Here is a 132,544-nt window from a genome sequence, read left to right on the forward strand (position 1 = left end):
GTACCGGGAATTGGAGCATTAAAGGGACAGTCCAGTCAAGTGATGTAAAACCCTCACCTCGCCCCACAATATCTACTCTGCACCAGACCCAAGGTGTTCTCTACTATGATACAGACTTTGCATGTTAGCCTCTCTAACCCAGCAGATCCCTTTAAAACAACTACAATTGCAAACAGTAATTTTTGTCTGAGGGCATCAAAAAAATGAATATGGCATTATTGTCTGCATTTCATTTAAGTTTATTATTGTCACATGTACAAAGATACAGCAAACAGCCTTGTTTTACATACTATCCAATCAGGTCAGAAAACAGAAACACAATCAAGTCAAACTCAGGTACAACAGGAGCGAAGGGGGAAGATATAGCGTGTAAAATATAGTTCCCAGCATTGTAGCACATACGTTTCACACACAAAGTCCAAGGCGTGCAATGGGGAACAGGTGAATCAGACACTACCCTTTCACACCTGATGTGATATATCTTTATCATATTGAAACTGAATGGTTTTGCACATACGTGTAGAAACAAGGAACTGCAGATGCTGGTTTACACAAAAAGACAAAGTGCTGGAGTATCTCAGCAGATCAGGCAGCATCTCTGGAGAACATGAATCTGTGACATTTTTGGCCCTTCTCAAGACTTCAAAAAAACGTATCCAGCCCACACCTAATATTATGCTGTAGGCAAACATGAGCCGACACAAGATGGACAAATTCTGGTTGAAGCTAAATGCTGGTCCTGTGACAATGTGATCATTAATAAGTCATTTGAAGATAGGTAATGTTTCAAAGTCCGAAGAAGGGTCCCAACCCAAAATGTCACTGATCCATATTTTCCAAAAATGCTGCCTGACCTGCTGAGTTACTCCAGCATTTGTCTTTTTTGGTTAACCAGCGTCTGCAGTTCCTTGTGTCCACATCTAAAGCTTGCTGCAAGATTATACCCACCTGAAATGTCACCCATCCATTAATTCCTGCAGAGTTGCTCCAGCATTGTGTTTATAGACAATAGGTGCAGGAGTAGGCTATTTGGCCCTTTGAGCCAGCACCGCCATTCAATGTGATCATGGCTGATCATCCCCAATCAGTACCCCGTTCCTGCCTTCTCCCCATATCCCCTGACTCCGCTATCTTTAAGAGCCCTATTTACCTCTCAATTGAAAGTATTCAGAGAACTAGCCTCCACCGCACTCACAACTGTGTGAAAAAGTGTTTCATCATCTCCGTTCTAAATGGCTTACCCCTTACTCTTAAACTGTGGCCCCTGGTTCTGGACTCCCCCAACATTGGGAACATGTTTCCTGCCTCTAGCGTGTCCAAACCCTTAATAATCTTATATGCTTCAATAAGATCCTCTCTCATCCTTCTAAACTCCAGAGTATACAAGCCCAGCCGCTCCATTCTCTCAGCATATGACAGTCCCGCCATCCTGGCAATTAACCTTGTAAACCTACGCTGCACTCCCTCAATAGCAAGAATGTCCTTCCTCAAATTAGGGGACCAAAACTGCACACAATACTCCAGGTGTGGTCTCACTAGGGCCCTGTCCAACTGCAGAAGGACATCTTTGCTCCTATACTCAACTCCTTGTTATGAAGGCCAACATGCCATTAGCTTTCTTTGCTGCCTGCTGTACGTGCATGCTTACTTTCATTGACTGATGAACAAGGACCGCCAGATCAAGTTGTACTTCCCCTTTTCCCAACTTGACACCATTTAGACAATAATCTTCCTTCCTGTTTTTGCTACCAAAGTGGATAACCTCACATATATGACCACCAGGGGTACCAGGGAGATGGCAGCCCTGCCGGCAGTCTGTTCGTCTTTTCACTCTTTTATTATTTTTTAGTTTGTTAAAAGTTTTATTCTAATGTTCTTCGGTTTGTTTTGGAGGGGGGAGGGGATCGGGGGAAACTTTTTTTCAGGTGCTTACCTTCCCGGAGATGTGATTATTTTTTGGATCACATTCTCTGGGCTCTGCGGCCTACCATCGATGGAGCTGGAGGCCTCCTCGGACTGACTTTGAGCCCTATCATGGGGCACGGACTTAACATCGGAGCTGAGGTTCGATCGTCCAGCGCGGGGGAGCTGATATTACCCCCTCCTCCCCCCGATGCAGGAGCAGATCGCCTCGACGCGGAGGGAGTTAAGATCATCCCGTCAACGGAAGGACTTGAACTATATTTCGCCTTCCTTCACAGTGAGGAATGTGTAGGAGTCACGGTGGTGGATGTTCATGTTAAAATGTGTTTTTGAAGTGATCTGTTACTTTTAATTGTATGACTGACCTGGCCAATGAAATTCCTCATATGTTGCAAAACATACTTGGAAAATAAAGTGTGATTCTGATTCTGATTAAACTTCATCTGCCATGCATCTGCCCACTCACCCAGCTGTCCAAGTCACCCTGCATTCTCCTCACAGTTCACACTGCACCCAACGTTGTGTCATTTGTTTAAAACAAATCATAGCAGTGGGAACACATGAGAAACTGCATTGACATAAATATTTCACCCATGTTGATTCGTTTACTGTCCAGTTTATTTCACAGCATCTGGTAAAATCAAAAATCAAATCAATTGCCAAAGAAATCCATTGGATAAGCAATTTTTTGACAAATACATTTCGACAATATTTTGCCAATCATGTTTTACAAACTACTTTTTACAAAACTTTCTTTCAGATATAATAATTGTATCTGCCTCTATAGCTTCCTCTGGCAGCTCGTTCCAGATACGGACTACCTTATGAGTGAAAAGGTTGCCCGCGAGGTCTCTTTTAAATCTCTCTTCACCCTCACTTCCACCATAAATTTCTCAGTTATCAGAGAAACCGTTCCGAAATCTGCTAACAGAGGGGAAGTAGCTGTTCCCGAGTCCATCAAATGTACTTCTTTTGTTCCCCCAAATTATATTGCACAAGAGACTTACCCAGAGAGCAGAGGCTTTCATTCCAAGCTGAACTGAAAGCCAAGATCTTAAAGTAGAAACAGAGTAAATCAACTCCATAGCACACATCTTTCTGGACCACCGCCTGGATAGGAAGTAGACTGAAACACAACAAAATATACAACATGAAGTCCATCCTGGAATCAGGAACCAACATCTGACTGGGAATAGGACATATAATGTCAAACTGGATCTCTCTCAAATATCCCAAGGGGATGGTTTCACATAGCATAGTACAGGGACAGGCCCTTCAGCCCACAAGGTCTGTGCCAAACCTGATACCAAGATAAACTAATCTCTTCTGCCTGCACATGATCCATATCCCTCCATATCCATTTGTCTGTACAAAAGCTTCCTAAAAGTCATTATCGTATACACCTCCACCACCACCCCTGGCAGCATGTTTCAGGCACTCACCACTCATCTGCTCTGGAAATCTCCTTTAAACTTTGCTCCTCTCATGTTAAAGTTATGCCCTCTGGTGTTGCCAGTTCCACCTGGGAAAAGATTCTGACCCTTTTATCAGGAGGTTCTCAATGTCAACGGTATGCAAAAGTGCACACAACTGGAAAAATAACCGCATAATTATGAAAGGATACAAATATATGTACAGAATTTGTAGAATTAATTGCACAAAACCATCATAATTCAATTTAAAAAGCAGACTCCATTTTGTTTTACACATGAGATAATACTTTAATATTTTTTTAATCAATTTACACTTTAATTTGTGGAAGATGATTGAACAGGTGAAGTGAATCAAACATTCCTCTCACTCTTGGAAATCCTGTATATATTGCAGTTGAGAATTTGAGCTTTTGCAACAAAATTAATTTTATTACAAAAATACATGAAATTTCAAAGTAATATTAATATGCCCATACAAATACGGTGTTATAAGTTTAATTTCCACAGAACAATTATAGAATTTTTTTGTCACAATTTAAAACAAATTCAAGTTAATGTTATTCACATATGGCCGAGTAAAGCTCTGAATTTTTGGTCGTTAGACTTTGTAAATATACACTTATTCAAAAAAAAATCCCAGCATTATGGCATTCACTAAATTGACAGTAGTATAATTGTAGGTAGACCAATGTTCTTCAATTATAGCTGCTGCTGTCAAATCCCCCAATTAAAAATAATTACAGTAATTATTCTCTATTCCTAAGTTTTTAATAGTTGCAGCTCCATAAATATGCATAAATAGCATAGCAGAACCTCAAAAATGATGCTTAGAACATCCATATAGTTTAAAGACTGCAATTTTCCAAATCAGAACAAGTGGCCTCATTGTAAACAGTAATTTCTTTATTGTATATACTATTTGAAAAGGAGTATTTTATAGTAATAAACCCAGATACCCTTGAAAAGAAAATCAGAATATAATGCGAGCATTATAATGGTCTATTAATCTATTATTATTTGGAATAGATGATTATTTCACGGCACCAAACCTCAATTTGAGGCTTAGCTTAGAGGAGAATATCACAAGGCACTGACAAAGGAATTAGGATGATTTCTTTGACAAAAGCAACTTTCCCCATTTTATGCACATTATCTAAAACCCAGAACTGTGTTACGGAATTAACACTTTAAAAAAAAAACACGTTAAATTTCTCATTATTAATGGCTTAAAGAAATGTACAAAGATATCGATAAGCACCAGCTATAAAAGCAACTGCATTACATTGTAACACAAGATTGGCAAAAAAAATGACACCAGTTTTTTTTTGGAATTCCGTTCTGCATCTGCATATATTATGATTCTGTGAAACACTGGAATGTTTACATAATACAGTATAAAAATAACTTTTCAAAGCAAATACTTAACAGAACACAATTTCTGCAACCTACTACAGTAGTAACGCGTAGCAGCATGTGTCAGAAAATATAAGTAGTGCAAATCAGGAAATATTTACACATCAGCAAGATTATTCAGCAATCAACAACAAAGGACAACGTCAATGGGCCAGATTTTGTGGCAATTGTGAACGGAACATGCAGCGTGGAAACTGTATCAACTTCAGGGTTATTTTCATGGTTTTCAATCGCAAATCTGATAAGCTCCATCAAACTTTCCCCAACAGATCCTTAGCCTGGTTAGAGCTGCCGCAGAATCGGATTTCAACGGGAATTATGGAGTTTTGGATTCGGAAGCAAGCTTTCTTTCAAATAATTTTTCTTCAATTTAATGTTTAATTACATAAGTATTTATAGTTAAGTTTATTTTCAATAAATTCAATTATTGTTATTAGTCAAATTAAATAGTTTATTTCAGTTTATAAACATGGAACTGCAGATGCTGGTCTACACAAAAGGGCACAAAGTGCTGGAGTAACTCAGCAGGCCAGGCAGCATCCCTGGACTACATGGATAGGTGACGTATCGTGTCGGGACCCTTCTTGAAGCTAATCAGAAGAGGGTCTCGACCTGAAACATCACCTATCCATGTTCGCCAGAGGCTGGCCTGCTGAGTTACCACAGCACTGTGGCCTTTTACTTCATTTTAACAGTCTAAGTGTTTCTGGATCTTTGAGATAGTCAAAAGATAAACTTTTTTGAATGACACGATTTCTGCCGCTGACAAAGCTAGGGGTGGGGCTTCGACCAGCTGTTAGAGGGTGAAAGGGGTGTTTTAAAGAAAGGCTTTCTTCAGTCACTAGAGAAGCTGCCACATGGCTGGAATCCAGGCTGCTTCATTCCATTACAACACCCCTCTGCAATTAAACCAGTTTAGCATGGGTGTTAAAGCAGGTGGGGGGAGGGGAGGGGATGCAAGGCATCAAGATCTGGCCCATATTTTGAAATTTCTCAATAGTCTGATAACACAACCGCAAGACATTTCAATCGTGGAATTCTTTAAGTTCTGTTATCATAACTGTACTGTCAGTGTCGGAGGGATTATTGTAACTACGTTCATAGTGTACAGTCCCAAAAGGATTAGCCCATCGCCATTTATTCTTCTTATATAAAAACCACACAATCCCGCAGATTAGTACCAGGATAAAAAGCACTGTTATCACCAACGCTGCAACTCTGTGGTTGGATTCTGCAAGGCAACACAATATAAAAATGTTAATAATATGCCACATTAAAAAGTTAAACAAACATTAATGAACAATGAGCATTAACAATTTTACAAGTACATTTCTGACCAAAATGGTATGAATTCCATAATCGAATAATTTATGCCCAGTGGCACAACTAGTGGAGCTGCTGCCTTACAGCGTCAGACCTGCCTGTGTGGAGTTTGCACGTCCTCCCTGTGACTGCATGGGTTTCCCCCAGCTCCCTCCTACATCCCAAAGACGTGTGTGCGGGTTTGTTGGTGAATTGGCCCTCTGTAAATTATCTCAAGTACATAGGGAGTGAATGCAAAAGTGGAATAAACTCAGGTCGGGCAGCATCTCTGGAGAAGAGTCCTGACCAGAAACGTCACTTATCCATGTTCTCCAGAGATGTTTCCTGACCCGCTGGGTGACTCCAGCATTGTGTCTTTCTCAAGAAAAAAGGATTTGTGCACATCTTTGCTATATTGCGAGTCTAGATTTTCAGCATACAAATTAAATGTCCGCCCAATCTAAGTCCACAAACTATGATAATCAAATCACAACGTAAGTTGGGTCAATCGTCAACTGGTATTTTCCACCAATATCGCACCATGCTGTATACACGTACAGGTGCACAACCTTTTATCCGGAGTTCCGGAAACCAAAAAGCTCCGAAAACCGAACATTTTTTCCAGGATGTCGTCTGCACACCAAAGCTCGCGTTTGGCGCCAAACTTGACCCGAAACGACCCACGGTCAACCCAGGTCTGTACTACTGTAGCGGCTGCCTCCTCCCTGGAGACCGGGGAGACACTTAAACATCTGTAAATCATTGCTTAAATGTCAGTCAGTTAGTTTGGAGGGCTTTTATGTGGGGGGGGGGTGAAGGGGTAAACTTTAATTCTTAGTCCCCTACCTGGTCGGAGAGACGGGGAGCGGTCAATGCCTTACCGGGTCGCCGTGCAGTAAGCTCCGCAGCGCTGTGGCCGCCAACTGCCAGCTGGGGCTGTGGGCGGTGCTGGTTGTAGCTCCGACCCCGGCAACTCTACCCCTGGCTGCGAGGCGCTCCAAATTCATCGCGGCCCGCGGCCGGACACCCGCCCAATGTTGGGAGTCGGCGGCGTCGCAGCGTGGGATACCAGCGGGAAGCGGGCAATGCCTTATCGGGTCGCTGTGCGGTAAGCTCCAGGGCCCTGAGGCCGCCTTCTCCCAACATTCGCGGAGCTGGGGCTGCGGGCGTCCGACTGCGGGCTGCGCTGGATTTGGAGCGCCTCGCAGCCAGGGGTAGAGTTGCCGGGGCCGGAGCTACAACCAGCTCCGCGATGTTGGGAGTCGCCGACCAGGTAGGGGACTAAGAATTAAAGTTTCCCCCTTCAAACACCCACCCACCCCACCACCACCACCACATAAAATCCCTCCAAACTAACTGACTAACATTTATGCAATGATTTACAATGATTCCCCGGTCTCCGGGGAGGAGGCAGTCGCTCCAGACTTTTCAAGCCGCCTGCGCTACCTACCTAATCTACGCTAAAAATCTTCCATTCGGAAATCCGAAAATGTCCGAAATCCGACAAGTGTCTGGTCCCAAGGCTTTCGGATAAAAGGTTGTGCACCTGTATATACTTTCCCATCAGTCTCTCTTGGCAACCACTGAAGTTCATGGTCACCATGATTCAGTTTAACGCATCAGGCAAAGATGTTTAAAAAAAAGTTGGAGAATCACATCATAAACTTACGTATTGGAGCTTTACACACGAGTCTGCTATGCCTCTGCGAACAGTTAGTTAGAATCCACAACCCGTTTCTTGATGATATAACAGCACACGTCCCTTGAGTTGAATTTGAGAGATTTGTACTCATCCAGTTGGCGTAAGAAATTATTGAACCATCCAGCCACTGTAAGGATTTATCTGCATGGAAGCACAAAGTTAAGTAGACATTTCTGTAATTGATCCATATCAGTTTCCCCGGTTATGAGACTGTTACTGATTGAAGAAACAAGGAATTGCAGACGCTGGTTTACAAAAAAGACAGTGATTCTCAGTGATTCTCCCCCTCCCCCTACATTAGTAATATAATAAATTAATTATCAGTAATATTAGTTAACTAGCCCATAATAGTGCAAAACCAATATACGTGCTGCAACTAAAAACAAAGTCCATAGTAGGCCATTGTTGCTAATTTAGGGTTGTGGTTAATATTGTGCGGTTCAAGAGCCTGATGGAGTCAAACAGCACAGAAATGGCCCTTCAAATTGTCCATGCTGACTAAGATGCCCCATCTAAGAGTCCCATTTGCCGACATTTGATCCATCTAAATCTCCCAGCTTCATGGTTGCTGGTAAGACATTCTTCTTGAAGTGGAGGTCACTGTATGGAGAGTATTGAGATGAGGGCCTTGGCCAGGGTGGGGAGGGTCTTTGTTGATATTCGCTGATTTTTGGGGGAGCACCACCTCGTAGATCATTTAGATGGTGGAGAATTCAATACCCATATTGGCCAGGCGGTATCTCCCATTCCCTGCCGCCTCCTTCATTTATGGGCATAAGAACCGAAGAGAAAATCTATTGAGAGCTTCATAGAATCACAGAACGGTTCAGCACAGAAGTGAACCATTTGGCCCTTCATATTCATGCAAGTTCTTCAGCATTTTCGCTAGTTCCAGCCACTAGCTCTTTCTCTGCTGCCTTGCAAATTGTTCTGTCATATATTCATTAACTCCCCTTAAAGTCCACAACAGAAGTTGGGGTTGCACAGCGGTATAGTTGCAGCCTTACAGCACCAGAGACCGGGTTTAATCCTGACTACAGGCATGGAGTTTGCACGTTTTCCCTGTGACTGCATGGGTTTTCTCTGGGTGCTCCAGTTTCCTTCCACGCTCCAAAGATGTCGAGTTTGTAGCTTAATTGGCTTTGGTAGAATTGTAAATTGGCCCTAGTGTGTAGTATAGTGCTAGTGTACGGGGTGATCGCTGGGTCCAAGGGCCTTCTTCCGCACTGTATCTCTAAAGTCTATAACAGAACTGCCCTTCCCAGTTTGATTTCCTATGAAATATAGATAAAGTGAAACAACAATGGAGACTGTCACATGAAACTACGTGGAAAAATGACATATCATAAACATCTTCAATATGGCACTCACTGGCAAGCATCTTGATGGGCAATTTTAATGTGTAAAAACAGGCCCTTCGGCCCACTGAGTCCACGCCGACCAACAATCCACTGCACACTGTTACAAACCTGCACATCTTTGGAATGTGGTAGGAAACTGGAGCACCCACAGAAAACCCACAAGATCATGGGGAGAAAGTATAAACTCCGTACTGACAGCACTCTAGGTCAGGATCGAACCCTGGTCTCTGGTGCAGTAAGGCAGCAATTCTACCACTATGCCACTGTGCCACCCACAAATGAAATAAAATAAACTTTTTTGAAATGAAAAATTGTTCAGCTGTCTTCAATATAGGTTTCAGGTTGCATGCCGCATGCCTCTCTTCAGCATAATATACGACAGCAGCTTGTGTTCACCAATTGGTTTTAGAACTTTTGTGCTCTGAAGAGTAAGGAAATAGTGTATTTTCTCTTAGTGCCGGCTATTTGCTGGCACCTACTGGAATGCTTGTACAGACTGTGAAAACAATACAAGGAACTGCAAATGCTGCTTTACAAAGTGCTGGAGTACCTCAGTGGGTCAGGCAGCATGTCTGGAGAACATGGAGAGGTGACATTTTGAGTCAGGACTTTTATTCAGACCAATAATTCTTTCCGAGCTTTGTTCTTTCCTCATCTCTCTTCCAACTTTCTCCCCCACGCTCTCCCCCTCCCCCACACCAATCATTCTGATGGGTTCAGCCCAAAAACATTACCTATCTGTGTTCTCCAGAGATGCTGCCTGACCTGCTGAGTTACTCCAGGACTGTCATTATTTATTGTGAAAGCAATGTTTATTTTGTTCTTTCATTGTCTTACTCAAGTGTCAGAATCACCGAGTTTGAGGAAGGTTGTCGACCTGCAATGTCACTCATTCCTTCTCTCCATGAATGCTGCCTGTCTTGCTGAATTACTCTAGCATTTTGTGTCTGTCAGGATTACTCAGCTGATAACACGCTGCAAATTTAAAGATTGTGATTTGAGATCTTTACTCCAAGACCCAGGCTCGGATAGCATGTAGAAACAAAGAACTGCAGGTGCTGGTTAATACACAAAAGGACAAAGTGCTGGAGTTAGTTAGTAGGTCAGGCAGCACCTTTGGGGAAAATGGATAGGTGCGTTTCATTTCTAGTCGTGTCTGAAGAAAGGTCCCGACCCATGTACTCCAGAGATGCTGTGTGACCCGCCGAGTTACTCCTGCACTTTGTGCCTTTTTTTGTAAACCAGCATCTGCAGTTTCTCATATCTACTCTACGGAAACAGAATTATATTAAAAAAAAATCTTTATCTATACATTACTTGTAGGGTTCATCGTGTAGCAGGATTCCTTTAATTTCCGAAATCTTTGCTTACCTTTAATATTCTGACGAATTCCCAGCCAGATCTCTCCAGCAATTCCCTGGTCCATTCTTATCTGCCTGGTTACAAAGTCATTTTCTTCGCTATCTTTTATGCTCAAAATTGTAGCCGAGGAATCTAGATTTAAACAAAAGTTTGTATTTTGTTACTAACAATGCAAGGTAACATAAAAAAAATAGTAGGAATAGGTCATTCAAACCTCGGTTCAATCTGCTGTTCAATTAGATTTAATCTCTTATCTCAAGACAGAGTCAATGGTCAAGAGTACTCTTTGTTAAATGTCCCGAAACGGAATAATAAAATTCTTATTTGCAGCAGCAAAATAGACATGTAAATGTAATACTCTGTAAACAAACAACAAAAAAAGTTCTCACTATATAGTTTGGGGCCTATTTGGAGGTTGTAGTGTATAATAGCCTGATGGGTGTAGGGAAGAAGCTGCTCCTGAACCTGAATGTTGCCGTTTTTAGACTCCTATACCTTCCTCCACATGGCAAGAGTGAAATGAGAGCGAGGCCAGGGTGGTGAGGGTCTCGTACGATGCTGGCTTTCCCGTGAGAATCCCCTATCCTCCGATATCCAACAATCAAAATATCTCCACTATGAACATGGAGCTACCAGCCTGCGTGGTGCTTTTGAGATAAAGATTCACTACTTTCTGACTGATGATTTTTTTCACCTCCATCCTGTGTGGCCAACCATTTATTTTGAGAACACAATCCCTGGTTCCAGACACTCCAGCCCAGTGAAATATCACAGACACATCTACTCCGTCAAGCCCTGTGTCAACGTTGGGTGTTTCAATAGACAATAGGAGCAGATGTAGGCCATTCAGCCCTTCGAGCCAGCACCATTCACTGTGATCATGGCTGATCATCCACAATCAGTAACCTGTTCCTGCCTTCTCCCCATATCCCTTGACTCCGCTATCTTTAAGAGCTCTATCTCTCTCTCTCTTGAAAGCCTCCAGAGAATTGGCCTCCACTGCCTTCAGAGGCAGATAATTCCACAGATTCACAACTCTTGTGTGAAAAAGTTTTTCCTTATCTCTGTTCTAAATGACTTACGCCTTATTCTTAAACTGTGGACCTTGGTTCTGGATTCTACCAACATTGGGAACGTGTTTCCTGCCTCTAGCGTGTCCAAACCCTTAATAATCTTATATATTTCAATAAGATTCCCTCTCATCCTTCTAAATTCCAGAGTAGACAAGCCCAGCCGCTCCATTCTATCAACATATGACAGTCCCGCCATCCCGGGAATTAACACTGCACTCCCTCAATAGCAAGAATGTTCTTCCCTAAATTTGGAAACCAAAGCTGCACACAATACTCCAGGTGTGGTCTCACTAGGGCCCTGTACAACTGCAGAAGAACCTCTTTGCGCCTATACTCAACTCCTCTTGTTATGAAGGCCAACATGCCATTAGCTTTCTTCACTGCCTGCTGTACCTGCATGCTTAGTCAAGTCACATTTATTTATATAGTACATATAAAAAAACTCTTGTTGGCCAAAGTGCTTTACATTTGTTATAAGAATAGGATAAACAAACAAACTACATACATATATACATATAGCCCTCGCTCAGTGGACGTCAGGAAAGGCTTGGGGGTATAGATAAGATTTTAGTCTTGACTTAAAGGAGTCGATGGAGGGGGCAGTTCTGATGGGAAGGGGGATGCCGTTCCACAGTCTAGGAGCTGCAACCGTAAAGGCGCGGTCGCCCCTAAGCTTATGCCTAGACCGCGGTATATTCAGCAGCCCCAAGTCGGCCGATCTGAGGGACCTGGAGGTGGAGTGGTGGGTGAGAAAACTTTTAATGCAATAATAATAATAATAATAATAATAATATTTATTTATATAGCACTTTTAAACAAAATCACTTTGAACCAAAGTGCTTTACAGAGATTGATTAAACTAATTGAATAGATTAAATGTCAATAAATCCATACAAAATAAAAAAGAAAAAGAAAAAAAGGCACAGAACAGTACACTAAAGAAATCAACAAGAAACGTCCCCCCACAGCAGAATTCACTGTGAGGGAAGGCACTAAAAATATCCAGTTCTCCCCCTCATATTCCACCCGAGGTCGGGGTCTATATGTGGCCTCCTCAGCCAACCCGATGTTTTCAGGCCCTCTGCCGCGAAGCTGGATCATCGGCGTCGGGTGAACATTCTTCAGCGGCTTGGACTGAAGCGGCCGCTTCCTCCCCGAAGACTGCATTGGAGGAAGGAGGGGGCAAGCCCATTGAGGGCTTTGTAGATATAGAGGAGGGTCTTGAAATGTATACGGAACCGCACAAGGAGCCAGTGGAGAGAGGTCAGGATCGGGGTGATGTGGTCCCTTTTTCGGGTGCCCGTCAGGAGTCTCGCTGCGGCGTTTTGGACCAGTTGCAGGCGGGACAGGGAAGAATGGCTGATGCCAGGGTAAAGGGAGTTGCAGTAATCTAGGCGGGAGGAGATAAATGTGTGGATGATCTTTTCGAGGTCATCAAAGTGGAGGAAATGTTTTATTTTAGCTATCGTCCGAAGCTGAAAGAAGCTAGCTTTTACCATGGCATTGACTTGCTTGTCAAATTACAGTGCCGAGTCAAATATTACTCCAAGGTTTTTGACGTGAGGTTTGAGTAGTGGGGTAAGGCTTCCAAGACTGCCTGCTATTGTTTTGATTTGAGTCCGAAGGGCCGAGAAGGATGACCTCAGAATTACTCTCATTTAGTTGGAGGAAGTTCTGGGCCATCCAGCACTTTATATCCTCGAGGCAGCGGGTAAGGTTAAGCAGATTTGATTGGTTTTTGGGCTTCAGGGGGAGATAGAGTTGTGTATCGTCTGCGTAGCAATGGAAGGAAATGCCGTGCCTTTCAATGACTTGGCCTAAGGGGAGCGTATACAGGGAGAAGAGAATGGGGCCAAGGATGGAACCTTGTGGAATCCCACAGCAGAGATTAGCTGGGGAGGAGAAAGAGTTGCCTATGTTAGTCGAGAAACTCCTACCTTTGAGGTAAGAGATGAACCATCTCAGGGCAGTGCCATCAATACCAACCCCGTACCGAAGACGGTCTATTAGGATGGTGTGGTCGACAGTGTCAAATGCTGCGCTGAGGTCAGGAAGGAGCAGGATTGCACAGTTGCCGGAGTCAACGGTGAGCAGGTCATTATGCTTACTCTCAGTGACTGATGAACAAGGACCCCCCAGATCTCACTGTACTTCCCCTTTCCCCAACTTGACACCATTCAGATAATAATTGGGCTTCCTGTTTTTGCCACCAAAGTGGATAACCTCACATTTATCCACATTAAACTGCATCTGCCATGCATCTCACCCAACCTGTCCAAGTTACCCTGCATCCTCATAGGATCCTCCTCACAGTTCACCCTGCCACCCAGCTTTGTGTCATCTACAAATTTGCTAATGTTACTTTTAATCCCTTCATCTAAATCGTTAATGTATATTGTAAAAACTGTGGTTCCAGCACCGAGCCTTGCGGTACCCCACTAGTCACTGCCTGCCATTCTGAAAGGGATCCGTTAATCTCTACTCTTTGTTTCCTTGTCTGCCAACCAATTTTCTATCCATGTCAGCACTCTACCCCCAATACCATGTGCCCTAATTTTGCCCACTAATCTCCTATGTGGGACCTTATCAAATGCTTACTGAAAGTCCAGGTACACTACATCCACTGGCTCTCCCTTGTCCATTTTCCAAGTTACATCCTTAAAGAATCCCAGAAGATTAGTCAAACATGATTTCCCCTTCGTAAATCCATGCTGACTCGGACCGATCCTGCTACTGCTATCCAAACAACTGCTATCTAAACAACTGCTAGTGCTATCCAAATGTTCGGCTATCTCATCTTTTATAATTGACTCTAGCATCTTCCCCAACACCGATGTCAGGCTAACTGGTCTATAATTTCCTGTTTTCTCTCTCCCACCTTTCTTAAACAGTGGGATAACATTAGCAATCCACAGGAACTGATCCTGAATCTATAGAACATTGGAAAATGATCACCAATGCGTCCACGATTTCTAGAGCCACTTCCTTAAGTACCCTGGGATGCAGACCATCAGGCCCTGGGGATTTATCAGTCTTCAGTCCCATCTGTCTACCCAACACCATTTCCTCCCTAATGTGAATTTCCTTCAGTTCCTCAGTCACCCTAGATCCTCTGGCCTATAGAACATCTGGGAGATTGTTGGTCTTCCTGAATGAAGACAGATCCAAAGTACCTGTTCAACGTCTGCCATTTCCTTGTTCCCCATAATAAATTCACCTTTTTCAGTCTTCAAGGTTCCAAATTTGGTCTTAACTAATTTTTTCCTCTTCACATACCTAAAGAAGCTTTTACGATCCTCCTTTCGAGGAGTGCCTCTTATTCTTAAGGGCAGCACAGTGGCACAGCTGGTTGACCTGCTGCCCAATGCACCAGAGACCCGGGTTCAATCCCGACCACAGGTGCTGTCTGAGTGGAGTTTGTACATTCTCCCTGTGACCACTCAGGCTTTCTCCAGGCGCTCTAATTCTAGCATAGGCATTTCCATACTGCTGTGCACGTTATTTAACATTAACAATGAACATTTTCAATTGTACAGAGCCTTGTAAAAATTCAATCTAAACAATAAACTGGAAATGTTATTGCATTAAAAACAAAAAAATTGGTCTCAAAAGATTTGTAATACAAAAATCACTGGACCATCACCAAGGTGGGAAAGGCTGAAATTCAAGAGATAGGTTGCATGTATACTTATTCTTACAAAAAAAGACTGATAAAGGTGTTCAAAATGTTTCAAATATTTAAATAGTTGGACAAGGCAAATTACTGTGCTGTGACAAGGTACCAAGAATCACGATACATCAATTTAAAACAGGAGGATAGAAGATTCTGGAGTGAAATCGGCAAACATTTTGGTAAAGTTTGCTCTGCCTTCAAATGCTGTGGCCACTGGGTCAAACTGAACTTTGAAGATTAAATGCGTTGAAAATTAGAGTAGTGCGGCGGGTAGGGCTGCTGCCTCAAAGTGTCAGAGATCCAGGTTCGATCCTGACCTCAGGTGCTGTCTGCGTGTGGAGTTCGCACGTTCTCTCTGTGACTGCTTGGGTTTCCTCCGGGTGTTCTGGTTTCTTCCCACATCCTAAGGACGTGCAGGTTTGTAGGTTAATTGGCCCTAGCGTTGGAAGTTAAAGAGAAAGTGGGATGACATAGAACGAGTGTGAACCGGTGAATGATGTGGACTCGGTGGCTGAAGAGCCTGTTTCCATGCTGTATCTATAAATTAAACACTTATAAACGCGAGAATATAAATCCAGCATTCTTAATCTCTCCACATGAAATAACCCATCAATCTGCTGAACTTGAAGTGCACTCGTTTTATTGAAACAGATCTAAGCTTATGAAGGGAGACAATAATCCATTCTTCAGTAATCAATGGTCAGCGTGGACTCAGTGGGCCAAAGAGAGTTTCCAAGCTATATCTTCCAATTCAAAATAGATTTATCTCAGGTAGAGAACAGAGAAACAACATGTAAATGCAGTAGAGTTACAAATTCAGATAAGATACACCATATTTAATGCCATAAACCTGCTGGTTAAAAATTTTACCGAGATGATTACTTAGGTCCAACAATAATATCATGCAAGAGAAAGATTCCACAAGCAATAATTACAATCAAGATCAAGCACAAACTTTTTTTGAAAACAGTAGTAACCCAATATAACTGCAGAACCACCAGGTGTTATTTTTCCTGTATCAAAGATGAAAGTGGAACATACCTAGATGCTGGCAAATTGATTTGGTTTCTTCCATGGTAAATACAGACCAGTTGTATAAACCCATGTCGAATGCATAGCAGTTGTCTTTGAATCTGATCCACGGTGATTTTCCATTTTTCCGAGGACAGAACATTGAGGTTTTTTCTGGCTGTGTTGAAGATTTTTCTGCAAAAGGATATTTTCAAGTTTTAAAGGATACATATCAGCTGTCCCTTAAAAGGTATTTAAATGTAATTAGAATAAATCAAGTTCTAACTGTACTTTGGTATTGAGTTAGATTAACATATTAAGCATAGCCTATAAAGATTTTCCTTGTATCATGCATTTGTAAGTGGCTTGGCAGCAGTGCGCAGCTTTAATGCTCCATTTGGATACATCTTGCAAATATATTTCCCTTGATCTTTTCAGTGACACAGAACTTCCAATGAAAGCGGAAAGGAAAATCATGGCAGAATAATTGGGCGGCACAGTGGTAGAGTTGCTTGCATCGCGAGACCTGGGTTTGATCCCGCCTATGGGTGCTGTCTGAAAAGAGTATGTACGTTCTCCCTGTGACTTTAGACTTTAGACACAAGTCCGTGGTCCCTGCCTGCTTCAAAAAATCCATCATTGTACCGGTAGAAAAAAATGCCTCCCCAGCCTGCCTGAATGACTACCGTACCTCGGTAGTCATGAAATGCTTTGAGAGGCTGGTGAAGAAACGCATCTGCGCCATCCTCCGTCGGAACATGGACCCGTTGCAGTTCGCATACCGTCCAAACAGATCCACGGACGATGCGGTCTCCCAGGTCTTGCACACCGCTCTCTCCCATCTGGACAGCCAGAAGGGGGGCTACGTGAGGATGCTGTTCATAGACTACAGTTCAGCCTTCAACACGATAGCCCCCATCAGACTGGCCGGGATGCTAATGGAATTGGGGCTCAACACCTCCCTGTGTGTCTGGGTCTTGGACTTTCTCACCGCCAGGCCCCAGGTAGTCAAGATGGGAGGAAATACATCGAAGTCCCTCACCCTGAGCACAGGATCGCCCCAGGGTTGCGTCCTCAGCCCCCTATTGTACTCCTTGTACACACATGACTGTGTGGCTAGGTTCAGCTCCAACTCATTAATTAAGTTTGCTGATGACACTGTGGTGGTGGGCCTGATCTCAGACAACGACAAGAAGGCCTACCGGGAGGAGGTGGCTGATCTAGCACTCTGGTGCCAGGATAACAGCCTCCTCTTGAACATCAAAAAAACGAAGGAGCTGATCATGGACTTTAGGAGGGCACATCATCCGAGGACGTACACTCCATTGAGGATAAATGGGGATCCTGTGGATAGGGTGAACTATTTTAAATATCTGGGAGTCCACATCCCCGAGGATATGACATGGGCATCACACGCCTCAGCACTCGTGAGTAAGGCAAGGCAGCGCCTTTACCACCTCAGGCAATTGAGGAAATTCAGTGTCTCCGAGGATCCTCCAGTGCTTCTACGCAGCGGCGGTGGAAAGCATCTTGTCCAGGAACATTAGCATCTGGTTTGGGAATTGCTCTGCCAAGGACAAGAAGGCTCTGCAGAGAGTAGTGCGTTCGGCCGAACGCACTATGGGAACTTCACTCACCCCCCTGCAGGAACTATACATCAGGAGGTGCAACTCCAGAGCCAACAATATCATGAGAGACCCCTTCCACCCCTGCAACGGACTGTTCCAGCTGCTACGGTCAGGCAAACGCCTCTGTTGCCATGCGGTGAGAATGGAGAGGTTGAGAAGGAGTTTCTTCCCAGAGGCCATTCGGACTGTAAACGCCTTTCTCACCAGGGACTAACACTACTGATTGTTTTTCCTTCCATGAAAAAGAATATGTGTTATGAGTGTGTTTATAGTTTGTTTGGTTGTTTGGTTGTTTGTCTTTTTGCACAAAAGTCCGCGAGCATTGCCACTTTCATTTCACTGCACATCTCGTATGTGTATGTGACAAATAAACTTGACTTGACTTGACTACGTGGGTTTTCCCCTGGTGCTCCAGTTTCCTCCCACTCCAAAGGCGTATAGGTTTGTAGGTTAATTAGCTTTGGTAAACTTGTAAATTGTCCCTAGTGTTTATGATAGAGCTTGTAGAATTTGGTGAATTCTAAAGTCTAAGTAAATAAAATACTGCAAGGCTGTAACGCTATATTCTGCACTCTTGTATTTGTCTCTTCACACTACCTGTTGTACCATGTCTGGCTTGATCGTCCTCATGTACAGTACGACTTGTTTGGGTAGCCCGCAAACAAGTTTTTTTCACTGTATTTCAATACATGACGATACTATTTTTCTGCGTTGAGTAAATTAGTGTTTCAAGTTTCCAATTGATAATGAATACGTTGATGTTGCTTTATAAACAAGCAGCATTTTCAAGAAAAATACTTGGTGAAGGTTTTGTAGTGATCATTTTTTTAAAAATGAAGCTTTTGAACGAATATGCCACAAAAATCTAAAGTCTTCAATGAGTTGGAATAGATCGGGACTGCACCCTGGTTTATGGAAGGACCATTCAGTAATCTGATAACAACGGGTCAGAAGCTGCTCCTTAGTCGGGTGCTACATGGTTTTAAGCTTTTGCACTTCTCATTGACAGGAAAGATGAGGAGAGAATCAGGTTACTGTGTTGTGCAGAAATAAGGAACTGCAGATTCTGGTTTACCAAGGAAAGACAAAGTGCTGGGTGACTCAGCGGGGGTCAGTCATGATGTTTCGGGTCAGATTCTCTCTGGCAGGGGCCCAGACCCAAAACGTCACCAGCCAGGTTCTCCAGAGATGCTGCCTGACCCGCAGACTTACTCCAGCATTTTGCATCTTCATTGTGTTGTGCAGTCAGGGTACGAGTGACGGAATGACCATATCAATCAGGTATACCTTGCAATTGACACTCGTTCCGGTGAAGGTACAACAATTTCAATATGTGAACAATTTCCAATAATTTGGGCAAATTAGAAATTCAGCAGCATTTAATCACTCAGGATTTCCAGCAGTCTTGAGAAGTCTGAAAGAAATATCGAACTTTGGCTCCGATTTTGACAATTGTATCCTAGAAACAATGTGTAGGAAGGAACTGCAGATGCTGGTTTACAATGAAAATGGACAAAAATCTGGAGTAACTCAGCGGGTCAGGCAGCATCTCTGAAGAAAAGGAATAGGTGACGTTTCAGGTCGAGAGCCTTCTTCAGGCAGATTCAGGGGGAAAGGAAATTAGAGATATAGAAGGTACATAGAATACATGAAAGATATGCGTAAAATCAATGATGATGAAGGAAAGGTGGAAACCACAATGGTTCATTGTTGGGTGTAGGGTAGACGATAATAAATTATACAGACAATGCTTTCGTTCATACTTAAAATAGAGTGAGATGATGATATGCTAGTTCGGTATTCCAAAAAATCCAAGGAATCACGGGATTTGTCAAAGGTCAAATGCTATAAATAAAATTCGAACAAAACGCTGTAGATTCAGTGAGTATAGTTTGGGTCTGATTTTTTGTCTTTTTTCAGTGGTGGCCGGGGGAGGGGGTGAGGGGGGAGAAAGGTGGGGATGGAGACTGGACCGGCTCTCACTGGACCGGACCCTGGACCGGATCAAAACGTCTCCCCAGCACCACAGGTGCTGCCGAACCACCACTGGACCGTCCCCGGTTCCCCCCCCCCCCCCCACTCGAGTGTCCCATCCCCGTCCCGGGGGCGGGCGGAGATATCCAGACCAATGGGACACCGGTCATGGGCCCACTGCCAGCATGGAGAACCCACAGACCCACAGCCAGCGCCAACTCCAGGCCAACCCCGCTCCAACTCTAGAGGAATCCGCTCCCCAATGGGCCGCTACGGCGACAAGTGCCAGTTCGCCCACGGCATGGCCGAGCTGCGCTCCCTCAGCCGTCACCGCAAGTAGAAGATGGAGCAGTGTCGCACCTTCCACACCACAGGCTAATGCCCCTACGGTACCCGCTACCACTTCATCCACAACCCGAGGAGCGAGGGCCCCAGCCTCGCCTGCGCCACAGGCCAGCCTAACTCCGCCTCCTCTGGCCCTAGACTGGGCCACACTGCAGGCGGCCTTCAGCCCTGACCTGGAGTTGGAGCTGGCCCAGACTCTGGGCTTGGGGCTGGGCAAGGGAGGGGGAGGAGGTTGCTGCTGCCGCCAGCACCACCATCACCAACAGCACCAGCGGGCGCCCGGCCTGCTCATGGCCGGCAGGAGCCCATCCGCAGACTCTCTCTCCGACCATAACGACTCCAGCAGCAGTGGCTCCAAGTTGCCAGTCTTCGAGCAGGGCCGGCGGCTGCCCATCTTCAGCAGGATCTCGGTGTCGGACTGAGGGGAGGGGGTTGGAGGTGGAGGGCTGCCGGCCAACCCAGCAGGACAGGCAGAGCTGAGCTGGAGACAGCGGGTGCAAGTACGGGGCCGCCCCGCCAGCCCAGGGCCTCCCCGGACACCTCCGGTCCACAGGGACGGGACACCGGGGAGGGGACGGCCCAGCAGCAACTCAAGAGCACCCGCAGCGACGGAGAGTCAGGCCCGACCAACCCCAGTGTGCAAACTTGCACACAATGCAGCACCACCGTTGCCGAGACTATTATATAGCTAGTGACCTATGACCTGGGCATATGCAGTCGGAATACCGAACTCGCTTATACTTTCCCCGCCCGAGAATTCAGTTTGTTTGCACATTTAAAACCATGGAAAAGAGCATATTATTCGCACCTTCATTCTGTGAAACATAACATATAGCTCCATCGCCCATGGTGCTACAACTAGTGCGGTTCCAGAAGCCTTTCGTGTCCATGTATACACAATTGCCCTTTGAATTAAGATGGGAATACTCCCAAGGTCTGTAATCCGAATTGCTTCCATCTGACCATTCAAATGTTGATCCTCCCTGGTGCAAGAAAATGAAAATTACCATTAAAGGCATAATTGCAACAAGCTAATTATTAATAAGAGTGCACTTTCAGCTGTGGCATTAAACAGAGGCCACATCTTCAATATTGGAACATATTAATTTCTCCCATCAATCATTACCACAAGACAAAGATTAGCAATTAATTTGTTTTCCCTGGAATTTTACTGTATGGAAATTACTGTTAATGTAATGAGACTGACTTAAGTGTCACTGTACCAAGAACCTGTACCAACTCGAAATGGTCTTTCTGCTTTTCAGTGAAAAATAAATTTTCATACAGATCTAACAGATTACATTACAACAGTCTAAATACAACAAACACAAATTAATTTTTTAAAATTTCTCTTCAAATCTTTTAAGCAGATATCGAGGAGTTGTCAAATTTGTATTTAGATTTCTTCAGTTTTTTAAATCACTGCTGTTCACACTGTAAACTGCAGGCTGCCTCCGATTTAATAAGGAAGTACTTTTCTTTTGTTTTAATCCTGTCAGAATTGTCTGCACACAGAACACAGAATTTGTTCAGAGAGATAGATCTTGACTCTGAGATATCTTATAGTTTAGTCATATGACATGGAAACAGGCACTTCGGCCCACCGAGTTCATGCTGACCAATGATCACCCATTAATTCTATCCTAAACATTAGGGGTGATTTACAGAAGCCAATTAACCTACAAACCTGTACGTCTTTGGGAGGAAACCGGAACAGCCGGTGAAAACCCATGTGGTCACAGGGAGAATGTTGCCCCTCAGGTTACTATTAAAAATTTCCCCTCTCACCTTAAACCTATGTCCCCTGGTTCTTGATTCCCCTACTCTGGGTGTGCATCTACCCTATCTAGTCCCCTCATGATCTTACATACATCTATAAGAATACCCCTCATTATCCTGTGCTCCAAGGAATAAAATCCTAGCCTGCCCAATCGTCCGTGTAGATTGGGCCCTCAAGTCCTGGACACATCCTCGTAAATCAATGTTGCACTCTTTCCAGTTTAACACCATCCTTCCGAAAGCAGGATGATCAAAACTGAACACAATAATCCAAATGCGGTCACACCAACATCTTGCACAACGGCAACATTCCACAGTTCACAAGGAAGAATACATCTCCAGTCCAGTCTATGTAACATCTAAAGGTCAAAATTCAGACAAATGGAGTGACTGCGCATTAAACCTTCTGACCTATAAATGGGGTCATAACATGTATTGCAACAGAAAGCAAAGACCTCATGTAAATTGTCACGTGCATGCATGGATTAGACAATAATGTATTTGTAGTATCTACAGTATTATCTGATCAAATTGTGAACATTGGAATGTCTTTGGAACTGGTGCACTACAAGGCTGAGAACTATATTCTGCACTCTGTATCTTCCCCATTGCTCTATCTGTTGTGCATGAGTTTTGCTTGATTGCATGGTACATGTGATCTTCCAACAGTATGTTTAGGCAGATGAGATCAGTTTCACTTGGCACATCTTCAGCACAAATATTGTGAGGTGAAGGGTCTGCATTGCACTGTTCTATGTTTTATGTTCTATTCACTGTACCTTGGTGCATATGACGATAATAAACCTAAACCTGTTTAAACTAATTTTGGGTTAATACATAGTAAACCCTCGTTATAACAGACTATGGTGGGGAGTGTCCGTTATTGCAGATTGTCCGCTATAACCGAGTGGGGAAGGTGGGTAAAGTTTAACCCAAAACCGGGAGGGAAGACCTGCGGCGTTGTGAGGGTTAATAAGACGGAGAGCTATGGAGCCTCCGGCCCTGCACGCTGTGGACCTGGGACGGGCCCGGTACTCACGCCACCCTCATGGTGCTCGCTCTCTCCGTTCCCACAAGAAGCTCCCGCCACGCGGCGCCAGCTCATTGGGTAACTGGCGGTAGGGGGGTGGGGAGGTGGTGGGGGTGCAACAGGAGCCTCGGTCCGCTATAACCAGAATCGATTATACAGAGGTCCGTAATTGCTAGGGTTTACTGCATTAGGGTATTACAGATCAGGTCACAATGTGCAATGTGCCTTTTTAGAAAACTTACATCTTGGCTGAATAAGCCAATCCAGAGAGGAAAACCATCCGACTTCACCAAGCTTTTCAGGAACACATGCTGAGATTCGTCATATACACTGACGAGTTGATGTTGGGACTTCTTGCATTGCTGCATTGCATCGTACCAATTGATCTTCTTCCGAAGTAACATGTAAGTGTAGTTTCCATACTGCACTTTTTCAGGAAGCGGTTCAAAGTTACTTGGATCAGAGTCTTAAGAAAAAAAATGCCAAGTTAAAATCTTTATATTATTCAATTATAATTTCAATATGTTATTTAAGCATTCAATTGAATCAATTTCAAATGAGTAGACTCTAAAACAACTTGTACAATGAACATATAGCACGTGCAAACAATAAATAGTTCCCCAGCTCTTTTTAAACAATAAAATTACATCAGAATATTCACACTAAGGTCACTGAACATTCAGATTCAAGAAAGGATTCTAAATGCTGTTTAATTGCCAGAGGTTGGTGGTCTAACCACCTTGAGAGAGATGAGGGTAAAAGATAGATTAGCCATGATTGAATGGCATTCGAAGGGCCGAAAGGTCTAATTCTGCCCCTGTGACAAACTTACCATTTTCAATTTTACAAACAAAGACACTTTGAAGTATCAACTTTGTCTGGTGGAACGGATGGCTAGCCAGGTACCAAAACCCATCCATATCAAGGACGGCTGCAAGGAAGCTTTGATGCTTGTTGAGAACGTTTGGTCTTTCAGAACGCCATTTTGAAAAACGCACATAAGAACCGTCGTACCACATCATGCTTTTTCCTAAAACCAAACAAAACTTAGTTAACATGGATCCACAATAATAATAATAATAATAATAATAGAAGACTCGACATTTAAAAAACATTTGTATTTTAATTCAGTATGAAAAAAAATCTACTTATCTGGAAGACACAAGGAACTGCAGATGCGGGTTTACCAAAAGGCACAAAGTGCTGGAGTAACTCAGCAGGTCAGGCAGCATCTCTGAGGACATGGATACGTAGTTTTTTTATGTTGGGAAGAAAGGTCTCAATCCAAAATGGCACCTATCCTTGTCCTTTAAAGATGTTGCCTGGCCTGTTTCATTAATCCAAATGATCAGAGGCTTTGTAAGGTTTTCAGGAAAAGAAAATCTCTATTTTATTTTGATGGAGAAATTCTTTCTTTCAACACTTAAAAGCTGAATTTGAATTAATCTGTCACTTAGCAGTTGACTGCAGATCGTCTGCCTGTGCTCATCCCCCATGCTGAACACAAAACGCGGTAGACCGCAGCCTACAGGGGAAGGCCACAGAGCCAGCAACTGCTCGTCCAAAGAGTAGACAAGTAGATCAAAGGGAATGATAAAGTGCAGAATAGTTTCCAGCCAGGTAGTGCAATGCTGGCGAATGTATTGAAGTGAACTATTAAAATTTGCCTCATTATATGTTGAAACACATAAGCTGTGTAAATAAGATGATGACTGGAAGAACACAATATCTGTAGCCAAACAAAACAGTAAGAAACAAATTTTGACCACAAAACAGTAGAAAGACATTTTACTTTACTTACCATTATATACAACACTAAGCCACACCCACTTGTAGAGGTAATTTTGAATATTAAGTTGTTCAATGATAAAGTTATTTTCTTTTTCACTCCTAATAGTCAACGTCTTGGAGTGTGGATCTGTCAGATAAAGATTATGAAAGTTATACTTTATCTGATTGAATTGCTTTCAAAAAATTTGTTCTGGGAACCATTCGGCCCATCAAGTCTACTGACATTCAATCATATAACCATATAACAATTACAGTACGGAAACAGGCCATCTCGGCCCTACAAGTCCGTGCCGAACAACTTTTTCATGGCTGATCTATCAAATAATCTAGAAAAGTTAAAGGTTTTTTTTTAAATGGTAAGTACAGGTTAAATACATAACTAGTTAACAAATAAATATCCAGGCAACTAAGCAAATAATGAATGAATAGAATTTAGCACATCCTCTAAAACCACACCAGATCTCCTCAAACATATAGATGTGGTCATCTCTGACAGGATGTCCTGCAGAAAAGTTCTTACCCAAATTCTTGCACATGGTGTGGAAAGAGCTCTCCTGAAAAAAACTTGGCTTCTCAGGATGAGTCAGAAAGGTGTAGCAATTATTTCTGAATGGTATCCATAATGCTCCTTGAATCTTATGGGGGCATCTCACAGTTTCAACATCGATCACTTCTGGTTCTTGTTTTTCTGTCATGTTGAAATGTGTATTTTAAAACATGCAAAGAACTAGTTTTATAATTGGCAGATTATGAAAGCAGGGACAAGATATATAATTAACACAAGATATCCCATTAACAATACTCCAATTCTAAAGAAGGATTTTGAAACCTTTGTCCGAACAGATCTCACTGTGGCTGGGCCTTCGCCATCACCAGTCTTTTGTCATATCACACTATTATAATCAAAGATAGACACAAAGTGCTGGAGAAACTCAGCAGATCAATAATAATATAATAATATATTTTATTATCATTGCACATAAGTGCAACAAGATTTGGGTTTGCAGCTTCCATCCGATGTCATACTTAAATAACTAATAAAATTTAGATTTAGATACCCTGAGAAGCATGGTTTGTAAAAATAACATTACAACAGTAAAACAGTTCAAACAGACTAAAGTGCAGATGTGTCTGTGCGACGTGACCATCCGAGGGAGACAGTCCACGGCGGGTGGGGGGCACTCAGCAGGGCCGGTTCAGAGCCGCTATAGCTATCTGGGAATGAAGCTGTTCCAGAGCTATCAGGCAGCATCTCTGGAGAAAAAGGATGGGTGAAGGGTTCTGACCTGAAATGTCACCTATCCTTTTTCTCCAGAGATCCTGCCTGACCCGCCGAGTTACTCCAGCACAGTGTCTATCTTTGGTATAAGCCAGCATCTGCAGTTGTTCATTTCTCCAATATTTCAATCCTCTGGTTCAGAATATTTGCACACGTTGCACATTTCCTTCCTAAAGCATTTTAATTAGTTACTTTTGTTCACATCTGGCTATATTTGGTCATTTCCCGATTGATGCTCAAGGCCTATTACTTTGACCGCTGCTGAAAGATAGCCCCAAGAAATAATGTGTCAAGTGAACTTTATGTCCTCAAGGCAGGTCAAAATACTTTCCTCTTAAGTATTTGTAAAGTGTGGTCATTGGTGCAACATGGGAATATCTAGTAGCAAGTTTGCAAAAGAGACAAATGTTCAGGTAAATCCTGTTGCTGGTTGAGGGGCAAATATCAGAAATATTAAGACGGTTAGTTTTGTTTAGAAATACAGTATTGAAACAGGCTAGACACAGTGTTGCAGTAACTCAGCAACATTGGATGACGCTGGATCATCCCTGGAAACAGACCCTTCGGCCCATCGAGGCCATGCCGACCATCGATCACCTGTTCACACTAGTTCTAGGTTATCTCTCTTTCTCATCCACTCCCTACGCACTAGGGACAATTACAACTTGGTTGGTATTCACTGAATAGTGCTATACCCAAGATATCGAATTTCTAACCGACCCAAAAAATTGGCACCCATACCCACTGAAAATGCTTGGTATGCTTTTTGCAGTCAGTTGGGATACTTACTTTGTTGAACATGACAAAGGGCACCTGGCAAAACTGAATCACAGCCCAATGTTTTCCAATACCCATCCACATCCATGTACACACAATTATCAGTAGGGGCCGAGTCATCCATGCTCCAATGGCTGTATGTTGTATGCCTTCCATCAGACCAGCGGAAGTATAATCCATCCTGATATCGAAAACAAAACACGCCACATTTTACGTTATTTGACATAAGCAAAACACATTCTCAGTTTCACCGAATTACATCCGCAGCAACAGAAAGCGCACGGCATAGAATTCACATTTAATCAGAGTTTTCATCAATTCCAGAAATGCAAACAAATAATTGGATGCAAGTATGACCACTGCTGTAATATAAGAACATGTGGCCATGAGTGGTGAATCTCTGGAACTCTCTGCCACAGAAGGTAGTTGAGGCCAGTTCATTGGCTATATTTAAGAGGGAGTTAGATGTGGCCCTTGTGGCTAAAGGGATCAGGGGGTATGGAGAGAAGGCAGGTACAGGATACCGAGTTGGATGATCATATTGAATGGCGGTGCAGGCTCGAAGGGCCGAATGGCCTACTGCACCTTTTTTCTATAACATCCGACAGCAAAGTTGCAAAATAAAAAAAGATCTCGGATAAATCTTGGTGCTAAATGAAAGGCAAATATCAAATATTTGGACATTTTGACAAACTCATTTTACAAACATGTATATAGGCCCTTCAGCCCATCAAGACCATGCCGATTGATCACCCATTCACACTAGTCCTATGTCATCCCATTTCCTCATAGACTCTCGACACGAGGGTTCCCTAACTATCAGACAGTGAATTAAACACAAACAGTACCCCATGGGCTTCGTTGGGGTTTCTGTAGTCAATAGGATGAGAGTTGGGAAAGTGAACACTAGCATTGGACTTATGGTTCCAAACAGTGTGCTTCTGATGGTGATTTCTGGCTGTGTCATGAAATTCATGAGGATTCACCAGAGTTTCTGCCTTGTTACAAACTTTCCAAGAAATCTGCCAAGTCGTCATCCTGTGTACAGCCTATATGAGCCAAGGAGATATCGTAAAGCATCCTAACAGCTATTATTGTACTGAACTGTAAAGCGGTAATGTGCTTCATAAGGACGGGCATTTTGAAAGGATTATAATCTTCCTTATGTTGGGTCTATCAGTTTTCAGAAAGATAGATATGCAGCAAACAAGGTTAAAACACCTCAATGGAGGAACCCAAGATGGATGACCATATTCTCATGTTTGGAAAACATGTTCCCTTTCTAGACCTTTTGTCATTTTAATAGTAATTTACAACATCTGTGAATATTACCAAAGAAATAAACATTTCCATTTCAAAATGAGTTTACTTACCTTCTTCGATGAAACTGAGCATTTTAAAAAATTGTGCTAAGGTATTACACGGCTTCTCGAAACCTATGTTTGTTTTCCCATTGGATAAAAATATAATTGGAAAATGACTTGGTAGGAACTTACATCTTGGCTGTAGAGTCCGATCCACACTCTATGTCCAAGCAAGCTGACAGTAACTGTGAGGAAGGCTTGATGGTAGGGGTCAGTGATGCTGACCAATTTGTAACCATTCTTTAGACATTCTGTGAGGGATTCCTCCCAAGTTAGGTTCTTGTTGATTATTATGTAAGTATGGTTCAGATAATTCAAGGTGTCATTTAAATGTTGAGATGTTGTCCGATTGACAGAACCTTCCAAAAGAAAACATGAGAAGTTCATCAGTTATAGGAGCAGAATGAGGCCATTCGGCTCATCAAGTCTACTCCATCATTCAATCATGGCTGATCTATCTTTTCCTCTCAACCCCATTCTACTGCCTTCTTCCCAAACCCGACATCTTCACCAATCAAGAATCTGTCAATCTCTGCCTTAAAAATATCCATTGACTGCTGTCTGTAGCAAAGAAATTACCAGTGACAGCTCACAAAGTGATAAGTAATGTTTTAAGTTCCTGTGTGGATGTTACTCAATTTTACATAGAACATAGAAAAGTTTAGGTTCATGTTTGTTATTGGCACGTGTACCGAGGTACAGTGAAAAGCTTTGTTTTGCAGACTAAACACAGATAATATCACACATCAATATAGATTCTAGCTAAATTCAAGTAGTGCATTGTAGTGCACCAATTCCATAGACAAAGTCCAAAGTCCACGATGGAGTAGAGGTGAATTGAACAGTAACTTAAGAATTAATTAGCTTAATTCTCCCAAACGATATCATCCCACTCACACCCAAGATGGTGGCACAGGAGCGCAGCGGTAGAACGCTGCCTTGCAGCGCCAGAGAGCTGGAATCGATCGTGACTACGGGTGCTGTCAGTATGGAGTTTGTACATTGGCCCTGTGACCGCATGGGTTTTCTCCAGGTGCTCCGGTTTCCTTCCACATTTGAATGACGTGCGGGTTTATAGGTTAATTGGCTTCTGTAAATTGTCTCCACTGTGTAGGATAGTGTTAGTGTATGGGGTGGTGTATGGGGTGATCATTGGTCGGCATAGACTCAGTGGGCTGAAGGGCCTATTTCCACCTTGTATCTCTAAAGTTTGAAGTAGAGTGCAAAGTCAAGTTTAAAAAGCATGTTGTTGAAATACAGGTTTAATGTGTGTTTACGATCGGTGGGAACTGTAAGAAATAAAAGGTATATACCTTGACGTTTTTGGCATACAGCAGTGATTTGCTGATCCTCGCACACTACAAAATCCCATTTTCCAATGTATGAACTGTGAGCCTCATTGAGCAGCAGAGCACAGCGTTTTTCTATATTAAAGAGCTGAAAACAAAATTCACAATAAAGCAGTAGAATTTTTCTGAATTACAAAGTTGCAGTTTCTCATCTTCTGTTGAACATTAATTCATCCCTTTGAGAAAGTTTTTTAAAAAGTCGTGAAGTGCTGGAGCAGCGGGTCAGGCTGCATCACTGGAGAAAATGGCTAAGTCACGTTTCAGATGCACAGGGTATTGTCCTGAATTGTCGCCTATTCGTGTTCTTCACAGATGTTGCCTGACCCACTGAGTTACTCTCCAGCACTTTACGTCTTTTTTTTGTAAGCCAGCACCTGCAGTTTTTGTTTCCCCGTATTTCTTAAACTAGTTTTGCACCAACTTTACCAGAAAGAGAACATTAATTTCAAATGCTAGAAAACTGAAAGAGTAAAAGATGAAAGGTCAAGATCTGAAATATTTATCTGACTTTCCTCTTCATAAATTCATGTTAAAGAACGGGATTATATTGTGGAGGTTCATTGGAAGTCATGTAAAGAACTAAAGAACTCCAGAGGATAGAATCGAAGTTTATTTGACCTCTCTTTATACAGTGCCCTCCATAATGTTTGGGACAAAGACCCATCATTTATTTATTTGCCCCTGTACTCCACAATTTGAGATTTTGTAATAGAAAATAATCACGTGGTGAAAGTGCACAGTCAGATTTGAATAAAGGCCATTTTTATACATTTTGGTTTCACCATGTAGAAATTGCAGCAGTATTTATACATAGTCCCCCCATTTCAGGACACCATAATGTTTGGGACACAGCAATGTCATGTAAATGAAAGTAGTCATGTTTACTAATTTGTTGCATATCCTTTGCATGTAATGACTGCTTGAAGTCTGCGATTCATGGGCATCACCAGTTGCTGGGTGTCATCTCTTGTGATGCTCTGCCACGCCTGTATTGCAGCCATCTTTAGATTATGCTTGTTTTGGGGGCTAGTGCCCTTCAGTTTTCTCTTCAGCATATAAAAGACATGCCCAATTGGGTTCAGATCAGGTGATTGACTTGGCCACTCAAGAATTGACCATTTTTTAGCTTTGAAAAACTCCTTTGTTGCTTTAACAGTATGTTTGGGATAATTATCTTGCTGTAGAATGGACTGCTAGCCAATAAGTTTTGAGATATTTGTTTGAACCTGAGCAGATAGGATGTGTCTATACACTTCAGAATACATTGTGCTACTACCATTAGCAGTTGTATCATCAATGAAGATAAGTGAGCCAGTACCTTCAACAGCCATACATGCCCAGGCCATAGCACCCCCACCACCGTGTTTCACAGATGAGGTGGTATGCTTTGGATCTTGGGTGGTTCTCTCCTCCATACTTTGCTCTTGCCATCACTCTGATATGTTAATCTTCATCTCATCTTTTCAAAAGAGCTTTTTCCCGAACTGTGGTTGGTCTTTTAAGTACTTCTTGGCAAACTGTAACCTGGCCATCCTATTTTTGAAGCTAACCAGTGGTTTGCATCTTGCAGTGTAGCCTCTGTATTTCTGTTCATGAAGTCTTCTGCAGACAGTGGTCATTGACAAATCAACACCTGACTCCTGAAGAGTGTTTCTGATCTGTCGGACAGGTGTTTGGGGATTTTCCTTTATTATAGAGAGAATTCTTCTGTCATCAGCTGTGGAGATCTTCCTTGGCCTGCCAGTCCCTTTGCGATTAGTAAGCTCACCAGTGCTCTCTTTCTTCTTAATGATGTTCCAAACAGTTGATTTTGGTAAGCCTGCGGTCTAGCTGATGTCTCAACAGTTTTATTCTTGTTTCTCAGTCTCATAATGGCTTCTTTGACTTTCATTGGTACAGCTTTGGTCCTCATGTTGATAAACAGCAATAAAGGCTTCCAAAGGTGATGGAAAGGCTGGAGGAAAGATTATGTACTGGGAGCTTTCTTGTACCTGCATTAAGGGGCCATTTAAACACACCGGAGCAATTACAAACACCTGTGAAGCCATGTGTCCCAAACATTATGGTGCCCTGAAATGCTCATTACAAAGACATGCGGGTTTATTGGGTAATTGGCCCTCTGTAAAATGCCTGTCACGTGTAGGGAGTGGGTGAGAAAGTGGGATAACATAGAACTAGTGTGAATGGGTAATCGATGGTCAGTGTGGACTCGGTGGGCCGAAGGGCCCGTTTCCATGCTAATCGCTAAACGAAACCTCTTGGGACCATTTTAAATGCTGCAAAATTTACAAAGCATTTTACTTACATCTAAATCTAGCTCCATCTCAACTCTAAATGATGAGAGCCAATTGTAGTAATCAACAGGTCTTCCTGTCACCCAAATGTTGTTTCCAATTCCACTTGAAGGCTGCATACCAAGCCAGAAGCGTTGTGGCAGTGACGGTAAATGAGATACAATAAAATCTGTTAATCGAAAGATGCAAACAGATTTGAGATCAGCTTCAGTCAATAAAACAAAAACAATTGTAATGTGAGCGATCAGAGCTTTCTTTTTCTAGGTATAAAGATGCCAGAACAGATATCATCCCTTACTGGCTATGGCAGATATTGTTCTATTTCAACGTTTGGGAATGCTGCCCAGTGTTCTGGCACACAGCAGTGATCTGTTATTCCTCACAAAGTCTTTTGCCTAATTCATCTCTCAAAGTCAATAACATGACGTATTTTCCAAAGGGTTGGTTTTGAGGCAATTGTCAGGACATGCCTGGCATTTGGCAGCCAGGCTAAACTTTGAGATCACCAACTAACAGCTCATAAAATTTGGAGATACATTTTTATAACTCAAAACTGAAAAGTTATAAGTTTCGACATGGCATCTGAAACGTGGTGACTCTTGTGTACTAACTCAGTGTGGTCTGCTGCCTTATACACTTCTGCTTAATATAATTGTGCCCAACTTATAGTAGGAATGTCACTGAACTGTATGTAAAGAATTTCACTTTACTTGGGTACTTGGATGACAATAAAGTACCATTGCTTTTCTCTCCTTCAGCTCTCCCCCTCCCCCACACTCCCTACTTTCAGTCTGAAGAAGGATCCCGACTCAAAACGTCACCCATCCTTTTTCTCCAGAAATGCTGCTTGATCACCACTGGGAGGCGCCAGCAATGGCTGCCTCGCTAACAGTCTGTCTGTCCCTTCCTTCTCTGTTGTTTCTTTAGTATGTGTTAAATGTATGTTTTTAGTGTTCTCTCAGCTTGTATTATGTGGGGGGTGGTGGGTCAGGGAAACTTTTTTTTAAATCTCTTACCTCGACGGAGATGCGATTTTTTTCCGTATCGTATCTCCGTCCGCACTGCGGCCTAACCGTGGAGTTGGCGGCCTTTGCTGGAGACCGACTTCGGGAGCTCCAACCGTGGGAGCCTGTGGACTTTAACATCGTGGAGCTCACGGTCTCTGCTTAGAGACCGACTTTGGGAACTCCAAGCCGCAGGAGCTTCGACCGCCCCGACTGCGGATGGTTCAACTGCCCCCTCTTGGGGAGAAAAATGAGGGAAGAAGATTTGATTTTATTGCCTTCCATCACAGTGAGGAATGTGGAATCCGCTGTGGTGGATGTTTATGTTGACTTTTATGTAGTTGTGTCTTGTTGCTTTATTTTTAGTATGGCTGTATGGTAATACGAATATCACTGTACCTTATTTGGTACACGTGACAATAAAAGACATTTGAAATCTTTAATTTTCCGCTGAGTTACTCCTGCGCTTTGTGTCGCTCTTTGGTATAAACCAACATTTGCAGTTCCTTGTGTCTACCACTGAACCATGTATTGGAGACACATGACATGAATGCTCCCTGCTGGCCCAGATTGATATTTCAGCCATCTCTACCACTTCAGTAAAAAAGTGGTTTTTAAAATTTGATTTCTCAATTGAAATGAACTGTGCCTTGCACGGCAGTTTCTCGGAAGCACTGATAACCCATGCTCGTTTTAATCATCATCTCCCAAACAACTACATGGTTCAAGAGTCAAGAGAGTGTCAAGAGTTTTTGTCTTATATACCAAAACAAAAGAATTAAATTCTTACTTGCAGCAGTACAACGGGTTTACAAACACAGTACTCAATAGATAATATAATAAACAAACATTAAATTGGATAGGCATATGGACGAGAAGTGAATGGAGGGTTAGGGTATGAGTGCAGGCAGGTGGGACGACAAAGGCAGGGAGGAATTGATTGGCAGATGGGTGGAGTAAGTAACAAAGAACAGAAGGACAGAAGGGAAGGGGAGTGAAATGTGAAGCTAGAGGGAAGGATATAGGTGGAAGGGGCAAGGGGGAGGAGGAGAGGGAAATGAGGGACTCGAGAATGGGAGATGAGTGTATGACGGAGAGGAATGAAGCAGGGTGACTGGTGGTGATAGTGGAAGAAATGGGTGTTGGAGGCAAAGTAACAAGAGGAGTACTACTTCACCATGATGTTTGGGACACATGGCTTCACAGGTGTTTGTAATTGCTCAGGTGTGTTTATTTGCCTCCTTAATGCAGGTATAAGAGAGCTCTCAGCACCTAGTCTTTCCATCACCTTTGGAAACTTTTATTTTTGTTTATCAACAGGAGGACCAAAGTTGTTGCAATGAAAGTCAAAGAAACCATTATGAGACTGAGAAACAAGAATAAAACTGTTAGAGACATCAGCCAAACCGCAGGGGCCTGTCCCACTAGGCAAATTTTTAGGCAACTGGCGGCTGTCATTGTCGATGCAGGTCGCCGAAAAAATCATCCTGGCGGCAACTTACGACAGCACCTACGTCAGGAGAAGTCAAGCTGTGTAGCTTGACTTCTCCTGACGTAGGTGCTGTCGTTGGCGTCAAACCCACTGTCGCCAAAATTTTTTCAACATGTTGAAAATTTAGCGGTGACCAGAAAGACGCTACGACTTTTTGCGCGACTGAGGAGACGACTCCCGGCAACCACTTGCAGTTTCCTAAAAAATTGTCTAAGTGGGACAGGCCCATCGGGCTTACCAAAATCAACTGTTTGGAACATCATTAAGAAGAAAGAGAACACTGGTGAGCTTACTAATCGCAAAGGGGCTGGCAGGCCAAGAAAGACCTCCACAGCTGATGACAGAAGAATTCTCTCTGTCATAAAGAAAAATCCCTAAACACCCGTCCGACAGATCAGAAACACTCGTCAGGATTCAGGTGTGGATTTGACAATGACCACTGTCTGCAGAAGACTTCATGAACAGAAATACAGAGGCTACACTGCAAGATGCAAACCACTGGTTAGCTGCAAAAGTAGGATGGCCAGGTTACAGTTTGCCAAGAAGTATTTAAACGGGCAACCACAGTCCTGGCAAAAAGGTTTTGTGGACAGATGAGACGACGATTAACTTATATCAGAGTGATGGGAAGAGCAAAGTATGGAGGAGAGATGGAACTGCGCAAGATCCAAAGCATACCACCTCATCTGTGAAACACTGTGGTGGGGGTGTTATGGCCTGGGCATGTATGGCTGTTGAAGGTACTGGCTCACTTATCTTCATTGATGATACAACTGCTGATGGTAGTAGCATAATGAATTCTTAGTGTATAGACACATCCTATCTGGTCAAATTCAAACAAATGACTCAAAACTCATTGGCCGGCGGTTCATTCTACAGCAAGACAATGATCCAAAACATACTGCACAAAGGAATTCAAAGCTAACAAATGACTCAAACCTCACCCATTTGAGCATGCCTTGTGTATATGCCGGAGAAAACAGAAGGGGTTCAGCCTCCAAAACAGCAAGATGGTGCAATGATCCAAAACGTTGCAGCGGCCCCTACTGCTGTCTTTTTTTAAAGCTAGTTAAATGTAGTGTTTGCTGTTTTTTAATAGTATTTTTTTTCGGGGGGGGGGGGGGGGGGGGGAAAGCTAACAAATGGTCGGCTGTCGTTGGGGCCTAGCACCATTGGAGCAGCCCTCCAACCTGACCGGGTGCTCCAGTCCCGGTCGGAGCTGCGGACTAATCACCATCGTGGGGCCCGATCTGAACCCATTTGCTGCGACTGACTCCTGGGGCTGTATATGCTGAAGCAGGTCCGGTGGACCGCGACATCGGGAGCTCGCGGGTCTGGGAAGGGGAGAGAGACCGCTTTCCCAAAGCAACCCCAACGCGCTCCAGCCGGTGTAAGTTTAAAGATGGTGCGAACATCACCCGGCAGGCCTGGCAGAGCATTCGCCGCCGGGGGCTCCAACAGACAGACTCAGCGGGGCAACTGGCCTAAAATGGCCGTGGGTCCATGGAATTGCAGACTTCGAGCAGCCATTGCATCACAGTGGTGAAGGATATGTAACAAAAATACTAAACATGCCTCACTGGGGCTCAAATGATAATTTTACATTGTATTGTATACAGGCCTGGCAGAGCATCACCTGGAACTGGGGGGGGAATTGCAGACTTATGTGAAGGATATGTAAATACTAAACATGCCTACTTTTCTTTTACTGCCCGTAATTTCTACATGGTGAAACCAAAATGTGTAAACATGTCCTTTATTAACATCTGACAACGTGCACTTTAACCACATGTGATTTTTTTCTATTACAAATCTCAAGTTGTGGAGTACAGAGGCAAATAAATAAACAACCGGTCTTTGTCCACAACATTGTGGAGGGCACAGTAAATTTGTTTGTTTTTCTTTCAACACTATCGCTGAAGAATTAGTTTCATTCTACATCCTGACTTTGTCTCCTCACCGATCTCCTACACTGTCCCTCTGGCTGCTGGACTGCTGCTGGACTGCTGCTGGGTGCCTCTCGCTGTGCACAGTTTTTCCTGATTGATTGCTCCCATAGTTTAGCTTAGAGATACATTTCTCATTAGTATTCAACTCATAACATACCTTGTTCGACGGAATTGGCTATAGTTGGCAAGTTACCCCCAAGGCTCTGACAGACACGTTGTCCATGATCCCATGAAAGACGTTGTGGCTTTATAAAGTTGTAGCACTGGATCAAATAAGTTAAAAATCATATCAATATAACTTTGTTACTTGCATAGAATCCTACATTATCCTTGGATCATGTAGCCTGTTTGATTGGGACACCATCAACCAGTCTGAGCATTTAAAGGCTCCAGAATAGCAATGGACCACATAAATTGATTACTGCTGCAACTCAATCATAGAAACATAGAAAAATAGGCGCAGGAGTAGGCCCTTCCATCCTTCGAACCAGCACCGCCATTCAATATGATCATGGCTGATCATTTGACATCAGCATCTCATTCCTGCTTTTTCCCCATATCACTTGATTCCTTTAGCCCTAAGAGCTGAATCTCTTGAAAACATCCAGTGAATTGGCCCCCACTGTGACTTGGCCACCACTATAGCAATAATGTCCTTCCTCAGAGGACAAACTAGCACACAATACTCCAGGTGCGATCTCACCAGGGCCCTGTACAACTGCAGTAGGACCTCCTTACTCCAAAACTGAACTCTCGCAATGAAGGTCAACATGCCATTAGCTTTCTTCACAGCCTGCAGTACCTGCATGCTTACTTTCAGTAATCAAGATTGTTTTGAAAACCCATAAGTAGCGAGCAGGCAGCTTTCCCTTCAAAGTCAACACAGTATCCTCATTTGGAAATACATTTTTCTTTAACATCACTGCAGTCAAAAATTGAAATAAAATTGCCCAATGATACAGATGGTAGACTTCACCCAAGAACTGCAGTAATTGGACAGTTTACTGTCACGCTGTGGGCGGCACAGCGGTAGAGCTGTTATCTCACGGCGCTAGAGACCCACGTTCAATCCTGACCTCGGGTTCTGTCTGTGCACAATTTGTACGTAATCCCTGTGACCATGTGGGCTTTCTATCCTCCAGGTGCTCTGGTTTTCTCCCGCATTCCAAAACCATGAGGGTTTATTGGTCAATTGGCCTCTGTAAATTGCCCTTGGTGTGTTGGATGCAAAAGTGGGATAACATAGAACTAGTGTGAACAATGGTCGGCGTGGACTCCACGTTGTATTTCTAAACTGAACTATTACCCTCAACAGTATTTTGGAATAGTGACCAATAATGTTTTCAACCAAACAAAGGATTTAAAATAAAAGAGATTACTAGAAACTGTACATGTTTCCAACTTTTATTGGAAGTGGGCAGGGCCAGCCTTAGGAGGTGCTGGGCCCAATTGGGAACAATTTTAGCAAAAATATAAATATATAATTATAAACGAGTCATATTCAGGCACATGCCGTGAGTAATTACTCAGGGTAGGCAGTCAGGCGGCTTTTGAAAAAATCTTAAACCGCGCATGTGCAGATTGTTCTTCTCGTCGTAAAAATAAAAAATAAAGAAAGTAACAAATTCAATTTGCCCAAGGCTTCCAAATCTCCTTCTTTCTGAATTACTGAATGGGTGGGGGGGTGGTAGGTGATGGCAGGTGGAGAGATGGTGGGAAAAACGGGAGAATACCAGAACAAGTTGAATCAGTTGTGATCTTATTGAATGACAATACTAGTTCAAAGGACCAATTGGAGGGAGAGTTCCTTTCGCAGCATGTGGGGAGTCTGGCCAGGGGTAAAGTGGCGGGGAGGTCAGCAGCGTGAGAAGGAGGGGGTCGAGGATCATGCCAGTAAACCACTCACTCACCGCTGCTACGGTGCTCCGGGCGCAGAGCCACCGCATTGTGGCCGGGGAGAGAAGGAAGCAGCTTGCATGGCTACGAGCGGCCACCGGGACCTCAGCGCATTCTGCCAGCCCGCCCACCTCTGGCAGTGCGGTTCTGTCTGAACAGTGAGGGGACCAGATCATAGAGCGGAGCGGAGCGGGTCAGCGGGTGATGGACAACAGGACAGCGGGCAGTGGAGCTTACTCCTGTGTCAGCGTGAACAAGGGACCAATTGAGGTTACTCGCACTGACATATGGAGTAAGTTCCACTGCCCGCTGTCCTGTTATCCATCGTCCGCTGACCCGCTCTCGAGTTGGATGCTGGCATGATCCCCGACAACCTCCTTCTCAACGCTCCTGCCCTCCCCGCAACCTTACCCCTGAACAGACTACCCACACTCTGTCAAAGGAACTCCCCACACGCTGTGAAAGGAACTCTCCCCGCCCAGCGGCGCTGTCCTTTTACAGCCACTTCCCACTTTACAGCCGCTTCTCATCAGCTGCTAGCAATGAGGGATAGACTTGGCTATCCCTCAGTACAGCAACATCGTTCTTGATCTAACTTTCTTGGCTAACAACCTAACCTTCGGAGCCCAGTGAGAAATGTTATTTAACACTGAAATTGAAGATAGACTGCTGGAGTAACTCAGCAGGACAGGCAACACAGCGACTTTGGAGAGAAGACCCTTCTTCAGACTGAACTGAACTCTCGTCGGTGAGAGTACTTGTGATTGTCTGAACAAGGGTCTCGACCAGAAACACAACCCTCTCCCCAGAGCTGCTGCCCATCCCGCAGAGCCACCCCAGCCCCCTGTGTCCACCTTCAACTCCAGTGCCAAACAAAAAACAGTGCTGGAGGAACTCAGCGGGCAAGGCGGCACCCACGGAAGGAATGGGCCAGGAGCCACCACGGGCCCGGGACCCCCCCCCCCCCCCCCCCCCACCCAACAGAAAGGAACCGCAGATGCAGCCGTCACCGCAAAACGTCAAATGATTCCGAGAATGCTGAGGCGACAGGGTGAGAGAAAGGGAGTGAGAGAGCGAGAAGGGGAGCAGGAGAGAGAAAGCACGCGAGAGAGTGGGAGGAAGATAGTAAAAGACAGAGACACAACGATCCTTTGAATAAAATGTTCCTTTGAATAAAATGCCTGGGAGTCCCGTGAATTTTATTCAAAGGAATGTGGCGTAATTAATATTTGGTCAAAAAACAATTACATTTACCGAGGAATGTGGATCGATGCATTGATGACACATTGTATAACTAAGTGTTAACTACTGGCTGTTAACAAGTGCTAACAGTGTTAGTTAACAAACCTTTTTTGTCTGATGGCTGGTGCAGCGGTTTTTATCCATGTTCGTTTAAAAAAAATCGTATTCAACAAGGTGAATGTTTAACAAAAAAAAAATCTGTATTTAACAACGCAAATTTGTATTTCCGTACGAAATACGGAAAATTAGCGCGGGGCCCCAATTGGACGAAATCTGTCCAATCGGCTCAAGGCTGGCCCTGGAAGTGGGGTTTCTGGTTGAGTCACGAACGCTTTGGAAAAAGTGTCCTTTCACAAAGAAGGTTTGTGTTCTCTATTTCTGATTCCAGTATCAAAGCTTCAAATTAGAAATATTAGCAAGTAATCTGTATTTCATTAACGACGCTTAGCATGTAGACTAAAAAAAGGTAGGATTACAAAATTGAGAAAAGAAAAGCGAGAGTCTAAAGCAAGGTCCCAGCCCATAACATCGTATGTCCATTCCCTCCACAGAATGTCTGACCTGCCGAATTCCTCCAACACTGTGCAAAACAAGGCTTTTCTATATTTCTCTATCGTGGCTTCCCACCCATGAGTGTTAGCAATGGCCCATGTAAATGACAAGGCTTGGATTAGCTGTTCTACATCTGCATTAGATATTGCTAACAGCAACTTTTCAGAGGCCAGCTGTTGGACGGCTGTGTCAGGAGCAGCCCTTTTTACCATGCTTTTTCAATTGTTCGAGGCAACACACTGAAGAACCATAGGTTGATCAGGGCTCTGAGATCCAAGCCACTAAGACAATGGAAATGCACGAGAAACAATCTCTTTGAAAGATCTAAAATACACCAATCATATGAAAAGGAAAAATCTGGAAGTTTAGAGCCAATGCACTGAAGATTTTATCTGACAAGAGTAATCAGTACCCAAATACTGCATAAGAACAAATCCTTCTGATCAATTACTGATATTTAGCATACAACCTTATTTCTGTATTTAATGATGCATAACCCAAAATATCATCTTTCCCAGTCAAATGAAAATTCCATTGAACACTAGAAAAAAAGAGCTCCTTATTCCTAAATATCGAACCTGGAACAGTACAGCACAAAAAACAAGTAGTTCGGCCCACAATGTCTGTGCCAAACATGATGCTAAGACCATCTCTTAGCTACCTGCGCATAATCCATATCCTTCCATACGCTGCATATTCATATAACTATCCAAAAGCCTCAAAAGCCATAATCGTATCTGCCTCAACCACCAACCCTGGTAGCGTGTTCCTGGGATTCACAAACCTCAGTCAGGAAGGAAAGAGCATTCACGTCGCAGCCCTGTTTCCACCAAATCTTCCACCACCACACACAAGAAGCACAAGGCAGACACCATTGTATGCAGATGCTAAGAAGTGTGTTTAGCCCTGGCTGAACAACTTCTAATCTTGTGTGTGGACTCGACAAGACAACGAACAAACCTCAGCGTAAAAAAAAAAAAATTGCCCCGCACGTCTCCTTTACACTGCCCCTCATTTTAAAGCTATGGCCTCTAGCATTTAATTTTTCCATCCTGGGGAAATAGTTCCAACTGTCCACCGTATCTATACCTCTCAACTATAAATACATATATCTATATTACTAAAACTCTATTCTTGACAGGTTTTGGCGATCTGTGCTGGGATTTCCGAGAGAACGCCGCCACCTACGGCCGTCATTTTTGGCCACCTCGCTCAGAGCCCCCATCCGCCATATGTGTGCCGAGGGTTTTTCCCGTCGATGAAATATGACAGAGATATTAATGATTTTACAAAATTCCCCATTCTCTCTGCTGCCCCCGCTGGCAGCAGGGGGGAGGGACTATAAAACCAGGAAGTGGTGTGCCTCAATCAGTGTCTGCAAGCTGGAGGAAGGCAGAGGGTCACGTTTCTCTGAGCTGTGAATAAAACTGAACACATGTCCACTCAACTATGAGTAAGTGCCCTTAATGTGGTTTGAAAATGAAAATATGGTTAAAGTAAAAAAGCACTGCCTGCAAATGGTTGTTTGGGTTGAAATATAAAGGCACTCTGTCTCTCCTCTCCCCCCCCTCTCTCCCCTCTTTTTCTCCCCCTCCTCCCTATCCCCTCCCCCCACCTCCCACCCCTAAACCCCCTCCCCCTCCTCCCTACCCCCACCCCCCACCGTCCACACACCCCATAACCCCCCTCCCCTCCACACACCCCCTCACCCCCTTCCCTCCACACACCCCCTACATACCCCCTTCCCTCCACTGCTCCCCCCCTCCCCCTCTCAGCACACCCCTCTCTACTCCCCTCTCTCTCCCCCTCCCTCTCCTCTCCCCCCTCTCCCTCTCCCCTCTTTTTCTCCACCTCCTCCACTGCATCCCCTCCTCCACTGTCCCTCCCCTAAACCCCCCCCCCCCTCCACCATCCCCTCCCCCTCCCTGCTCCCCACTACTCCCCCTCCCCTCCCCTCCCCCCCTCACAGCACCCCCCTCAGCACATCCTCTCTCCCCCCTCCTCCTCCCATCCCCTCCCCTCCCCCCTCCCTCCCCCCCTAAACCCCCTCCCCTCCACACTCCCTATCCTCTTCCCTCCACCCTCCCTCCCGCTTCACCCCCCTCTCAGCAACCCCTCTCTCTCCCCCTCACTCTCACCCTCTCTCTCTCTCCTCGCCCGCCTTTCCCCCCTCACTCCCCCTTCCTCTTCTCCTCCTCCCCACCCTCCTCTCCCTCTTGCCCCTATCTCTGTTTCTGTCTGTCTCTCTCTCTCTCTCTCTCTGCCCTCACTCTCATCCCCCGCCTCCCCCCCCCCTCTAGATGTGACTGCAAGTTGGGGGCTATGCGTCAGTAGATAGGGTGGTTATGGGGTAAAAGGAGCAAATTCATAATATTAATATTATATCAAGGGGGGTAATTAGCGTGAGTGTGCGGGGGGGGGGGGGGGAGTTAGTGTGTGTGACGCTGCATGCCGCCCCCCCCCCCCCCCCCCCCCCCCCACAACCTCACGTTGGGGGAACAGACCCAACGGGTCTGCACTTGGTCTAGTAGTTTAATGTGACACTTATAAGAAAGCCTCGACTTACATTATCGCCGAAGGGGATCCAATCACCTGTACATGGACTGCCCTTATCACCAGTTTCAGGAGACCATGGCTCCAGTGACGATATATTGAGCTTTTGACAAATAAATGGAAGGCGCCTGAAGCAGTCAATTTGTTCATGATATTCTGTGGGGGAAAAGACTGGAATGTTAAAGACAAAGCATTAGAAGTTGTTCGCACAATCCTCAAACTAAAATGGTGCTATGCTTTTGAAAATCAGGTTAATCTTGAGTAGAGCAATCTTAGACATTTCTCTCGGGAAATACATCTGACTTTGTCTTCTTCTCCCCATCACTCTTTTACTGGTGTAAACCCTCTTCCTCCCACCACAAACAACATCATGGAACATGCAAAATTCATCAAAGGCTGGTCCAGAAGGTCTTGGTGGACTGAGCGCAGGAGTTTGCAAAATAGTCGCCTGGTCTACGTTTGGTCATGGTGCTGTAAAGGATGCCATGTCGGGAGCGCCAGATGAGTTTAGAGGTACAGGTGCACAACCTTTTATCCGGAGTTCCGGAAACCGAAAAACTCCGAAAACCGGCCATTTTTTCCAGATGTCGTCTGCACACCAAAGCTCGCGTTTGGTGCCAAACTTGACCCGAAACGACCCACGGTCAACCCAGGTCTGTACTACTGTAGCGGCTGCCTCCTCCCCGGAGACCGGGAGACGCTTAAACATCTGTAAATCATTGCTTAAATGTTAGTCAGTTAGTTTGGAGGGCTTTTATGTGAAGGGGGGGTGAAGGGGTAAACTTTAATTCTTAGTCCCCTACCTGGTCGGAGAGGCTCCGCAGCGCTGTAAGGCCGGTGGGGCTGCGGGCGGCACCGGTTGTAGCTCCGACCCCGGCAACTCTATCCCTGGCTGCGAGGCGCTCCAAATCTAGCGCGGCCCGCGGCCGGACGCCCCAGCTCCGCGAATGTTGGGAGTCGGCGGTGTCGCAGCGCTGGGATACCAGCGGGGAGCGGGCAATGCCTTACCGGGTCGCCGTGCGGCAAGCTCCGGAGCGCTGTGGCCGCCGACTCCCAACATTCGCGGAGCGTCGCTGGATTTGGAGCCGCGCAGCCAGGGGTAGAGTTGCCGGGGTCGGAGCTCCAACCGGCGCCGCCCGCGGCCAGACGGAGCCCCCAGCTCCGCGAGGTTGGGAGTCGCCGACCAGGTAGGGGACTAAGAATTAAAGTTTCCCCCTTCACCCCTACTCCACCACCACCACATAAAATCCCTCCAAACTAACTGACTAACATTTATGCAATGATTCTCCCGGTCTCCGGGGAGGAGGCAGCTGCTCCAGACTTTTCAAGCCGCCCGCGCTACCTACCTAATCTACGCTAAAAATCTTCCATTCGGAAATCCGAAAATGTCCGAAATCCGACAAGTGTCTGGTCCCAAGGCTTTCGGATAAAAAGTTGTGCACCTGTAGTGCATGTGAACCTGCCCCTCACATGCTGGGGTTCCCTGGGTTGTACGGGCATATAGAGAATGTACACATGCCTATAAAACCTCTCTCCTACCTCCTGCATGTGACATCTGGTTCTTGGCCCAATGGGACCCCATGACCCCTTTGCAGCAATTGTGTTCCTCCTTTGGGCACTGTTGCTCAGCAAACCCTACAATTTCCTGCAAGCATTCTCTCACCTATCTCCCACCAAATGTAACGTCCATTCACCTAGCATCACAAGAGCAAGACCCACAACAATGTTTTAGTGCCAAAATAAGAGCCAGGGATGTGCTTAGTTGGGCCCTTTGAAGAATGTCGAGAAACAGACAGAAGGCCTGGATCTTCAGTTATTTGTGGTCAGGTAAATCTAGAGTTGAGAATGCTATAGGAATTTGTGTGGGCAAACTCTCAAAGAGAGTAAAGTAGGAGGCATCCATTAGGGAATTCAGAGGAAGTCAACCTACACAATGAACGCATCTGGAGGTCCCCACCACAGGGAGTGGTTAAAGCAAGTACTGGGTAGTTTGCTGTAATCTAGAGGGAGGATGGAATACTGTACATATCTCCCAAGACCCGTCTTGGGCCCAGCACATTGATGAAAACATAAAGTAAGCCCATTTACTTCCTTAGAGGTTTGAGGAGATTCAGTATGTTGCCAAATACTGTCTCGATCTTTGACAGGTGTACAGTAGAGCATATTGACTCGTGGCATTGTTCAGCAACCCGAACCTCCAGGAACAAAGGAGATTACAGAGAGTGGTGAACATTACGTGGTCAATCACAACGGATCTGCAAGAGGCACTGCCTCAAAAAGGCAGCCAATATCAAAGACTGACAACACCCTGGCTACCCTCTCATACCCTGCCATCAGGAAGAAAGTAAAGGGGCCTGAAAACCATGACCACCAGGTTCTAAGAATAGTTTATTCCCAACAACCATCAGGCTCCTGAATATACACAACACTAACCTCAACTATTAACTTCCATGTTCGTTCTTTGGTTGCACTACAGATTTGTTGGGTTTTTTCTGCACTAGTACTGTGGTTATTAATTGATTGAAGTTTTGTTTATTATATTTTATCTGTGTGTACTGCATTTACAGGCCTATTATGCTGCTGCAGTAAGAATTTCATTGTTCCGTCGACGGTACATATGAGAATTAAATCACTCGACTCTCGTTTCCTATGTTATGCGAATAGATTTTGAGGAGATAAAACCAGTGGAATCTAGAGCATGAACATAGTGGACTTGTTGGGCCAAATGATCGGTTTCTGTCCCATGTATGCTACATAATTTTGCAATTTGTAACAAGAAGGGCAAGAGGAAAGAAGGATTGTTGCAGGGACTGCAAAAGCACACAAAATGCACAAACACATAAAAGGAAATTCACGTTATGAGAAAAAATTTGGATAGATTTGGCTTGATAAATGGAGGTTAGGAATGGAGGTTATAGTGGAATGGGGTTAAACAGCACACACACATTTGGTTGATCATTCTATCGACCTAAACATCAATAACATCATACACAGGTTAGAAGGAGAGGTTGAACAAACATGGATTGTTTTCCCTGAAGCATCGAAGGCAGAGGGGAGACCCGATAGAAGTTTATAAAATTGTGAGAGGCATGGATGGGGTAGCCAGTCAGAATCTTTTTCTCCACGGTGGAAATATCAAAGGCTAGAGGGCTTTGTTGAGGCGAGAGGGACACCATTTGAAAGGAGATGTACAGTGTTAAGCTTGTTAAAAAATAAATAAACAGTGAGTGGTGCTGGTGGGGACAGATACAAAAGAGGTATTAAAGAGGATTTAGATAGCCCCATCAATATGCAGTAAATGGATGGAAGTGAATCACGAGCAGGCAGGGGAAATTAGTTTAACCGTACATGTTCAGCACAGTCATTGTGGGCTGAAGGGCTGTGCTGTTGTATGTTCTATGGTTATTAAAGGTGACTCAAAAATAATAGTCTTCAGGAAAAACAACAGCATCGGTAAAACAGGAGATCTAACTACTTCAGAAAAATAATCAATTATACTTAAAGCAGTACAATTGCTAAAATATGTTACATAAATTTCATATAATTGAAAACAATGAACCTGAAACTTGAATACATAATAAAGATAAACAAATAAATCGCTTACCTCTCCACCTCGCATAATATGGGGTTATAAACCAACAATCCCTGTACTGGTTGTGGAAGGATATAAATCGGTGGTAAATGTCATATGGACTCAAACTAAAAAAGGAAGAAAATATGAAGATGTCACAGTACATTATATAATTGTTTTATTAAATAGGTCGGTTTCTGGTTAAAATATTCCCCCCTTTCCTCCAAGGTTGAAAATAATGGCATATATTTTTTAAAGTACAAAATTGCACAGAAGTGCTTCAGTCACAAAATGGGAAAATTGGCCAGGTAATCCAAGGGAGATATTCGAAGAAGCAAACAAATAAGGCGTTTACTGTGGTTATCATCATGGCCATATACATCCTACCACAGGCTAATGCTAACCTATATAACCATATAACAATTATAGCACGGAAACAGGCCATCTCGACCCTTCTAGTCCGTACCGAACACATAATCTCCCCTAGTCCCATATACCTGCGCTCAGACCATAACCCTCCATTCCCTTCCCATCCATATAACTATCCAATTTATTTTTAAATGATAAAAACGAACCTGCCTCCACCACCTTCACTGGAAGCTCATTCCACACAGCTACCACTCTCTGAGTAAAGAAGTTCCCCCTCATGTTACCCCTAAACTTCAGTCCCTTAATTCTCAAGTCATGTCCCCTTGTTTGAATCTTCCCTACTCTCAGTGGGAAAAGCTTTTCCACGTCAACTCTGTCTATCCCTCTCATCATTTTAAAAACCTCTATCAAGTCCCCCCTTAACCTTCTGCGCTCCAAAGAATAAAGCCCTAACTTGTTCAACCTTTCTCTGTAACTCTGTAACACAGCTGCACTCGGCCATCAGTAAGCAGCAGGATGCTCACCCCGACGGTGCCTTCATTGTTGCAGGGGACTTTAATCAGGTCGACCTACGAGCCCGCACTCCGCAAATTCCACCAGCATGTGCAGTGCCCTACCAGGGGCTCAAACACGCTGGATAAAGTGTACACCAACATCAAGGACGCTTACAGAGCTCTCCACTGCCCATCCTTGGGACAATCCGATCACCTCTCACTGTTTCTACTGCCTGAATACAAACCCCTCATCCGCAAGACCAAACCTGCAATAAGGACGGTCAAAATATGGCATGAGGACGCCACCCTAAAACTCCAGGATTGCTTTGATCGCACCGACTGGGACCTGTTTGCACAACAGGCAACCAGTGGTACAGAGGTAGACTTGGAGGAGTACACATTCACTATGCTCTCCTACATCAACTGCTGTGTGGAGACTGTCACAATGGACAAGCAAATAAAGATGTTCCCAAACTGGAAACCCTGGATGAACAACGAGGTTGAGGATTTGCTAAGGGCACGCAACAATGCCTTTAAATCCAGGGTCACTTCTGCATACAGTGCGGCCAGGACGAACCTGAACAAAGGCATAAAAAAGGTCAAAGACATCCACAGGCAAAGGGTGGAAGACCACTTCAATACCGCGGACACCAGAAGCATGTGGCAGGGTGTCAGGGACATCACTGACTACAAGAGCAGCCCCGCCTGCCCCCACGGTGATATCACACTGGCCAATGAACTTGGTCACCTTCTTTGCCTGCTTCAAAAATGGCAACACCACCAGGAGTGGAATAACCCCGGCCATGGCGGAGGGACAGGCCTTAACACTGAGCACTCGGGAGGTACAGTACGCTCTGTGTAGGATCAATCCACGCAAGGCTGCAGACCCGGATGGAGTACAGGGAAGGGTACTAAAGGACTGTGCTGTACAGCTGGCGGAGGTATTCATGAGAATCTTCAATCTGTCTCTATCTCTGGCAACGGTCCCCAAGTGCCTGAAAACAGCCACCATAGTGCAGGTGCCGAAAAAGTCCAAAGTCACCAACCTGAACGACTACCGCCCGGTTGCCCTAACTCCAATCCCAATGAAGTGCTTCGAAAGGCTGGTCCTCTCCCACATCAAATCCAGCATCCCTGCCTCACTGGACTCTCATCAATTTGCATACAGGGCAAATAGATCAACCGAGGATGCCATCTCTCTGGCTCTTCACACTGTCCTGACTCACCTGGACAGACAGGGCACGTACGTGAGGATGCTCTTCATTGACTATAGCTCTGCATTCAATATGGTCATCCCCACCAAGCTCACCACCAAACTCCACCAGCTAGGCCTCAGCTCGCCGATATGCGATTGGATCCTGAACTTTCTGACAGAGCGACCGCAGGCAGCGAGACTGGGTCCGCACCTGTCCTCCACTATCACCCTGAGCACCGCCCACAGGGCTGTGTACTAAGCCCCATGCCCTACTCCCTCTTCACTCATGACTGTGTTCCTGCATTCGACACCAACACCATCGTGAAGTTTGCAGACGACACAACAGTGATTGGGCTGATCACCAACGGTGATGAAACAAAATACAGAGCGGAGGTGCAGAACCTGGCGGACTGGTGCGCACGTAACAACTTGTCACTAAACACCTCCAAGACCAAGGAGCTGATTATTGACTTCAGGAGGTCCCGCAATGGAGAATATGCCCCAATCGCCATTTATGGGGAAAGTGTGGAGAGAGTGTCCAGCTTTAAGTTTCTGGGCACTCACATTTCAGAGGACCTCACATGGTCCACCAACACCGCTGCGCTGGTCAAGAAGGCACAGCAACGACTGTTCTTCCTGAGGATATTAAAAAAGACTGGTCTGCCCCAACAGCTGTAGACAACGTTCTACCGCTGCACCACAGAGAGCATATTAACGTATGGCATCTCTGTGTGGTATCTCAGCTGCACGGAGGCGGAGAGGAGAGCTCTTCAGCGCGTCGTCCACTGAGCGCAGAGGATCATTGGGACACAGCTACGGCCTTCCTGAGGCATCTACCACACACTGTGCCTCAGGAAGGCCATCAGCATCCATAAAGACTCCTCACACCCTTGTAATGGACTGTTCGAACTACTTCCCTCCGGCAGACGTTACAAGGCCTTCTACGCCCGAACCTCCAGACTCAGAAACAGCTTTATTCCCAGAGCTATAGCGGCTCTGAACCGGCCCTGCTGAGTGCCCCCACCCCCCCTGGACTGTCTCCCTCGGATGGTCAAGTCACACAGCTTATTTATTTATTTTACTTTTCTTTTACATCGGTTGGAAGCTGCATACTAAATCTCGTTGTACTGACGTGCAATGACAATAAAAGATATTATTATTATTAAAGGAGGATATGGGAGAGTAGTAAAGCCCCTGTCCCACTTACGAGACCTAAACATCAACCTCTGGTGACCTTGCCCACCACCCATGGTTTCCATGGGGTCACAGGAGGTTTTGGTCACTCTCCCTAATGGTCGAAAGTGGTTTCCGCCTGGTCGAGGCATCATCTAGGTTGCTGCTATTTTTTCCATCATGTTTAAAAACGGCCTCGACTAAAAATAGGTTGCCGTTTTAAAAATCGATAATTTTTTTGTTGCAGGTCAAGTTGAAAGCGATTTTCTTCATAGTCGAGGAAGGTTTTCAACATATGCGTGGGAGGTGGTAGGAAGTTGCAGGTCACATCGACCAATAAATTCAATTGGGGAATTGTCAGGAAGTCAGTTCCAATCTTGTCATTGATGACAAAAGTTCAAAAGTTTTCATGGATAGGTTAAAGATAAAATGACAGATTGAAAGGAAACAATCTTTAGCCACAGTTTTATATATCTTGTATACTTACAAATGACTGTGCATTACATTATACTAATTCTCTTTCCCCACCACTGTGGCAACATAAGAAACTGCAACTATCGTATTTTGGATGGGAATAGGGTCGCGTCTGTGATGAAGGAACCATTCAAAATGTCAGGTACTGTGAAGGTCAGTAGTTTTAAGGGAACAAGGTCAAAGCAGCACATGGAGATCTTGTCAATGTAGTGAACATAAAGGAGGCAAGTGTAATGTGTAAGAAAGAACAGCAGATGCTGGTTTAAATCGAAGGTAGGTCACAAAATGCTGGAGTAACTCAGCGGGACAGGCAGCATCTCTGGAGAGAAGGAATGGGTGACGTTTCGGGTCGAGACCTTTCTTCAGGCTGAAGACAAGTGTAAGATGGTTCAGAACAGGGGAAATGAATAAGTTACAAAGACAACTGAACAAATGATCTTCATTAGGTCAGGCCGTTAGTGTGCAGAGAGAGAGAGAGAGAAACAGATTTAACTATTTTGGGTTAATGACTTCTCATTGCCATTAAATGTTTCACTTAACAGAGACTGCTTGACTTTCTGAATATTACGAGCCTTCTCGATTTTTATTTTGTAGCATAATAAATAATGGGTTTCTAAGTTGAAACTATCAACTTTTCCATTACAAAGTAATATGAAACAAATAAAATTTATATTGCAGATAAATTAAACACTTACAATGATGAAGAAAAAAGTTGGAGAAAATGTCAAACATTTTAAAATAAGCTCCACAACATCTCGTGAGATATGATGGACTGATATCACCACGTTCGGAAAACAATTTTTACAATAAATAGAAGGAATAATGGAGAGGTAATATTATGGTAATAATGTATACTTACAAACGACTGTTCATTACATTATAATCGATCGTCTTTACCCACCACTTTGGCAACATAGCAAAGTGCTGCGGGAAATGAGGAAAAAAAAATTATTTTATGCAATTTCATGCTGGGCACTTTTTTTACAATTCTTTCTCAACTCGTCTACTTAAAAGCTCCTTCCTATTTCATGTGGTTGCCCTTCGACTTGGTTACTGGAATACGTCCTTTTCCATAACTTGGTCCAGCATTTTTATTATTCCACGTTAATCAATATAACATGGTAATCCCTGCCCAATCCAGACGTAAACATTAACCATTAGCGATTTTCTCAGCCTTAAGGGAGGTGAGTTATACATTTCCTCCTTCTCTCTCCACTCCCACCCTCTCATCTCATTATGCTCTCGAGTTGTCACAAGATCAAGGGAACAGAGTCCTTTTTGGACATAAATTTGATGCATCTGAATTTCATCCACCTGAAGATTTAGAAAGGTTTGTTTAGCAGCGTTAAGTCATTGGTAAATCGTGTCTGTATCGAGCCAAGCGATCAGCTCCCACGTGGTAACTTTCAATTCACGTAAATTTGGATTCCAGAGAATGGTGGCAACAAGCTAGGATAAAATTGACATCCTTGAAGTTGCACATCTTGAGACCTTTGGGTATAAAATGGGTGAATATTTTATAATAAATGTTATTAAAATTTGGAAGTTTATGTATGCAGGATTACAAAGCATTCTGCAATGCCTTGCGGTGGCAATGTAAAACTGTTCTCCTGTATGATCTAACCTTTGGAAGTCAAATTCTTGGTTAAGAACCCCAAAGTGGAGATAGTTTTTCTATTAAGTACATGTTTAGGTAGCCTAGCTGGAGATGAGGCATTCTTAAATTTCTCCAAAGAGAGAAAGCTTCACCTCACTTAGCTGAAGTGTGCAATTGAAATTAAAAGTGTGGTTCACGTTTCTGGCACATTTAATTGTACTTGATTTTGGCTTGATTGTATTTACAGTATTATCTGATTTGATTGGAGACATGACAATAATAGCCTATATTACATCGTTTTGGTTATGCTTCATAGCACAAGATCACATACTCAAAGCCAAAAGTTATCAAGTTTGCAAAATGACAAAAATGACACAACCTACCTTTTGTAGATGAGTTTTAATCATTTTTATTGCAGGTCTGGATGTTATGGAAGCCAATTTGCTCTCATTTCTTGTGCAATATAGATCAGCTTCTTGGTAGGTTAGCATAGTATTGTTCACAAACCAATACTCATTCCCATCAATAACAACTGTGGGCCCATGAATACTCTCTCCATCTGAAGAAATGCAAACAGGAAAATGGTGAAGCAGTTAGACAAACGAAAACCTCAATGCGAGTTTACCTCGCAAAGAAAAAAGAAATGACACCCTTTTACTTTATTTCAGTATCTGCGGTATTTTTATTTTACATTAGTCACTACATTCCAATGTCGAGGAGGTGGTGGTTGTGGAACGTGGTATTTTAAACAGTCCGTGTAAATGCTGGAAAATATTTCTACATTTCTTTTTGGCATCCTGTGGCAATGATGACAACTTACCATTTGCCCAAGCACTGTTGCAGTCCAACTTACAACCCACCCATAAATCCGCGCATCATCTGCTGAGGGGGAAATCAACCAGATTCAGTCAAGACTCCTGGGTGGGCAGGTCAAACAGATGTGCAATGGGCAGTTGCCAAAGAGCAAAATATGAACAACAAGCACAGTCAATGTTATGAATATCAGACGTGTCCTTTATTTCCTTTAAGGAGGAAGATTGTTCCCGATGTTAGGGAAGTCCAGGACAAGGGGTCCAGCTTAAGGATAAGGGGGAAATCCTTTAAAACCGAGATGAGAAGAACTTTTTTCACACAGAGAGTGGTGAATCTCTGGAACTCTCTGCCACAGAGGGTAGTTGAGGCCAGTTCATTGGCTATATTTAAGAGGGAGTTAGATGTGGCCCTTGTGGCTAAGGGGATCAGGGGGTATGGAGAGCAGGCAGGTACGGGATACTGAGTTGGATGATCAGCCATGATCATATTGAATGGCGGTGCAGGCTCGAAGGGCCGAATGGCCTACTCCTGCACCTAATTTCTATGTTTCTATGTTTTTCCCTCTTTTGGACACCTTTCCAAATATTTGCACAATAGTGGGTTTCCACCAATCTGCTAGAACTACTCAATGGGTCAAGCAGCATCTGTAGGTGGCACAGTGGTGTAGCTGTAGAGCTGCCGCCTAAGAATACCAGAGATCCAGGTTCGATCCTGACTATGGACGCTGTCTGTACAGAGTTTCCTATGACCATGTGGATTTTCTCTGGGTGCTCCGGTTTCCTCCCACATCCCAAAGGCATACAGATTTGCAGGTTAATTGGCTTTGGTAGAATTGTAAATTGTCCTGAGTATGTAGGGTAGTATTAGTCTATAAGGTGATTGCTGGTTGGCACAGACTTGGTTGGCTGAAAACCCTGTTTCCACCCTGCAGCTCTAAAGTCTGTGGAGGAAAATGGACAGTCAACATTACTGGACTGGACCAGATGAAGGGTCCTGACTCGAAACACTGACAGTCCATTTCCCTACATGGATGTTGCTCGACCTGCTGAATTTCTCCAGCATGCTGTACACTCAGTACAATTCAGACAAGAGTTACGCTTTGTACACCGACTTACCTGGAATATACCAGTCTGGGGTCCTCAATTCAACACCTGCCAAAGAGAAAGTACAATTCATAAATTGATGGAAATTTTTAATTTCAAGTTATGAAGCATGGATTCAATAAAAAGATATCAATATATGAAATTTCAAATGAAATTTCAGTAAAATTTCTACAAATCTCTCATTGTAACCTTGGTAAAATCCCTTGAGAATATACACGAGGCTTTATATGACAATTTTTGCTTTTTCTACTTCAATTACCCCAGATATAAAAATAATTGGGGACAAGCTATGGAAATTCACAGTACATTTGTTCTCTTTTTAACTATGTTAGAAATTAGAAATTAAGAAGTTAGAGTTAGAAATTAAGTTTGTTATGATTCATTCCACCCAACACTGATTAAACAATAAAACAAACAAATGAAATGAATCATAAAATTGCATACTTTCTTGTCAATTTAGAGCAAAATGATTATCAGCCTAACCTTGTTGCCATTTTATTTAATTAGTTCATTGTATTCTAAAGACTAGGAATAATCTAGTCCACATTGGTATCACTGACAAAGGTAGAAGAGATTAAGACGTTTCAAGGTCATAATTTAGGAAGCTACGAAAGTAAAATAAATTAAAAAAAAGGGTTCAAAGGATTGACACAAGTGATACAGGCAGTAAAATATAACAGACCTACACTAGTTAAATGCCACATATTTCAATGCACAAGCTTGCAAACTTCAGATAGCTGAGGCATGCACATTAATATAGAGCATGATCTATTCCTGAACAGGGCAAGCATGGCAACATTCCCAATCATTCGAGATTGGGAGGGGGATACAAGGTGCAGGGAATTTGAAGTATATGCTAAATTGATTATCAAACAGGACCACACATTTGAACAATGAGGGAACAAATGTACTATTGGGAGTGCACAACAGATCTCCATTCAGTGAGAGGGAGGCAGAACAACCATGTGGAAAAACTTTTATATATTCAACAATTATATGGCAGCAATAGTAAAATATTTAGACTACACTGATATCAATTAGGATAGAATCATGTAAAAGATATAAAGGCTGTATAAAGAAAATACATTTTGGAAGAATTTTGTTTTAGCTACTGTGCAGAATACCAAAAGAGGGAGCAGTTCTGTACTAGTTTGGGAGAAGGAACCCACTCAGTTGGAGGGGAATTATGAGGCAAGAGGCATTTTAATGCATGGGATAGTAATGTAATGCAGTACTGGAAAAGGAGAGACTACAGCAATTAAATGATCTTGTTAGTTGAATACAACCATTTTTTTTTTAACTGGAAACATTATATAGGAGGCATTCAGGCTTGAGAATGAGAAGTAAAATAAACAAGTTCCCCTAAAACAAAAATGGTGAGATTAACAAACTTAAAGCTCTCTGGATGTTCATGTGCAGAATATACTATAGAAGAGAAGCATATGTCAGATAAGGAACAGAGTGCTGGAGTAACTCAGCGGGTCAGACGGCATCCCTAGAGACATGGATAGGTGGCGTTTTGGGTTGAGACCCTTCTTCAGACCCAAATCGTTACCTATCCATGTTCTCAGAGATGCTACCTGACCCGCTGAGTTACTCCAACACTGTCTTTTTTTGGTAAACCAGCCTCGGCAGTTCCTTGCACCCACTTGTGTCAGATATGCTAATTATATAAACTTTAGTTGGCATGGACAAACTGAGCCAAATGGCCTATTTCTGTGCTGTATAGCTTGTTGACTGTGTGGAGGGCTCAATATGCAGTAATTTAAGGATAGTAAAAAGACTAGGGCCAAAATGAAAAAATAAATTACAAATAAATAAATATGAAAACCAGCAAATAAAATTAAGGAGATTTTACTAATACACAAAAAGAGGATAGCTTAGGAAAACAAAACATCGATTAGACATCATAATGGAATCCTGGAGGCAGAAGAATTAAATGTAGTTCTTTATGAATACTTTGTGTGTCTTCACAGAGGTGGCAGTGTAAACACTGTAATTAAGGAGAATAGATTGGGTAGCAAAGGAGGGACTATTAAGGAGTTAGAGTCATAGAAGAGTCACCACAAAGTCACATCAGCCCTTGTCCATGCTGACCAAGTTCCCCAACCAAGCCAGTGCCATGCCTGGCCTATAAAGAAGGTTACAGAACAGAGAAGCTTTGAAAAATTATGAACCTCAAAGCTCATAGCCCAATATACCCGATGATAATAGTAGGGAGGCAAGAAAGTTATGGCGGCACAGTAGCGCAGCGGTAGAGTTGCTGCCTCATAGCGCCAGAGTTCCGGGTTCAATCCCGACTATGGGTGCCATCTGTACAGAGTTTGTGTGTTCTCCCTGTGACCATGTGGATTTTCTCCGAGTGCGCTTATTTCCTCCCACATTCTAAAGACATTGGTAAAATTGTAAATTGTCCATAGTGTGAAGACAGTGCTAATGTCGCTGGTCGGCGCGGACTCGGTGGCCGAAGGGCCTGTTTCCACACTGTATCTCTATAAGGAGAGGTTATTATAACCATATAACAATTACAGCACGGAAACAGGCCATCTCGGCCCTACAAGTCCATGTCCTACAAGTTATGACTCTACGTATGGTGTAGTCAAAATCTCTCAACCTCTCTCATTGTGGCCCTTTCATTATTCTAAAGGAAGTCAAGGTTATGGGGAGAAGAGGGGAAAATGGGGTTGAGAGGGAAAGACAGATCAGCCATGATCGAATGGCAAGGAAATGGTCCAATTCTACTCCCATGTTTAATGGTATGAAACATTATTTTTGCTGTAAGGCATACAGTTCTAATCATCTTTGGATGGAAGGATGCAACTTCAGCCATTGGAAAAGTTTTCATAACTTTTAGTTACTTGTCAAAATAGTGGTAATTTGAGCTATATGAATTTGAGTAGTATGAAATTACGAAAAATAGTAATCCATTTTCCATCCAACAATAAGAGAATATTAATCAATTAATTTATAATATACTTAAACAAGATTTGGGGAGATTTTTCTCCATCCAGCCTGCTGTGGAAATTCACATTGTAATTATGATAGAGATGGAAACCATTCTCACAATTGAAAAGTACAGGAAAATGCATTTGAATTACACGAAATGCGGAATTCCACAATGGATTAAGAGATGGAAGTGGATTTTAACCAGACGACTCTTTCAGTCAGCATGCAAATGTAGAAAAATCTCCTATAATATCAAAACTTTCTGTGATGATACAAGAGGTACCAAATATTTAGTGATTTAAAGCTGTAGAAAAAAAATGGCAACAGATCTCATTGAAGTGTGGCAAGTGATTACATAGAACAGTACAGCACAAGAACAGGCCCTTCAGCCCACAATGTCTGTGCTGAACATGATTCCAAGATCACCATCTACCTGCACATAACCCATATTCCTCCATTCCCTGCATAACCAAAAATCTTTTAAATGCAACCAGAGATTACAGTTATAGTTAAGCTAGATAAACAATCATTTACCTTTCGGTATCTGGCAAATCCATTCAAGTCTAATGTCGCAGTGGAAAGGCATTAAGTGATATTCAAATTTCCTTCGGATGTCAAACATAAAATAATTCCATAAAGGTTTCTGTGTCTGTAGAAATACAAAAAGGTTAAGACAAGGCTCCATTTAATCTCGAAGATTTATATTATATTTGGCACTTCTAGTTGCCGGCAGCAATAGTTTGCCACTTTCTGCTGCTGAATGCACTCCATTCACATATCAGTGCTGGTACGAAACAAAATTTTTCACTGTACCTCTGTATCACAACAATATTAAACCCAAACATAACCGAATAGATCTCTCAAAGGAAAGGGTGCAGAAAAGATTTGCGAGGATGTTGAAATGAAATGAAATGATTCAATTTATTGTCATTGTCAGTGTACAGTACAGAGACAACGAAATGCATTTTTAGCATCTCCCTTGAAAGGGAGACACAGGGCGTCGCGGTGTGCCCGCGCCTGCCGCCGTACATTCCATTACAGGCAAAGGTGGGTGAAGTGTCTTGCCCAAGGACACAACGACAGTATGCACTCCAAGCGGGATTTGAACCGGCTACCTTCCGGTCGCCAGCCGAACTCTTAGCCCATTGTGCTATCTGTCGCCTTCGTTGCCAGGACTTGAGCGCCTGAGCTATAGGGAGAGATTGGGATGGCTAGGACTTTATTCCTAGGAGTGCAGGAGGCTGAAAGGAGATCTTAGAGGTATATAATATCATGAGGGGTATAGGCAGGTGAATGTACAGACACTTTTAGCTAGAATAGGGGAAATCAGGGACCAGAGGACATAGATTTAAGGTGAGACAGGAAAAATCTGATCGGAACCCAAGGGGCAACATTTTCCACTCAAGAGTGTGGTGGGTATATGGAATGAGCTGCCAGGGGAGGCAAGTACAATAACAAAATTTAAAAGACACTTGGACAGATACATAGGCAGGAAAGGTGTAGAAGAATCAAGATCTGCACAGACACGTTGGGCCTGTTTCTCTGCTTTATGACTCTACGTATGGGTGCAGTCAAAATCTCTCTATGTGGCTCTCAGTTTTTTTTTTTTAATCTGCATTCTTTATAATGATAACGCCACAAAGCTATAATACTACATTCTGCATTCTGATACTTTTTGCACTACCTATTGTACTGTTTATGATTTAATTGTTATCATGTATAGTATGAATTGACTGGATAGCGCACAAAGTGTTTCACTGTATCCTGTACATGTGACTATAACAAAAGCAATACTCCTACCAAATAAGATATTGAAATTCTTATTTCATTGCAGCTTATTCCAAGCATTTAATTGGGCTTTTCTAGCAGGCACCAACCCAGGTCAGGTGTCTGGCTGTAAACTAACTGAAACATAGGTGGCCCAAGTGATCACGCCAACCATTACTGTTTCTGTTTATTGTGTTTTATGTCCAAGATTCATTTCATTGACCCAACTGTTGGTCTCTGTCCAACATCGCCTGAGAGGGCCTTGTATTAAATGAAAGAACCTTCTAAACTCCAGAGGGAGTTTCAAAAGAGATGACATATACACAAATTGTTGTAATTCGGAAAGATGTGTTTATAAAGATGAATAATTGTCAATACCCATTTGAAATGTATGTGGACAGCACATCAATTGCCATCGCAAGAACAGGCGGTGCAGTGGTAGAGTTGCTGCCTTACAGCACCAGACACCCGGTTTCCATCCTGATTACAGGTGGTGTCTGTACAGAGTTTGTATGCTCTACCTGTGACCACTGGGGTTTTGTCTGGGGGCTATGGTTTCCATCCTTACTCAAGGCATACAGGCTTGTAGGTTAATTGGCTTTGATAAGTTGTAAATTTGTCCCTAGTGTGTGTAGGTTAGTGTGTGGGGTCGTGATCGCTGGCCGGCACAGACTCGTTGGGCCAATGTGCCTGCTTCCGTGCTGAATCTCTATAGAAAAGTAAAGTCGAAACAGCTTAGGTTAAACTAAAAGTAGTCTCCAATTACCATCAGCTGTAAAATTTTGCATTTAAAGTTTTGAAGTCATACAATTCACTGCAGAAGTCAGTATTTTCAGTTCTTCTAATGCTGTAACTGAGATAAGTTGATAATACCCACTGACATACACATCTAACAACGTGAAAAAGCCCAGGGCAAACTATTTGCTTCTGACCATTCTCGAAAAATGTTGAAATACTGTCAAATTCACCAAGGCAGGCTGTCGAACTGGATCATTCTCATCATTGCAACTGATCAAATATTGTAGAGACTCAGCCTGGCCATTAAAATGCTTGGCTTTACTGCCCACTGAGGCCGCACTGACCAGCAATCATCTTGTACTCTAGCACAGCACTATCCTATATAACGAAAGACAATTAACCCACAAACCTGTAAGTCATTGGAGTGTAGGAGGAAACGAGAGCACCCAGAGAAAACCCTCACGGTCACAGAGAGATCATACAAACTCTATACAGATAGCACCCACTCGTCACGATCGAACCGGTGTCTCTGGTGCTGTAAGGGAGGAACTCTACCGCTGCGCCTTTGTGCTCTCCACACTCAATTCAGAAGTGTAATGCAACATTCACTGCTCACTGGATGTCTTCACCAGTGTAAAACTCGACAAACCTCAGCTTCAAAAAGGCAGCCAGCTTCATCAAAGATTCACACCAGCCTGGCCACACTTGCATTTCACACCTGCCATCAGTAAGAAGGTACAGCAGCCTGAAAACTTCGGTACCCTGACACGGCGTCGAAGGACGAGAAGCCGAAGCGAAGAAGTAGAAGCCAAATAACCGAACGGAAACAAAGTCGAAACACCAAATAATCAAAAGGTACAAAGTCAAAACGGCAACCAACCGAAAGGGTGGGATGCCTAAATGCAAACTAACCGAAAGGCTGCGTCGCCTACAAGCCAACTAACCGCCGAATGGACGCTCAGCCGAAAAGTGGGGGCTCCTTTGGCCACTTGGTGCTCGGGTTCAGAGTGCCCAGTCACCTATGGCTTGTGTGGGAAAATGACTCCCACACTCCTGTCTCCACCGGCCAGTGATGTGATGGACGCAGGGGTCTGGACCAACCGCGTCCATTCGGTTAGTTTTTAGGCGTCCTGCCCTTTCAGTTAGTTGGCGTTTCGGCTTTGTTTCCGTTCGGTTATTTGGCTTCCACTTCTTTGCTTCGGCTTCTCGTCCTTCAACGCCACATCCGCACATGGAAAACCACGTCCTGCAAGTTTCAAGCACAGCTTCTTCCCAACAACCTGCAGGCTCCTTGAACACTACAAATACCTACTAAACTCCAAACTAAGCACTCTTGGTTGCATTTGGGACTTTGGTCTTTTGTTTTAGACTAAAGTATAAACAAATAAATAAATAATATAAATATTTGATTTTTTTTTTGTTTATTATATCTGAGTAGACATGTTATGCTGCTGCAAGTAAGAAGTTAATTGTTTCCTGTTCAGCACATGTCAATTAAACACTCTTGACTCTCATTAAGGGATTGGGCAGTGTGCTCGATCAGTTTCTTTGCCAGTGACTTCTTACGTATTCCCACAACCATTAGTGCTTTCCTTGATACAGACTGTGCTGGAGGAACTTAACGTGCTTGCTGAGCGAACATCTCCCAGTCTAATGTACTTAACAACGAGAACAGATAACAAAATTTCAGGAGCACAATTAGGGGAAAAGGAATTTAAATAAAGATTTCACTCCCATCCCATCAGAGTAAATCAGGCTGGGTAACAAATGTGGCTTCAACACAGTCACAGCACCCTGACTAAAATTATTTCTAATGGTTCAATGGTTTGTTTATTGTCATGCGTGCCAAAGGTACGGTGAAATACTTTTTGCTTTTGACTCAGTGAAATTATTGCCATATTTCCCAGATTAAGTACCTCATACATTGGAACTGCCCACTGAGTCCATATGCAATAGTCACCAGATTTTAGCACCATCTTACATAGTCAAAGCTGCAGCTGACTACAAAGGCCCATTGCCAGCTAGGAAATAAGACCTTAAGCAAATGCCTCAAGAAAAAATCAGCTGGAAGACCTCAGCAGATCCATTAGGATTTGTGGAGTCATGGGGTTGTCAATGTTTTGGGTCATGACCTGGACCAGGAAGTAGAGTGCAGAGAGATGGTGTAAAGAGGTGAGAGGGAAGAGCATGACAGGGGGTAGGAAGTTGAGGCGAGGTGGGGGGGATGACGGGCATTTGGAGGTGGACGAGGGAAAAAGAGGGGAGTGTTAGAGACAAATGCTGATGGGTGGCCAAAAGATGAAGAAATAAAAAAACAAAAAAATGGGCAGATGGAGCCAGGTGGGGGAAGGGCGAGGTAAGGTAAAGACAGCGATTGGAAGGTGGTGCAAAATCAGGTGCAGGAAGGGTTAGGAAGGATAGGTCAGAAGTGAATCAGAAGGTCAGAGTAACTCAGCAGCTCAGGCAGCATCTCGGGTGACGATGGATAAGCAATTTTTCGGTTGGGGCCCTCCCTCAGAAGGGAGACAACCTAGATGGTCCAGTAGAAATGGGAAAGAAATAAATGTGGCATTGGTTATCTGAACTTGACACATTCATCATTCATACTATTGGGTTGTAGGCTACCCAGGTGGAATACAAGGTGCTGTTTTTCACTTTGCCAGCAAGACTGAAGTCTTACCTGAAATGCACTACAATCTCGCACAGCAAAATCATCTTCTTTAAATTCAACTGGTAAGACCACCAAGGAAACCTACAAAAACATTAAAACACAACAGGATAAAAGGCGACCATCGATCACTCATTCACACTAGTTCTATGTTATCCCACTTTCTCATCTACTACCTACATTCGAGGGCCAATTTGCAGAAAGTCAATCAACCTACAAACCCGCACCTCTTGGGATGTGGGAGGAATGCCCGAGGAAAGCCCGAGGAAACGCATGCAATCGCAGGGAGAACGTGCAAACTCCTCACAGATAGCACACGAGGTCAAGATCGAACCCAGGTCTCCGGTGCTGTAATGCAGCGACTATACCAGCTGTGGAGGTCAGTGAAAGGAATCTTCAATCTGCACTCTGTAACGCTAGTTTCCCCACTGGCTTGGAAATAAAACCTCAAATGTGGCGGAAACAAAAGAAAATTCACAAAGCAACACATTGATTCAATTTAATGTGCAGTTACACAGGAGAGAAATTGATTTTAATTGGTATATTGTGCAAGGTATGCATGTGGGACATTTTTTATTTCAAATTTCTTGGGCACCAAATGGTAATTAATGAAAGAAACTGAACAAGACTATGGAGGCAAAGTTTAAAGGAGAGGAAGTTTTTATTGACACAGAAGATGGTGAGTACCTGTAACGCATCGCCAGGGAAGGTGATGGAGGCAGGTGCGACAGTGGAATTTCAGAGGCTTTTGGAGAAGTACATGAATATGCAGGTAATGGAGGGATATGGAATACATGCAGACAGATAAGAGTTGGTCTTAGCTTCATGTTCAGCATGGACATTGTGGGCCAAAGGGCTGTGATTTCTATGTTCTAAACAGGTGTGTCAGCCGGATGGACTCCTTTGAAACCACACTGGTTAACGAATGAATATGGAGAAGCAAAAGTCTTTTTTTTTTTTAAACCAATCTCTACCTCCTAATTCAAATGTGGGCATTTGGGTCCTGAATGTTCTTATTAGCTTAAGTGGAAATTCGGGTCAGTGCTGAATGAAATGTTTCATCTTTAATTGGCCCTCTCATCAGAACATCCGATATTCAAGATCCACTTCAGCAAGTGAAGCTCATGAATCTAGACTTATACTCCAGGGCAGTTCTGAGGGAACACTTAGCGGAGGTAACAATACTTCCACAAGATGTTAAACCAATGGTTGCTCTCCCTGATGGACAGAAAAGATCTCTTGACTTCATTGTGAAGATCAGCAAACGCCTTGTGTCAATGTTTATCATGGGTGTAAATTGTCCACACATGCTTTAGAGACACAACCAGCGAACTTCTATAAGATAGTGTTTAAAAAATAACCCATTAAAAATAAACACCAGAAAAGATGACATTTACCGGCCGGCCATCACTCCATTCCCAAGAGCCTTTGGAATCTGGATTTCTCTTGTTTAATCCAACCCAAAACCACCGTTCATCACTGCAGAAGGAAAGGAAGGATACAATACATTTGAAAAACATAGGAAGATGATATGTCATTTTGTTCCTCAAAGTTGTTCACATTCTATTTGGACTCCAGTTAACACTAACAGGTGGCATTATCCAAAGTGACAATGGTTATCAAGAATTAGTGGCATTTTGACCAGCTGGGCAAGTGGGCAGAGGAATACTAATGGAGTGTAAGTCAGCCAAGAACGAGAAGTTACATTTTCTGGTACATCAAACTAGGGCAGGATCTTCACAGTGAACAGCAACGGCCTGGGAACTGCTGAAGAGCAGAAAGATCAAGGAGAACAAGTACATAGTTCCCTGAAAGTGACGCCGCAAGTGGATAGAGTGGTGAAGGTTTTTGGAATGCTGACATTTGGACAGGCATGTCGATAGGAAAGGATTAGAGGAATATGAGCCAAATGTAGGCAAATGGGACCAGTTTAGATGGGGCACTTTGGTCGGCTTGGACAGGTTGGGCTGAAGGCCCTACTTCTGTGCTGCATGACTATACTTCAACTAAAATAAAAATAATCTTGAAAATATACAACAGAAAAGGCAGATTAACTGCTGTCTGTTCCAAACCTGTTGATCACCAATGGCTATTGTGTTTCCTACATTGCAACTGTACATTGCTTCAAAAATACTTAATTGACTATAACTGAGATATTCCAAACAGGACATGCAAGACATGATATAAATGACTACTTTTTTAAAATATTCTATTGATGAAATGTTAGTGTTGAGTAAAACTCTCTCTTCCCAGTCACATCAACCTATAATAGATAGATAGATAGATAGCCTTTATTGTCATTCAGACCGAAGTCTGAACAAAATTGCAGCAGTCATACATATAATAATACAATAAAACAACAATAAACACATATTAACATCCACCACAGTGACCACATAAAGACAAGTATACTTCTGACAGAAGTGGTGTCTGGAGATGGGACTCAATCTGAAACGTCACCTATCCATGTTCTCCAGGGATGCTATCTAACCTGCAGTTACTCCAGCACTTTGTCATTTTTTTGTGGATCAGCATCTGCAGTTCCTTGTTCCTACACTTTTGACAGACAGCTTTAAAAGGACCTTTAAGCAAACAATAGGTTTGAGTTGTTCAACTCTTCTTTCCCACTTCCAATTAAACTGCTTTGTTCCTCTTCCTCAAAACTAATCACCACTTTCAATTCCCAATAATTTCACACCAGTTTTGCATGACAGGGTTTTGATTCATTGAATAATTTGAACGTTACACAAGCAATGCAGCTAGTTGCCATTCGGTTTAAAAAAAAATGCAATTCATTTATAATTCGGTTTATTTCAATTTAAAAGTAGTTTATCAATATGGATAAATTGGGCCTAAGGGCTAGCTTCCATGCTGCACAGCTCTATGAGTTTGTGATTAGATATGGATTATCCAAATCGGAACACTGAAAAACATTTGCAAAGTTTAAATTATGTATTTGAACAAAATTGCTTGGACCTCTAAGTTATTATCCAGCCAAATGCAGCGAGATGGGACTAGTGTAGATGGGGTTTGTTGGTCAGTGTGGGCAAGTTTTGTCAAAGGGCCTGTAGGACTCTAATAAAAGAAATAAGTAAGTAAAACTCCACACATTTATGTTGCTCCACTTACCTGATTGTTTTTCGCAGCAAGCTGTGAAGATATACCATTTCATCGTGGTGACTGAAACTTGGTAGATGGGCTCCCAAAGCCTCACAGAATCGCTCAGCTTCTTCCCAGGTTCTCTTTCTTACCACTCTCTCGTGATGAAATATCTACAAATTCAATTTGAAGTGATTGTTATTCCTTTGTCTGGCAAAATTCAAAATAAAAAGTTATCATGAATTGTGTGGCGACCCAGGGCACAAAAGGACAAGAATACTCAGTGAGTTAAGGACATTCATTCTGTAAGACAGACACATAATGTTAGAGTAATACAGTGGGTCAGGCAGCTTGTCTGGAGAACATGGATTCTACCAGACATTGCTGAACACAGCTCAGATGCTGGTACCATTTGGGGCAGATACATGGTTCAGAGAGCAGGGCTGTAAGAAGTGCAGCAGGCAACAATGATGAGCTACAGTGATTGAGGGAATCTCATTGTACAGGTTTGCTGCAGTGGGAGTCTGCTCATCGATAATTCCCCAGAGTAAGATGTGAATACAATAGGGAAGCATTCATGAAAATGCAGGTACTTTGATTTAGTTTACAGATACAGCATGGAGACAGGCTCTTGGGCCCATTGAGTCCACGCCGAACATTGATCACCCACCCGTTCAAACTCGTTCTGTTATCCCACTTTTGCATCTAGAGTCAATTTTAGAGGCTAATTAGCCGATAAATTTACACTAGAGTCAATTTTACAGAGACTAAATAGCCAATAAACACGCACATCTTTGGGATGTGGGAGAAATCAGAGCACCTGGACGAAACCTGAATAGTCACAGGGAGAACGTTCAAAGTCCACACAACACCCGAGGTCAGGGTCTAACTGGAGTCTCGGACGCTGTGCGGCAGCACAGTGCGATCCCACAGATTCAATGTGATCGTTGCTTATTTGCCCCAGGCCACACATCCTCATCAGCGGGTTCCCCATAGCCATGAGACCCCTGATCTTTCAAAAAATGCATCTGGTACTTGTCTATACAGAAATGTTGCAGTGCGTTCAGCAGCATGGCTGACAATGCAAAGATGGGAAAGGAGGTTAGACCACCTTATTCACTTCAAAGGATGTTGTGCAGAATGCAGAGCATCACTCAGTGTCCCTGGGTTAAGAAGGGATCAAAACTAAAACAAGAAGATGGAGGAACTCAGCAGATCAGGCAGCATATGTGGAGGGAGGAATGGACTGAGGACGTTTCTGGGTCGGGACACTTCTACAGAGGGGGAAGAGGGGAAGGAAAGTTGGAAGAATGGCTTGGAAGTCAGGCAAAGCCTAGCAAGATGGGCAGATACAGCTGAGGGAGGGTTTGATTGGTACAAGTAACAAAGGCTAGAGGTTAAATATTTCCAGTTACACATCCTCCCAGCAAGAGAAATTAGGAATGGCAACGTTATTAAAAGTTTCCTTTCTTATTCCACTTTGTACTTTAAGGAAATATGCAATAATCAATGGCAACTGGTTCAGATAACTCCTTTTAAGAGGCCATCAGCCACTTACTTCAAAAGTTTCATTAATGGAAAAAGGTAAAATGCAGATCTCGTGAAAATGCATTTTGGTTTATGTTCCTAAGTTTTAGGAGTAGAATTAGGCCATTTGGCCCATCAGGTCTACTTCGCCATTCAATCATATCCTTTCTGCTCAACTCCATTCTTATGCTGTCTCTCCACAACCCTTGACAACCCATTTCAGAGATGGTTAATTGTATTTTCCACATTGAATCTTGTTACCAATTCCTCTCTGGCATTTCACCTGTTAGCATGTTTAACTATTTCACCTTTCAATGTTGTTGGTATAAGATTTTGTTCATTTATTCCCATATACACATGAACAAATTTCAGTTATTCACCTTGTAACAGTGATGGATTTCGGCATTCGTCAGCCAACCAGTGGGGCAAGGACCTGTTGGAAGCTTTTCTTCAGTTCCCGTGTTATTGGCAATACTCTTCTTACAAATGGACATTGCATTTATCGTCTTACAGTTCCCAACTGCCCAACGACCAAGAGATTGTCCTGTTGTCATAATGACACATCCACCTGGAGCATCTGAAACAAGGAGTTCCTGTAAATAACATCTGTGCAACATTCATAATTTGTTCATTTTAAATATGATCACAAAGTATGAGATCACACTCAGATTATTGGAATAAAAAGGAACTGCAGATTCTGGTTTACACCAAAGATAGATACAAAGTGCTGGAGTGACTCAGTGGCTCAGGAAGCATCTCTGGAGAAAATGGATAGGTGATGTTTCGGGTCTGAAGAAGGGCCCTGACCTGAAATGCCACCAATCTGAGCTCTGCATAGATGTTGCCCGACCTGCTGAGTTACTCCAACATTTTCGGAAGTTGCGGCGCTGTTGAACGGCTGCAGCTCGCCTGCAGTCCGTCTGTTTTTACTTTTTTGTGTTGTTATTTTTGTGTTGTTTAGTTAAATTTTTGGTTATTAGGTTGTGTTATGTGTGGTGGGAGGCTGAAACAGGAGGGCTTTCTGTCTCTCCCTTCGGGGGAATGCGACTTTTTCTTGTCGTATCCCCCTTCTCTGCCTCCGTCTGCGCTGAGGCCTAATGGCGGAGCTGGCGGCCTCCAACCTGCGACCGACCTCGAGGCTCCGGAGGTAGAGCCAGCCAGGACTCACCAACGCGAGGCTGGCCGTCTTCGAGCTGTGGCGGCGTTCGGGCGCTCCAGTGGCAGCAGCACGACTCGGCGCTCCGGTGAGGACGGCCCCTCGCGGGGCTGAGATGCTCCGGAGGCAGCGGCACGACTCGAGCCTGGGACGGCGCTCCCGTGAAGATTTTTGCCTCCATCACAGTGAGGAGGTGCCTGGTGAACTCACTGTGGTGGATGTTAATTTGTGTTTATTGTGTGTTTTGTTGTTTATTATTACATGTATGGCTGCAGGCAACGACATTTCGTTCAGACCGAAAGGTCTGAATGACAAATAAAGGATCTAAGTCTAAGTCTAAATTTTGTGCTTATCTCACATCCTTGGACTTTGAATTGAATACTCGTTATTGGAAAATATGTAAACTCTTATAAATATTTTTTGAAAATCTTTGGTTTTTATTACGACACTTACAGAAAGTGTGTTTGTACATTTATTACTATCCCTCTGCTAGTTCACGATCTATAAGGATCTGAGAGTCTACCAAGCCTGTTGATACATCGTGGAGCAGGCTGGACCAAGGCAAGAAGCCGCCACAATGGCCAGTCATTACATCAACACAACATTAACCTATAAATGTATACACGTCTGAAGAAGGGCCCCGACCCAAAATGTCACCTATCCATGCTCTCCAGTGATGTTGCCTGACCCGCTGAGTTACTCCAGCACTGTGTGTCTTTAATTAACTATCGCATAAACTATAGATTGTCTTCGGTTGCATCCAAAGGGCTTTTTTAGCACTAGAATTAGGGTTTTCATTTATTGAATTTTGCTTATGATACATTATCTCTGTGTACTGCGTTTACAGAACTGTTATGCAAGTAAGAATTTCATTGTGCTGTCAGTGCATATGACAATTAAACACTCTTGACTATTTAAATTTGGATCCCTGTCAGCATTGCAGGGAGGGAGAAGATGTTGTGCTCATTAAGCTTCAAAGACCAATGCCTCCCCCCTAGACTGCTTCATGTTTTATCAGCTCCAGCCAGAAATCAGATATAATTCTTTATCACGTGACATGGCCAAATCATGCTCCAGCAACATGTTTATTTAGTTAGAAGACTGCAACTTGCCACAGAAATACCTTCTTGTATCGATGTCAGTCATACAGCATGAAAGCAGGCTCTTCAGCTCAACTTGCCCATGTCGTCCAAGATACCCCATCTATATTAGTTCCACCTGCCAAAGTTTGGCCCATATCTTTACTTGGTTTGTAACCAGAGGCATTCCAGGATTTCTTTTTACACAAGGGGTTCTCACAGACCTGGGATTAGAGCTGGGAAGCTAAGACACTCTGGAAACGCACTCTTCTAAAACAATCCATGACTGCGGAATGTGGGGAAATGGCCAAAATGTGCTTGTTCTTGGATCTCCCAGACGGTGTGTGTGTATATCTTTGCTTCCATTTGCTTTTTTATCATTAAACAATACTATAAATCTTAAGTTTTGATACACTTTCAGGATATCATGCAGATAGTTATGGTTAAAAATGAAACTTTGTCTGGTTCTATAGTTTTAAGTACCATCGTTACTCCAATCAACATATTCACCCCAAATTTGCATCATCACAGGGGACTATAAAATTACCAGGATCAACATCAGTGACAATGGAGTAAATTTTTCACCATTTATTTAGTTTATTGAGTGACTGGGATGAGACTTGTCTTTAATTATACTGGTGGCCTTGACGAAGCAGCGCGAAGTGCAGACACAGTCAATGGGAGATTGGTTTGTGTGATGGTCTGGGCTGCGTCCACAATTTTTTGTTGTTTTTATATTGACAATTTCTCCATGATCATTTGCTAATGTTTGTCATGTCTCTCACTGATCAACCATTTCCATGGCTGTAGCGGTACTGTTGGTGGATTCTTTCCAACTGCTTGACATGTGCTACATTCTTTCACTGTTTGTTCTATGTTCTTATCTAGACCAGGCCACCATAGATAGCTTCTAGCTAGACTTTTTGTTAGACACATTCCCAAATGCTGATCATGAAGATCTCCTAGCAATTTTACTCCATATCTTTCAGGGATTACAACTCTCACTCCCCACAAGACACACCTTTTGTCTTCTGAGAGTTCATTCCTACGTCCAAAGAATGGTTTCAGTTCTGCCTCTGAATATGGCATCTTTGTTTGGCCATCCATTTGTAACATACTCCTGTACTCTTGACAAAAGTCTGTCAGTGCGAGTAGCCTTCCGAATGTTCCCTGAAGTGATAGGTAACTCATCTACATGAGAGAAATAAAACACGTCCTCTCTGTTTGGGGTAACTTCTGATTCCAAAAGTAATCTAGACATGGCGTTGATGAAGCCAAGTTTTAGTTAAAAATATAAGAAGATATTAAATTGGCTTCTGGGCTAGCTTACAGCTTATATTTAGTGTCAAATTAGGCTTTCCTCAGGTTGCGGGGTGTGTGAGATAACATTGTCTCCCAAGTGAAGGAGTTAGAGAGATATCTTTGAAAGTAAGATGCCATAAACCAAATGCCAATGTTTATGGGGGAGGAGGCAATAAAGGAAGAGAGAAATAAACAGTCACATCTTTGTAAACAAATGACCTATGTTTATGAGGGACCAAATGACAGAGGAAGCAGCGAAAAGAGCTAGGGGTGGTCTATTTGGAGATAAAGCAAATAGCCAATGTTTTTAGTATATCTTGTACCATGTAAAAAAAAGGTTTGATGTGATGCATTCTGTGGAAACCTTTTCCAGTACTTCTGACCATGACTAATGTCTGTGGAATGTGATAAGGGGACAAAAAACCTATTTAAAGCAATGTAATTCTGTTGTTCAGGGAAGGTGACTGAGCACAGTCAAGTGTCTGTGTTGGTCACTTGACTGGAGTTCTCCCTCCCTTCCATCGGCCGATGTTAAGTAAAGTTTTGAACTGGTCTACCAAACAGTTTGTGTGGTGTCTGTTTATTAAGAAGCGAACCTGGTTTAGTAGTTAAGATAAGTAGCTTTTTCATTGGCGTAGTTATGCAGGCCTCGCTGGGACCACATCAACGGCTGACTGTGCAAGCGGTTGCGGAGGTTGCCGGGATTGGAAGGGAGATAACTGAGCTCTATCGGTCCCCTTGTAAGACCGACTCCCTAGAAACTCCCGGGAACATCTGTGATCCTTCATCAGAGGTTGACTTGGTTCCCTGCCGAGGTTCTTAGAAACAGACAAAGGTAAGACCAGTTGGGCTTTATATGGTTTTTTTTTTTTTAAAGAAGGGATTGTGTATGTATTTTTAAGACAGAATTGTGCATGTATTTTTAAGAAAGGTCTTATGTATATTTTTAAGAAGGACTTGAGCGGTTTCTCTTTCTCTTTTTCTCTCTCTGTCTATCTCTCTTTGTTTTCTCTTTTTCTCTCTCTACTAAGGGCTCATCAGCCTTGTTGAGATATCCGTGATTTGTCGGGTTGAGATACGGGGGTTGAGGTGTGTGTCTGGCTTATTGAGATATCCGAAGCTTTGTCGGGTTGAGAAATAAGTGACGTTGTATATTACAGTATTAAGAAGTCTGCCAAGTTGAAAAAAAAACTGGGGTCTCGGTTAGCGGGTCTGCTTCGTTGAGACACTTGGGTCGTATATTAAAGAGTTAAAAAAAAAAGTCAGCCAAATTGAGAAACTGGGGTCTCATTTAGTGGGTCGGCCTGGTTGATATATTTGGGACGATTCGGAATTAAGAAGTCTGTTTTCTCTCTCTCTCTCTTTCTATTTATCTATGGGGAATGCTATGGATACCGGTCCTATATATGTGTTATTTGAATCCTATGTATAATAAGAAATTTAGAATGTTAAGTTACAAGTTGACCACATGGTTAGGGGATGAAGCCTGGCCTGTAGGGGGCACATGGTATGATGAGACAATTAAATAAACAGAGGTGTTGATATGGGAAAGGAAGACAGGAACCCACTAGAAAGCCGATTTAAAATAGACTTTAATTTACAGCAATTGAACACTAAATTCCTTCCATTTGGCCTATAAATTGATGTAAATGAGATTTAAAAATCATGTTTTATTGTGAATTATTTGTGACTATTATTTGGACACTTAGGCTGTTTAAAAATGTTAATCATTTATTAAGAAATGGATAGATGTTTAGATCTAGTAATTGAAGTTTGAAATTAGCTACAATTGGGTAACTAACTAATTATATGCTTTTATTTCAGGTCATCCAAGTAAGATTATTTTATATTTGTGTCAGAATGGTTCAATCTATGATAACTGAAAATTTCATTCAGTTCTCTTAATTTTTAAGAAGGTTATGGGCTTTTGACGGTCCATGATCACAGTTTTTTTTTTGTTATGTCCATAGAAAATCAATAGGGAGCAAGATGCTAATTTCCGAGTATGAAAATGGCCATAACTTTTTTATTACTTGAGATATGAAAGTGAATTAGGTGTCAAATTAAACTTATTGTTATGCTTTATCTGATGGGATAAATTGCAGATTTGATTTTTTTTAAATCTCACAATTTTGTAACTTTGCTAGATAGAGTTAAGAAACTAGGATAGCACTAGGAAAGGATGGAAATTATTGCAACTAGAATGCCAGTGGGCAGAGGAACAAGAGAATAGAATTAAAAGACAGGCAGGAGGTGAGAAACAGGTGATGGTTCGTAAAAAATAAACCCAGTACTGGTAAATCCTCTGGAGGAGACTTCATGTCTGGCACGACGACCCTATTTGGTAATGAAAATGAGGAGGAGTTAGATAATCTTGTGAGATGTCCACCTCCCTATGCCCTACCAGTAGCAATGGCATCTTTACCTGGGACAGTTCCGTCAGTAACATCCCTATAACTTGAAGTTCTGACCTTACAAAGCTCTCCAGGATTGGGAGCACGGGAATCCCTTTCTGTGTGTAATTTGTTTAAGGCATTGATGCTACCAGAACAGCTGATCATTATTAAATGTACTGCACACACTGGTGCTGGGGACTCTATAGCAAAAGGCAATGGGTTGCTGATAGTGTATCCAAACAGTGCAGCCTGTACATCCAAATGCATAGTGACAGCAGCTAAACAGATGCTAGCAAATAGAACGGTCCTGCCAAACATGAGGGAGGTATGTATATTACAGAGGGACGCCTCTTGTATATAATAATAACTATGGAAACAAGAGGGCTGTGCCATTGATTCAGCACACCCCGCTTGGACAAGTTGGTGTATACGATACATTTTTACCCGTCTTACCCATGCTGGTAAGGAGGGAATGATAGGATAACAAAGGAAATGTGGTGGCAGGCCTCTGAATGTAAAATTTGCCAATGATATAATCCAGGCAAACCAATTAGGATACCCTCAGGGGTGACGCCCAATGCCATCATGATCGTTTGAATGCATACAGATTGGTTTTATTGAAATGCCAAGGGCCCAGTGTTATAAATATTGCGTAGTGATTTTAGATTTATTTAGTAGGTGGAGTAAAGCTCTACCAACCACCAATAATAAGGAAATATGTGCACATTTTAATATCCAACAGCAATTCACTGTGTACACCACCCACAGGTATCTGGGATGGTGGAAAGACTCAATGGGGATTGCAAAACAAAATTACCCAGGAGGTAAATCCTTTTTCTGACAAGCAACTATGTTATAAAAAATTGGGGATGCAGGAAAATTCAATGGTGAAATGAGGATAGGATAGGGAGACTGAAAAGTCAAGGGGAGTCTGACTAATCATGATCTGGATCAATGTCCAATTAGGGTTAGGTACTCAGGATTTTGGTAAACAGAAGTCTTGTCAGAAAAAGGGAAAGTAAATTACAAAGAGATGTCTATGAAGATGAAATATTATATACTGCTGGTAAAACAATGTTTTTGTATATGTACTGCTTGTAAAACAATGTTTTTTGTATGTGGAATGTGTGAAATTCGAAGCAATGTGCAAAGTTGTGTGTCGCTTTAAGAAGTTTGTCCTTTAAAGTTAAGAAACAGGCATGAATGGGGGGCGGAGCTATACTCGATGGATAAAATGTGTTGTTTGATTATAAATCTTTTGAACCAAGTTAAAAAAAAGACTCATCCCGATTAAAGTGTTAAATGAGATTGGAAATGTCAAAATTACAGAGAAAAGAAAATGTATTATTGATTACTGATTCTGAATGAGTTCTTTTGGGAAAGTTTGTTTTGATATGATAACAGAGGTTGTCTTTTAAAATGCAAATGAAGCAAGATTACTGTTTTGAAGCAAACAAAAAGATGTTGAAGCATGTGCTGTGTGAGAGAAATGAAGGTAGATGAAAAATTGTCTTATGACTTACAAAAAGGAGGTTTGAGGGAACTCACAATGAGGAACAAAAGGTGAGAAGATAAAGTAGATTGGGGAAGAGAACATATTTGGAGAATTGAATATTTAGGTGGGGAGAGCCTCTTCGGAGATAATCGGATTAAAGAATAAATTCACAGGGAAGTGTTAAGAAGGAACTGGAGATACTGAAGGATCAAAGGTAGACAAAAGTGCTGGTGAAACTAAGCTGGTGAACAAGATTTACAACTTTTTATTGCCCCTGGAGAGTGGGGGGAAGCCACTTACAGGCCCTGGGCAATTAACTAATTATGTATGGTCGGCAATTAACCCATGTCTTGCCAGATCTACATTCCCAGGTTGGAGGAGCTTTGCTGGGAGCCATAAAAGCTATACGATGCGGGTGCTGGGACAAGAAGAAATTGAAACTGTATTGAAAAGAACAACCAAGTGTTGCTAACAACATGAACTGCTGTAAAGATGAAAGATCATCGTCGCTGGATACATTTGATTGACTGTGAACAGTTTGTGGAAACAAGGACGATGGGCTATTGATGTTCCTTTATTCTGGGGTGGCCCAGCCCACATGGACTGAACTTTCTTCAGAATGGCAAACTTGCGGACTAACACACATTTAAAGGATGGTACACACCTCCTTTTAAACAAGATTGAAGTCAAACATGACAAGCGCAGCAAAGATACCCTGACTACAGACAGTAAGAGGTCTGCAAAGGCCAGTTAAATCTACCTGTTTTTGCCACAACCAAGGCACTGGTGTATTTTAAGGAAACAGTATATTTGTGACAGGGCATTGTTATGTTGCAAATGCAGTGCCACACAAGAGAAGCATGAACCAGTTACACCAGCACACAGGGAATTCCAAACGAAGCCGAATAAAGGCTGAGCAATTTTTATGATCCTTTTCCTGTCCTATGGTAGTATATTAGTGTCACGTCCGGGGGAGGTTGGTGGCCATTTAAAATGTTTGGAGGGACTTGTGGAACGATTGTCCACTATGAATTGATTGTGTTACTAGTGTACTATTAAATTGTCTGATGAGATGCTTATGGTCTTTCGTATGTACTCAGGAAGGACTGTAGTTGTTATCAAAATTTTGATAAAAGGATGGAATGATGAAGCCGAGTTTTAGTTAAAAATATAAGAAGATATTAAATTGGTTTCTGGGCTAGCTTACAGCTTATATTTAGTGTCAAATTAGGCTTTCCTCAGGTTGCGGGGTGTGTGAGATAACATTGTCTCCCAAGTGAAGGAGCTAGAGAGATATCTTTGAAAGTAAGATGCCATAAACCAAATAACCAATGTTTATGGGGGAGGAGGCAATAAAGGAAGAGAGAAATAAACAGTCACATCTTTGTAAACAAATGACCTATGTTTATGAGGGACCAAATGACAGAGGAAGCAGCGAAAAGAGCTAGGGGTGGTCTATTTGGAGATAAAGCAAATAGGCAATGTTTTTAGTATATCTTGTACCATGTAAAAAAAAGGTTTGATGTGATGCATTCTGTGGAAACCTTTTCCAGTACTTCTGACCATGACTAATGTCTGTGGAATGTGATAAGGGGACAAAAAAAACCTATTTAAAGCAATGTAATTCTGTTGTTCAGAGAAGGTGACTGAGCACAGTCAAGTGTCTGTGTTGGCACTTGACTGGAGTTCTCCCTCCCTTCCATCGGCCGATGTTAAGTAAAGTTTTGAACTGGTCTACCAAACAGTTTGTGTGGTGTCTGTTTATTAAGAAGCGAACCTGGTTTAGTAGTTAGATAAGTAGCTTTTTCAGCGTCAGCATTGCTGCGCTCTGCTGCCTGACGATACTGAATATCATATTGATATGTAGACAATATCAATGCCCATCTTTGCATTCTGGCTGCTGCCAGAGTTGGTATGTGTGCGTTTGGATTTAGGATCACTGTCAACGGCTGGTGATCTGTCTTGATTACAAACCTTCTACCATACAAGTATTTGTGAAACCTCCCACCACCAAAAATCAATGCAAGAGCCTCTCGCTCTATTTGCGCATAATTTATCTCACTGGCATTGTGTGTTCTAGTCGCAAATGCCATTGGCCTCTCCTCTCCATTTTCTAACAGACGAGAGATCACAGAACCAACACTGTATGGTGAAGCATCACACACTAACTTCATTGGCTTATTGACATCGTAATGAACACGCATTGTACCCTCTGCCAACTGATCTTTACATGTCTCGAAAGCTTGGTCACATTCATGTGTCCGCTTCCATGGTACATCTTTTCTCAAGAGCTCAGTCAACGGATGTAAACAGTGGACAGATTTGGCATGAACTTCCCATAATAATGCATTCATCCTAAAAAGGATCAGAGCTCAGAGATGTTTATGGGAGTGGGCGCGTTCTTAACCGCATCAACTTTACCCATGGTGGGGTGTAGACGACCCTTGTCTATCTTATGGCCCAAGTACTCTACCGAGTTCTGGAAGAACTCACATTTCTGTGCCTTCACTCTTACACCATGTGTTTCAAGGCATTTGAGTACCACTTCCAACCTTTCATCATGTGTCTGCCTGTCAGGGGCTGAGATGAGGATGTCATCCAAGTAATACACCACACCTTCAATTCCCTCTAGAATTTGTGTCATCAACCTTTGAAAAATCCCTGGGGCTGATGATATACCAAATGGGAGCACATTGAACTGAAACAATCCCAAATGCATGTTGATAGTCAGCTGGGATTTAGATTCGTCATCTACACCTAAGTGCAAGTAGGCATTTGTCAAGTCCATTTTTGTGAAGACTTGATCGCCTGTGAGGGTGCTAAACAAATCCTCTGACGTTGGTAGGGTATCTGGTATGCTACCTTCAAGTACCTGGTTTACGGTTATCTTATAATGCACACAAAGTCTAACACTACCATCAGGTTTAGGTACAACTACAATGGGTGTTGCCCATTCACTACCTTACTGATAATATTCTCAGCTTCAAGTCTTTTCAGTTCTTTCTCGACCTTAAGTGCATACGGCACAGCCCGTGGTTTGCAATGCACTGGTGTCGCTTCCTGCTTCACTTGTACTTTCGCCTTGTACCCCTTGATTGGCTCTCCCTGGTCGCTGAACACCTTCGGATGTTGCTCGATTATATGCCCCGGACACTTGAATTCTTCGCGTACGAGAAATATCTCATTCCAGTTTAGCTTCAAGATCTGCAACCAATTCCTGCCTAGCAAAGCAGGCTTATCTCCCTTTACAACTACGAGAGGCAACTCCGCCTGTTGCTCCTTATACCTTACTGATACCTGTACACTTCCTAACACTGGAATCTTCTCTCCAGAGAAACCACGTAGCTCGATTCGCTTCGCTTCCAAGGGAATTTGACTCGGCTTCACCCGATACATAAATTCTGGAATCACGCTCACAGATGCTCCTGTGTCGACTTCCATGCTGACATGAGCTCCATTCAATTGGACTGGCATGGACACATTCTTTGTCTTCTGGTTCGCTAGCTCATTGCTGCAGATGGTGTACATGTCGAGAGGCTCTTCCTCTGCCTGCAGTTGATCCACCTTTGCTCTGCTTAGCCTTGCGACAAGCCTTCGCTAGATGTCCCATCTTGTGACACGAGTAACACTCCACCTTGAAGAACGGACGAGACTATACTAGATGCGAGCCCAAACAGCAATAGCATGACTTTGCAGTAGTCTTGCTACCCTTCCATGGATAACGATTCTCTGAAGTCTTTGTCGACTTATCCGTCTTTGGTTTGCTGGACTGCAGCTTGTTCAACTATTCCGCTGGTTGTCCTGAGGTTGTCCTGACTTCTCTAGAACCCCACTCTGCCATATCCATTGACAAAGCAGTTTTACAAGCGGTTTTAAATGTCAGGTCGTACACAGTCATCAGCTTACTGTGGATCCGCTCACTTCTCAGTCCACACACGAAACGGTCTCTTAATGCCCGATCTTGGAAATTTCCAAATTTACAATGAATTGCTAACCTCTTGAGTACCACAATTAAATGACTAATGTCCTCCTCTGGAAGTTGGCATCTCGTTCCAAATCGATAGCTTTCAGCTATTTCTAAGGGCTTAGGGACATAATGTTCTGTTAACTTCTTAAGAATATCCTTCAAAGGTGTGTCTGGTTTGGCTGGAGCTAACAAATTCTTTACCGTTTCATAAACATTGGGACCCATTTCAGTGACAAAAATTGCTCTTTTCCTCGCTTGTGTTGCTTCATTCAAACGTCTTGATTCCGCATCAGAAGCTTCTACTTCAGTAATGTTATTTGCAACAAAAAGGATCTCTGAAAGTTCGATGTACGCACTGAACGTTTCCCGGCTTTGCTGTAGCTCACCCAATCGTCCGAGGTACCCGCTGGGCACTGCCATTTTAGATTTCTAAGTCTCACAGAATTCAAACTTTGTGACCGGATTTTCAGCTTACCGTGACACCAAAAGTTATACAATCTTCTCCGTGCCTCTGTAGAATTCCTTATCTACACGAACAATTAAAGCTGGGGAATCCGCGATCCCATCCTCGTCGCCATTTTGTGATATCTTATGCTCAGCCACAGAATATGAGTTGACTCGCTGGTGACTGGAAATCGACTGCGGTGAACTGTGGTTTATTCAATCATTTACAATCCTCCGACCAAAGGTAGCTCCATTACAAAGTCTCCACCCGAAACTTCACCCATTCCTCTCCAGAGATGCTGCCTGTCCCACTGAGTTACTCCAGCTTTTTGTGTCTATATTTGGTTTAAACGAGCATCTGCAGTTCCTTCCTTACTCAAGCTGGAGCACAATTGATAGAGCAACGGGGAAGATACAGAGTGCAGAATAGAGTTTTTAGGTCTGTAGTGAAACAGTTCCACAGGCAAAGTCCAATGTCCACAATAGGGTAGAGGTGAATTAGACAGTTCCCCAGCTTACAGAAGGACCATTCTGAAGCCTGATAACAGTGGGGAAGAGGTTGTTCCCGAGTCTGGTGCTGCCTGCTTTCAAGCTTCTGTACCTTTTCTTGGATGGGAGTAGGAAGAAGGTGGAATGACTGGGGTGGGACGTCTGATTATGTTGGTTGTTTTTCTGAGGCAACATGATGTGTAGATGGAGTCAATGTTGGGAAGAGATCATTAGTAGTACTTTTTTTCCCCCATTGTGATCACATGCTTTAACTGCTTTGCAAGTGGTTTCACGACTGAGTGTGTTTGTTCTGTCCTGGACCAAGCTCAAAGTGCGTGTGTCCTGCTTGATCATTGAGTCTCCGTGCTGTCAACCTCTTCTGCTGATTAGATTCACTTGCTACTAATCTTTCAGTCATAGATGTCAAGTTTTCCCCCCATTTTTCCTCTTTCTCATGAATCAACTAAATCAAACCTTTATGATAATTGTTTGAAGCTATCCATGCATTTACTTAACAAGTGGCACAGCAGGTAGAGCTGCTGCTTTACAGGGCCTGAGACGTGGGTTCAATATTGACCTTGAGTGCTGTCTACATGGAGTTTGCATGTTCTTCATGGGTTTCCTGCCATAGCTCAAAGGCGTGCAGGGTTACAAATTAATTGGCCTCTATAAAATTGCCCCAAGTGTGCAGGGAATGTACGCAAAAGTGGCTTAACATGGAAATAGCGTGTAAGGGCTATTGATAGTCATTGTGGCCAAGGGGTTTGCTTCCATGCTACATCTATCAAGCAATCATAGGAAATGATCTGAGATAGTTTATTCCAACCTTGCACAAAATATACTGAGCCAAGTGTAGCTTTCCATGCTCAAGTTAAGACAGATCAACTCTGAAAGGGAATGAAGAACAGATCCATATGGCTCAGTTTTAAACCTGGCACAATATAAACATACTGAACCTCTTTTTGTTTTGAAAACAAATACAAGAGTGATAAGTGTTTAAAAACAGAAATACACTGTTACATACTTGGTTGAAATGTATTCCAGTTTGTATAGGTTACAGGTTCTCTCTCCTTATTTTGTGCAGACCATGTGTATTCTCCTGTACCATTTTTATCTTGCAAACTTGTCCAGATGTAGTGGCCAAATTTTGAGGTGTGTTTTGCAATTAGACTATTAATGAATTCTTGCTCGAACCTGCATATTTAGGAAAAATATATATTTACTTCATGAGACAAATCACAAAACATAAGAGTGGTGACTATTCTGCTACATGCATGTAATTTATACATGGTTAAATCAAATTAACTTTATATTTCACCATCTGGTGTTGTGATGTTTTGTTCAGTTTGAATAAATTCTCATTCCAGATTGAAGATCACGTAAAGCAAAGGTAAATTAAACTTTATGTGAAAGACTTAATCGGTATGACCACAAGATCCGTATCCTGGAAGAAATGTGAGACGTCTTTAGGACAGTGGAGAAATACTTCTATTTTAAGTATTATTTATGTTACTGGGGGATTTGGTACCTATTTATAAATTTAAAATATCCACAATAAAGACACAAAGTGCTGGAGGCACTCAACATGTCAGGCAGTTTCTCTGGAGAACATGGATAAGTGACATTTCAGATTGGGATCCTTCTCCAGTTGGATCTGACCAGAAACATCACCTATGCATCTTCTCCAGACGCTGTGTTACTGAGGCACTTTATAGCAATATGCTTTGTGTTTATAGAGTAAGCTATTTTCTCACTCAAAAGCATATTACTGCATTCCAAATTTTGGTTTATGCTGTATGATAAAGTTCATGGAAAATTGCATGCAAGTAGATGTCCATGTGTTAAAAGGGGCCACTCACAGGCTGAAGCAAATTAATACCCTGGTGACAAGAGTCATACTTTACATACAAATATTATGTTTAAAATAAATTATTCAATGTAAAATTATTCAAAAAGTAAAGTATGAAGTTTCGTGTACCTGTTTTGTATCGTAAGATGACATTTGGAATCATAATCTACTTCTATTGGATCAAGTTTGTAGCAGTAATTTCCATGTCTTTTCCAGTTCTTAAAAAAGATAAAACAAATCAATTAAATTAAATGTTTTCGCTGCTGCTTGAACCAAGGCTGTAATATGTTAATATTGAATATGCTAACATTGTTTTTATTTACAAAAAGGGCGGCATAGTGGCACAGTTGCGTAACAGAGCCAGAGATCCAGGGTTCGATTCCGACAGGTATTGAAAAAAAGACATATGGTGAGAGATTGAAACAGTAATATAATTTGTTTTGGTGCATATGGTACGATTAAAAAAAAGTGTTTTAATACTTTTAAAACTATTAAACATCTTCCTCAATTGGTTTGTAATCTTCAATATTCCCGTAGTGTGGCTCTAACATATTCCGTACTTCCCTGTCCAAGGATTCCACCAGGTCTGGTAGCCTGACTACTTGTCTCCTTTCATCTCTAATCTTACTAACTGTTCTGTGTGGAATTTGCACTCCTCATGACCACGTGGGTTTCCTCCAGATGCCCCGGTTTCCTCCCACATCCCAAAGATGTGTGGGTTTGTGGGTTAATTGGCTTTCTGTAAATTTCCCCCTAGTGTGCAAGCAGTGGATGAGAAAGTGGGATAACATAGAACTTGTGTGAACGGGAGATCAATGATCGTAGTGGACTAAAGGGCCTCATTTCTATGGTGCATTTTTCAAGCAGTAAACCCCTAACTCAGTTACAATATCCCCATTTTTGTGTCTGAAATTAAAAAAACTGAAAATCTGGAAACATTTCGGACAAGCAGAATCTCTGGACCAAGAAAGAGTCAAGGTCTCAGGTCAAAGAGCCTACATTAGAATTGGGAAAATATAAAATGTTAGCTATACGTTGCAGCGAGGACGAGGGATGAATAGAAGACAAAGATCTCCACAGATACTGCTTTATGTGTTGGGCCTTTCCAACATTCTCTGACCTGCCTTTCACCATTTCTACATATAACTAAATTGCTTTTCCACTTTTTCATTCCCGCTTTAAAATCTCTGATCTGAAATTTCAAACTGCTCCCCTGATAGAAGCCGCCAGACTTGCTGAGTGTTGCGATATTTCGGATTTCCAGCTCCTGCAGTTTTCCGGTTTTCAGTATGATACGTCGGTTGGTCTTTTTAATTGTTCTCCCTAATCCAACTACTTGCAGCACAATATTCCAGTATCTGCAGTTTCTTGTGCCTCCTGCTTGCCATACATCTTTCTTGGGAGCAAGGAAGCTTATCAATTTCCTCCCACAGATGCTGCCTGACCTGCCCAGTTACTCTGACATTTTGTGTTTTTCTCCAATTTGGTGGTTGTTGATGAGTCCAAGGATGCTCTCCAATTTAGTGACACAAGGAACTGCAGCTGATGGAATCTGGAGCAAAACACAAAGTACTGGAGCAACTCGGTGGGTCAGGCAGCATCTGTGGAGGGAATGGACAGATAAAATCAAGAAGTGAAACATCGCCTGTCCATTCCCTCCATAGACGTTGCCCGACTCGCTGAGTGCCCTCAGTATTTTGTGCAATTGCGTTGTGTTACATGTGTGTGGTTGGAGTGTTGGATTATCGGTGTGCTGGCAAGATTAAGTGGCTAATCTCTTTCTTGGAGACATAACAAAATGCAGATGCTGAAATCTTGAGCAAAACACAAAGTGCTGGAGGTCAGGCAGCATTTATGGAGGAAAATGGAGACTATTGTTTGGAGTTGGGACCCTTGACTCAAGAAGGATCCCAACTAAAAATGTTGCCTATCCATTTTCCACCTATGATGCTGCCTGATCCACTTTGCGTTTTTGTAATATAATTTGGTGACTGTTGATAAGCCCAACATGGGGATCTGCAGATTCTGCCACAAGTGTGGCAGGTTATTTTAGACAAAGGTCATTTGATAGATGGTGCACTGGACATCAGTCATCAATGCCATCAAATACTCCTCAATTTTGAACACGATGGAACAGGGATTCCCACAAGTCAATGGGGGTGGTGCACCTTCTCTAGGAAGCTTTGAGAAGATACTCAAATCATCTCCTGCCAGAGAGAACTGAGAATAGAGGGGCTATTTCAGGAATCTGATGACCACAAACTTTTGGGGGCTGGACCTTCAAACTCTTAGTCATTGGCCAAAATCTGTGCAGATTCATTGAAGATGATGGTAAATGTAATCGTTGACATCTCACCTTCACTGAGGAGTTGGCTCTATGGTGCAGAAAAATAATCCACATTTTCTATTTCTCAGCGGACCTTTCTTGTCAGGGGCAATGTAGGGAAAAGTGAAGTAGAAGACCTTTGTCTTCTGGATATAAAGTGTGAAGCGTATTCTCGTAGATAGTTTGAATGAGTCATTAGTTGACCTTGCCTCATATATCCCAATCCTTTGCCACAACTATCCGCTTGTGCAACAAACCCGATTTAAATAAACATCTCTTTATGGGAGTTCCAAATTGAGATTACAGTGGAATTGCAGGGATAAATTCATGGCTAATTGGACCATAACACAGGATGCAGGTGTACAACACAATGAAAAAAATCTCAGCAGGAAATATTGTTGGGTTTACAGCAAAGGAAAAGTGACACCCAGCATCACAATTTTTGAAGCAATACTGAGTGAATATATTGAACTGATAATACACGGGATAGCTAATTGTTAGATAGACACATAAAGCTGCTTTGTGTGTCTGTCTTCAGTTTAAACCAGCATCTGCAGTTCCTTCCTACATTGTTAATTGTTAGCCAAACTTGATTATGGGGAAAAAGTGTTTGTGTTAAAATAAGTTTCTATGAAGTATATTTAAATATAAGATGAACAGTCTAAAGTTACCGTAAAAGAATCATGCAAAGGTACAAGAAACTGCAGATGCCGTTTTACAAAAAAGGCACAAAGTGCTAGAATAACTCAGTGGGTTGGGCAGCATCTGTGGAGAACATGAATAGGGGATGTTTTGGGTCCTGACCCTTCTTCAATCTGATTGCAGGGTGGGGGGAGGTTGAGACGACAGAAAGAAAGCTGGAAGAGAGAAGAGGCAGGACATAGAAACATAGAAAATAGGTGCAAGAGTAGGCCATTTGGCCCTTCAAGCCTGCACCGCCATTCAATATGATCATGGCTGATCAAAGCATGGCAGGTAATAGGTGAATACAGGTGAGGGGAAATGAGGATTCCAACCCAAACATCACCTATCCGTGTCCTTCAGCAATGCTGCCTGACCCGCTAAGTTACTCCAGCATTTCGTGTCTTTCCCCCCCCCAAAAACAAGGAATTACATGCGCACCTCAAGGGTATAAAGTAATTACCTCATTCTGTGGGCATCCTACATCAGCCAGACCCGTTTCATTCCTAACCTTGCCCACCTTTTTACAAACATATGGTAGCTTCATGTCACATTGTTCAACCTTCCATCGACCCAACTGTAAAATATAAAAGTATAAAGGTTCCCTATCAATAATTTTTAATCAATATTCATTTTTGTTGAATGCAATACCCTATAACATTAAAGGAAAGTAATACTTACAGGACATTGAGATGCCCCAGATGATTTTAACAATCAATTACCAATGAAGAGCAGCACATTGGCGCAGCTGGTGGAGCTACTGCCTCACAGCATCAGAGACCCTGGTTCCATCCTGAATCTCAGGTGCTGTTTGTGTGGAGTATGATCGTTCTCTCTGTGACCATGTGGGTTTACACCGAGTGCTCTGGTTAAGTCAAAGATGAGTGGATTTGTAGGTTATATAGCGTTTAAATTGCCCCTAACGTGTAGGGTGTGAATTGGAAAGTGGGATAACCGAACTAGGGCAGACGGGTGATCAATGGTCGGTGTGGACTTGGTGGGCCGAAGGTCCTGTTTCCATGCTGCACCTCTAAATTAAGTCATGGAAGGTCGTCCCTTTAGAATGTTGAAAGGAGTGTGTGTGTGTGTGTGTGTGTGTGTGTGTGTGTGTGTGTGTGTGTGTGTGTGTGTGTGTGTGTGTGTGTGTGTGTGTGCGGTAAAATGTCATTAAAGCTTCAGTAGCCAACTGAAGGGTTGTCACGCATCCAAGGCAGAGATAAGCTAAACATTCTCCCCGAATCAGGACAGTTGCCTCCTTACCATTTAAAATTAAGTCTTAGCCACATATTAACAAACTAACAGGATCACACGGGTGAGATGGTCAAAGTAATATGTTAGTACAGAACTTGCCTCTCCCGAGTAGGATACACAGTGTGTTGTGGTGTTATAGGGGATATTGGGTTCCCCCTTGTCCCAGTAAGTGAATGTCACGGTAGATCCATCTGACCAGTTAAACAAGGCTGGAAAACTGGTGGTACCTAATCCTGTCCAAACCTCAGATCTGTAGGCTAAAGAACAAATAACAATAGCTATCGAAATACAACTGTGAATAGTACGGTAAAGAAATCCACCATTTTAAAGATCAAAAAAATCATCGGACCAACAATGTAGCAGATTAGAAATTCAATTTTGACCACTGGCAAGGTAGTCCAGATCCAAAACGTCACCTATCCAGTTTTCTCCGGGTGCTCCGGTTTCCTCCCACATTCCAAAGACTTCAGGTTTGTAGGTTAATTGGCTTCCGTAAATTGTCGCTCAAGTGTAGGATAGTGCTAGTGTACGGGCATTGCTGGACAGCGTGGATTCGGTGGGCCGAAGGGCCTGTTTCCATGCTGCATCTCTAAAGTACTGGGCGCAGTCTTACCTTCATGAAGCTTGGTGACTACCAGCTCCACATCCGCCAATGAGTGTATGCTGATGAGTTCACTTTCATTGGATTTGCAGAAGCTACTTGCATCACCCCAATTCAACTCTTCCTTATGCATAAAAAAGCAGAAGCCATTGTAGGCAAGCCAGTTGGGTTCACATTCTGTGTTGAAGTACTTCCAAGAATCTGTTACAAACCAACAAAGAATGTTAACAATTTTAAATATAAACACCCAACATTAACAAGACAGCCCTTACTTTCTCTCTCCTTCCCCTTCCCAGTTCTTCCACTAGTCTTACTGCCTCCGTCATCATTCTATCTTTGTCCCACCCCCTCCCTTGACATCAGTCTGAAGAAGGGTCTCAACCCGAAACGTCGCCCATTCCTTCTATCTATAGATGCTGCCTCACCCGCTGAGTAATTCCAGCATTTTGTGTCTACTTTCAACATTATATCATGTTCTTTCAACATTACATTATGTAAAAAAAGTGGTTAAATAATTTTGGTTGGAAAGTGCTTCCCACTGTACTTGTTTTACAAGAACAGAGTTTGGTCAGATTAACCTGCACCCCAAATATAGCTATAAACATGGTGAAACTAGGATAGGACACAAAGTACGAGTAACTCTGTGGGTCAGCAGCAGCTCGAGGATGTGGATAGGCTACATAGGTCCCTTCTTCAGACTCAAACTGCACAAATTTCTGAAACTAGTTCTGGCCATCAAAGCATAGAAGCAAATGCTGGTTGATACCAAAGATAGACTTACAGTGCTGGAGTAACTCAGCGGGTCAGGCAGCATCTCTGGAAAAAACGGGTGATGTTTTGGGTTGGGATCCTTTTTCAGATTAACGATTTGGGTCTAAAGGAGGGCCAAAACGTCACCCAGCCTTTTCTCCAGAGATGTTGCCTGACCCACTGAGTAACTCTAGCACTTTGCCATCTAAATGTCAGGGGATGCTGACCTCATGCCTCATGGATATGTAAACAAAGAATCTAATGTCTGTTTAAGTATCTTCAGCAGAAACTGGATTATCCCAAGTAGTATGACACATTTTCTAAATTATGATCCAGTTTTCCCAATGGACATTTCTGGAAAGGAAGGTGAACTACTGCATTTGGCAGGAGATGCAGGAATGCGGTTTTGATCATTTTGACAGGTACAGCCAACTCTAAAAATATAAACACCCAACATTATCTGCTCAAGAAGATCTGGTTGATGCAGTCTGCGCTAAATATTTAAGTGAGGCTTGATGACCAATTTCTTGTGATTCTTGGAATTTTTATCTGGAGATTTAATGGGATTTACAGTAAATCTTGAGAAGCTGTCGGCCGTGTCTCAATTTAAAAAAAAGCTGCAATAGGACTGTTGACCAAAGTAAATAAAAAAAGTTTTAACATTCGGAAATTTAAAAAAAAAATTTTTTTCATGTAACTAACTGATTCATGGAGTTATACAGCACGGAAACAGAACATCCAGATTTTTCATAACGATTTATGCAACCATTTGAAATTATTTCTTTATGGGCTGGGAACAGACAATAAATGCTGCATTGATGGTCAGCTCCACTTGGATCTGAATTGATAGGGGGTTAAGCCTTCAGCAGATTGACAGGGCTGGAGCCCAATATAGATAAAGGGACAGCTGGCCAAAAAGATAACCATGTGACAAATAGGGTTTGGTGTCACATCATGATTACTGACACCGCCCTTAAATTCCAAAATTATTGAAAAAAAATAAAAATAGAGTAGTAAATTTGGAGACTATATTTTCAAAAACATGTCAACAAAAACATTTTCATTTAGTTATTATTAGGCAAGGTACAGGAACTGAAATGGTCAAGTCAGGTTACTTTCAAGAACAGCATTCATTCAGTCCCAAACAATTTTGCCCTGTATTTCAGTGTCAGCAAAAGATGCAATCTTGAGGCACTTAATCCCAGCGTTTGTACCAGAAGTAGGACCATTTCCAGGTCTGAAAGCAAATAGATCAATTTAAAAAGTTGTCAATAGATGAAATAGCAAAAATGTTCATGTTGCTGTGATATTTACAAAAAAAGGAACTGATAAAATCACAAGATCTTAAGATCATAATGTTTAGAGGGATACGAGCCAAATGCGGAAAAATGTGACTAGCTGAGATAGGCAACTTGGTTAGCATGGACAAGTTGGAGTGAAGGCCTATTGCCGAGCTGTATGACTATGACTGTGACACATTATGTAAACGTAAATATTTATATTTCCTAGAAAATACGCATATTAAATAGTTATTTGTTTCAGGTGCCTTCACCTGATCTTTCTTGTGAAAATGCGCTTACTTCTCTATTGTGGTAAGTGGCATTCTGTTTTCCATAATTCCACTAACTGCTCTCAAGGGCATCGAATTCCTTCAATGAATAGGCTCATTTGCCAGGAACGTTTCCCACAATGTTAAACAAGGTTAAAAAATACTCCAAATGTTATTTCTTGGACCCTGATCTGCATATCACAAGATAAATTCTAGTGCTTTGATGAACAATGCATTGAAACAAAAAACAGAGATGCACATCAGGCACTGGGTGCCAATATCTGATCATGTATGTCAAATGTTGTGCCTGGAAGAGATCACCTCTCCCCCCCTGGCCACAACCAATGTACGCCAGTTGATTTCCTCAATATTTCCCAAGAAAATAGAATGCATTAAGAGCCACATGACCCCCACCCCCAATGCCTGTCCCATTTTACTATTGGATGGAGTCATATTCATCATCTTTCATTCTATTCTAACCAAACCAATTACAATGGCTTCTCAAGAGACTGCAGATGCTGGAATGTCAAGCAAAATACAAGGTGTTGGAGGAACTTAGCAGGTCAGGCAGCATCTGTGGAGGGAATGAATGGACAGGTGACATTTCAGGTTGAGACTCTTCTTCAGAATGATTGAGTATGGGGGAGAAAGCTGGAGAAAAAAAAAAAGTGGGGCAATGATCAGTGGATACAGGAGGGGGGTTGATTGGCAGATAAGTGGACTATGTGACAAAGGCTATTTGTTCTCCTGCCGCACTGTTACGTCCAGTGCCCTCCAAAAATAGTCTATTTTGTAGTAGCCTTCTTCTCATTAATAGGTTGCATTTTCGCAACATCAGAAAACATTGTGTTCAATTTCTACTCAACTGGTGCCATGGACCCAATCCTACTTCATACTGCCTTGCTTGATCAGTCTGAAAGTTTAGGTTTTCTATTGTCACATAAACTGAGGTAAAGGGAAAAGCTTTGTTTTGTGTGCCATCCAAACAGATCAGATCACACAATACATCAATACAATCAAGTTAAACTCAAGTACAATATATAGAACAAAGGGGAAAATCCAGAGTGCAGAATATAATTCTCTGCATTTTTTTTTAAAAACATCAGACAGCTTGTCCAACATACTGGACTGGATGATCAGAAATTCCCCACCACCTCTGAGAAAACCAAAGCCATTGTGTTGTTATCATCATCACAAGCACTTCCTGGTTCACAAACCTGTGTCCTGATGCAAGTAAGAATTTCATTGTTTCATTCCGGTACATATGATAATAAAGCACACTTGACTTGTTTGACTTGAGTTACCAAATGTCATAGGATGTTTAACTGGAGTACAGGTGCACAACCTTTTATCCAAAAGCCTTGGGACCAGACACTTTTTGTAATTCGGAATTTTTCGGCTTTAGGAATGGAAGATTTTTAGCGTAGATTTTAACGGCTGGCTCAGTGATAGAGTGCTCGGCTCATATCCACAAGGTCGCGAGTTTGCGCCTCGATCCCGGCAGTTACTCGATTGCGAGTTTGAGTCTTCAATGTAGTTTTTTCTTGCAGAATAGGAAAGAATAGGGAGGGTTAGGCTGGGATCATTCTCTGCGAGATGATCTTAGTGCGGGAGACAAGTGTAGGAGAGGTGTACCGACTGTGTGGGCAGAACTTTGGAAGTGATTGCCCACCATTCTCAAAAGCCGCTGTGTCTCCCTGTCCCTGGGATAGCAGGGGGCGATCAAACAGCACAATGCCCCCTCCCCCTCCAACTCCAGAGGAATCCCCTCCCCGATGGGCCGCTACGGCGACAAGTGGCAGTTCGTCCACAGCCCGAACTGCGCCCCCTCATCCGCCACCCCAAGAACAAGACGTACCTTGCACACCATCAGCTTCTGCCCCTAAGTGTTCCTCTGGAGTTGGAGCGGGGCTGGGTTGCTGATCTGGGTTGCTGATCTGGGGTCTCCGTGCTTGCAGGGGGCGCTGGGGGGTCGGTGTCGCCCGATCGGGGTGGGGGCGCAGCTCGGGCTGTGGGCGAACTGCCACTTGTCGCCGTAGCAGCCCATCGGGGAGCGGCTTCTGGTGGTCCTGATGTCTCCGGCCAGTTTGCAGTTTTCCTCTGGAGTTGGAACGGGGCTGGGCTGCTGCTGGCTGTGGGTCTCTGGGATCTCCGTGCTTGCAGTGGGCCTGGGGATCACTGTGTATCGTGAGTCTACCGTGGGAACTTTTTAACTCAGCGGGCAGGCAGCAGCAGATAGTCAATTATTAACCCTCCCGCGCAATATACCCTCACCTTCTCTTTTATGAATGGGGATTTAGTTCCCCTTTCTTCGAGGACCGACCGGAGGTTCCGCTGTCACCTCTGCGGGCCGCCCTCAGTGAATGTCTTCAAGGACCTTTCTTCAAGGACCGAAAAAATGTCGCTATTCGGAGCTTTTCGTTATTTGGAATTTCGGATAAAAGGTTGTGCACCTGTATTACCAAAAATGGCACCAAATTACATAAAGGAGATAATCAAAATCTTGGGGTCCAAAGAATGTTTAAAGCAGGACTGTTGGCACCTGGGAGAAACAGAAAGAGCAAAGAGGGACCCGGCGATGAACCATTGAGAAAGTAGAGGGACCCAGTGTGGCCAAGACAAAGAGTGACCCAGCAGGCCGCCTGCGGCCACGTGCGATGGCAGGCCTGCTTCGCCGCAGCGAGAAGGCAAGACTATAGCAAAATCTTTTGAAACTTTGTCGGTGCCAGAAATGTGTCGACTCTTTTGTCTACTGGCTATGTGAAGTCTGCTGTACGCTTTTACCGGATTGTATGCAAAAAATTTAAAATTTAATTGTTTTGAGGTACATGACAATAAAGTATTATTGAATCATTATATTATACCTACCGATGGACTCTAATCTTGTCTGATTGAAGGGTTTCTTGCATACATATGGTAGAGCAGCTTCACAAGATCTTGCCTGCCAGTGACCAGACTCCGAGCTCAGTGCAGCACAACTGGATTCCTCAAGATGATATAATCCAAGCATACCTAAAATTAAAAATAATTTCATCTGAAACAATGGTCCAGTATTTATTTTAGAGATACTGCATTGGAAAAAGTTCTCAGCCCGGAGTCCAAGCCTATCTTCATACTTCTTCTATGTTTTCCCACTTTCGCATCCACTCCCTAAGCACGAGGGGCAATTTGCAGAGGCCAATTAACCTAAAAACTGGAACATCTTTGGGATGTCAGAGGAAACCAGAGCAAAGCCATGCAGTCATGCGCAGACTCTACATTATTTATTCGGTAAGTTAACATTAGATGTACGTCACATCTTACAAATGTCATAAATTGATCAACTAACCAATTTATCAAATAAGGCAGCAGGATGGAAGGAATTATGCACAAGAAATTCAGTGGGAAAAAAAAGTGATAGAGCATAGACATTTCTTCACCCATAGGAGTGGATTTCTGGAATTCTCCACCCAAGTTTGGCATGGTCAGATCATTGCTATATTTAAATTACGAAAAATCAAGGAATTGAAGGCATGTGGAACTGGAAGAGGAGAGGAGTTGAAGCCAGTATGGATTAGCCAGGGAAATAAGAGATCGCAGGGGCCAAATCTTGAGCAAAAAAAAAAGTGCAGGAAGGAGGAACTCAGCAAGTCAGGTAGTATCCACGGAGGGAAATGGACAGATAACGTTTCAGGTTGGGACCCACATTCAGACTGATGGGGTAGAGGAGAGAAAGCTGGGAGAGAGGCGGGTGAAGGGGTGGGGCAAGAACTGACAAGTGATGGGTAGATTCAGATGAGGAGGGATATTTGGCAGATGGATGTCGTAACCAAGGCTGGAGGTGAATGAGAAGAAAAGGAGGGGAGATATACCCGTTGACCCACCCATATGCCCGTTCACCCAGTCCCACGAGTAATTTTGAATTTGTGTTCAAATATTGTGTTGTTCGAGAAAATCAATAAAAGGTGACCATATTTTTAAAAAATTGCTTCAGTTTATCATTCAAGATAAACCTAATTCTCTCTAGATGTAATGTGTCTGTCATTTCTGTAATCCACATCTTCTATGGAGGGGCTTCAGCATTTTTCCAGAATTTAAGTATGTTCTTTTGCTGATATTAGTCCATAGCCGACAAAGCGTCACTGAAAAAAAAGTCGATTTAATACCTCTGATATTCCCAGTATTATCAGTTTTGTGTCTGGTTCTAATGGGATTTTCAGTATATTGGAGAGGGTGCTGAATACTTCCATCCAAAAGTTTTTATTTTTGTACAGAGTACAAAACTGTGGGTTAAAGAGGCTTCTTGGAACTGACACATAGCAAAGAGGGGAACCACTGGGGAAAATGTTGTTCAGTTTGGTTTTTGAATAGTATAACCTGTGCAGCACTTTGAACTGTATCTTTATTATAGAGAGAATTCTTCTGTCATCAGCTGTGGAGGTCTTCCTTGGCCTGCCAGTCCCTTTGCGATTAGTAAGCTCTTTCTTCTTAAATGATGTTCCAAACAGTTGATTTTGGTAAGCCTAAGGTTTGGCTGATGTCTCCAACAGTTTTATCCTTGTTTCTTAGTCTCATAATGGCTTATTTTACTTTCAACGGCACAACTTTGGTCCTCATGTTGATAAACAGCAATAAAAGTTTCCAAAGGGGATGGAAAGACTGGTGGAAAGACTAGGTGCTGAGAGCTCTCTTATACCTGCATCAGAAAGTGGGATAACATAGAACTAGTGCAAACAGGTGATCGATGGTCTGTATGGATATGGTCGGCAGAAGATCCTCTTTCTATGCTGTAGCCCCAAACTAGTATAAAATAAAAATATAATAATGAAGAAACAGCAAAGTGATTGTAGAATAAAACAACCAAAAAAAAACAAAATATGAAAATTACCTTCATCATGTTGACACCAAGCCACTCCATTAAATTATATTTAAAAAAATGTAAATATGTTGTGACTTGCTACTGTGATCAGCATCCTGGTTGTTTGTCTTCGTATCTCTTCTATTGTACACAATACATTTTCAACCAAAGTGACATAACAGCTTTATCTGAAAAATATTTACCATCGTCCCAATTGACAAAGTCTAAAGGTGTCCCATCTGACCATTGCCAGCCGCCGGCCACGTTCAGCTGATTCAGACCAATCCACAATTTATTTGGAATATTTGCCTGCTCTGTAAAAAAAACCCAAGAGGTGTAATTAATTGACACCAAACAAATTAAGGTGCTGTGTAAAAGCTCTGAATGCATCTTCTCAGCTCAAACTGAAACATTTTGGCTTGATCAATGGTTCTGTACACAGCATCTCTACGTCACACTGCTATCTTGCCTCAAATACATGCATATCAACAATTAGAGAGTGGTCCTGACCTCCCATCTACCTCATTGGAGACACTCGGGACTATCTTTAATCGGACTTTACCTTGCACTAAATGTTATTCCCTTTATCATGTATCTATCTGTACACTGTGGACGGCTCGATTGCAAACATGTAGTCTTTCCGCTGGCTTGTTAACACACAAAAGTTTTTCACTGTACCTCAGTACATGTGACAATAAACTAAACAAAAGTAATGTAGAGTGGATGTGGTGGGGAAGGGAGTGGAATTGAGGTCAAATGGAGCAAAATTGGCATGAGCAAAATGAAACGGCAGTAACTCCACTTTTCACCCAGACAAATCAAGAAGCTGGCAAAACAAAAAATGGCAACAGGAGATACTGACACGGACTTCTGGACGGACAGATAATTGATTTACGGTGATGGATAAGGCCAGTCTGCGATTCAAAACAACTTTCATGGGTGATTTACCTTTCCCTTTCTACACGATTCTCCTGCCTTCTCCCCACGCAATGTTTCACGGCCAGAGCTGCTGTTCCTGTAGTTGGCAAGATTCAAACTAGCGTAGGGAATCCTCAATGGATTTCTAGTCCATTGCCTTAACCACTAGGCCAGGACAACATCACCATGTTCCCATTTCGCCAAGACTGGCCCACACTCCTTGCTTTTAGTCATAAAAATCAAGTAGGCATTCAATGCAAGGGGGATTTTTAATGTTTTTATTTTATAACAAGATTGAGATTTAACCGCCAACCCCAAACTCTCCAAAACTACCTAGTGGTTGAAACTACCTAGTGGTTGAAAGATGAATTGAAAGTAGAGGGCAAGAGGAGTTGGCATTAGCCCACGATGCCTAGTAACAATTCCAGCTTATTTGAATGGCTACCAATGCAGAAAGCAGAACCACCCTGCCTTTGCTGAGAGACTGGGTGGCAGCAGTGGGAGTCAAAGGAAACACAAAATTCCATCATACTGTAAAATAGAAAACTGCATTGACAAAATTCTTGCTGCAATGCAACTATTCACAGTTGGCAAACAGTAATTTAAGTACAAATTACACAAGAGAACAAGCTATTCAGACCAATAATTCGGAACACCATACCGTCAGTCACGTCAATTCCCCATATCCTCTCTGCCCCTAGTCCCACCTGCCCGTGCTTGGCCCATATCCCTCTAAACCTATCCTATCCATATACTTGTCTGAATGTCTCTTAAACATTGCAATTGTACCTGCCTGACCTATCTCCTCGTTCCAGATACCCATCACCGTTTGTGTAAAAAAGTTACCCCTCAGGTTTCTATTAAATCTTTCCCCTCACCTTAAAGCCATGTCCTTTGGTTCTTGGTACCCCTACTCTGGGGAAAAAGACTGTGCATTTACCTGATCTAGGCTGTCAGTACCATCACTAGTTTCTTCAGGACAGATAACCAATGGTTACTTGATTAGTACGGGTGTCAGGGGTTATAGGGAGAAGGCACGAGAAAGTGGTTGAGAGGGCGAGATAAATAAACCATGATTGAATGGCGGAGTAGACTTGATGGGCTGAATGGCCTAATTCTGCTCCTTTCACTTATGAACAGCAAACGTGCTCCCCGTCCATCCTGTAGATTAAGCCCACTCCAGCAGGCAGTTTGTTCAATGCAAGGCACATTATTGCAGTTGGGGAAATTGGGAAGAGAATTGTTGCAATGACGCACTGGATTCATGATGGACAAACAGGAAACCCATCAGCTGCATGAACTGTAAGTTCGTGGAACCGAATAGCCCATTCACAAGCTGTACAATTCTGTAAATCTACTGACTTACTTCTTTCTACTCCAAAACCGGGGGCGCCCCAAATTCAGCCCACCAATTTACATATTTACAAGCTTGGAAACTGATCCCAAGTCATCACCAATTCCTTCAATGGAGCAGACAAAAGGATGGGCCTAACACTCACCTTCAGAAGGCAGATGTCCTCCAATGACCTGCCCCACCTTGTAACACTGTACTCACTCCCTCCACATGCTGACTGTCCAAAATTCATGATGAAAGCATGGACTATGTGGATCATTTGCCATTATTTGAAGACCATTTGACAGCAAAACAAATCATCAATGGCAAACCTCCAGTGCCATTGTATAGCCGTTACTTGCCCGACGGAAAGTTTTTTTCCAAAGATCTATATCTAAAACCCAGCACCACAACTTAAGCGATAGGAGCAGAATTAGGCCAATCGGTTCATCAGGTCTACTCCACCATTCAATCATGGCTGGTCTATCTTTCCTTCTTAACTCTAATCTCCTGCCTTCTCCCCATAATCCCAGACAAGAATCTAACTATCTCTGCCTTTAAAATCTGTTGACTGGGCCTCCACTGCCAAATTCCACAGGGTTGACAATTCAAAACAATTGACCTTCGTTATGTTCATTGGGAAAATGACACTGGTGTACTTACATTGAACATAACAGTAGAGCACAAGAACAGACCCTTTGGACCACAGGCCCTGCCAAACATTATGCCAAGACCAACTCTTATTTGCTTAAAAAAAAAATCATAAATTGCAAATGCATTAAAAAAAATATAAATATTTTCTTCTTTTGTCAGCTCATTTTCTTTATGATTTGCTTTTTAACTCACCAGCAATATACTTCTGAACTTGTGGATCAGGAACACTCAATAGATCCCCTCCTTGACTCTGACAGGAAAGTCGAGCATCAGACCAGGAAAGGAAAGACTGAAAGTTAAAATGGTAGCAAATCTGCCCTGTGTTGTCTGTCTCCCAGAATGTTTTACATTCAGGATCTGTTAAACAAAAATCAGCAATAGAAGTAAAATAGAACGTGTTCAATAAATACAAACAGTATTACGATTCATGGACACAAAGTGCTGGAGTAACTCAACGAGTCAGGCAGCATCCCAGAAAACATGGGATAGGCGCTGGTTTGAGTTCTATATAACGTTTTGGCCGGGAATAGTCCTGATACAAAATATCGCCTATCCATTTTCTCCCTGACCCACTGAGTTACTCCAGCACTTTTTGTCTTCTTTTGTAAACTAGCATCTGCAGTTCCTTCTTTCTCCGTGATTCATGGGTCTACTTACTGATTTTAAAGAAGGTAAAATAAAGCAAGATAAAATAAATCTTTGCTTTGTGGAGGGAAACAAAGCAATAATTCTGTAACTATAGAACAACGAGCTTTCAGTAACATATAAAAATACTGTTGATACTAAAAATGTGAAATAAAACACAGTATCTTGGAAATACTCAGCAGGTCAAGCAACATCTATGGAGGGAGAAACAAAAAGTAAGGTGTAGACACAAGAAACTGCAGATGCTAGTTTACAAAAGAAGTGCTGGAGTAGCTCAGCAGGTAGCATTTCTGGAAGACAAGGAAAGGCGATGTTTTGGGTTGGGATCCTTCTTCAGTCAAAATTTACTTGCACGTTACAAAATTTGAAATGAGAGAAACAGTATCGAAGATTAACTTGCATATTAAAAGTATTGAAGCATTAAGACAAAAAGTTGATTTCTATCCCATTAGACATGTTCAACCTAGTTTATGTAGCTAAAGTAGCATGGAACCTCCGAGATAATTGTATAATTACAGAAAGTCATAGAACCACAGTAGTCTTTACTTTAACGTATTTCGAGGTTACAGAGCTGACTCCAGAATGGTATAACTCCAGAGTAGCTTGTCAAGCCATCTCCACATTAACTAAAGGCCCAAGCTAGAACTGGCATGAAGTATACGTAAACAAATTTAAGGATGGCAATTACGTGAATGTCTTGTCTCAAGTAAATTAAGGTGATAATTGACTAATAGTGCACGAGAGAAGAGATGCAATGAAGACCCTGGATGTATATGGTGATCGACCAATGATGTGTTGTTCATGGTTCTATCACCATAGTCTTAAGTGCACAAAGGGATGAGACGAAAGGCAGAGGTCTGCAGGATAAATACATGGACGGTGACATCTCAAGTGATTGACCATGTGCATCATCATGTTGGTTTGGTCAAGATTTGATAAATGAACTGAAGAAAAAGCAGAAAGCGCTGGAATAGCAGCAGGTCAGGGAAGCGGATAGGTGATATTTCAGGTCAGGACTCTTCTTCAGACTGCTGCCTTTTATTTCTAAATATGTATACAAAGCCACCGGTAGTACAATTGTAGAGCACAAGTGTTTTCTTCTTCCTGCTTAATCAATAGATCAATCAATAAACAAGTCTGTTTGAACCAATTACAGACCCATGCAAGCGATTCTATTGTCAAGGTTCACAATCGATCATCATCAAAACATAAAATGCTGGAGTAGCTCAGTCGGGCAGCATCTCTGAAGAACATGAATAGGTGCCTTTTGAGTTGGGACCCTTGTTCAGTCTGAATAAGGGTCCTGAACCAAAACATCACCTATCCATGTCCTCCACAGGTGCTGCCTGACCTGCTGAGCTACTCCAGCACCTTGTGCCTTTTTGGCAAATGAGCAGCTTTTTACAAATCAGCATCAACAAATTGTTCAAAGACCTGTCTTCATGGGAAAATATTAGGAATACTTGGATTCTGAAGGATCTACACGCAGAAACATTAATTCCAATTCTTATTTCACAGTGGCTGATGCCCAACTTGCTGGCTCATTCCAATGTTTTCTGATTTATTTCCAGATTCGTGCATCTGCATTTTATATTGATTTTCAGTCACTGTTTGCACAGAGACTCTTTCCAGAGCTCAAATTTTCCCCATTCCAATTTCAACTTAAGTGGTAGACACAAAAAGCTGGAGTAACTCAGTGGGCCAGGCAGCATCTCTGGAGAGAAAGAATGAGTGATGTTTCAGTTCGAGACTCTTCTTCAGACTGAACTTGGGCGGGTAATTTTTCACATTACAGCAGGATGATGCATCAAATATGAACTTGCTTTAAAATATTGAATTAATTGACAGAGTTGCAGAGAATTGCAAAAAATTTCAGCTGCTGCACTCTTCAGATCACAAATTTCCATCCACCAGAATTGTATGTTTGGGGTGGGGCAAGGGAGGAAAAATATACGTGCGCCCCAAACGACAATAAAAGCATTTGCACTCCCCCGGGCAAACACTGTGCACACCCATTTCTGAACTATTGGTTCTGGTTTTACATTTCATCCTCTCCTTGCCCAACACCCTTTTGTCTCCTGTTCACCTCTAGCCTTAAATCACATACTCCACCCATCTGCCAATCAATCCACCTCCGAGTCATACAGTATGGGAAAAGGCGCTTCGTCCCAACATGCCCACACCTACCAACATATCCCATCTACACTAGCCCCTGACCTGAAATCTTGCCTGTACATTCCCTCCAGAGATGCTGCCTGACGCACTGAGCTCCTCCAGCACTTTGTGTTTTGCCGAAATATCCAAAGCTGGATTGTTACTGTTCCACATATTGCCCTTTCCCCTCTGAAACCCTCATCCATTTAATCTTAGAATTTACAAATTTAAATGGGTTTCTGAAAAATCAAATAGTGATAACTGCAACTAATGTAAAAAAGCCAAAAAAAGTTAAAAACCTTATGTTTGGCAAAAATCACAAAAACTCTTGTCTAAGTAACATTAACTTCTGGCTGCAGTTGTTAAATTAAGAAAATATGTTGTTAATATAGGAAAAAAAGGCGATGACTGGAAGCCCGCAGCAGCAGGGGCTTGCCTGAAACAGCTTAACTACTGGAGCGTGGACTGGACTTGGAAAATGGCGTCAAACATGGCGACTCATGCATGGACTAGTGGACTATTTCTGTACAACTGCTAATCGGGGGTGGTATGGAGATACTCTACTGGACTGTTTGTCAGAAAAGAATTTTACTGTGCGTTTGCATTACACACGTGACAATAAAGCACCATTGAAAATATTAAAGTGTTGAAGACAGGGCAGTGGATTCTGTGGACTAATTGCTAGGATTGTTGTAGATTCTTATATTCAAATCTTTTTGGTTTATAATGGTGTTCACAGAATGCTAAGTTTCCATATCTGTTTTGCTGTTGCACGTGAGATTTTCATTGTTCCGTTTCAGGACAAACGATAATAAAACATTCTTGACTTGGCCAGCAAGGATGGACCAAAGAACAAATTCTGTGTTATACAATTCTGATAATTCTACTAAATAGCAGAAAGGTGTATCAAAACATCTAACATACAGATGAAACCCCAGCACTATCTTGGAGAGGAGAATGATAATTTTTTTGTACAGATAAATGAGTAAATTATGGTTTAGCAACTGGTTAATTTATGAGAATGCGATAGAGTGGCCCAGCCAACATCCCATGAAAAGGAAAAGGAAATGGGTCTCAGGGGATAAAAATCACAGTAAACTATCCGGAGAGGAGAATGATAATTTTTTTGTACTGCCTCAATTCCACCATCACTCCTTTCCTCTCCCAATCAAAAAACACCCATCCCTGGGACATGATTTTCTAAATGTTTTTACGGGTTAAACAAACAGAAAATGTAAGATTTATAAAGCGCATTTAACTGATTTCCAGTGATAGTACAAAACATTGATATTTTAAGACTGTAAAATATTAATTTGGGGTTAAATATTAATTTTGCCCCTCCTTGCGGACCAAGTACCAATCTACACCAATCACACACCTGGTCCATGACTTCCACTGCCCTCGACAAGATTTGCCAAAGACAAGGTTGCGTAACATTGGGTTTTTTTTTTGGCTTTTCTGCAGTTTAGGTTGGCACCGTACGTTTTATAATTTGATTTTTCTACAAGTAATGGTAACCGTTTTGAGCATCGTCACAGATGGAGAGATATGAACAGGAAAAAAGATGCAAAACTATAGATACTGTATGGATCAAGCATGAGTAACTGGTTCCCCAATCTATAATTGAGATATTACTGAGAAACCCAAATAATAATTGTGGTCCTTTTAACAGGCACAGTGCAGATTCACATTAAAAAAAAACATCACAATGCATCCAAATTCAAAGAACCACGTAAATACTTTTTAACCTACTAACTTTAAAATTAAGAGTAATGAACTTTGTTACTTGCCTGGTTTCAAGCACTTTCCCCATTTACTGTCTCGGTCATAGTTACCAGTTGTTGCACACCATTCCTCCACTCTATTTGTTTCTGTGGTGCACTCATGGTACCAGTTTCCTCTGTACTTAAATGGGAAGACGCAGGGCTTTCCATAAGCATTCCCGTCAATGGTATAAACCTCTGCAGCGAGAAACATAATTGAAATGAATGTAGTGCAGGCATTAGCTTCGTTTTAAGTATTCGTTAAAAGGAAAATGTATTACATAACACAAATGTTAAGGTCTTTTAAGTGAAGGAATCATTCCATTTTATGGGCTGCTGGAGCTATTTAGTAAAATTATTACATTAAACAGAGCAAAACACTAAGTGCTGGAGGAACTCAGCAGGTCAGGCAGCATATGCGGAGGGAATGGACAGATGAAGTTTCGGGACAGACTTCTTCAGTCCAGAACTAATTTGCTTTTTTCTCTCCACTTCACCACCTCCAGCCTTGCTTACCATCTCCAACCATCTGCCAGTCTTTCCTCATTTGAATCCACCCAATACTTAACTAGTTCATGCCAACCTTTTCTCCCTCAACTTTCACTCCCAAGTTCCCCTCCTTCAACTCATCAGTCTGAAGGGTCCCGACCCAGAACATCGTCTGTCCATTTCCCTTCACAGACACTGTCCGACTGCCGAGTTCCTCTAGCACAGTCTTTTTATCAAGATTTCAGCACCTGCAGTTTCTTGCATCCTTCTTAAAATTATATGTATTTTTTACTTACTTAAACCATCTAATGTGATAGGGCTATCATGGCTTATAGGCTTTCTAAAATTGAAGGTCGCAGCAGAGCAGCTTAAAATATTTTTTAAAAGCCAAGTGCTGCATTAACTCAGCAGGTCAGGCAGCATCACTGCAAAACACGGATCGGTGACGTTTTGGGTCAGGACCCTTTTTCAGACTGATTTGGGGTGGTGGGAGAGAGAAGAGAAGAAAGCTAGAAGAGAGGAGGGGCAGAACAAAGCCTGGCAACTAATAGGTGACAGAGGCCATTTGAAACACTCAAACAACTAATGTCTTGCGCCCCAACCCTCACATATTCCGATGTCGGGCTACCCGTCACCCTAAAGGGCCTGTCCCACTGCTGCGACCTTTCAGCGACTGTCTTCGACCTTCAAGCTCGAGGGCACTCGCCTGAAAAACCTCGAGCTGGATCGACCATCAGCGATGAAACCACGAGCTGGATTGACCGACCACACACACACACACACATCGCAAAGGCGGAGGCCAGGGAAAGCGGGGGGAGCGCTGTAGCAATACTATAGCAATAGGATCTTTGAGCTGCACCGCTCGGCCCTGCACCTTGTTGTTGGCTGGCGGAGGAGGGAGGCGGTGGCGAGGAGTTCCCAACGGCCAAGGCAGCAGGGCGATGTTGTCCGAGGAGCGCTGACCCTCCTTCCTCCATACGCCGCCCCCGTTCTCTCTCTGTCTCTCTCTTGTAACCCCCTCCACCCCTTATCCTGGGACCCCTCCTCTCCATCCCGCACTGATCCCCATTCCCGCCTCTATTCAGTCCTCACGGACATCCCCTGTGCTCCCGTCCCCATCTCCCCCCCAATCTATTCATCCTGCGCTGATCACCCTATCCACCTCGCATTGATTCTCCTGCCACCACCCCCACCCATCTACACTGGTCCCCCAATTCATCCTGTACTTACCCCTTTCCCATCCATCCTGCATTTCTCTTCCATCCATCCAGTAATGATCCCCCATCCATCCTGTACTAATCCACGCATTCATCCCGTACTGACCCACCCTCCATTTACCCTGCACCTTCCCCTCATTCATCCTGTAGTGATCCCCATTCATCCTGGACAGACCCTCGGACCCACACTGTACTGACCCACCCTTCCCATTCATCCTGCGCTGATCTCCCCCCCCCCCCCCCCATCCATCCTGTACTGATCCTCCCATTCAAGAAGAATGGGGGGGGGGGGGGAAACAGTTTGAAGTAGGGTCTCAACCTGAAACATTGCCTATTTCCTTCGCTCCATAGATGCTGCCTTACCCGCTGAGTTTCTCCAGCACTTTTGTCTACCCACATCCATCCTGTACTGAACCCCCCCCCCCATTCAACACCACTGACATCTCCGTGCTCTCCCCTCACAATTTTACCTACTCCAACCAACACATACTAATTCACCTGCCTCAATCCATCCATTCTGCACCGACTGCCTTCTAACCCCCCTCCCCCCCCCCCCCTAACCACCCCCCCCCGCCATCTATCCACCCCCCACTGATTCACACACACCGCCCTCCCTTACCCTTTTGTCTTGGAATTGTCTTCAGAGCGAACATTGACTATGTTTGATAACGGAATGCAATCAAATGTATTTTAATTCCCATTATTTGATTTAATCCATAAAGATGGATTAATTAAAGTGTGAACACGTGAAACATAAATACCGCATTGTTCGATTGTCACTGCTGCCGTTAACATGTTATTACAGAATTCATTTTAAAGGCAAATCAATGCTCTTAATATGGAGTATCAGTACTGTAGTTATTTAATTAGCAACATTCACAACTATACGTACGCATATATGTTACCATGGTCCAGGATTTATTGACACAGGTTGATCATACGCTGAATAATTCAACCACATTTTTGTTTGGAAGTGGAAAGAACTAATAGAAATTGCATTCATTGCAATGTGTAAAGAGTTGAGATACTGTCTTATAATTTTGCTGCATGTCATTGTGGGATATATCATGTCTTGATTGGTCAATATGTTTAGTTTGTGACTTTATTTGAAGCAGAAATAATATGTGAATGCTTCATCGAGTATAATTCCAACTGGTAACTACGCACTTCGTCCGAGCACATTATCGCACGCGTCATGCAAGCCGTCTTAAATGACCACCTAAACTGTCATTTGGCAACCTAAAAAGCTGCCTAGGTTGCCCAGCTGGCAACAGGGAAAAAAGTTAAGCGAGAAAACTGTTAAGGAGGCAATTAAGCACACCTGAGCAATTACAAATACCTGTGAAGACATGTCTCCCAAACATTATGGTGCCCTGAAATGGGGGGACTATGTATGAACATAGATGTAACTTCTACATGGTGAATACCAAAATGTATAAAAATACACATCAATAAAATCTGACAATTTTCACTTTAACCACATGTGATTTTGGTTAATGGCCAGAACTTGCCCAATGTGACCACCAGGTTCAAAAAGAGATTCATTCCAACCACCATCAGGCTCTTGAACACAACACAGACCAACAAACTATCTTTGGTTGTATCAAGGATTACTGGTTTCCTTTTGCACTGGTATCTGGTGTTAATAATTTAATGATTTCCTGTTAATTTTATATTAACCATGTGCATAGTATTTACAGGCTTGTTACGTGCAAGTAGGAATCTCATTGTCCTATTGTTGGTACATATGACAGTTAAGTTGATGGGAAGATGGGGAAAAATAAAGTGTGATTGGCATGAGAAGTTTAAGTGGGTGCCTGATTGTCACTGCAGACTATGTGTGCCAACGGGTCTGATTCCTTGGTGTCTGACTCTGACCTTTGGAATGATGAACAAAACTGACTTCAATGTAACAAGGAACTGCAGAAAAAAGGAACTGCAGAAGTTGGTTTGCACAAAAGGGCACAAAGTGCTGGAGTAACTCAGCAGGTCAGACAGCAACTCTGGAGAACATGGGTAGGTGACATTTCAGATCGGGAAAGAGTCCAAAGAAAGGTCCTGACCCAAAACGTCACCTATCCATGTTCTCCTGACATGTTGCCCAACCCGCTGAGATACACTAGCACTTTGCATCCCCCAATGTAATATTAGAGAGTCTTCCATTTGAAACGTCTAACTTAGTGAGATAATGTTCTTTTAAATCTTTTAAAATTCAGCAGGACACATCTTGCACTGGGAACCAAAGGCCCTTAAAAATATGACAAGACACCATAAACCCAATGAGGAAATGCAAGGAGGGGAAATGAAGTTGATATTTCAGAGTGGAGGAGGAGTAGATATTTCTTGGCATGAATGAGAAGATTAAATCATCACAACGCATCTGCTAGCACAAGGTGTACGCCAGATAAACATGTGAAACAGAAAGGACCACAATATCATTCTGCTGAGGTTAGATGAAAATATGAGTGTAGTCTGGTTTGTTTAGGGCATAAAAAAGACACATACACACAGAAATTGCACAACCTGTCATCTACTTCAGTGGTAAACCTTTTCCTTTAAGCAATTACCACTTCTGTAAATAAACTATACTTTGTTTTTCACCCAAACTTCATATCTTACTTACTGCATGAACACTGCATAGTTTTATTTTCTCTTTCCTTATTAGTTTTAGCTGATAAAGGCACTCAACCAAGAAAATGAACATTTTACTTTCTTTACAGATGCTGCCCAATTTGTTTACTATATCCAGGTTTTCTCCCCTATTTGGAAAAGGGGGAGTACAAAGGGATCTGTGGGTTCTTGTACATCAGTCTATGAAAGTAAGCATGCAGGTACAGCAGGCAGTGAAGAAAGCAAATGGCACGTTGGCCTTTATAACAAGAGAAATCGAATATAGGAGCAAAGAGGTCCTTCTGCAGTTGTACAGAGCCCTAGTGAGACCACACCTGGAGTATTGTGTGCAGTTTTGGTCCCCTAATTTGAGGAAGGACATTCTTGCTATTGAGGGAGTGCAGCGTAGTTTACAAGGTTAATTCCCGGGATGGCGGGACTGTCATTTGCTGAGAGAACGGAGCAGCTGGGCTTGTACACTGGAGTTTAGAAGGATGAGAGGGAATCTCATTGAAACATATAAGATTGCTAAGGACTTGGACACGCTAGAGGCAGGAAATATGTTCCCGATGTTGGGGGAGTTCAGAACCAGAGGCCACAGTTTAAGAATAAGGAGTAAGCCATTTAGAACGGAGACAAGGAAATACTTTTTCTCACAGAGAGTGGCGAGTCTGTGGAATTCTCTGCCTCAGAGGGCGGTGGAGGCAAGTTCTCTGGATGCTTTCAAGAGAGCTAGATAGGGCTCTTAAAAATAGCGGAGTCGGAGGATATGGGGAGAAGGCAGGAACGGGGTACTGATTGGGGATGATCAGCTATGATCACATTGAATGGCGGTGCTGGCTCGAAGGGCCAAATGGCCTACTCCAGCACCTATTGTCCATTGTTTTCCAAAATCAAATCATCAGCAAGTCACTTGATACTTTGTTGGCTGCACTGTAATAGGGGAGCAACTCCAACATATGCTCGACTATTTTCTTGACTCAATCTCACACCAAAACCAGTAGAGCAGGATCCGCATGTAAACTTGACAATGTGATTAGGAAAGGTGGGATAGTTGTATTGAATTGAGTCATACTGAAAAAAATCAAAAGGTGATGCAATAAGATACTTGGCAAAAGTGCAGATGCACATGAGCCCTGCATGACAATTTATTATTGTGGAACAAGTCTGTGGATCAGAGCAATGGATAATGTCCCCCCCAAAAAAAGGACAGAGGGCTGGAGTAACTCAACGTGTGAGGCAGCATCTCAAGAGAATATGGCTAGGTTGTGATTTCGGTCTGAACCTTTCTTCAGCCTGAAGAACGATCCATATTCTCCTGGAAAGCTGCCTGACACTGATTTACTTCAGCACTTTGCTCTTTCATTGTAAACTGGCAGTTCTGTGTATCTCCAGATAATATCCTGACTTTTGTTCAGAGGGAAAGAGCATAAAAGCAGGTTCTCAGTAAAGAGGGCAGTTCCCAAAGCTGTGCTTGAGGGAATACTTAGAACGTTCTAGAACATTGACTTCCTTTATGATCCTCTTTGCTTCTTCTGCCTCCTTAATCCTCAAAGAGGTTATTTCACTACCACAAAATGAAGACATCTCCCTATTGCGTGTAAAACTCACTAAGTTCATTCATGCCAAATTACCTCCGTGCCAAAAGACGGCCCTTTTCTCCATTCATTCACAACAGGTATGATTTTCAGGCAGTAAGCATTACTAAGTACAGCTCTTAGAAAGATACATGATTTAAAACAAATCATGCAATCTGACTACTTTCACTTTTGGAGGGGATTTCCCCTCTGACGGAAATGAGGTCAATGTACACCTGCACAGGAGTTCAAAAACTTACATTCTTTCTCCTCGTTTCTCTCCCCAACTATCCAGGACCTTAAAATGTTGCCCCTTGCCCATTCATCCCACCCAATAAACATTGAATGCCACACTAGCACTAAAAGGTTCACACACAGTTAAAGTGTATGACATGCTAAACTAATTCCATTTACATTTTCTGGAAGGCTTGACGAAAGCAATCCAAGGGTCAAAAGCCATAAAATGATAAAAAGGAGTCAGGCTCAGATTACTCTGTCAAATACACCAATATGCAATGAAAGTCCTTGTTCATATGAAGCTCCTAGCATATATAATAACATACTAGACTAAGTGAGACCCGCTGGGTCCCATGTTCACATGGGAGGGCTGCTCCCCCAAAGCAATATTCCACCTCTCAACCAATTCCAATATTGGTGGCCAGTGGGGAATGCTTTCTGGAGTTCTAGTATGGACGTTGTGGGCCGAATGGATTCTTGGGCTGGCAGCTCAGTCACTCAGGGCTGGTGGGCTGGCAGCTCAGTCACTCAGGGCTGGTGGGCTGGCAGCTCAGTCACTCAGGGCTGGTGGGCTGGCAGCTCAGTCACTCAGGGCTGGTGGGCTGGCAGCTCAGTCACTCAGGGCTGGTGGGCTGGCAGCTCAGTCACTCAGGGCTGGTGGGCTGGCAGCTCAGTCACTCAGGGCTGGTGGGCTGGCAGCTCAGTCAGTCACTCAGGGCTGGTGGGCTGGCAGCTCAGTCACTCAGGGCTGGTGGGCTGGCAGCTCAGTCACTCAGGGCTGGTGGGCTGGCAGCTCAGTCACTCAGGGCTGGTGGGCTGGCAGCTCAGTCACTCAGGGCTGGTGGGCTGGCAGCTCAGTCACTCAGGGCTGGTGGGCTGGCAGCTCAGTCACTCAGGGCTGGTGGGCTGGCAGCTCAGTCACTCAGGGCTGGTGGGCTGGCAGCTCAGTCACTCAGGGCTGGTGGGCTGGCAGCTCAGTCACTCAGGGCTGGTGGGCTGCAGCTCAGTCACTCAGGGATGGTGGGCTGGTAGTTCAATCACGGCTATTCCTTGAAATTCCATTTCAAGCAGAGTGCAGGCCACCAAATTCAGTTCACAGCATTTCAGGCATAGTGCAGGCCACCAAATTGCCAAACAACTCATTACATTGTCATTAAGGGCTAACAATTCATTTATTGCAAGTACATTGCAGACTCACAGCAGTTGATTCACAGCTTAGAATCAGTTGTGGACTCTCCCTCGCGATCTTTCAGAGCGACTGACACGTCCAGGCATCCGGGATTTTATAGTCCTGCCCCCCCCCCTCCCCCCTCCCTGGAAGGGCGGTTACTTTCATTGTGGTGATTGACAGGCGAGAGGACAAATCAGCTGATCAAGATTTTTTAAAACACTCATAACTTTTTTACTTTTCAACGATCGGAAATATTCTTGGGGCCGCCTCAGCGGAGGAGGACTGTGAGTAGAATGGCCAAAAAGCATAGCGATATATGGTAGTGTTTTTTCTAAAATCAATATTCAGCACAGACAGGAAGTGGTCAAGATGAGACTTAGTTATAGAGATGATAATGATAGATACATCAATCAGGGCTTGAAATTAGCGGTTGCCCTGGTGCCAATGACCACCCAAAGTGCCGCCAGGCAACCTAATGCCGAGTCATTTTGCCCGGCTTGGCACTGCAGATACTGGTTTATACGAAGATAGACACAAAAAAAACTGGAGTAACTCAGCAGGTCAGGCAGCATCTCTGGAGAAAAGAAACGTGATGTTTCGTGTCGGCGACGACGTAGTGCGGAGCAAAGATACGGGGTGTGGGGTGACGGAGGGTCGGAGCGAATGACGGGTCGCGCACAGCAGTGGCCAAAGATCCTATAAGAACCCCCCCACCTCTGCCATCTTTCCTTCCCGCACTGATTCACAGTGCCCCCCCCCGACCCTACTGTGCTGGAAATGTCTTCGGAGTGAAAATTGACTATATTTGATAACAAATGCAATCAAATGCGTTTTAAATCGCAATGTTATTATTTGTTTTAATCCATAAAGATGGGTTAATTAAATTGTGAACACGTAAAACATTAAAACCGCAGTATTCGATTGTCACTGCTACCGTTGACACGTTATTACAGAATTCATTTTAACGGCAAATCAATGCTCTTAATATGGAGTATCAGTACTGTTATTTAATGAGCAACATTTATAACTATATGTTGGATTAATCCAGGTTTTATTTCTACAGTCGGTCATATACATCACGAATTTGGTCAGGAGATATTTCAGTTGAAATTTTAATGTTAATTCTGAAGTGGGAATGACGGAAACAGCATTTATCAATAATTTTTTTTAATCTGGCGCTTACAAACTGGGTATTTTCATTGCTGTTCACAACACATACATCTAATCCGAATGTCCGGTAATGTGCCGTTTTGACCTTTAAACATATTACCAAAAGAACATTTGCTGCAGTTATGTCCTTTGGCCATCCCTTGTCAGTTAGTGTAACGTTTAACCTGTCAGATGGGTATAGTTAATTTTAACAGCTATTATCATAAAATGCCTTTAGAAATTTCCTTGCAACCTGTATATTTTGTTGTGGATAAATTATTCTGTACCAATAGCAATAACGACCCATGCTATGGCCATGTCATGATCATTTTCGGTCCTTCACAGAAAACATGTTTGCATCAATCTGTAGTGTGCATGGTTAAGCATATATGTTACCATGATCCAGGATTTATTGACACAGGTTGATCATACGCTGAATAATCCAACCACATTTTTGTTGGGAAGTGGAAAGAAATAATAGAAATTGCATTAATTGCAATGTGTAAAGAGTTGAGACACTGTATTGTAACTTTGTTGCATGTCATTGTGGTATATATCATGTCTTGATTTGGTCAATATGTTTAGTTTGTGACTTTATTTGAATCAGAAATAATATGTGAATGCTTCATTGAGCATAATTCCGACTGGTAACTACGCGCTTCATTCGAGCACATTATCGCACGCATCATGCAAGCCGTCTTAAATTGACCACCTAAACCGTCATTTGGCAACCTAAAAAGCTGCCTAAGTTGCCCGGCTGGCAACAGGGAAAAAAAGTTACGTGAAAGTCCTGTCAATGGACACGACAACGATGCAAAGCAGCAGAATGTAGCAAGATTGTAGTGCACAAATGTATAATAACAGCTGTAGAACCTGTTTCCACTGTATCTATAAACTCTAAACTAAAATGGTGAATATTTTACATTCCAAGAACTGTAGAAGCCAGACTGAGTTCACTCTAAACAGAGAGCAACAGGTTTCTGGGTGTTAAGGGAGTGTGGACAGTGCAGAAAAATGTATACTTGATCTTGATGAATGGTAAAACAGACGGCCCTCTCATACCCATTTCCTGCTTAAATCGGGGTTTCACAGAAATCCTACATGGGACATGGGTCAACGTTAGCATGCTGAATGAAGCAAAAACATCTAGCATCGAAGCCTTCGTCTTCAAGAACCCACTAAGATTGGTCGTTCGTGTTGTTCGGATGAAAGACGAGAGTCTACTAAAGCAAAACTTCTACTCCCAGCTTAAAGAACGTAAAAGAGGTGGACAAAAGAAGAGATTTAAAGACGCCTTAAAAGCCAGCTTGATGACATTGTCAATTGGGAAACAATTGCTAAGGACAGGAAACTCTGGCAAACCATCATCCAAGAAGGGACAGCGACCTGCTAAGCCAAGAGATGCGCAGAATGAGAAGAAAAGAGAAGAAAACGAAAGAGGCAGCAACAACCAAAGCCCAATCTGCCATCTGGAATTACCTGTCCTGAATGCCAAAGACCTTTCAAAGCCAGGATTGGACTCATAAGCCACCCGAGAGTCCATAAAAACAACAGAACGTAGACCATCATCATTGACCTCAAGGGATAGCCACGACCTTAAATCAGGTTATCACGCTTATGGACAGATGACATAGAACATTATATAAATAAACTGAACACAAATGCAGAATTTGCCGGGGAAAAGGTGATTTTAATGTGCATAGCATTATTGCCTTTGCAGTGAAGGGAGATACTACAATTTTTTATTTTTTTTTTAAATGAACCTCCCTAAACTTCTAGAAAATCTGTACCATTTCTCTGTTAAACTAAAAAGGTGGTTCTCCAAACTTCTCGCAAGTTTCAAGCAACAATAATAATGAAACTGGAATATGGTCAGCTTACTATAATTTCCCCACATGTTGAAATCTTAAATAACAGATATAAATTGGCAGAACAAAGGATGCAAAATTAAGTTTGTGACTTGACTCATAGGATTGTTAGTGTAAAACTATTTTTCTCTCTCTCCCCCCCCCCCCCACCCCCAAACTTAAATCTGGGAGACAGCTTCATGCAAATGGAAAGAAAATCCAAAAGGATGGAATAAACAGCACAGATAAAAGGTAGCTTTCCATGATTATGTACTGAAGTTATGGGGAGATTTACTAACAAACAAAGTGCCTTTCTTGATGTACAGCAATGTCTGTGAAATCCTTTCCTGCGTGTTAGAACGAGAAGCTTTCATTGCAACACTTGCTTTCAGTTTGAGGAATTCATTATTAGCCTACAACTACTTAATTTAAAGGAGGTTTGTTCCTGTTCACTTCTCATCTGTCCTTGAAACTTGTGGCCAACGTCAAAACAAATCTGGCTATACCAAGTGTACTACGCACACTCTCCCTGCTAGGATGGGCAATTTGCATTCTGTGCTCAGTCTGGAATTCATGATGGCAACCTTGAGATGAACAAATTAGAAACAAGGAACTGTAGATGCTGGTTTACAAAAAAAAAACCCCAACAAAGTGCTAGAGAACTAAGCAGGTCGGGCTGTGTCTCTGGGGAACATGGACAGGTGATGTTCGGATTGGGACCCTTCTTCAGACTGGTCTAGTAATCTGAAGGGTCCCGACTCAAAATGGCACCTATCCATGTTCTCCAGAGATGCTGCCTGGTCCGCTGAGCAACTTCAGCACTTTGTGTCATTTGTTTGTGATGAATAAAGTTGGTTTATCATCCCTTTGCTTTGAGTGTCCATGAGACGCATGCATCTCCAGTGAATGCAAGCAGAACACCTGTTCCTTTATCAGCTGGTATTGCTTTTGTCATGGGAATTTGACACCCATAGTAAGAGATGAAAGTTAGATAGTACAAGATGCTGGTAAGAAAGCAGATGACACAATCAGCACAAATGGATTAAACGTATAGTGTTAGAGATACAATCATGACCGTATGAATTTTAAGTTACTTTCACCCCTGCCTAGAGTGTACACACATCAATATTTGTTATTTGCACCAAAAACTCCTTCAGCCAACAAAGGATTTGTACTACTGGGAAAGCCAGACAAGTTCAATAGTACCATTCAAGCTGACTACTTGGGTAGGAACTTTGAACACACAAGCTGGGCAAATGCCTGCAAAACAGCAGTTCTTAAGCACAGGGTGCTGGTGAAGAGGGTGGTGAACCTGTGGAATTCATTGCCACAGACAGCTATGGAGGCCAAGTCAATGGATATTTTTAAGGCAGAGATTAAGGCAGTGATTAACCGATTCTTGATTAGCAAGGGTGTCAGGGATTATGGGGCGAAGGCTGGAGAATGGGTTTGAGGGAAAGACAGATCAGTTATGATTGAATGACGGAATAGACTTGATGGGTCGAATGGCCCAATTCATCTCCTACAATTAATGAACATGGGTACAGGGAACATCCTGTCCAGATTGTGAAACCATTTAAATATCTTTCCAAATAAATTTAAGTGAAGTTTATTTGGTTCTGTTGAATTATTTTTCCCCCCACATGTTTCTTTGAGACAGTGGAAGCCATTCAGGGCTAGAATCTAAGACAGCTCAAACCAATTCCCCCACTTGTTTTCCTGTAGCTCATCCTTTCACACATGCCAATGTAGAATCACCTCAACAACTCCCCTCACCAGCCACCTACACCATGGGCAGTTTAAAAATAGCGTACCAACCCAACAGCCAGTTGGACTTTGAGGTGTGGGAGGAAACTAGAATATCTGGGGAGAACTTTGTATAGACAGGCACCTGGATATGCATGACATGGAGGGATATGGATCACATACAGGCAGGGTATATAGTTTTACTTGGCATTAGTTTAGAGATACAGTACGAAAATAGACCATTTTGCCCACCAAGTCCATGCTGACCACTCATTCACACTGGTTCTATATTATTCCAATTTCTCATCCATTCCCTGCACACTAGAGGCCAATTAATCTACAAACCCGTGCGACTTTGGGATATGGGAGGAAACCGGAAGAAACCCATGTGTTGATAGGGAGAACGTGCAAATTCCACACAGACAACACCCGAGGTCAGGATCGAACCCGGGTCTCTAGTGCTGTGAGGGGCCGAATGGCCTAATTCTGCTCCTATAACTTATTAACATGTTTCACGATCTACAAATGAGAGTTATTATCAATATTGCCCATGTAAGCCAAGTTCAATTCTTCCTCTAAATTTAAAGCATGATGCAATTAATTTAGTAGAACATTCTGCATATTAGTTAACTCAAAATTTGACATCTAATGTAAATATTACTTACCGCGATAAGGTTGCTCGCAAACATCGCTGTCAGAGCCGCTTTGCTTCCAAGTATCAGTTGCATCGATGCCTACTGTTGGGTTGCCATGATCAACGGTCAGTTTATAGGATGAGGAACCATAAACTGTGTACTTTTTGCATCGCCACCATGTAAATATACCTTCTGCATCACATTCAAATACTTTTAATGGTTGTGCTTGGTTTAAAGTATCAAGACCAAGGCATTTTCTGTCGCCGATATTAAACAGCTGATGGCCAGACAGCCATTTCCATTGTTGAAACGGCACTTGTTGATTGCAGGTGTCCATTGTAATTCCAGAGGCATTTACTTTGAGGCATTTTGCACTGCCTTGGTGCTGGATAGCAAAGATGCCATTACCTAAGGGGTAAGACGAATGGTGGAGAAATGAGAAACGAAAACGCTTAAACTGTTGATACAAATCAAATCTCAAGGTGAAGAGTCAAGACATTTTTATTGACAAATGTCCCGAAACAGAACAATGCAATTCTTCCTTGCATCAGCACAACAGATATGTAAGCATAGTACTCTGTAAAACCCATAATAAACAAAAAGTTCGGTATATTTATGTAAAAAAACAAAAAACAAAATTCAATACTGAAAGTTTAAACTGCAGAGTCAAAATAAAAACTGAACTTAACTCTTCAAATCACGCAGAAACCGCAATGAGTAGAACACTTGTTAGTGTCACTAATTTTCCATTAGTGGAAATGAATTCCATTACCTTAACAGAGATATTAGAACAAAGTATTTAATTGGGTCTAATGCAAGAACTGCTAAAATAAAATACAGAAATAAGAAGGGAAAAGACACAAAGTACTGAAGTAACTCAGTGGGCCAAGCAGCATATTTGGTGAACATGGGTAGGTGACATTTTAGGTTTGGACGGGTCTGACGAAGGATCCCAACCTGAAACGTCACATGCATTTTCTCCAGGGATGCTGCCTGACCTGCTGAATTACCCCAGTACCTGTGTCCCTTTTTTTTTTAAATGTAGAGGCAACACCAGTGACAGAGCTGTATTAGGTTCTTAAATGTAAGATAAAGAAATAGCAGTGCCTTTTCTTCCTCCAAATACCAAACTATTCTCACAAGATCTTATGACTTCACCAACGTACCACAATCAGGACTCAAGGCAATAAAAATGGTGACGATTACATTGAAACCATTGGAAAGTATGATTTGGAACTTAAACCTAATTTTTATAGTTTAGAGATACTGAGTGGAAACAGCCCTTTCGACCCATCGAGTCCACGCCGATCAAGGATCACTCCAACAACAATTGTTCGATCACACTAGGGAGAATTTACAGAAGCCAATTAACCTACAAACCTGGGCAGTGACCAGGTATTTGGAATGCAGGAGGAAACCAGATCACCCAGAGAAAATCCATGCTGTCACAGGCAGAATGTATCAACTCCGCACAGACATCACTCAGAATCAGGATCGAACCCAGGTTTCTGGCTGCAACTCTACCACTGTTTGAATGTGCTACCCTACCGGGATGTTGCACTTTCAACTTCTGCTTGTCAACTGTAGGGCACCAAAGTTGCACATTATTTGTACACACTGACTTTCCCATGGGGAAACCCGACCAGTGGTTACCAGCTATTAAATGTAAAGTCAAGAAGCACAAGAGAGTACAGTACATAACATTGTCCAGCACCAAAGGTTCCTTCAGCTGCATAAGCAATTTAGATTATTATGACAGTCATAAAGTGGTCTGGAGTTAAGATATTACAGCCCCAGGTGTCCAAATTAAAGATTTAAAAGGAGAAACAGAGTTCAAACTGAGAAAAAGAATTGTATACGCTTTAAATCTGAAATAAAACCAAATGCTGGAAACAACTAAGAAGTTAGTCTGCATCTGCAGAAAGATAAACAATTAATTTCAGGTCAACCATTTGAATAGATGTCAAGTCTGAAGAAGGGTCCCAACCCATATCACAATCTGTCCATTCTGTCCGCACTTGCTGCCTGATCCAGGGTCACTTCAGTACTTTGTGTATTAATAGTTTCCAGCACCTGTAATTCTTTGCATCTCCAGTTGTTAATTGTAAATACTTTCAGTCTGAAATCAAACAGAATGCCTCCCAACAACATCTATGGACAGAGAATGTAAATTAACTTTTTTGGATTGACCAAATGATTGTAGATTGTTAATTATAGATGATCTGAAATAAGATAATATTGGAAATACCCTACAGGTTAGGGCAGCATGTGGAGAGAGAATTAACATTTTAGGTGTACAACTGAGTTTGTTAATTGTAAATGATTTAAATCTGAAATAACAGAAGGCTGTACACATCCAACAGATAGACAGATTATATTAACCTCAAATTTTAAGTTCTTCACCAAGTGAACTTTCAGATAAGACATAGTAAGAAGCACAACCTTCAGTTAAGAGGTTGTCAGAGGCACAACCTTCAGTTAAGAGGTAGTCAGAGGCACAACCTCCAGTTAAGAGGTCGTTGGACATATAACCTCAAGTTGTGGCAGTTAGAATGCCAACCTTCAGGTAAGAGTGAAGGTTGGGAATCTCAACCTTCAGATAGTTGCAGGCACAACCATCAGTTAAGAGATAATTAGTAGCAAAACCACTAAAGAAGCAGTCGGAGGTACACTCTTCAGTTAAGAGGCAGTTGGAGGCGAACCCTTCAGTTAAGAAGCAGTTAGGGGGGCATGAACAAGTTAAGAGGTAGTCACTGGCGCAACCTTCGGTTAAGAGGTAGAGACACAAGCTGAGATAAAAGCCTAGCATCCTAGAAATCACCAGAGGCAAGCGGGCGATTCTCTCCTCGTCTACGCTGTGATATTGTTGTAATTGTACCGCGGTCCGTCCCCCGTCGCTTGAAAACAACTGTTTATAACTGTGTGCACATTATGAACGCAGGTTGTAAAACCTGTTAACGCATCAACCGTGATGTCGATTAAAAAACAAGATCTATTCTGTTAGTAAAAAATACCACAGAACATATTTTCACTGTGTGTAACTTGAACCGCACCTGGAGTCTGTGAATCCGTTACTGCGCAACGCCCGAGGAAGATGAGAGCCAAGTGGATGTACGAGTGTCCGGCGGAACGGCCGCTCTTCATGGCTCCCTGCGCTGCAACCACAGCGCGACTAAACTGCCGCACGTAACGCACCGCACCTCCTTACCGCGCCGCCGCCGCCGGCGAGTCCTCCTGCGCCGGCCACGCCCACCTCACCACGCCCACAGGCCCCGCCCCCCGCACCGGTCCACGCCCTTCCACGCCGGGCCGGGCCGGGCCCCGCCCCTCCTCACCAAGCCCCGCCCCTCCTCACCAAGCCCCTCCTCACCAAGCCCCGCTTCACTGAGTTCCTCCAGCACCTTGTGTCCTTTTTTTAATCGAGGATCTGCGGTTCCCTGTTTCTACCTTCCTCCACAGATGCTGCCTGACCCCCTGACTTACTCTTGGACTTGTGGCATTTTTCTCTCCACATATGCTGCCTGACCCACTGAGTTGCTCCAGCACTTTGTGTCTGTTCTTTCTCTACAGATGCTGACCGACCCACTGAATTGCTCCAGCACTTTGTGTCTGGTCCATCTCCATAGATGCTGCCCAACTCAGTGAGTTATTCCAGCACTTTGTGTTCTTTTATGTAAACCAGCATCTGCAGTTCCTTGTTTCTACCTTTCTTCACAGATGCTGCCCAATCCACAGTTACTCCACCACAGATGGTGCCTGACCCACTGAGCACTTTGTCTCCTTTTTTTGTAAGCCAGCATCTGCTGGTCCTTTTTGTACCTTTATCCACAGATACAGCTTGAACCATTGAGCTACTCCAGCACTTGGCGTCAATTATTTCTCCAAAGATGTAGCCATTGGTATTCCAACACTTTGTGCCTTCTATGTTTTGGTTCAGGAACCATGGGGTTCAAAAGCAAGAACACCATGAAGAATCTTCATGGAACATTGGTGTGGCCACAACTGAACTAATTTGTCTAGTTTGGTGTCCACTCAGTCTGAAGAAGGGATCCAACCCGAAACATCAACCATCCCTTTTCATCAGAGATGCTGCCTGCCTCGCCGAGTTATTCCAGCACTTTGTGTCTCTCCTTGGTATAAACCAGCCTCTGCAATTCTTTGTTTCTACATTCCCTTCACAGATGTTGCCTGACCTGTTGAGTTCCTCCAGTATTTTGTTTTTTGCTCAGTGCTCAAATTAATATAATATTGTATTTATTAGAAGATTAAGATCAGTGAGGGAATATCCACGATTACATTGAGAGTAGAATATGACAACCTGCTTGAAATCGATCCCATACCACTTAAGCATGTGGATGTAGGATGACCTGGTTTGAATCAAGCAGTTTAGTTTAGAGATACAGCATGGAAACTGCCTTTCAAACAACCAAATCTGTGTTGACCATTGATCACCTGTACACTAGTTCTATATTGTCCCACTTTCGCAACCTACACACCAGGGACAATTTACAGAACCCAAGTTGGTTGTCTCTTTTTATTGAGCTCTGTCTCTGGAAAAGGATGAAGTAACTGGTCTCATGGCTTCCCTTTGCTGTGGTCAGCTGGCAGATGCGTGAGAGCATAAGACTGCGAAAGGCTTTAGGTAACTGTGCGGTTCTCTGTGCCACCTCCCCCCACTGATTCGGAGCATGATGACTACAGGGAATATATAATTACACATCTTGTTTTGCAATTGCTGAACCAAACAAAGCACAAGGTTCCTGTAAATTATGCAATTAGAGTCAAATGTAGTTATGATGCCACAAAATAACCAAATCCTGTCAAAAGACAATGGCTGCAAAAGCTTTTTCAATCTATCAACTCATTTATCTGATTTGAGCAACGGTGGAAGACATCAACAACATCACCTGGCCAGGCCGACCCCTACTACTCTAACCCAGTGCCACTGCCAAGTTGAGACTTAAACGTGATGACTGGTGTGTACTGTCTTGGTGTAATGTACTATACTTAAGGGCCTGTCCCACTTTGTGATTTCTTTAGGCGACTTTGAGCGTCAGTGACCGACGCCCATAAAACCGTCAAATTGTACGACATACACGCTGACGTATGCTGTCCTGTGGGTGATGCCCGGTTAGGGTTAGGGTTAGGACTATGGTTATGGCTAGGTTTAGGGTTAGGGTTAGGGTTAGGGACCACGGATGGGCTGTAAAATATTCTTCCTTCAATGCATGGATTTTAAACATTAATATATTAAAATTAATATAGTAAAATCAATTGTGCAAATGAAAGGATGTCTGAGTCGTTCAATTTTACTTACAGATGTATTGGTCCGCTTCCAGATCAAATCACTGTCTCTAACTTTTCACAGGGATGGGTTCAGTGAGTGTGGACTGAACTGCCTGTCCCCTCCACCCACTTCTTCCCGCCCCATCCCTCCTTCTCCACCCATCTCCCCTCCCCTCTTCCTCCCCCTTCTTCCATCCCCCCCTATTCTTCCCTTCTCCCCGCTAAACTCAACTCCCCCTTCTCCACTCCCTCCCTCCCCTCATATACCCTTCTCCCCCTCTCCTCCCATTCTCCAACCAAACCCCCCACTTTCCTAGACGCCCAGCCTGGGACCAGCGATCCACTGCACACTATCCCACACATGCTAGGGAAAATTTATACAAACCTGTGCGCCTTTGGAGTGCGGGAGCAAACCCTAACCCTAACCCTAACCCTGACCCTAGCCTTAACCCCAACCCTAACCCTAACCCTAGCCCTAGCCTAACCCTAACCCTAGCCCTAGGCCTAACCCTAATCGTAGCCCTAACCCTAGTCCTAACCCTAACTCTAAGTTGATAGACGTGGTATGTATAAATTGTCCCTAGCGTGTGTGGGATAGTGTGCGGAAAATTGCTGGTCGGTGCAGACTTGGTGAGCCGAAGTGCACTGTATCTCTGAACTAAATGTGACATTGTAGAATGGTTACGGCACGGAAAGAGGCCATTTGGTCTGTCGCGTCCATCTAAGCGTTCTGTTCAGTCCAAAAGCAAAACGTTGCAGACACTGGACTAAATTCAAGTGAATTTAGTCACACACTGAATCCATCCCTGTGAAAAGTTAGAAGCGGTGATTGGATCTGGAAGTGGACCAAAACATCTGTAAATAAAACTGAACGATTCAGACATCTTTTCAATTGCACAATTGATTTTATTGTATGTTATTGTGTGACAGAGCGCACAACATGATGAGACACCCAGATGTCGCCCCTGGATTTTGAACATTCCAAAATCCAGGGGCGACAGGGAGACACCGCGCGTCACTACATGTGTCACCATGCGTCACGACCTGACCACGACGCGACAACCTCTTTTCAGGCTGTTGCCAAAAATGTCGCCCAAGTGGGACAGGCCCTTTACACCTTTAGACTTTGAGAAACAATGCGAAAACAAGCCTTTCGGCCCACCAAGTCCGTGGCAACAAGCAATCACATCAGCACTATTCTACACACTTGGGACAATTTACAAAATAACTGAAGCCAAAGAACATACAAACCTGTACGTCTTTGGAGTGTGGGAGGAAACCGGAGCCCTCGGAAAAAAACCCACATGGTCACAGGGAGAACGTACAAATTCCATACGGATAGCACCCTTAGTCAGGATCGAACCCGAGTCTCTGGTGCTGTAGGGCAGCAATACTACCGCTGCGCTACTATGCCACACTCTTGTACATTGTGCCTATGTACTTATTAGTAAGATTTTTACTGAACTGTATGCAAAAAAGGAATTTTAATGTACTTAGGTGCATGTGACAATAAAGTACCATTGAACTCAATCACAAATGCATTACAACCATTGAACTATTCAAAAAAGCAACATTGCTGATTTTCTCATTAGATCACCTTCTCTGTTTTTTCAGCCAACATTACATCACATATTCTTTATCAGATTTGTTGGTGTCTGGTGATCGTCCTTTTTAAGATCCAAGTCACCCTCTTCCTTTTGCTTCACGTGTTCCAATATGAAAATCAAATCGATCAGCATTTTCATTTATTTTTTAAAAATCCTGTCTTAAGTCATGTGCCTAAACACGAGGAACTGGAGATGCTGGGCTCTTCAGTAAAGCACACAAAGTGCTGGAGTAACTGAGTGGGTCAGGCAGCATCTGTGGAGAACATGGATAGGTGATGTTTTGGGTTGGGACCCTTCTTCATTTAAAATGTAATGCTGTTTAGTTTAGTTTAGAAATGCAGCATGGAAACAGGCCCTTTGGCCCATCGAGTCCATGCTGACCATCGATCACCCGTTTGCACCAGTTCTATGTTTTCTCACCTTCTTATCCACCCTCTACCCACTAGGAACAATTTACAGAGAGCATTTAATCTACAAACCCACATATCTGCGGGATGTGGGAGGAAACCAGAGCTCCTGGAGGAAACCCATGCGGTCAGAGGGAGAATGTGCAAACAACAAAACAGACAGCACCCGAGGTCAGGATTGAACCTTGGTTTCTGGTGCCGTGAAGCCTGTGATGCAGTAGCTCCACCAGCTATACACTTGAGACGCAAGGAATTGCAGATGCTGGAATCTTGAGAAAAACACATGAAATGCTGGAATAACTAATCGAGTCCGGCAGCATCTCTGGGGAACATGAACGGTAACGTTTTGAGTCTGGACACTTTTTAATTTTAAATTGTATTTTAAATACATATACTAATGACACAGAGATGGGGAAGCAGAGGGAAGTGGTTTTGCATGGGAACCAGTAATTTGATCACTGGCTTAAATCCATGATGTGAACTCAAGATTTGCAGCTTTCTCCACAAGACCAAAGTTGAGAGTACAGTTAATACAAAGCAATGATGTGATGGAATGCAAGAATTTAAAGCATTAGCAAGCTTGTAAAATAGCCACATCATTGGCAAATGAATGTTAGCTTTTAAGTGTGAGGTTGCAGATGGGATAAGAGGAACACAATGATCTTATGGTATAAATACACAGGGGTAGTAGTGCACTGTTTAATAAATGTATAAAGGTCATGTATAAATGCCGAACCAGGGTCCCTGTCACTATGAGGCAGCAGCTCTGCCAGCTGTGCCAAGCACACAGAGCTTCCTTAGAAGGCTCGACATGTCCCCAACTCTCATTAACTTGTACAGATGCGGTGTAGAAAGCATTTTATCGGGATGCAACACATCATGATTTGGGAACAGCTCCATCCATGACAGCAAGAAATTGCAGAGAGTTGTGGACGCAGTCCAGACAATCACACTAACCAACCTCCCTTCCACCAGCATAATCAAGGACGAGTCTCAACCTAGTCACTCTCTCTTCTCCCCTCTCCCATCAGGCAAGAGGTACAGAAGTGAGAAAACACACACCTCCAGATTCAGAGACATCCTTCCCAATTATTATCAGGCAATTGAACCATCCTATCAGAGAAGAAATAGAGTGTGGTCCTGAGCTACTACAACTTACTGGACTTTATCTTGCACTAAACGACAATGGACAATAGGCTGGGGGGTGGGGGGCAAAGGACAATGGGGAACCTGCGTGGGGGATCTATTGTGGGGAGGGGACAAAAGGGGGAGCTGACGTGCTTTGTAACTTTGTCAGCACCGTAGGTGGCACATTGTGTATGCAAGCAAAGAAACTCACTGTGCCTAGTCACATGTGACAATAAAGTATTCCTATTCCTTTATCATCTAACTATCTGTGGCAAATAACAGTTGGTCTTGGCATCATGTTTGGCACAGACATTGTGGGCTGAAGGGGCTGTGCTGTACTGTTCGATGTTCCATGTTCTAATGGATGTATGCTTAATTAAGCAAGTCATTAATTTGTTTCAGTGATATTAATTTCAGGGAAATTAGTATTTAATGCACTTGAAAAATTCCACTACTGTCAAATTCCCATCCCTTGCACTGCAATAAAGTAAGAATTTCATTGTTCAATTGCAAGTGCAAATGACAATTAAACACTCTTGACTCTTGATTGTTGCAGCGGCATTCTATCATTTCTTTCAGATGCAGGCTGTCGCTTATCAAATTTTGTCATTTCTGCTGCCTCACATTAGTCTTCAAAATAGCACTAATGACCAATGTTTGTCCCCGGGTTATGAGTGGTCAGTCACGTTCCCAACATTTCTTGGGCAGAGAACTTACAGTACAATCAATTATATATGTCACAAGTTTGAAAATCATTTAGAATGGTACAGCCTAGGAACAGGCTCTTCGGCCCACAATGTCCCTTCCCAACATGATGTTAAGTTAAACTAATCTCCTCAGCCTGCATATGATCCATATCCCTCAATTTCCTGCATACCCATGCGCCTATCCAAAAGCTTCTTAAATGCCATTCTGGTACCTGCCTCCACCACCACCCCTGGCAGCATGTTCCAGGCACCCACCACTTTTTGTGTAAAATAAATTACCCTGCATATTTATACTTTCCCCCAATCATCTTAAAGCTGTCCTCTAGTCCTTGACATTTCCACTTGGGAAAATGGTTCTGACTGCCTAATCTATCTATGCCTTTCATAATTGTATTTACTTCGATTAGGTCTCTCCTCAACCTCTGACACTCCAGAGAAAATCAGGTCTCCTCTCAGCCTCTGATATTCCAGAGAAAATCAGGTCTTCCCTCAACCTCTGATGCTCCAGAGAAAATCAGGAGTTTGGAAGGATGAGGGGACGACTTCAGTTAAACTTACCGAATAGTGAAAGGCTAGGATAGAGTGGATGTGCAGAGGATGTTTCCACTAGTAGGAGAGTCTAGGAGCAGCAGGCACAGCCACAGAATAAAAGGATGTGCCCTTGGAAGGGAGATGAGGAGGAATTTCTTCAGTCAAAGGGTAATGAATCTGATGAATTCATTGCCACAGGGCTGTGATGGCCATCGGTGGGTATTTTTAGGTGGAAATTGACAGATTCTTGATGAGTAAGGTGGTCAAACGTTACAGGGAGAAGGCAGGGTAATGGGGTTGTGATGGAAGGATCGATCAGCAATTGAATAGTGGAATAGACTCAATGGGCTGAATGGCCTAATTCTAACCTCATGACGTTTCCCCATATCCGCAGACACTCCAAAAAAAATCAGATCTCCCCTCAGCCTCCGATGCTTCACAGTAAAACATGAACGTGTTCAAACCCCATTCCTGACCTCAAATCTTTCTCGTCTTTCATCAATACAGCAGAATTTTGTTCACAAAACTTAATCGCCCCTTTAAAATCTGCACTAATAAAATGTTGTCAAACATTTCATATAGATTTTCTCCTATGACTGAGAGGGTGGAATAGATGTCAGCTGATTACTTACTTCTGACTGGGCTGCAAGTTGATTAAATATTGAAGAAGGATATTAATAGTCGTGCACATACAATAAGGAACAATCCTGGCGTCCTGGTGCCATCGCAACAACCTAGAGCTCAATGCCCTTAAGACAGTGGAATTGATTGTAGACTTTAGGAGAGCTTCCCCTCCCCTCACCCCACTCACCATCAACAACACCACAGTCACATCCGTGGAGTCTTTTAAGTTCCTGGGAACCATAATCTCCAAGGACCTTAAGTGGGGGGCTACCATCGACTCCACAGTCAAAAAGGCACAACAGAGGATGTACTTCCTACGGCAGCTGAGGAAGCACAATCTGCCACAGGCAATGATGGTCCAATTCTACACGGACATCGTAGAGTATGTTCTCACCTTCTCCATCATGGTCTGGTTTGGCTCAGCCACAAAGCACGACACCTGGAGGCTGCAGCAAATCATAGAAACATAGAAAATAGGTGCAGGAGGAGGCCATTCGGCCCTTTGAGCCAGCACCGCCATTCATTGTGATCATGGCCGATCATCCCCAATCAATAACCGTGCCTGCCTTCTCCCCATATCCCTTGATTCCACTAGCCCCTAATCGTCCGATCAGCTGAGAAGGTTATTGGCTGCAACCTTCCCTCCATTGATGAACTATACACTGCAAAGGCCAGGATGAGAGCGGGCAAGATCATCTCTGACCCCTCTCTCCCTTCCCTCTAAATCACTTCCCTCTGGAAGTCGACTCTGGACTGTCAAAGCTGCCACAGCCAGACATAAAAATAGTTTTTTTTATCCACGAGTAGTTGCTCTACTCAACAGCCAAAAATCTGTAGCCTCCCTTTGACCTGGTGTTTTCTTGGTTCCCATGCTTGCTCAATGGTGTTTTATCATTAATGTTTTATTATTATTAATGTTTAGTGTTTTCTTAGTCATTCATAACTGTCACTGTATGTCATTTTGTTAATTATGGGCGGAGCACCAAGACAAATTCCTTGTATGTAAATACTTGGCCAATAAACTTACTTACTTATTTACAGATAAAAGGGCAGAAGATTCAATTCTCTGTTTCGGAGGAGGCAAATTTACTGTAAATCTTTTTTTTTTTTCAGAACCATGCATATTTTATTTTTTTTAGTAAGTTTTCTAAATACCGGCCATTTTACGGTAACAAAAGACAAATATCGTGCAAAAATCTGAAGAAGGGTTGCAACCCGAAACGTCACCTATTTTTCTTGTCCAGAGATGCTGCCTGACCTGCTGAGTCACTCCACCATTTTGTGTCTATCTTCAGAATAAACCTGCAGTTTATTCTGAAGAGAGCAATACTGTAAATCTGAAACAAGAATAGATTTTAACCCGAGTTTCAGTTTCATTTCTGATTGAGCAGTGCACGTAAATCCGATGAGATGCCAGTTCAAATTCAATGCTATCTTTTTTTTATTCATAACCGAAACTAAGCACAAAACTATTGCGACACAAACTTGGAGAGATCTGCTGCACATTTAACTATGTTAATTGGAGAGACAAGGAACTGTAGATGCATGAATCTTGAGCAAAACACAAAGACTCACCTTCCATTGACATAGTGTTTTTCTAGATCGCATGGTTTTAGATTCTCCTCTTTCCCTCCAATGAAAAAAACACACCATTAAAATACTGGACTGCCTGTACTTGAAGGTGTTCTGTGCTGACCTTGTTAAACCTGTCAAAATTATTTCCACCACCTTTTTAAATGCACCTCATTAATATATCAAACAAAGTGCTGGAGCAACTCGGATAGGTCAGGCAGCACCTTTAAAACATTTAAAAAACATTTCAAAATAGTCTTTATTCAAGTAATAAAATATACAATACATGAACAGTGTAAAAAAATTAATCCAACATTTTCAGAGGCTATACAAACATTCAATACTGTTTCCATTGCTCAAATTTCACAAATTTCTCCCCCACCCTTGTCACCCATGTGGCCCACTAGAGTGGAATCATTTCCCTTATTTTGAGGGGCGTCTCCACCACACCCTGCCCCCCATGTCCAGCAGCGGAAGGACCTTAGACTGTGGTCCTCCCTCACTGTGTCTTGGCATTGGCTGCACCAAGCTTCAGTGCGTCCCTCAGCACGTACTCCTGCAGTCTGCAGCGGGCCAGTCGGCAACATTCCCCGACACACATCCTGCTCTGCTGGGAGGTCATCAAAGCCCGGGCAGACCAAAGAGCGTCTATCACCGAGTTTATGGGCCCCAAGAAGAAACACCTGGACTATCTGATTCAGTGTACGAATGAAATGAATCCAGCCGCACTTGATATCAGTCTCTGAATCAGTCTCAGGTCAAGAAGGCTCACCAGCGTCTCTTCCTCCTGAGGAGACTGAAGAAGGTCCATCTGTCTCCTCAGATTCTGGTGAACTTCTACCCTGCACCATCGAGAGCATCCTTACCAACTGCATCACAGTATGGTATGGCAACTGCTCTGTCTCCGACTGGAAAGCACTGCAGAGGGTGGTGAAAATTGCCCAACGCATCACCGGTTCCTCGCTCCCCTCCATTGAGTCTGCCCAAAGCAAGCGTTGTCTGCGAAGGGCGCTCAGCATCGCCAAGGACTGCTCTCACCCCAACCATGGACTGTTTACTCTCCTACCATCCGGGAGGCGCTACAGGTCTCTCCGTTGCCGGACCAGCAGGTACAGGAACAGCTTCTTCCCTGCGGCTGTCACACACCTCAACAATGTACCTCGGTGACTGCCAATCACCCCCCACCCCCCCACCGGACACTCCTCCCACAGGAAAAAACACTATGACTGTATGCATGTAAATAGATTTATTTATTGAAATCATATTTTATGTCGCTCTTCCAGGGAGGTGCTAACTGCATTTTGTTGTCTCTGCTCTGTACACTGACAATGATAATTAAAGTTGAATCTGAATCTGAATCTGAATGCGTCCATGGGAACAGACCGTAAATCACGGAGTCTATGACGGAACTGTTTGGAATAAATCGTGACAGGGACCCTTGCAAACCTCTCCAGACTTTCTTTGCAAAACCAAACTCTGCAAAGAGGTGGACAACCGTCTCCTCTCCATAGCAGCTGTCGTGAGGGCAGCATGGGCTGATAGTGAGGTTCCGACGGTACAGGAAGGATCTGACTGGGAAGGTTCCCCTCACTGCCAGCCAAGCCAGGTCTTGGTGTTTGTTGGTGAGTTCATGCGATGAGGCATTTTGCCACACAAGCTAGGCAGTCTGCTCTGGGAACCACGCCACCGGATCCATGTTCATTTCCCTGCAGTGCCTGCAGGACGTTCTGTGCTGACCACTGCCTGATGGACTTGTGGTCAAAGGTGTTGGTCCTGAAGAACCTTTCCACAAACTACAGATGGTGCGGCAATGTCCAGCTGACTGGCACATTACATGGTATCTGCGCCTGGCCCATCCTTCGCAACACAGAGGACAGGTAGAACCTCAGCAGGTAGTGACATGGTGCACGTGCCTTGGCTCTACGCTCCGCCTGATGCAGCCACACACGAAGGTGGCCATCAGGGTGAGGGCGACGTTGGGCGCGCTTTTACCCCCATTGTCTGCAGACTTGTGCATTGTGGCCCGTCGCATCCGGTCTATCCTCAACCCCCAGATGAACTGGAAGATGACCCAGGTGATCCCTGTGGCGAAGGAGGGAGGGACAGGCCACACTTGCACCAAGTACAGCAGCCCCGAGAGCGCCTCACACCCGATGACCCGTTATAGAGAGGGAGCGCTGCTTCCACATGTCCAGTTTCTTCCCCACCTTGGCTATCCGCTCCAGCCAGTTCTTGTCACATGCCTTCGCCCCCCCGAACCAGATCCTCAGCACCTTCAAGAAGTCAGACTTGATGGTGAAGGGGACGGAAGATCGGTCGGGCCAGTTGCGAAAGAGCACGGCCTCGCTCTTCCTGTGGTTCACTGGCTCCCGTGGCTGACTCAAACTGGTCGCAGACGCTAATCAATCTGCCATCCGGCCCTGGATCCGAGCAGAAGACGGCGACATCTTCCATGTACAGAGAGGTTTTGACCTGAGTGCCCCCACTGCCTGGCAATGTGACTCCTCTTATGCTTCTGTCCTTCCTGATGGATGGCAAAAGTTTCAATACTACAGACGAACAAGACAGGGGAGAGAGGGCAACCCTGCCTAAATTCAGACCTGACGGGAAGCTGTCTGATTCCCACCCATTGATTTGGACTGCACTACAGATATTGGTGTAGAGCAGTTGGATCCAATTCCTGATTCCCTCCCCAAAGCCCATTTTGGAGAGCACGTCCCTCATGTACGTGTGCGATATCCTGTCGAAGGCCTTCTCCTGACTAGGCAGGCATCCACCCGTCTGTCCTGCACGGAGGCAATGGTATCTCTCAGCAGCACCAGGCTGTCTGAGATTTTCCTGCCAGGTACATGACAGGTTTGGGATCACCCGTCCCAGAGCAGACTTGACCAGGTTGGCGATGGCCTTAGACAGGATTTTGTCATCAACATTCAACAATGTGATGGGTCTCCAATTCCTTATGTCATTCATCTCCCCCTTCTGCTTGTAGATTTGGGTGATGCTGCCTTTCCTCATAGTCTGACTTGCTGCCGGCTAGAACCATGTCCATATAACCATATAACAATTACAGCACGGAAACAGGCCATCTCGGCCCTACAAGTCCATGCCGAACAATTATTTTCCCTTAGCCCCACCTGCCTGCACTCATACCATAACCCTCCATTCCCTTCTCATCCATATGCCTATCCAATTTATTTTTAAATGATACCAACGAACCTGCCTCCACCACTTCCACTGGAAGCTCATTCCACACTGCTACCACTCTCTGAGTAAAGACGTTCCCCCATCATGTTACCCCTAAACTTCTGTCCCTTAATTCAGAAGTCATGTCCTCTTGTTTGAATCTTCCCTATTCTCAAAGGGAAAAGCTTGTCCACATCAACTCTGTCTATCCCTCTCATCATTTTAAAGACCTCTATCAAGTCCCCCCTTAACCTTCTGCGCTCCAGAGAATAAAGATCTAACTTAACATGTCGTTGTACAATTACAGCAGGTCCGGGCCCACCCAGCTCCCACAGAGCCGAATACAACGCAGCCGGTAAGCCATCGCTTCCGGGAGTTTGAGAGAATGGGCAGACAACCTTTCGGGGTCTGCTTGACCCAAATAATCATCTGTTCATTTCCCTCTAGTTGCTCGCCTATGTAGGCAAGGGTTAATTCTGCTTGCTGATCCTACTGTTTCTCAGAAGTTTTAAATCAATCAAGTTTAAAATGCAACTTAGTGACATTGGCTATTGTGTCACTGTCACTGTGGTTTCTATTACTTATTGTATTTAAATGTTCAAAGCAGACTTTGTTGAAACAAACAGTACACGTCTGTTCAGATTTCTATACAACATTACTTGCGTTCTTGTCATTCTGCAGACAACACGAGAGCCTGTAGCAAAAAGGCCCTGAGCAAAAACATCACCTATCCATGTTCTCCAGAGATGCTGCCTGACCCGCTGAGTTACTCCAGCACTTTGTGTCTTTTTTTAGCAAACCAGTATCGGCGGTTCCTTGTGTCCACAAGTAAGTATTTTAATTTTCATTAAGACATGAGCCTTTAGCGAGCAAAAGATCATTAAGAACATTCTCTGCTATGTGATAATTACAATTGTAATACATGTGAATATAATCAATCTGAAACAATAGTTCTCTACAATAAATTTAAACTGCTGACCCATTATCCTTCCCTTTTATACATAAGTATGGTTAGGTATTTTTGACCTCTCCATTTATCATACTTCTTGTTTATTTTCTTATTTGCAGAGACAATCTGTTTAATATTTCCACCATTTCTCTATCATTACCTGTGAATGGAACATGCATCACTTTGTGGTCCTGTCTCTAATCTGATTTTCCTTTTAAGTCTGCACAATATTTAACCATTTCTTTTTATATTCCTGCTAATTCTTTGGCAAGGGTGGTGAGTACAAAAGTTGAGACATCAAGATACAACCGTACAAGTTGTTGGCGAGACCAAACTTTGTGCATTTCTGGTTATTCAGAACTAGGAAGGATGTCATTAAGCTGGAAAGGATGCAGAACAGATTCACCAGGATGTTACCTAGACTTGCGGGTTGGAGTTGCAGGGAGAGGTTGGAAAAGCTGGGACTTTTTTTCTTTGGTGAATAGGAGGCTAAGAGGTAATCTTATTGTGTGCAAGATCATGCTCACAAAGTGAACATTAGTCTTGTACACAATAAGATCATCGTTCAGCCTCCTACAAAGTGAACATTCAATGTTTTTCCCTAGGAGGGGATTCTAAAACTAGAGGGCATAGTTTAAGGTAAAAGGGGGAGATTTAATAGGGACCTCGGGGACAATTTTTTCACTCAGACTGTAGTCCCTATCTGGAATCAGGTGCCAGAAGAAACTATAGGATACAATTACGACTTTTAAAAGACATTTGGGCAGATAAGAAGGGTTTGAAGGTCTATAAGTCAAATGCAGGGTAATGGGACTAACCCATCATTCCAACTTGGTCAGCATGGACATGACAGGCTGAAGAGCTTGTTGCCGTGCTGTACAGATCTATGACTAACGTTTATCTAATACATATGTTTTATCTTTCCTTTGATCAGCTATGACCATGATGTATACTTACGATTAAACTTTACAATTCATAATTTTGATTATTTATCATTGGACCTCTTTCTTTGTCAATGTTTTCCACCTTATGTTCCTTAATTTGTTTTTATTCCCTCGCAATTAGATATTGTTTCTATTTTATATTTTTCTTAATTACTTCAAACCTTCTTTCGTGAATGCTCTTATTTATTTTTAATATCACTGATTTATTTCCCAAGGATCCAAAAATGTCACCTCTATTTTGCACTTCATCTTATTTTTTTTTAAACTTCATTCATTTTTCAGGATCTGGGCATAACTTGCAAGGTCGGCATTTATTTCCCATCCAACCTTGTCCTTGTGAAGGTGCTAATGATCAGTCTTTCCGAACCGCTGCAGTTCTTCTGCTGAATCTACACCTAAGGCACTGCTCGGAGATTTAAACCCAGTGATGAGGAAGTGTGTTTTGGCACCATCTCTGATCATTGTCTTCGTCTTCTGCATGCTGGAATGGACTGCTTCAATTGCTGAGAAGATGCAGGTGGAATTGAATATTATGGAATCATCGGCAAACATCCCCACTTCTGAACTTTTGATAAAAGAAAGGCAAATGATTGATTGTAGAATACTTCAGTCTGAAGAAAGTTCCCAACCTGAAACGTCACCTATCCATGTTCTCCAGAGATGCTGCCTTACCCGCTGAGTTACTCAAGCACTTTGTGTCTTCAATTGATTTTTTTTTTTTTTAAATACATTTTTATTAGAGGCATCTGCATATCATAATCCAAACCAGTACAGACTTTGTTTAACGGTTACATATTAAATATCCAGGTTTCCAGGGACACAGTTACCAAAGTAGCTGGGATCCTCCTTTATCGGTTATCTATTAACATTGCCTCTAATTATTTATTTATATTTGTAGATAGGAAAAATAAAGAAAGAAAGATTTTGATTGAATTAATTGAAAGATACATTGTGGAAACAACCCCCTCGGCCCACTGAGTCCACACTGACCACCGATCTCCCGTTCGCACTTGTCCTACATTATCCCACTTTCTCATCCAATCCCTACACGCTAGGGGCAATTTTACAAAGGCCAATTAACTTACAAACATGCATGAATTTGGGATGTGGGAGGAAACTGAAGCACCCGAAGGGAACTCACGCAGTCACAGAGAGAATGTGCAAACTGCACATAGACAGCACCTGAGGTCAGGATCAAACCTGGTTCTCTGGCGCTGTGAGGCAGCAGCTCTACTGCTGCACCACTGTGCTGCAACAGTTGAAGGTGACTGGGCCTACGGTGCTGTCCGAGGGAACTGCTGGGGCTTAAACAACCAAAAGCATTCCTTTTGTGCAAATTTTGATTCCAACCATGGGGTATATTTCCCTTGATACCTCTTAGCTTCGGTCTTAACAGTGTTCCTCAATGTTACTCTCAGTCAGAGTTGTCTGGTCATCAAAGTTAGTCACTCTCACCTTTTACTGGATACAAAGCAAATCCCTAGCAATACTAGAAAAGCATTTTAAATATTTGATACTATATTTGATGATCCTATAACAGCATTTAAAAGACACTTGGACAGTACGTGGATATGAAAGGTTTAGAGGGACATGGAGCATGGAAACAGGCCCTTCGATCCAACTTGCCCGCGCTGACCAACATGCCTCATCTACACTTGTCCCACCTTCCTGCATTTGACCAATACGCTCTAAATCTATCCTATCCATGTACCTGTCTAAATGTTTCTTAAACGTTGCGATATTACCTCCCTTAGCTACCTCTTCTGGCAGCTCATTCCATACACTCACCACCCTTTGTATGAAAAGGTTACGCCTCAGGTTCTTATTAAATCTTTCCCCCCCTCATCTTATACCTATGTCCTCTGGTTCTCGATTCCCCTAATCTGGTCAAGAGACTATGCGCATTTACGCAATCTATTCCTCTCATTATTTTGTACATCGCTATAAGATCACCCCTCATCCACCTGTGTTCCAAGGAATAAAGTCCCAACCTGCTCAACCTCTCCCTATAGCTCAGGCCCTCGTGCCCTGAGTAGGAAGGAACTGCAGATGCTGGTTTACATCAGAGATAGATACAAAATGCTGGAGTAACTTAGTGGGTCAGGTAGCATCTCTAGAGAAAAAGAATAGGTAACATTTTGGATTGGAACCCTCCTTCAGACTCAAGTCCTCATGAGCCAAACGTGACCGGCTTAAATCAGGCGCCTTGGTCGGCATGGACCAATTGGGCCTGTTTTCATGCTGCACCACTCTACTGCTCTTTGACAATATGAAAGAAAAACCCACTGCTACGTCAAAATTAAAAGAAAATCCCAAATGCTAGAAATTTGAATTAAAAATGGTTGAAACAAAGAAAGAAGAAACAAATTTAATGTTTCATCAGAACCTGAAATACCTAGGAGTCAGAAACAGATGCTGCCTGACCTGCTGAGTATTTCTAGAATTTTCTGTTTTATTCCATCTTGAACAGAAAGATAAAATTATTACCAATATAGACTAATCTTAAAAAAAAAGAGTTTGTATGTTCATCCCCTGACTTGCATGTGTTTTCTCTGGGAGCTCAGGATTCCTCCCACACTCCAAAGTGTTTGCAGGCTTTGGTAAAATTGTAGATTGTTCCCAGTGTGTAGGATAGTGTTAGTGTACGGGGGCCTCAGAGCCTGTTTCCGCGCTGCATTTCTAAAGTCTCTTGCAATGGCCGGGAAATCAAAGGGATAAGCATTCGTTCTGAGTCATTTAGTTTCTTTGTTTATTCTTTTTGATTCGTGACCTCTTGCAGATCACGATGAATTAACCAACAGGCATGAATGCTGCTGCTTCCATCATGTGATAAACAATAAATGCTTCAATGATTTGTGGGGCTTTCCACCTTAAATTGACAACAGAAGCGAAGCACTTATAAAATTGCAAGCAAACTATTTACTTTAGCTTTTTGTGTAAATAAAGGTATAGTCTATTTGCATCCATTTCTGTTCCGGGCATTAGGCAGTGTGGTCCAGGAACCTTGCAGTGTACATGTAGATTGCAGAGTTTTAAAGAATAGGTGACGTTTCGGGTTGGAATCCTTCATCCAGAGAAGCTGCCTGACCCGTTGCGTTAGTCCAGCATTCTGCGTCTATGTTTGGTATAATCCATTATTTGCAGTTCCTTCCAACAAATTGCAACGTTTTAAGTTCACCCTAAGTTCAGAAGATGAGATGAATC

At 43.0% G+C, this 132,544-nt stretch overlaps 1 protein-coding gene across 3 annotated transcripts; it reads right to left on the reverse strand.

Annotated features, from left to right (window-relative positions):
• Positions 1-3,618: 3,618 nt before the first annotated feature.
• On the reverse strand, positions 3,619-115,615 carry ly75 (lymphocyte antigen 75). 3 transcript variants are annotated; one of them, XR_008723732.1, is made up of 36 exons: positions 115,456-115,615; positions 112,433-112,810; positions 99,752-99,922; positions 95,355-95,519; positions 92,461-92,571; positions 90,289-90,432; positions 85,134-85,322; positions 84,620-84,777; positions 83,733-83,846; positions 80,392-80,480; positions 79,438-79,607; positions 66,466-66,662; positions 64,589-64,731; positions 62,857-62,938; positions 61,472-61,543; positions 56,821-56,935; positions 53,353-53,388; positions 51,808-51,983; positions 50,687-50,751; positions 46,156-46,250; positions 42,565-42,722; positions 36,466-36,571; positions 31,875-32,032; positions 29,534-29,657; positions 28,353-28,579; positions 26,869-27,037; positions 25,321-25,488; positions 24,811-24,927; positions 23,842-24,039; positions 23,252-23,475; positions 21,009-21,183; positions 16,284-16,448; positions 10,506-10,628; positions 7,741-7,914; positions 5,431-6,000; positions 3,619-5,289 (listed from the first exon to the last, which is right to left on the reverse strand). XR_008723732.1 is itself a non-coding variant. In XM_055638125.1 (35 exons), the coding sequence occupies exons 1-35, from the start codon at positions 115,544-115,546 to the stop codon at positions 5,795-5,797; spliced, it is 5,238 nt and encodes a 1,745-aa protein (XP_055494100.1). In that variant the 5' UTR covers positions 115,547-115,615; the 3' UTR covers positions 3,619-5,794. The 3 variants fall into 3 exon arrangements, 2 of the variants coding, with proteins under 2 accessions (XP_055494100.1, XP_055494099.1); XM_055638125.1 differs by having other exon boundaries at positions 3,619-6,000; positions 42,565-42,707; XM_055638124.1 differs by having other exon boundaries at positions 3,619-6,000.
• Between the last annotated feature and the right edge of the window lie 16,929 nt (positions 115,616-132,544).

This window comes from Leucoraja erinacea, chromosome 7 (genome assembly GCF_028641065.1).
Source record: "Leucoraja erinacea ecotype New England chromosome 7, Leri_hhj_1, whole genome shotgun sequence".
In the NCBI taxonomy this organism is placed as follows: Eukaryota; Metazoa; Chordata; class Chondrichthyes; order Rajiformes; family Rajidae; genus Leucoraja; species Leucoraja erinaceus.

Coding starts and splice junctions, on each gene's coding strand:
- ly75 (XM_055638124.1), bottom strand. CDS start 115,546: ATGAAGAGCGGCCGTTCCGCCGGACACTCGTACATCCACTTGGCTCTC. Junction 84,778..85,133: donor AGTCACCAAGCTTCATGAAG/GTAAGACTGCGC, acceptor TTTGTTCTTTAG/CCTACAGATCTGAGGTTTGG. Junction 32,033..36,465: donor AGCCAATTCCGTCGAACAAG/GTATGTTATGAG, acceptor TTCGATTAACAG/ATTTTATTGTATCTCATTTA.